Raw genomic sequence first — 144,179 nt, 5'->3', positions numbered from 1 at the left:
TAATATTAGGTATTCGAAATGTACTATGCTAGTGAATTACAATAGTAAATAAACAATGAGATTTCTATGAAGTTATTACTAAAATATTTGGAACTTCAGAAGCGAAATATGAAGTAAGTGCAAAATTTTAGTGGTAGGTAGGTATATGTGCAACTTGTTTTATGTAAATTGTAACATATAACTTTACATAGTATATTGTATATACAAATATGACCCTAAATGTATGACAGTGTAATAGTCCCTAAGATAAACCACAAAAGTCTATAAACACATCGACGGCCATTCAAAGTTCTATATTAATGTGCGAGTAGTCAGTAGCACAATGGTCGTCAAGTCCACAACAATGGGGAATAACGTAAGCCACAAATCATGGTGGTGCAACGTCTTATTTAGGATTTCACGGCAAACCACGAGCGTCTAGGAAGTTATGGGGATAGATAAGTAGGTGTTTGATTACTTCGCGCCATTATGCTTTTATCTGTCTGGATGGGCATAGACTTTTACCTGCTTTATGGGTGTTATTTAGGTGGGTTTATATATTTAACATAGAAACGTCCGATTAAATTTTGTCTGTAGTAGTAAATATATTTATATTGTGCGATTTGTGGGCGAAGGCAATAAGTGTGAAAAGATTTTTTTAATGAGTGATAATGGAATGGTCACTCCACCAGCGTTGTTAGTATTTTTTTTTATACAATTTAGAATGGCAAACAAGCTGACGGCTCACCTGATGGAAAGTGGTAACCGTCGCCTATAGACATGAGCAGTACCATGGACATAACAGAGTATATTGTTTCGCCCATGATACCCCCCATGCGTTGCCATTCCTGAGGACTCAGGAGTTATAGTATGGTAGTGTAATATACAAAGCTATTTTATCTATCAAGTACCATCTCTCGCTATGGTACTAGTGAGAGATGATATGTGAGGATGTAACAGGTCAGTTGGCCCATAGTGACGAATTTATAAAGAATTAACCGAGATAGTTTTCGGAGGGACCGGCGTGGGTGGACCTGATATTGTTAGCAATTTGGCTGTTAGATCCCTATTACTAACAATCCCTTCCCCCCAGTATGTAAACATTTATCCGATATTTGAATGTTAAGGTATTTTGATGTTTATTAGGAGTATTTACAAATATTACTCAATATATTTAATTAAATAGCTGAACTGGTTTGAATCGAATGTATAGGTATTTATTAAGATGAACCATAAGCTTTAAATGACACGGGAAAAACCGTGGGTTACAACTAGTGTAAAAACTTTTTATTTCTATTGAACATGACATAGCAATGGATATAGTAGTTAGTAATTATTTTTAAATATTAAGCTATTTCGGATTTTAAACAGTTGAATTTTGCAGGTGCAGCATAATAAGAGAAGGTTCTGTTGTATTCCTATGATGAGCTCTATTCCTGCAGGTGTTTTCAGTAGTCCTTTATTAGTCAGTTCATCTACTTGTAATTTATACACATTCAGTATGACAGAGAGAGAAAGAGAGAGAGGATAAAATGTTGGTTTAATACCTACGTAGATTTATATGTGAATTTTATAAGCAAGCAAGCGACAACGTCATCATTCCGTGTCGCTATTTTAGACTTAGTCTCCGATTCGCTATGAAGCAATACTTTTAGATAGCTTAGGTCTGATAACAGAAATTTATTAAAGGCATGACGAGTCGTACTCGAATAAATTAAAAGGTGACCCTATCACGCTCTAGAAAAACCATTCAACCTCATTTTTAATTGCGTCGCCAGTGATATTAAAATTCAATAAATACGTTTATCAAGCGGTCACATTAAAAAAAAATTTACTTGAATTTATTACGTGTTGATAACCTTCGTATCTGGGACCATTATTCGGGCGTAGAAGTTTCACTTTATTCTAGCCGCTTCGATAGATATTTATATTATGAAATACCTAAACCATATATTTGGGTCTTGTCTTCATAAAGATCCAGATAATGTTAGCTTTGAATGAGGTGAAAATGAAATGGTGATTTTGCCTGCGCTACTGCGTATATACTGGTGATGTACCAGTGAGTATGTCAGCTGAAGGTGAAATCAGGTCAGTTGGAATTAAACATGATGGTTTCCCGGGGAGGGGGACAGCATGGAGTGCTGCTTAAAGGCTATATTACTAGCAATAAGTACTAATCTTCACATTATTAACAATTTTACTCTAGACTTAGAAAGAGATACATAAACAGTGTTTAAAATGTTGGCCAGAAAGGAAGTGGATAATGAGATGATTGCAATAAGAGATAGATGGAAAAAGAAAACATTATGCGATCCCAAATAGATATGGGAAATGGCCAGGAAGAAGAAGATAAGTAATATAGTAATGCATGTTTGGTACTCTGTCGAGTGTTGTCACTATTTGCCTTTTTCGGGTCGACCTCAAATTATCAAGGATATTATTGTGACATTTCAATAACACTGCTCATTTATATGCACCGATTTTTACTCTGCACCTGATAACGAAGTGTGTCTAAAAATAGTTTGATAAGACATCAAAAATATTTTTATAAAATATATTTTGTTTACAAATATAGGATTAGTTACAACTACAGCCCAGAAATTTTTAAAACCATATTTCATAGCTGAATCTGCATTTTTTATGCAACTTAGAATGGCAAACAAGCTGACGACCTACCTGATGGAAAGTAGTAACCGTCACCTATAGACATAAGTAGTACCATGTACATAACAGAGTGTACTGTTTCGTCTATAATACTCCCCATGCGTTGCCATTACTGAGGACTCAGGTGTTATTCCTCTGTACCCTGTAAATTCACTGCCATATATGCATAGAAAAATTCTTTAAATTTTCTTAGACCTGAATTTGAAAGTTACAGAGCTACAGAGCAGGGAGCGTTTACACTGTATTAGCTTCCAATAACTACAGTATCTAATTATCATGGAACGTTGAACAAAATACAATTTCCCTGAATATTTTCAATTCTAATTCATCTACGAAACTGTACAGATGAAATTGTATTGATGAAAATTGGTAACAATTTATTACGCGCCGGGTTAAATGTCGTTGCGATCTCTCGCACCGCGGCGCTTTGTGAAGATTAACGTTAATTTATTTAGATATGGTTGAAGAAAGTAAAATAATTAAAAATAAACCTAAATCGTGAGCTCGTGACAGGCAATATTTCAAAATACTAATAATTCGGCTTTCACTTCGTAGCAAAGAAATAAAAATAAATATTGATGTAGCATAAAAGTTACTATTATTGTTTTTTTATACACAAATTAACTCTTATGCTAGGCTTTGGAGGGCCATAATTTCAAAAAACACTATTGGTGGATGCCTACTTTTCAAAAAGAATATTAAAAAAAAAATAAGAATCACCTTTCACAAGAAATTCGTCCTCACACGCTTGAACCTAAATGGTCGCATACAGAATAGTTTCCGACGAGTTTTCTCCTGCGAACACACAGAATGAGCTCTCTGACGAGGTTTTACCTAGAGACTACAGTATGGGGTTTTAATATATAATAAAATTATAATATAATAAAATAGGGTAATAGTACAATTAAGGTGTCTGCGGAATTGGCAACACGTACGTAACACCTCTAGTGTTGTAAGCGTCCGTAGGCTATAGTAACGTTTGCCATCTTTATAGTACAAAAAAACGAAGTTTCCAACATCAGTCATTTCAGCTGATGTTGGCGTCCTGACTGACTGATAGTCATCAGTCGGGAAAAATCTTTTCATCTCTTAGAAACAAAAGGAGATATAAAAAATCAAATAAAAACCATGTTTAGTTCAATACCTCCTTTTTATATACCTAGTTGACAAGTAAGCGTATAATTAAGTTAATAAACTCATTACTCGTCTTGTATTAGGTATAAATTATAATAATTATGCATAATTTAAATTAACAGTCTCAATAATAATGTTGTGCGCATAAAAATATAGTAGCAAATTAATACAACGATGTTATCGGACCGACCTCCGACATGTTGTTTTGTTCGTCATTAGTGGAACATGTTTTTTTTTTTTTATATAATTTTATCTTCTGTTTTTCTCTTGCGTCGTTTAATTGTTATATTAAACTTGTTTCTTATTGATTTGCCTGTGTTATTGGCTAAATTGTATAATGATAATTTCTTTGATTGCCTATTTAATTGCTCTGCTGTAATAGCTCGTTTGGTTTATTTTAAGAATGTTTATGATCAATTCTGTAAGTTATTATAATAGAGTCCATAGTACTCGTACATTTATACAATGACTTAATCAAAGTTTAAAAGAAGAAACCTTGTGTGTCTTTTATTAAAATAATATTTACTGCAAAATATATTAGTTTTTATGCAATTTAGAATGGCAACAAGCTGAGGGCCCACCTGATGGAAAGTGATAACAGTTGCCTATAGACATGAGCAGTATCATGGACATAACAGAGTATACTGTTTCGCACATGATATCCCCCATGCGTTGCCATTCCTGAGGACTCAGGTGTTATTCCTCTGTACCCAGTAAATTCACGCAGTTGTTGTCTATAGTTGTTAAGGTCGGTGTGCACGGATGTGTCTTACATAGTCAATCTTTTTATATAAATAAAGGTCTTTGCACATGGTGGACATGCAAGTGCACCATCGCTGTTGTAATAATAAATTATAGCTGCTGCAGGTCGAACTTTTATTTCGTCTCTCCTCGCGTCCAGCTGAGAAAGATGTGACATTTCAAAATTGAATATGATACGTACTAGACGTATGTATGCACACTTTACTAATTTTACCTACCTTTAAAAGTCTGTGAAACTTAGGTAAATACAAAAGAAAAAATATTCGAAGGCTAAAAGTCCCTCGTACGCTCAGACCATTATACGTTACAACTCCTCCCGTCCGCGAGAGGTGGCAAATAAATCTGCACCCAATCATTGTGAATGCCATTTGCTTATGTAAATATAGATATCAGGTTATAATGAAAATAATAAGGTACACAGGCGAACTTATCCCTTGAAGGGTTTCTTTTCCCGTCAATCTTGAGAACTTGAAAGGAGAAAGTATCTGTAGATATGAACGATATCGAAACGGTGATGAGCTTTTTCCGTCATTAATGTCCAGAGGAACCCAATATATAGATATCAGATCGGTATCCATACTACCCTTGCTTAGTACATAGGGAAGTTTTTTCAGCGGAATTATGTTCATCGTCTGCATAGTCCATAATTGTCGTTCATAATTGCCAAATATTAGGTTTCTATCCGAATTGCATATATATTATTGCAACCTTATCAAGTTTTGTTTATCAACGGTAGGTACTACTTAAATATATTTAAATAAATCGTAGGTACATTATTAATATTCTATATTTCATAAATATTTAAAGAATTTAATTTAAATTGAATCAATTTATCTAGTTGCGTAATTAATAGATTCAATATAAACTTAATTTATAACTGCAAAACGAGCTCTCTACAGCTTCACAAATATAACGTGCAATAAAACTATTGTATTTCTGTGTTTCTTCGCTGTAAATCATCTTTATGGGCAATTCAGGCCGTACATTTCGCCAATTTCGTGAATTATCGCGCGACGCCGTTTCCGTGTACCTATACGAGTTTGTTCTATGTGTCTTTGTTCTTATTCCACTTGATATATTGGCCAATGACAATTTCTTCATTCTACTTTAGTAGGCTATTATTTACCAAAAGAAGTTACATATGAGGAAATTTTATAATTTGTTTCAATACAATTTCATGAAAATGTAAACAAACTAATATTTGTTTCAATCATAAGAAAGGCTATAACATACTATACCATACCAGCCGTTACTTGTCCACTGCTAAACATAGGCCTGCCTTTATTTTTGACAGTATTTGCCACGCTTGGCAGGCGGGTTCGCAACCGCAGTTAAGCCTTGGAGATGTCTTAAATAAATATTCTGCAAAATAATTAGCAACGTGCAAGGGACACGCCTAGTGTTGCAGGCGTCCATAGACTATAGCTACCGTTTACCATCAGACGGGCTGAATGCTTGTTTACCACCTTGGTGGTATAAAAAAAAAAGTAAAATTGTACATTTTTCCCAAAGTAACATGGGTGGAAATAGAACCAAATTCATTCTACCAAAAACAGCTTGTTTTGGTTTAAAGACTTAAATACGACAGGTATATGGAGACGTAATATTTTAATTCTGCAGAAAGACAACCATAGCCGTCACTGTCATGCGATCTTCGTGGTGCTGTTCAATTACTCATGTCTATAGCTAAGGGCGACAGTCACTACTTTCCATCAGGTGGGCCATCAGCTTGTTTGCTTTTCAAGTCGTATATAATAAGTTTGTCACAACATACGAGTAGGTACTTGGCTTGTTTGCTAAATGAATATGAATAAATTTATTTCCTTTTTTATACCACAAAGGTGGCAAGCATACAGCCTGTCTGATGATAAACGGTCACTGTAGCCTATGGGCGCCTGCAACACCAGGGGTAAATGTAAATGTAATGTAAATGTCGCATTTTCATTTGTAGCAATAATTCTATTTGTGTTCACATGTATCCTAATAAAGCATAATAAACCCCACACAATTGTATATAGAATCGTTACATGTATCAGCAGGCTCACCAGTCACCAGGGAGCTATAACTTAAGCGAACGCGCCAGATCAAAAAGTGCCTCCGGCGAGTGTCCGACGGCCGAGCGATTTATACATCGCCCGCACTGCGATACTGATATCGACATAGTGAAAAATAATGGCATTTCAATGGACTTTATGGGGGTTATTGCGTTTCAGTTTTATGGGGATTTTGGAAGAATTGATAGCGACGAATAATTTTGTATGTTGCAGTAAATTCCGTTGATATAGTTGGAGCTTTTTTTATTGTTTGTAAATGGAACGAAAATTCAGTCCGTGTTAATAGGTTACGTTTTGCGAGGCGAGGATTAAGTCGGGTGAGTTAACTCGTCGTGACAAATAGCGGGAGTTATCTTAAAAAATCAGTACTGACATATGTTAATTAAGCTTAAATCTGCTAGTTATATATTCTTTTTTAACTTTTATTCTCTGCTAGTTGTTCTATAGATACTCTAGCTCCACCTTCAAACAAAGAAAATATTGCTGCTTCACTTTAAAATGGACCTTATACCGTGGAAATAAGAAAACAAGTATCATGTCTCGAATCGAGTCCCTCTCTCGTGCAAGGAGGAACGGTCATTTTCGATTACATATAATATTGACGACAAGAGATGACAATATGTGTTTATTATAAGAGCGGGAGATAATTTTATCAAGCGGATGCAGTGGTTAGAATGGATCTAGTGGCGGTGATAACCTATTGCGAGGCGAATACGAAATTGTGATATGTTCGTTTGACTTTGATGCGCTTGCGCTGGATGGCATTATGCTGAAGGTATCATATCTTATTGACATAATAAAATCGTAACTAAATCTCTCTAGTTTCTTACAGAAAAAAATATTACTTTTTTTTTATACCACTGTGGTAACAAACAAGCATACGGCCCACCTGATGGTAAGTGGTTACCGTAGCCTATGAACACCTGCAATACCAGAGGTATTACGCGTGTTGCCGCCCCTGAAGAAACCTCTTTACCCCCCTTTTGAAGAACCCCATGCTATAGTCTCTTGGGAAAACATCGGCAGGGAGCTCATTTCACAACCTGAGTATTCGTGGGAGGAAACATCTCTGAAACCGCGCAGTACGCGACCATTGAGGTTGTAGGACACGAGGATGAACTCCCTGTCGATAGCGAGCCGTACGATGGTAAAAAGTGGCAAAATTACATTAGGGTACTTAATAAAATCTTGTAATAAAGTTCCAAAATTTACGTACGAAATTACAAGAAGGTGGTTGTTAATGTATATAATATTGGTAGGCATTTATGTAACGCGAAAACTCAGGCTATGAAATAAGGTACTTCTAAAGTACTAAGGTTTTCTCTTGTTCTTCTATATAAGTATTAAGACGTTTCAGGTCAACAACGCGCATGTATCACCCCTGGTGTTGCAGGCGTCCATAGGTTTAAATAACTATTTACAAACAGATGGACTGCATGCTTGTTTGCAATCTATATGGTATAAAAAAAATCACTTAAAATAGATGACAGAGATAGTTATTTGCTTACTGAAAATTACAGTGTACTTACAATTTCATTAATAATTTTATTATAATAAAAAAAAAATATTTCTTATCAAGTAATATAGAAAATTCTATTGAATATGTATTTATTACATGGAATTATCAAAATCATTATTAATATTTCATAGTTAAAGTTGCCGAAACATGAAAGGCTAATGAATGAATGAATGAATGAATGAGTATACTTTATTTGTTTTATACAATATAGGAAATAAGCAAACACAGCGATGTTAATGCTAACATGGAGTAAAAAGAATATCTTATATGTTAATTCAGGATATGATTCATCTGTGAACCAAATTTCATCCAAATTTACCATTTATCATGAATGAGCAGGTAACAAATAATCAAACGTCGTTACAAACGGTACAAGTGGTATGATTTTTTATTTATTTATGTAGGTATACTTACATACTGCATAAAGCAGTTCTGACAAATTTAATTGGGCCATAAAATATAAACACGGCCGTAATAATTTGTGTTGTCCGATCGATAACAAGCGTTAATTATTATTCGTGATCATTGAATAACAGATACGGGCAACGCTAGTGAGCTGCGGCTCGGATATCTACATGTACTTGCCACCTTATCTTTGGCGGCGTCCATTCAAACCCGAGTGTGGACCATTCATTTGATTCGACCTAAATATAGTATCTAAAATTACGTAAACAACACATGGCGAAATCTGGGATGCTCGGTTTTAATTGATGTTAAAAAATACGCAAATTTTCTCAATTGGTATTTTTTTATTTTATTGTGTTAATAACTATTATATGATAAAATAACTATTAACAATAGTTATGATTGAAGATAGTTTTTATATATTAAAATTACCTAGTAGATTATACCTACTATAGGTACATAGAGCATAAATAAAAGTACCTAGTATTTTTGGTTATTTCGTCATAGTCGTAGAATACTGACGGATCTGACAAAGATTACATATAAAGATCCGTCAGTATTCTACGACTATGACGATTTGATTATAATTATTTTGATTACTCTATATTATTCTACTATTATTATTCTACTATTATTATTATTATTTTATTATATTATTTATATTTTATTTATATTATGATTCTACTAACATTACTATGTGCGTGACTGCCAACGCTTGAAGATTGACCAGCACTATTACTACCAGAAGTTCCACAAACTTTTATACTGAAACTGGGATAAAATAATAGAATTATTTATTAAATCAAATAACTAATAATATGGACTTCTGCAAGATAATACTTAGTTCAATAAAATATTTACTATTACTTTACTTTTTAAACATTATGTAGCTGTGATGCGGGCAAGACATTAAAAATAATGGTGTTAGGTTTAATAATATAAAAATAAAGATAAATCTCTATTAACATTTCAAGATTAGGTATTTTTATGAATAAACATAGAAAAATTCTTATTTAATTATATAAAATGGAAGAAGTGGTTTTGTTTATTTCTTAGTCATCGGGGTCTTTGCGGCTCAACCAATGCCCACAAAATTTAGAAAATGCTTCTGATGCAACATGCAAAAGAAGACAGTCTCATCTTAGATTTATATTGACTGAGTGACTTGGGAGTTGCCATAGCTGGCCATGTATACCAATGAGAGAAAGACTTTAATTTATCTTTATTAATATACCTGTTACATCTTTATTTATTATTTCCACGCACATTACAATCTCAATCAATTCGCCATATTTTTCTTTTTTTTTTATACTCTATAATTTACACTTTGTGTTTGTGGTCTAATAGCGTTGTCGTATATATTATATATTAAATCAATACGTGTCGTAGAATTATAGAAAATGTACTAAATAAGAATAAAACCTAATAATTTTGTGGTCCCATACCGCTTGTGACCTTGGGATTGTTAATTAGTTACTTAATATATACCTATATTCACCTTATTCCATTAAATTTCTTCCAAAGTAGATACTAAATAATAAAATTACATTTATTTAACAGGACTTTTAAACAACTGCCCTTTAAAACAAAGAAGAGTAAGCAATTCGATTAATTCCCACCGAATGTAACGACTTCATTGCATTCTCAGTGGATAAAATATGGAGCCAACACTTTATTACTCAAATTTAATTGAATGGTAAAAGAAACGCGACGAGCACGAAAGAGACAATATAGTGCTGTCAAAAATTCTCTCGAGGTGCTAAGGGCCCTGTCAAATGTGTGTTGCGAGAAAAGAGATAGAAATATAAATATTTATGTTGCGCAAACGAGAGGGTAAACGTGAAAGATGATTGTGTACGAGAAAATTTCCATTTTATCTATAAAGATCTGCGCATTAATCGAGTGGAGTGCGAATGTTTTGCGTACACGTGTTAATTAACGATTGATTAATGATTACTGGCTACTGTCCATTAATTTAACGATAAAAATCATTATAGAATATTGATCATAAGATCAATGAAAGGATCAAGGTTATAGATGGGCCGTAAATATTTTTGTTAATATTACATAGAGGAATTAAGTAATCGACTAGTTTGTTTTTATGATTTATGAATAAATAAAATTAATACGTCTGTCCATTTCCATCAGGTTATTTATGAAATGAAACAATCATTGTGGATTAACAAAATAACGTGCAGGTTAGATATTTATCCATTATTCCATTAGTAATATTATAAAATTCTATAATAAAAATAAAATAAAATAAACAAAACAAAAACATATTAATGGTTGCATATTACCTAACTAACAACAAAAATTACCTAATTACCTAGCACCTAAAAGTGAGCGTGTACAAAGGAAATTATGACACTTAAAGGTTCTATAACCAATCCATAAATTGTCCGGTGAATTATCTCATCCCTTAAACTGATAGTATTAAAATTAAAACATTAAAATCCATACATACAAAAAAAAATATGTCTACTGGAAGAAAAACCTGTAAAACCATGCATATATTATATATATACCATATATATATATGCAAAATTATTTAAAAATCATTACGATACAAAAGCAAGTTCAAAAGCGTTTGTAATAAAATTAGTCAACACTTTTTTTGCACATATTTGGACATATATTTAAATAATACCAACAGGCAATATATTTCTATCTAAATTTAAATAGATTTATATAATATCAGTAGACAATGTATACACAAATTGGATAAAATTGCTAACAAAAAATCAAAGAAAATAATGAAAAAATACATATTATTAATGTGTATTAGAGGTTTCTACAACCATACTATGAATGTGGTGCTTCATAGAAATATTTATCCAGGATGATCAGCTTACTTTGACGTTTTACAAATAGGTAATACCTGTGCATGCGCTATTTCCAAGTATTAATTAGAAAACTATAAATATTTATGATTCTATAAACGTGCGACATCTTCAGAGGATCTTGATTTATAATTAAAATTAAAGGTACGAAAATGCTATAAATGTATTGTAAAATATTAAAAATAATTAGAAAGTAACTCTTTAGTTTGCAGTAAAAATAATAAGAGGACATTAAAATAATGTTTCTTTGTTTTTACAAAAGGCATCCTAATCTAAATACCTTAATACTATATCCTTAAAAATGTCAAAGTATGAGAAGTACCATGAGCATTAAAGTCTCGATGCTGTTCATGTCTAGAGGCGATAATTATTATTTTCCTTTAAGTTAGTCACTTACATTATATAGATAGACTGTCCCCATACAAATGCTTCGACAAAGCGGGTAAATTTTTTCATACAATTTTACGTGATAAATGGTTGTGAGTAAATCCTTTATAACTTCTTTATTATGTTTTATAATTTTTGCATTTTTTTAATGCGTAAAAACTCATTTTATTTATAAAATATAGTTATGACAAGATATTATGAGCGTAAGTATACAGAACATTGACAAAAAAAAACAGATCAGCTAATTAATTATTAATCAATTAACTGACAAAAAGTTGACCTGTTTTTGAGACTCCATGCTCTATCTATATAATCAAGGTTAATCATTAGTTAGTGTCTTTGCCATTTATTGTTGAATTAAAAAAGCAATCACTTACAGAAAACCTGGAATTTATTCTTATTTATTATCAAAGTTTGTTTACGAGGTCTGTCCGGAAAGTTCGTATAAAAGTGTTCTGGAATGCGAGAAAGAGGAGTGGGGAGGCCAGGTAAGCGCAGGACCCCTTCCTTATGTCCCTAACAATGCTTCAGTTCTGGTCTGACCGCCGTGCGGTGCGAACTGGCTTGTCACGCCATCTGTGAAGTTACCTCTTAACGAAACCCCGTTGGCATGGAGCCCGCTTCCGTTGAAGAGCAGCGCGTCGTAATCAAGTTTCTCTCGAAACTCGGCAAGAATGGCCGTGAAATTGATGTCGAATTAAAATCCCAAAGCAAAGAGTGGAAGACATCCGGGGAACCACGAACAAAAAAATCAAGAAAATCCCGCTCAAATGTCAAGACAATGTTGATTGTTTTTTTCGATGTTCGGGGGATTGTCCATCAAGAATTCGTCCCTCCAGGCCAGACAGTTGATGAAAATTCTACGTCGATGTGCTCAGACGCCTCAAAGCTCGTGTGGCACGAGTTCGTCCAGAATTGGCGCGAGAGGGGCGTTGGATTCTTCACCACGACAATGCCCCTGCCCACACCTCTCTTGTTGTCCGTGAGTTTTTGAGTAAAAATTCCATTACGGTGACCGAACACCCCCCCTATTCGCCGGATTTGGCCCCGTGTGACTTCTTCTTGTTCCCAAAAACCAAATTGGTACTTCGGGGGCGGCATTTGGGGGACATAAATGAGATAAAAAAAGCTACGACGGGGCAGCTGAGAAACCTACAACCAGAGGACTTTCAAGGAGCCTTCTCACAGTGGAAACGGCGTTGGCACAAGTGCATTATGTCACAGGGGGAGTACTTTGAAGGGGATAAAATTGATTTACCTGAATAATTGTAAAATAAAATTTTTAAAAAACTTTTATACGTACTTTCCGGACAAACCTCGTATATCAGCAACATTTATCATTGTTTCTTACTCTAGGCTGAGCATGTCCTGTTAATTAATATTGTTTTTATACATATTGTTTATTAAATAATTATAAAAGTACCAACAACAACAATTATATAAATGTAATAGCTAGTATAGTATTATATTATCTGTGGTAATAGCAAGCATATTCCAGAGGATTCAGTTCTCAGGAATTATAACACGTTGGGTATCATAGTCGTTGAAACGTATTCTGTAATGTCATAGTTGACGATTATAATTTACCCACAAATTAATAATCTACTTAGTAAACACCATGTAAATTCATACACAGAAGTCAATATTGTTAGCGGTATGTATGTAGGTACGCTAAGTATCTACACATGCTATAGTATAGATTTTTTTAATGGATGATTTTTTTTTATTGGTAGTAAATGGAATAGTAAAACGGTGAAAATTTGAGGTTGTATGTATTTTTCAATGCTAAATCATAATAAAATAAAAATGGAAAAATCTGTCAAAAAAATAAAAAAAAAAAAATTTGGGGAGGGTCACCCTTATCAATATAAATATATCAGAAAATATTTATATATATTTATATTTATTTATATTCATATTTCATTTCATTTTATTTCCCCGCCTGTGCTAACGGGATACGCTGGCGGGGCACCAGTGAAGGGTGATCGATGAGGACGAAAACAGGCCAGTTAGCCCATCATGATGAATTCATCAGGAATTAATCATGATAGTTTCCAGAAGGAACTGCGAGGAGGTCGACCTGGTTGGGTATATTGCTAGCAATGGGATTCTCAGTCTCCATTACTAACAATCCCTTTTCCCCCAATGGATGATATTGGAATGGTAACTTTATCTGTGCTAATAGTACACGCTGATGGGGTACTAGTGAGGAATGATAGGCGAGAATGAAATGGCAGGTCAGTTAGCCCACGCGACGAATATACCTGGAATTCAGTACGTTGGTTTCCAGGGTAGACCTCTTGGAGGATGCTAATAATTTTGATTTCAGCCTATGTAATTAATTATTATTTGTGATACTTACTGATGTTAACTGATGAAATTAAACCGAACTATTACTAAACGGAAAAGAAGGAGGGTCTCATTTTATAGGTATTTTTTTTGTTTGCTATCTCATAACTACGACAGTTGTAAAATGATTTGGAAAATTCCTTTTTTTATTTGAAAAGATATGGTCACAGAGTGATGTTATAGAAATCTTATCAAATTCGGTTTAGTACTTTAGTTTACAAATAAAAATAGATATATAATATATTTGCATTACTTATACAGAATTGGCACAAAATTGGTATATAGGTACTAAGTCCCGATAGTGTATTTAAAACATAGACTTAATACATATTTATAAGATTTAAAATATGTGTAAACAACGTGAAAATTTAACTTGTTTGTTAATTGCTTGTAATACGAGTATAAGTAAATGTAATTTATCAATATGTTGTAACAGATTATTTAATAGTAGATACATGCATTGAAATGTGTGTCCTAATTTAAACAAAGTGGCCTATGGCCCTGTGGCCCTTGACGCGTGCTTCCGCTCCATTGACCCGCCGTTCGATTCTAGCCTATCGATTCATTCATTGATAGATTTTATTGAATAATTTCGTCGATCAAACATTATCAGTTAATTAAATTCAGTTTAATTATGTGCGAATAATTATATCAACAAGACTATTTGTAATGTAAACTATAATTAGGTATTAGATTATTTTGAGATAAGTTCACCTTCGCTCACATTATATCTAATTGTTTATATTACCATATTTTTCAATGTAATCTTATTAACTGTAACTAGACCATGACTGTGATTGACATGTACTTGTTACATTGAAGACATTTAAAAAAAAATATGAATCTGTATGTACCAGATGGAGATTTTCTAGAAAAATCGTTTGCTTAGGTACCGTTGTCCCATTCGTATTTTTGCCGTGAAGCTGTTGTGTTTAAGTGGCTATTTCGGTTTGAAGGGTGGGATATGGCAATGAAATTATAGGGTACAGAGGCAAAACACCCTTCAGGAATGGCAACACATGAAGGGTATCATGAGCGACACAGTATATTCTGTTATGTCCATAGTATTGTTCATGTCTACAGGCGACGGTTACCACTTTCCATCAGGTGGACTGATAGCTTGTTTGTCATTTAAAGTTAAAAAAATGTTTGTTCCAGTATTACGCAAAAATTACTGCACAAAATTGGATGCAGTTTTCACAGTTGTTTTCCTGAAAGTATAATTTACAACGTGATGTATATTTCATCTTGATATGCCATCTAGAATTGGTATATTTTATATATACGATCTAGATAGATAGATAGATACTCTTTATTGTTTCCTCCAAAAGATTACAATAGTAAAAAATGAATAAATCCTTAATATCTTTACTAGTATTCTACCTACTTACTCTTATTCGTTTACTAGTTTTGCCTGAGTGGATTTTGAAAGTAATAGTAAGGTAAATAATCTATTTATAAAAAAATCCAACTTTATCTATCTACTGTATATCTATGTACTCGTATACTATTAGAATTAAAGCTGCATTTTTAGATACGCACCTGTAGAAACTATAATTTTGTATGATAGATTTTGCGTGATACCGGATCATATACTATATGTATATGATCCGGTATCACACACAGACAGACAGAAAGATAGGCAAAAAATGAAAATATAGTCTTCTCACTTCTATTTTTTATTATTAAGAGATTTTATAATAATTTTTCTTTAATATTTTCTATGTACAGACATTTATTACATACGTTTAAGTATACACAGTTAACACATAAGTAGTTACAATTTTATTACAAAATATATAACTAACTGTTCAGATATCTACAAGTGAACTTAATGATCTAGGGATGGGCAGCGGCGTCTTTCTGTAAACATCACCAAGGCTAAATTGCGGTTGCCAACCTGCCTGCCAAGCGTGGCAACTACTAGCTAAACCTTCCATTGGGGAGACCTATCTTCAGCAGTGGACAGATAACGGTAAATAATGATGATGGTGATTATATACAAATGAAAGTATACCTATTTGTTACCTCTACATAGGTTTGTATACTAAACTTTATGACGAAAGGACCGTCATAAAATTTAGCATGTTAATAAGTAATAAAGGATAATTCCAGTATTATAAACAAGCTAAACTTGTAGCCCCAAGCTTAATTAATCAATTCTAATCAAGTGGCTAAGAAAATTTCTTTTTTTTTTTAATATTTCTTTTAGTTTAGGTGATAAAAGCTTGCTTTTGCAACTTATTTATTATTTTTTGGTATGTCTTTGTCATTTATTTTATTTATTTATTCAAGGCTAACAGACAGCTTTAACAATACGTAATTATACACTTATTTATTATTTTAACTGTATTTTAATACGTGTACATTATGAATAACAATATTCGTTTATAACGAAATAAAATGATATGGCATTTTACTTACTTACTTGTATCAAGAAACATGTAAAGTCTATTTGTACCATGCACCTAAGCTATTCTATATAATATTTAAAAATTACTATTATATATATATATATATATATATATATATATATAATGCACAAATTTTCACATAGATTATCATTATCATCTGTACTAATATTATTAAAAAAATTTTATGTTTTTAATGAAAAAAACAAAAACTACTCAATCGAAAAATTCTTTCACCTATAGAAAGCTACATTATTATCGAGTAATATGGGCTATATTTTATTTTAATAAAATAAGAGATCCCTACGAGAATTACAACTATATAATCAAATATATAAAAAAAAATAACTATTAAAATTTATATACAATAATTTCTTTTTATCTCTCTGCATGTGCAAAACTGAGACTGGTCGTTAGTGAATAATAAAATTACTTTCGTAAGTTTGTTGTGATCTTTGCATATTTGATTTGTTTTATAATATTTTAATATTCAATGTAGGTATATTATTTATCTTATCTTACTAACTTATATAAAAAAAAAATCAAAACTAAACTATATCAGTAAATGGATTGTATTTAAAAACAAAATACAAGTATATAAATGGGTCAAAACAATAGCTTTTAGAAATTTTATCTGTCTATATGTTGGTTCCGGTATCAGGCAAAAAATGCTATAGCAAGCTGTATGTGGTTATTACAGCTGTGTTCTTGAAGGATTCCCTTAAAATCTGGTTATAAAAAGCTAACTAAAATAAAACATTTCAGTTGAAGATATAACATATCCTCTGCTTAGCTCCCGCTGTTCGCAATCATTATGCGCGTTCGTCTGTCATCGATCATCAATCAATTCGCAGAACCGTGAATCAGCGACAGATAATTTTCTCTTTACGATGATCAAAGGAAATATAACTGAGGTCATACTAATAATATATTAAGAATGGCTGTCACTCGTCACTGATTATTATATTATATTATAAAAAAAAATCTAAAAGACTAAAAGATTTTATAGGCACAAAACTATTATAAGAATACCGTCTATCAATGGTAACATTATTAGACGATGAGAGTTTAAAGTAAGTTAATTTTTATTAAATAAGATTTTTCCTTCAAAAAGCAAAAGACTATAAAAATTAAACAAGCAAAAAATAAATCAATATCGGTACATAATTCTATAATTTGCAGTGTGGTCCCGGCATAGAACGCGTCATTCCTTGTTGTGGGTGTCGTAAGTGGCGACTAAGGAGTTTTACTAGTCGAGGGATAAACAATAGCGTCCCTCTTAATACTGGGTGAGGCCTATGTCCAACAGTGGACAATTAAAGGTTGATATAATAAAAGAAATGTATAATTGTGTAATATTTTAACATTTTGTCATAAAAATAAGGTTAAATCTTATTATTTTTTTTTTATACAACTTAGAATGGCAAACAAGCTGACGGCCCACCTGATGGAAAGTGGTAACCGTCGCCTATAGACATGAGCAGTACCATGGACATAACAGAGTATACTGTTTCGTCCATGATATACCCCATGCGTTGCCATTCCTGAGGACTCGGGTGTTATTCCTTTGTACCCAGTAAATTCACGCCATATCCCACCGAAACACAGTCATGCAAACACAACTGCTTGACGGTTAAAACACGAATGGGACAGAGGTACCCAAGCAATCGACTTTTGTACAAAGTCTCCCTCTGGTAATTATTATTTTGGTTCTGAGAATTATAATTCTCAGAGTCAAAATAATTTCCTTACTCTTGATTGGTACACTAATCAAGATTTTAATAAAATTAGTATGTCTACTAATCAAGGTTGAGGTATTTGAGGCCTGAACAATTTTTTTTTTCAAATTAATTGATAGAAACTGCTTTGACAAAATTTCCAAATAAATAATAGCTTGTTTCATTTTGCTTCTCTAATTGCACATTGATCAAGACTTGTTACTTACTTGTGTGACTGTGGCTTATGTTCACCTTCGCCTGTAACATCAGGGATGTCACGCGCATGTTGCCAATCCTTAAGGAAACATATTACGGCCTTTTTGAAGACATAAAGATTGTGACCCATAAAAAACCAATTTCAATTGTTACAAAATCAGTTATTTTGTTTTGAAAATTAAACAATTGAACCGATTTTAATAAAATTTCCATGAGACCAATCTGTAAGTATATCCTTTCTGATAAAAAAATCAAAATCGGTATAGAACAGACGAAGTTATAAAGTAATAAATATAAAAAAAAAATACACTATTTGAGAACCTTTTTTCTTAAGTCAATTGAAAAACACTTAAACCGCTTCATAAGAGATTGGACGTTTTTATGAAGAAAAGAATTTTAAAGTATATTAAAATTCCGATTAATCAGAAATTGAATAATTAAAAGGCGATAATAAAAATCAGTTAAGCATCAAAATGAGGGAATGACAATGGTATGTCCGACATTATCGACACCAGACACGAGATCCGCATTCGACACGGATAAATAAATTTGAAATCAATTTGTGGCATTGTAGAACAGATCTGTGTTATTTATTGGGGTGACCACAAAGTTCGGCTGTTGAGGATCAAGTAGCGTGAACACATTAAGCATTAAAAATGTGATTATGTAAGATACGACCATATTATTAATTATATTAATTCTAGACTCTTTTTTAATGATGATAATGGAATGGTAACCTCGCCCGCGCTAACGGTATACGCTGACGGGATCGCAGTGAAAGATCATAGGTGAGTAAGAAAAGGCAGGTCAGTTAGCCCATCGTGATGAAAACACTTGAAATTTAACATGATGGTTTCCACGTGGAGATGAATATTATCCTGACAGGATATATTGGTAACTATGGGACTGGTAGTTTGTTTTACCAACAATCTCTTCTCCAAATTTTTAGACGTTCGCGTCGCATGATTTATGGTTTATAAGAGACGAGAATTAACGGGAATTATAAATCATACATTAACGATACGATCACAAGTCCGTGATCGTATCGTGATATTGACTATCCTTGACCTTGACCTTGACCTTCTACAGGAAATAAAATTTCAATTATAAAAATATATTTTTAAATCCAACTGATAGTTCCAGTGATTAGCGTGTTCAGACTAACAAACGCTTTAAGTACTCGTATTATATTGGACTATATTACATAAATTAAGTTTCATTACAGGTATTAACATTCTGATAGCCATTACAAATTTAAATAGATACTTATCACCTAGGTACTATGCAAAATATGACTGTACCTCTGATTTATAGTCTATATTCTTGATTAACATTATATCTTAGATAATTTAATACTCCAACTTACGAGTGTAGACCTCAAACGTCAGAAGTTCGAATTTGGCCATCAAGGTCATATTTTTGCTAATTATAAACAATTTTATTATGGCACAAATTTTTTAATCACTTTGTATATAGAATTTATTTTACTATTTTCATTATTTTAATATTTATGATAAATATTATTAGAATTCTTAGAATTGATCATTTATCGCGTAAAAATAATTATTATTATCCCAAATTCTAAAAGAGAGACGGTGAGCCTACAATCAAGGACATTTCATAGCCCCATGCTGCGCAGGAGTCCGCGGCGGGGTATCCACTCTCGCGCATTTAATTAATACTTTTCAACACAAAACTAAAAAAGTACTCAATCCACAGTGACGCAGTACTAAATACCGATATACCCCCGGGGTGTCGGTAACTGGGGCATTTGTCCTGTAGTAATGGTTTCGTTGATTGATCTTTTTTTTTTTTTTTAATATCGATATGCCGTGTATTGGAATGTCGAGTCACATCGACTAGATTAAAAAATGACAATTGTAACACTTTTTGTTACCTATCTTTGGTATGAAAGCGGTGATTAATTTTAGTATTTATTCAGATAGGAAAATGTTTTTCAAAGTAGAACGTTTTTTGATATAGAAATCGGAAAGATTGTTTAACAAATTGAAGACTTTTTGTATGTATCTACATATGTATATGTATACATATATTATAGATATTAATTTTACTTTATTTGTTTAGCGTAAAAGTTGACTGGTAGAGAATGCCATCAGGCGTTAAGTCCGCCCTGTAAGACATATTTTAATTTGTGCAAAAGTATAAATAAATATATAAAATAAATAAATTAAAATTTTTTTACAACACTTATATATATATATATATATATATATATATATATATATATATATATATATATATATATATATATTCAAGCCCACATCTACACAGTCTTAACATAATACCCATTCATTTATTTATGTATAGGTATAATATGTGTGACGCGTCCAATATACGACATACAAAGTGTTCGGTCCGACAGTTCTTCTTGGAATCCATCGTGATTAATTTCTGGTGAATTCATTTTACTCAGGCGTAGTTAATGACAATTGCAATATTTTTTATCACGTTTACGCCATAAGTCATTGATCTTGTTTTAATGTTAATTTCAAATGGTCGGTTAAGTTTACGATAAGGAAGATTTTTTTTTATACGACTTAGAATGGCAAACAAGCTGACGGCCCACCTGATGGAAAGTGGTAACCGTCGCCTATAGACATGAGCAGTACCATGGACATAACAGAGTATACTGTTTCGTCCACGATACCCCCCATGCGTTGCCATTCCTGAGGACTCAGATATTATTCCTCTGTACCCAGTAAATTGACGCCATATCCCACCCTTCAAACCGAAACACAGCCATGCAAACACAGCTGCTTCACGGTTGAAACACGAATAGGACAGAGGTACCCAAGCAATCGACTTTTGTACAAAGTCTCCCTCTGGAAGAAGTTGTGTTATACTGTGTATTACTAACATGGATTCAAATTTATGAAGTATTTATAATTTTATTGAACAAAGTAGGTAGGTAAGTAATTTCTTCTCATAAGCTATTTAAATTCAACGTACAACATATCGCTAAGTCAATAGTGTGTAATAATGTGTATGTGTATGGGTATTAAGTCCAGCACGTAAGCACAATCCGTTGTACTTACACCTGATCCACCGTGCTGTAAGAAAATTCTATAACCGTGGCTTTCAATGAAAACGTTAGGAATGCGCGTGTCGAATCGGTCGCATCTATCGATATCGATAAAAAAGCAAAAAGCGGCCTACCAACGGAAATGATCAAACCACAACAAATGAGACTGACTCACAAAATTGAATAAGTCGATACGATATCACCAAAGTAGAACGGGATTGAATGCCGATTGATCGAAAAAAATCGATCGATTTACTGCACCGGTTAGCTTGGATTCTTTGCATTGAAAAGCTAAAGGGCTTGAACCATTTATCGATAAAATGAAAGAAATATATATTTTTTAAAATTGTCGCGTAAACTTCAAATTTGATGCCCATGTAGGTGTAAGTTTCTAAATAGGAAAGTATTATAGATAAACCTCAAGTAATAATTTCATCTTATTAATAATATGTACTAATTTTGTACATCCCAGTATGCATTACTTATTATACGTTATAATAAATTTACAATCATATAAAAATATGTTTATTTAAGGTAAACTAGATCCATGATGAATATTAAGAAATGCCAATAATAATTAAAAAAACAACATGGCACACAACTGTGTGACTGTTACACGGTCGAGGATGAGAAGTCTATTCTTAACCTATTGTAAGTCTAATTTTATATTAGATTTATCGATTAATTAAACATCGATATTGAAATTTGAAAGACCACACTGCCCTAAACTGGAACAGTGGAGAATGACATTTGGAAACGGTAGCCGTATACCCAGCAGGGGGCGGTGCTAGTCCGCCATTTTTATTTTTATTATTTTTTTTGGCTCTTGTTTATCCATTCCGGGGCGTCGCGGCTGACTAGTCGGAGCATTCAATAAAATGTTGTGACCGTAAAACCGCGCCAGAATTAAATACAACGTTCTACGTTTACTAACAGGTATCTAGAGATACGCGCCAATGAGTTTTGTGGTGTAATTAAAATTCAAACAAAAACTGATGTCAATGTGAAAACTGAAGTCAATGGCTTTACATAGATTTTTTTAATGGGTGAAAATGGAATGGTAACCCCGCCTGTGCTATCGGTATACGCTAAAGAGGCACCAGTGAGAGAGGATAAGTGAGAATCAAAGCAGGTTAGTTAGCCCATCGTAACAACTTCTATTTTTTTTTATACCACTGAGATGGCAAACAAGCATGCGGCACATACCACCTGATGGTAAGTGGTTACCGTAGCCTATGAACACCTGCAGTACCAGAGGTATTACGCGTGCGGTGCCGAACCTGAAGAAACCTCTTTAACCCCTTTTGTAGAACCCCATGCTGTAGTCTCTTGGGAAAACTTCGGCAGGGAGCTCATTCCACAACCTGAGTGTTCGTGAGAGGAAACATCTCTGAAACCGCGCAGTACGCGACCATTGAGGCTGTAGGACATGAGGACTTCCCCAAGAATTAACCACGATGGCTTCCAGGGAGGACCGCGTGGAAGTTGACCTTATAGGGTATATCACTAGAAAGAGAGTCTGTTAGACTTCATTACTAACAATCCCTTTCGCCCCGACTTTAAATACTTAGTTACAATCCCTTTGTCCGTGTCGCAGAGTAGTTATTACTTATTGTAATTCTTAGGAAGCTTTACACTTTAAGCAAATAGAGTTTGTCTGGTCATAATAAACTTTGAAATCGAAGTAGTACGTCCGTTGGGTACAATGGTAAATAAAGTAAGTGAGAATGTAACAGTACCAGATTGTTTTCTCAAAACGAAATGGTCAATGAAACTTTTTCCATTTATATTTACTTCCTTTTTTAAATATAGGATTTCATATTTCGAACTGTTACTTAGTGTTAATTCGGAGTATCGGAGTGCTCATTGGGCAATCACTAATGTCAATTTGCAAAAGAGCAATCCAATTCATTTAGAATTAACTAAAGCAATAAGGGGAACATGCTACAAAAAGCCTAATAGAGAATTATAACAAACACCGCCGGTGGCAATTTCACACTTTATTAATGCAAGTATTAAAGCTAATTCCACCGCTTGACACGTGCCGAATTCGCTATTCCCATAAACCCCCTGTTTTCCTTCAGTCAACAATGAAAATGTGCAAATCCATTCAATTTTCGGTTCTATATTCTTAGTAATAAATATCACAATTTAAGAGGACAATTTTAAAACCGATGCTGAAGTGGAATAACCAAAATATATATTTTATCTTCTTGGCAGAAAGGTGCAAAATTCGACTTTACTTGTATTTGGATATAGAATACGGTCGCGCACAGAACTGTTTCCCTCCATTTTTTGACACATACGTGGTAGCAATCCATAGATAAAGTTGCGCGACTTGTGCGCACAGATCCATCGGATCATAGATCACAGAGTAATGTGGTCACGCTCTATGGTATTAAGTGTCAGTTATCGTCTCCACGGGGCTTACAGTACGCTTATAATACATTTTTATGTTTGCGCGCTCCCCTTGTAATAACAACATGAAGTGAGGTTTACACGGATTGAATACGGCATTATAATGAAATGATTCATATTTAAGTGAGTTCCCCCTTCGGCTGTTGTAATTTGATGGTGTCAGGGATCGGAAGCAATGTTTCTTATTAAAGTAGTGTTATGAATGTAATTTTTATCAACTTTTTTCTTAAAGTGATATAATTAATGACTGTAAGTTGGTTAGTTTTTTTACACTTTTTTTTAATGTTGTAGTTGCCATTAAGGGTATAAAACACAATATATCAATGTGATAGGAGTAAAGTTCCAAATGAAACCCTATACCGAGCCGTATGGCCTACGTGGTAATATTGTTAAGTCTGTGTGGTGGTAATAGTGATTTCTTACTTATATTATAGGAAACGAAACATACCCAGTAATGGGAAGTTTATAGATTATTGTGGTAATATTTATATGTTGTAATAATTATATCGAAATTCCAGGACTATTGGACTTTACTTTTAATGACATATGTTATCTACTAATTACTTACCTTCTTTTTCGTTTATAACTTTCAAATTTATTTACAACAGCAGGCACCTGAACTCATATTTGAAAATTTTTATTTTTATATCAAATGTAACTTCAGGAATTCAGTAAGAATACATTTTTGAAATACGGAAATGTAATAAGTAGATACGAGTGGAAGCGCGCGTTTTTAAAATTGCATATCTCATGCAAATAAAGGGCGACGTATTCCCAGACTCCGTCTAATCCGAGGACGATCCGGCGCCAAAGATAACGCGATAACTGTCCAGTAATAGGTCTGAATGTCTCTCTAATGCGTATAGAATGGGCGGCCACGCGGCCGACACACGCCGAGGTGCGTCTGTCTGTTTGTCTACTAGGATTCAACTGGGATTAGCACTTTACTGTGCAACTGTACCGACTTTGGTTTTAATTACTGATTGATCCGACAGATACATTCGTATCGGCGGCTCGTAAATTAGATAAAAGGATTTGGACAAAGCTATTTGTATGGACTTTATGCGGTATAACAATTTGTCGTTGCAAGACAATGGTTTATTACTGTTATATAAAGTATTATTACTTTCAATATCTATGTATAGTTAGCAACAAAAGTCGATGAACAAATTAAGATATTCAAAAGTAAAGTTTAGTTAATTTATTCAAATCTTAATTGTATAAGAATACTACTATAATTAATATTACAATTATCGAATATTAGCCGAGTATAAATTATGGTCCTGAGTATGCGATAATGTTATAGGGATTTGAAAATCTGTACATGTTCATTAATTTTTCGTGCCGACTCTACCTCTCTAATTCATTATAACACAATATTGATTGTTGATTAAGAGAAATAAGCTTTCTTTCTTCAGTTGGCCAATGTTCTAATTTCTGATTCTTTGATTTTCGATACTTTTTCTTATGAAAAGAAAATCTACCGTGCCTTTTTTTACATGGGGAAATGCATCATGTAGACGGGAAAGGGATTGTTAGCAATGGAGTTTGACAGCCCCATTGCTAGCAATATGCCTTATTAGGTCGACCTCCACGTGGTTCCCCCTGGAAACCATCGTGAACAATTCTTGTTGAATTCGTCACAATGGGCTAACTGACCTACTTCATCCTCACCTATCATCCTTCACTGGTGCCCCGCCTGTGTATACCGATAGCACGGGTGGGGTTACCATTCCATTATCATCCATTAAAAAAAATGCATCATGTAGACCCGTATATTTTGGGGGAGATATGCGGACTGCTGGACTCCTACTGGCTAAAACCCCATGATGTTCTCCGCTCCCTGGTAGTACTAAGGGCCGCGGGTCCGATAACACGACAACTGCCCCCAGCGGCGCAAGCTATTATACCTTCTCCGTGAGCGGTGCTCGCGATCTCGGGCGCGTCTACTTCCGTGCCTCATCTCCTCCATACGCAGTATAAACCTACCCAGTACCTACTTGTATCTGACTAAGGAACTATTTTTTTAACGAATAAAAATTAAATGGTATTGTATTGTACCAATATGTATTTATATATTGCTATATAATACTCACCTTTTGGAATGACATATAATATTCTTATTCTATGATATTTTTTTATGCAACTTAGATTGGCAAACACGCTGACGGCCCACCTGATGGAAAGTAGTAACCGTCGCCTATAGACATGAGCAGTACTATGGACATAATAGAGTATACTGTTTCGCCCATGATACCCCCCATGCGTTGCCATTCCTGAGGACTCAGATGGTATTTCTCTGTACCCCGTAAATTCATTACCATATCCCACTCTTCACACCGAAACACAGTTATGCAAACACACGGTAGAAATACGAATGGCAATGAATAGAAGGTATTGTATTGTGCCAATATATACATATCGTTAAACATTACTCATCTCTTGTAATTACACGTAGTATTTTTATTCTGTGACCGTATGGAGACATGCTGTATACAGTCTATATACAGTATGTACCGTGACACCGCATCAAATAATCCAGCTCGCAGCCAGTGTCTAAACTACACGATTGTAAGTGGCGAACAGTAAACAAGACGTGAGCGTGGCTCAGCGAAACCTGCGCAATTCAATTTTGTTTTATGTGTGTAGAGTGAACAGTTGAACTGCTGACTCGGCGTCGAATCACCTGAATACGACTGCGAAGAACAACAAAGAACACTACGTATGTATGCACGATAATGTTTTTTGATGAGTTTTTTAAGAGGCTTCAAAGAAGAAGGTTCTGATTTTGTATGTATTTTTTTTTTATTTTAACAAACCTTTTTGCAATCGACTTTTTTTTATCGGGTACAAATGAAATAGTGACCCTGCCTGTGCTATTGGTATACGCTGGCGGGTCACCAGTGTAGTATAATATAGGTGAGGATGAAAACAGGTTAGTTGGTTCATCGTGATGAATTCCACAATTATTAACCACAATAGTTTCCAGGGGGAACCGCGTGGAGGTCGACCTGTTAAGGTATATTGCTAACAAGGCAGTTAAACCTCATTACTAACAATCCCTTTCCCCTTAATCAGTAGGGTTTACTCCCATGTTGGTTCCATAATAATGCAAATTATTCCTATTATCCAATTAATATAATAAAAGCGAGAGTTATTTTTTTATACCACTGAGGTGGCAAGCATACGGCCCACCTGATGGTAAGCGGTTACCGTAGCCTATGAACACCTGCAATACCAATGGTATTACGCGCGCGTTGCCGACCCTGAAGAAACCTCTTTACCCCCCTTTTGAAGAACCCCATGCTGTAGGTTTTACTTTACGAATAGGTTACATTCTAAATTAGCACAGGTTACTTTATGTACTGATGGACCCGGACAGTGCCGCGGGATACAACTAGTAGATATATATAAATATAAATGTGTTAAGAAAATTATTGTATACTGGACTGCACAAAAAACAATAAAACTTAACGTAGCTTTGCTGATGATCAAATCAATATCGATCAATCTTGCATTAACATTTCTCTTTTTTGGTGTTAGTTGAAAAATAGTGGAAAGCTTGCATGCATGTTGGTACTCCATCCGCTGTTTGTATAGGACGTTCAAAGCAGTTAAAGACCTATTATGTACTAGCGGCCCGTCCCGGTGTAGCACGGGTGGACATTTTTAACATTTCCCTTCACTGCTCTGCTCATATTGATCGTAGCGTGATGAAAAGTATACTATAACCTGCCCAAAAGTATGAAGAATAATTGTACCAAGTTTCGTTAAAATACGTCAAGTAGTTTTTGTTTCCATAACGAACATACAGACAGACAGACAGACAAAAATTTTACCGATTGCATTTTTGGCATCAGTATCGATCACTAATCACCCCCTGATAGTTATTTTGGAAATATATTTCATGTACAGAATTGACCTCTCTACAGATTTATTATAAGTATAGATAACGTAACTTCAACCCACAAATACAATAATTAATAATTATTGTAAATTTTTTACCTTTACATTTATTCATATTATATTTTTACACAAACTTTATTAGTATTACAGACACGTATAAACATACATAATACCGGTATTGTGTATTCTATAAAAAATAATAGATGCATTTGGGAATATGTGGCCATAAAAATAAACAAAATGGCCGATATAATATCGGGCTGGGCCGCGGGCGATGAAAAATAAATAAAAAATGGAGGAAGAAGTGCGGAGGGAAAATGAAATGCCACTTAGCGCTCCCTCCCTCGTCTCGGAGAGGGATTTTTGTGGCTAGCACTTGTCGTTTCTTTGATAAATAGACAAATTAAATGTACCTACCTTTGTCACGTGGATTCTGTTTTAGTGATTTCATTTTATCGTCATAATATCAGCCTTTAACTGTCCACTGCTGAACATAAGCCTCCCTCTTGGGGGGTTTTGCTAGTAGTTGCCACGCTTGGCAGGCGGATGTGCAACCGCAGTTAGGCTTTGGAGATGTTTTAAGAGGGATGTTGCTGCCCATCGCTCGCCCTCCATTAGTCGCCTCTTACGACACCCACGGGAAAGGAAGAAGGGGTGGCCTATTCTATGTAGGGACCACACGGAGCTGATTCTTTTAGAAGATGAAAATTCAAGCAAAATATGGCAACACTGTTTAATAATACTTTAAATAATAATTAAGTGCTTGACAATGCTTACCTGTTTAAAATAAATTGATGTGCGTTTCATTTTCTTTTATATAGATCTTCAGGCTATTCTCTTAAGGAGTAGGCAGAGAGGACCGAGTGCCAAAGACCTTTATATACGATCCTTATATACGTCTCATTCACGCGCTTCTGTTCCGGAGACGCTCGACTCTTCTTTGGACAGAGGTGCACAAACAAACGATTTTTGTACAAAGTCTCCCTGGTTTAGTTGTTATTCAAACGTAAAAAGACTTCAGCAGTAATGTAATCAAATCTGGATGATATCAAACATTTAAATGGGAAAGTCTTTGATATATTTTTCTGCAAACCGATGACTTTTACAAAGTCTCCCTCTGGTGATTACACTGTTAACGGTATCAAGTATACACAGATGTACTTAGATACTGTTGACAGATTCACAAACACCTATTATAACTGGTCTGAATGCAATATATTATTTGCGCAATTCATATAACTTTATACGAGTTATGAAATTGGTTAGTATACATAAATATAACTTTTTTTAACAACCCTTAACAAAATCAGCACAGGAACAGCGCATAAATAACAATTTGAACAAGGAAGAAGACAGAAAAAATATAATACAGTGCAAGGCAGCGAACGCGCCAAGTTTATATTTCTCGCTAGTTTATTATTCTTTACCGTATTAGAAATTGTTTGGATTGATACCTGCTGCTGATTTTCACCACCGTACAAACCGACACAATTTTTTTATTATACAACTTAGAATGGCAAACAAGCTGACGGCCCACCTCATGGAAAGTGGTAACCGTCGCCTATAGACATGAGCAGTGCCATGGACATAACAGAGTATACTGTTGCGCCCATGTTACCCCCCATGCGTTGTCATTCCTGAGGATTTAGGTGTTATTCCTTCAAAACTTAAAACTTCTTCCATTACATAATAAGCTTCAAGAAAAAAGCATATTCCTCTTTAAAAGACCGGCAGTACATCTGCAATGCCTCTGGTGTTACAGACGATTAAGAGCCGCGGTAGTCACTTACCATCAGGTGACGAGCAGCTAGTTTGTCTTCTGTTATAAAAAAAATATTAAATACAAATTGTCTGCTAAGTACCATTATAATAATTAACACCCGTTGATTGTCTTTTAAAAAACTAAATTATGAAATATCATCATCATAATTATTAGATGCTAACTATCCACTATTGAGAATAGGCCTCCCTCATAAGGGCGTTTGTCAGTAGTTGCCACGTTTGACAGGCGGGTGAATAACCGCAATTATGCTTTTGATGATGTTTTAAGAGAAACGCGGCCGTCCATCCATACTTTGACAATTAAGTTCCCTTAATCGCCTTTTACTACACCCACGGTAAAAGAAGGGATGGCCCATTTAATGTCGGGTCTACACGACAATATAGCTATAAGGTACCTTGTTTATATAATTATGATTATTGTACCTGAATTAAGTTATAATTAACTAAGTTGTTATTATCCTGTCTATTTTTAAAATTACAAGCAGCCATTTTTAAACTTGGCTCACGCTTGCGGGTGCGATTTCTTGCCGGGGATATTTTACGAGCACTAATGACATTGGACAGACGAGCCGCGAACCGGACGGGGCGGCGATATTTCATGATTTTCCCGCGTTTTCCCGGCAATATATTATTTTTTACACCAGTTTATATCATTTCGTTACTGTATCCCAGTGCGGTTGGCGTACATAAGTAAATTGGTACATGTTCTGAATTTAAAAATGATCTTGCAACTACAACGTAATTCAGATTGGACGCCATAGATTTGTTTCATAAAAATTAAAGAATAAAGTTTCATTTTATGTGTAATAAAATGGAAAATTGTATATTTTTCCTAAATATACATTTATCTTTTATTGAGTTAATGTTGTTTTGCAAATTCTGCCAATTAAATCTTTGGGAAAATAAAAATATACCTAATTATTAGCCGCAAAGAATTGAAAATGTAAAAATTAAATTTTAAAATTATTCGATAATTTTTTTCTACAAATGCAATAATAATATAGATATATAATTACTAAATTTAAACAACACACATTGCAAATGATCACACACACACACACACAGGTAATTTTTGACGATCTTTGTGGAGTAGCAATTTATTAATGACATTGTTATACTTACCAAAGATCGTATATATTTAAGTCATCAATTATCAAGTCATCAGTATCAATTGGTAATAGTTGTATAGAGGAGGTACAAGCAACGTTTAGTTTAAGACTATTGTTAAGTTTACTTGAACAAAAATTATGTATTATTATTATACTAGATGGCGCCGCGTAATAAACCTATAGGTACACAGCTATTAATTTATTTAATATGATTTAATTCCCGACATTTGTATCACTCGATTGAACATCACCATTAAATTTTATCCCAGCAATGAACATACCTTGCGCATTTCATTTCAACCCTTAACTCGCGGCGCAAAAATCAAAATGACCCCAGCCACCGACAATACTAGGGAGTGTATATTTTGGCAGATGTGACAATTATAACAAAAGTCGGTTTCGATTGCGGCTGAATGTAGACAGATAATCTTTTAACTCGCCATTGAAATACCAACCCTCCTAGCGCTCTTCGAATTATTTCGTCTGCAATAAACATGATAACACTGGAGAATTTTTATAGAGACAAATGTGGCCGAAATAAAGAGATAACTGATAACAATAATTGAAACATGTGTCACGGTGTGGTTTTGACAGGCGTCCATTGTTTATGGTTCTTTTAAAGGTTGGCAAACTTGGTTATCTTTATTTGGCGTAATAAAAGCTGTTAACTCGACACCTGTCATTCATAATTCGGTTATGTTATCACATATAATAGTCGAGGGTTAAAGTAATAAGCAAATAGCACTCCAATGGATAATGCTGAATAAAAGCTTTTAATTTTCAATGCAATAGAAAAAGTGTATGAAATGGACTAGAATAGAAGTAATCTTTATTTAGATTTTTTGATTTAAGATGTATTTGTGATATACCGTGATCTGTTTGCAGAAATGTTAAGAACTTCATAAAAAAGGCGTTATTCTTTTTAACGTATTGAAAATACTGAACATTTTAACACAAATTGTTATCATATTATGTAACTATGTTTCTGGTAAATAAATTATTAATATTTAAGGTTTTTTTTTATGCAAATCACTCTTATTTAGTTAGACGATTTCTTCCAACTACCTTTCTGTACTGTTTTACATGTTTATTAGTATATCTAAGTAGGTAAGTACAACTTGTAACAATTTACAAGTCTATACTCAATAATAATGACGTGTGCGACTGTCAACAGTCAAATTTTGACTACTATTTTTATTACCAGAAGTTCTACAACCTTCCATACAATTAATCATCAAGTGTTAGTAGTCGCACATATACGAATGGTAGCGGATTTTTTTTTATACAACTTAAAATGGCAAACAAGCTGACGGCCCACCTGATGGAAAGTGGTAACCGTCGCTTATATACATGAGCAGTACCATGGACATAACAGTCTTCGCCCATGATACCCCCCATGCATTGCTATTCCTAAGGACTCAGATGTTATTCTTCTGTACCCTGTAAATTCACGCCATATCCCACCCTTCAAACCGAAACATAGCCATGCAAACACAACTGCTTTACGGTTGAAACACAAATGGAATTAAACAGAATAATTCTAATAGAACACTTAGTTCAGTAAAATATTAAAAAAAAAAGTCTTTCTATACCGCAATGGCCCAATGTGTACCGCTGTGAACGTGCTAGGGTTACGATCAATGAAGCGATGACGATGATGTCCCGATAAAGGTTGATGGATGCCTCGTAAAATTATATTGGGTGATTGCGAGTTCATTTCCTAAATTAAGTTCAGCTTATAGACATAAAGTAGGTATATGCGGTGTAAAGTAATGACCCGCGACTTGTTCATTACGTACTAGTTGTGCCTGCGACTTTGTTCGCGTTATTAGGATAAAAAAACTAATCTATACCTATAGGTATTAATATTATAGGAAAATTATATTTGATTTTATATGTTTGTTTATAATGGATAGGTAAATTCGAAAGCTAATCAACTGATTTAAAAAAAAATCACCTCTATGGAAGTCGACTTGATATACCCTATATTGCTAGTAATGGGGCTATTAGATCTTATTACAAACATTTCTCCTCTCTTATTTATAATGATCATCTGAAACTGTAGCCTGTAGTCTGTTTTAGACGTAAATTCCTTGATTGCATGCTGTGTTCCATATTCCAGTTTGAAGGGTGGTTCACAAGTGGAAACCCCTGAATTTGTATTAGTAGATTTTGCCTTTTTTATAATATTTAGAATGTCAAATAAGCTGGCGGCCCACTTGATGGAAAGCATTGACCTTCTCCTATACATATGAACAGCACCACGAACATTATAAAATATACTGCGATGTCTATGGAGGACTATGGTGTTATGTCACCATTTGGGGGAAAGGATTAAGTTAGTAATGGAGACTAAGAGCCCCATTACTAGTAATATACCAGGTCGACCTCCCCGCAGTCCCCTCTGGAAACTATCGTGCTGATTTCCAGGTGTATTCATCACGATGGGCTAACAGACCTGCTTTCATCAGGGAGAAAGGGATTGTTAGTAATGTGGTCTGGTGGCCCATTGCTAGCAATATACTCTCTTAGGTCGACTTCCACGCGGTTCCTCCCGGAAACCAATATGGTTAAGTCTTGTTGAATTCCTTGTGGTGGGCAAACTGACCTATCATCTTCCACTGGTGCCTCGTCGGTGTATACCGATAGCGGGGGCGGGATTACCATTCTATTTTCACGCATTAAAAAAAAGACCTGTTTTCATCCTCACCTATCATCTGTCAATGGTTCCACGCCAGTGTATGTCGTTAGCGCGGGCGAGGACTCCATTCCATTGTCATTCATTAAAAAATCTTCTAATGTAATAGCTATATCGCACCTTTCAAACCAAATCACAACTCTACAAGCATAGCTGCTTCATGGTAGAAACACGAATGGAGTTCTTCAAGATGAGTTCTGCAAGATCGAAAACGCTCACGTGACACTCCTAATACTACAGACGTCCATAAGGTACAATCACCGTTTAGCATCAGATGGACTGTATGCTTATTTGCCACCTTTGTGGTGTAAAAAAATTGTGGTAAAAAATCATATTGTTTTCTAAAATCAACTTAAATAACTGTTGTAATCATCAGAGAGAGCCAATAAATCAGTGATAAATGTAATCAGGGTATGGCACAGATATCAGACGTCGGGACTCCGAGGGTCGGACGGTCGGACCGCGAGTCCCAGAAGTGCCGTAACGTTAACTAGCGCATCTGTGATACTTGCAACTAAACTGTGCACCTCGAGGGTAGAATTATAAGCGGTCAGAGGTTTTTAGTGGCTCTTTATATTTTGTACTAGTTTTTTGTCCGCTACTTCGAACGCGTGGATTTTAGAAGTAGGAAAATCAAAGAAATTAAACCTCTTCTAGTTGGCGTATCGAGATTAAATATATATGAGATTTTAAGTTAGATTGACAGGAATAAAATTGTGAAAACAACATTCAATTTGGTGTAGTAAATTTTGCGTGGTACTGGAACAAATATATAGACAGACAGACAAAATTTTAAGATATGTTAAGGTAGGTTTGCTCTTATTAAGACCTCTCTTTCAATTTTTTTCAAATATCTTTCAAGTACAAATATCATCTAGTTACACATTTATTATATTTTCTTTATGCAACTTAGAATGGCAAAAGGCTAACGGCGCACCTGATGGAAAGTGGTAACCGTCGCCTGTAGACATGAGCAGTACCATGGACATAACAGTGTATACTAGTTCGCCCATAATACTCCTCGTGCATTACCATTCCTGAGGACTCAGATGTTATTCCTCTGTATCCTGTAAATTCACTACCATATCCCACCCTTTCAACCGAAACATATGTAGCTATGCAAACACAATTGCTTCACGGTAGAAACACGAATGGACAGAGGTGCCCAACCAAACGACTTTTGTACAAAGTCTCCCTCTGTACTTGGATATTTCGGGTACTTCAGCTATTTTGCGTGGCTGTATTTCGGTTTGATTGGTGGGATATTAAAATTACAGGGTACGGAGACATAACACCTTAGCCATCCGGAATGGCAACGCATGAAGGGTAAGATAGGTGATACAGTATACTCTGTTATGTCCATGGTACTTACTGTTTATGTCTATAGACGACGATTACCACTTTCCATCAGGTGCGCCGTCAGCTTGTTCACCATTTTTAGTTGCATAAAAAAATATAACTATAAAAAAAATGTACTTAGTATACATTCTTAACGTAGGTACACTCATATAAAAACTGTAAAAACATTTTCGTGCCGCATGCCAAGCCTCCGGAACAGTGCTCTGGGAGTTCACCCCCACTGCTGCCCCCTAGCCTTGGTAGGGGGAAGCTATTAAGCCAAGCCAAAACTAATTTAAATTAAATCCTAGTGAATTACCCGACGAGGAAATTGTCGAGCGTACCCTCGATGCTCTGAGAGGTGTACCTGCATGTACAAAACTGTTAGATATCGTATATTTTCTTTATTAGATACATTAGCTATTAAGAAACATATCAATTATATTTTTTAAATTGAATAATTAACTAATCGTATTTTGTCGGACGATGGCGCTAAAATCAGTTGTCACCACTGCATCACTATCTTATTTTAGCTAGTGCAAATTACATTTTGTATGTCTACGTTTACATGGCACGCCCCTCCTACACTTTACTTCAATGTTTGTGACCATTTACAGACGTAGTGCTCTGATTGTGTTTGTGACGAAACGTTTCTAAATGTGAACTGACTAGAGGAGAAGATGAAGAGTTAGAAAAACTTCTAGACCGCCTTTGTGTGTGTGTGTGTGTGTGTAGTATATGTATGTGCTTACAAAAACAAGTTTTAAAATAATCCAATATATGAATTAAACAATTCAAATGCATTAGACTAGGACTCATTATTGTTTACGTAATAGAAGTGGTACAATAAGGTTAGATTGCATTTTTTTTTTATTTTTATTTTTCAATTTTATTTAAAACACTTCTCCACCTTATTGTATCATCTATATTGCTTGCGGGCGGCGAGGCTCGGCTCCGGGGCGCGTCGTTACATGTACCATTTGAATATTATCTAACTCACCCCCCCTCCACCCCAGCCTGTCCTCCCACAAGAGTTTAGACACAACTGTGAGGCCTCGCCTTAATTAATGCAAATTTGAGTGCTAACAAGATTATGAATCCAGCCGCTTTTTGAGAGCACACTTAACCGCTGTATAAAGCTCGATTTACATGGTCTAGGAAATTCTGTACAATTAGGTAATAGACAATGGAGTCGAAACTGAGACACCATATTGCCTTGATTAAAAAAAAAGGTGAAGGAAACATGGTGTCAGAGCCGAAGAAAAGGTGTGAGAGGGAAACTGTCTGGATGGCTATAAAAAAATTGAAAAAAAAAGGGCTCTATGCTAGAAATACATTTTTGTAATATAAACGCTAAGTGAAAAGAATTATATGAAACAGGGAAGAAATAATAAAAACAGATCGTTTTGCATCCGTATTTTATTTCAGTACTTTGTCTATAAAATTACAAATTTAATTCGCTCTTACAGCGAAAAAATTATTATAAGGTCCAGTATAAACTAAATTTTCAAGCGACTTCAAAAAGAAGGACGTTCTCAATTCGGTTGTATTATTTTATGTTTGTTACCTCATAACTCCGTCAGTTGTAAATCTATTTGGAAAAATCTTTTTTTACTAGCTCCATAGAAATTTTATCAAAATCGGTTTATTAGTTTAGTTTTAAAATCTAAATACCTAATTCGTGTTGCCACAATTGCATTTGTTTTTTTTTTAACACAATTTATTTTATTATTATAATTGTGTCAGAACTTTTTTTATGCAACTTAGAATGGCAAACAAGATGACGGCCCACCTGATGGAAAATGGTAACCGTCGCCTATAGAACTGCTTCACTTTTAATTCTCAATAGTCATTACTATAATAGTTTTACTCAATTATCAACTTGGAATTGTAATTTCAGAGAGAAGTTTAAGGAATGAAAGTTTACAATTCAATAGGTGATAATTGTTTAGGATTATCTCCTATAAATATTTTAAATTTTAAAATTTGTTAAAGTGTTTTAAAGTTTGTTACTCAATCATGTCGGATTTGAATGTAATTTAATGCACAGAGTAAATGTAAGTAACTCGTATATAATCGGGAATGTTTTTTCTTTTACATCATTAAATGTACATTTAAGAAGCATTAACTGATACTTGCGTAAGTAAATATAAGTAATTACAAATGTCCTCCAGTAACTTGTGTAAAATATGAAAATATGATTTGGCTTAAATGTCTTAAAAAGAAACTATAAAGTCTTAAAAAAAAATAAATCACGCAGTAAATGCTACGAGGTTTAACTAGTTAGTAGTATGTATAACAATATTTGTAAGTTAATTTGTTAAAAGACCTCTTTTGACTAACTATACCTACTCTACAATCAGGAGTAGATTTACAAGCAGGCTGAGTAAGCTGGAGCCTAGAGCGACAGATTTTAGGGGCAAATATGTGACAATTTTCTTTATAATCATGAATTTATAATTTCATTTACAAAAAAAAAATATAATTGAATTGAATTAGGATATAGTATTGTATAGATTGGAAAAAATTGTTGTTTAGCGACAAATATATAAATCCGCCACTGCCTACAATACGTAAAAAGTTCTCGAAAGAACATCACCAACTATAAAGGCCCATTAAGAAATATGTTTAACCGCCCAAAGGCAAGATAATCACTACTAATAGTAATTTAATATAACAGTATTATATTATTAGTGCTGCTAATATAATAACGTCGTGTTTTACTTGTAATAAAACTGAATAATTATTAAGAAGTAAAAAATTATACATGTGAACCGTGTAATTACGAGATCGGCAATGATCATTTTCCTATATTTCGACCCATATTTTTTCGTTTTTGAATTATTATAGATTCCATGTACGATACGAGTAATTAATTTTATTGTTAAAAGTTTTGTAAGCACACATTATATTTTAATGCAACAAGTACCGGTTTAACTTACGTGTAATTAGATCAGCAAAGCTCGAATAGTTTCGGGATCAATTCGTGATGCTTAGTCATGAGCGGCTGTGACGCGAGCACAGTGTCATAGACCACGCTCGCGCAACTAGTAGAGCCTTCTTGATCTAATTACACATAAGTTAAACCGGTAATTATTACATTAGAGTAATTAATTTATTGAATAAATGTGTAAATCGAATTAGGCGTTGGTTCGTTAACGCTTCAATATCTTGGGCTCCTCTGGACATTGTCGGCGGAATGTAGGACATCACCCATTTCAATATCGCCCATACCAATAGGATATTTATTTATAATTTTGATCAGGTTCTTTATTTCAATATTATATATTGGATAATTCGTATTTAATACATCTTTTATTGGGCCAATGTTGTAATTGCAATATATAGATATTGCTTTATGATGTTATTATTATTTTAGCCATTAAGCCGTTTTTCTGTTTAAAACAGACAAGATGTTTTTAATCATCCATTTAAATAATGTATTTTGTTTGTTTGTATTTACTCTAGATTCTTTAGTTTCATTCTAGCCTTACATGTATCTATTATTTCATTCAATTTTGTAACTATCTTATGCCAGTTTTAAAAACTTTTGACTTCTATCTTCAACTATATCTATAGGTATTCGTATATTTATCCTTACTAATATTATAAATGTGAATGTAAATTTGTTTGTTTATTAACTTATGTCACCTTAATGGATTAATAAATCACTATAAAATTTAGTATACATACACTTTATGGGATGGAGAAGGATATGGCTTTTATCCTGGCCAATAAACCTATCTTGGCCACGTGGACCAAGTCGTGAATAAAAGCTAGTTTATTTATGATGTAATGTATTAAATAATTAACGTAATCTATTAAAATTACTGTATGGCTTAGGCATCTTTTTAGAAATAAAAAATCCTTATAAAACTATGTAGTTATGTAGCCCGATTTTACCAGTGTTATGTTCCAAAATTTAGAATTTAAACTGAAGGTTTCAACTCAGTCACAAATATGTAGATATGTACACTTAATCAAATTAAGGATTTATAAACTTGAAGCATGTCATTCTTACGATTCTTTTATTATTGTAAAAAGGTAGCTCTATTCTAGACTGCACAGCGACTCGACGCGACGTGTCCGCTCTATTAGAGCGCTGCCTGTGTGAGCCGAGCCTAACATTAAGTAGCTATGCTCTCTTTACAAAGGCAGTGTGTTGTATAACTCGCTTGTAATGTATGTAATTTGATGTTGTTATGCCTTGTTCGTTTGTCTCAAGGGATCCACCGCTTAAGACGTTATTCTTATTGCTAATGATAATTGTGTGGCTTTAGGCATACGATTTAATATTACGCGTGTAATGTATATAAATGTCTATATTATTTTCGAATAACATTAACTTTAAATGAAACGTAATGCGATGGTAGTGGTGGTGAAATTTGTAGGTGAAACAGTCAATTGTAAATGTTTAGTGGCAAATGTAAGAATTACGAGTAAATGTAGGTATTATTTATGGTTACCGTCTGCTATGGTCTACGTAATATTTTTTATTATAATAATGTTTAATAAGTAGTATTAAATATGCGCCGGTAGGAGGGAAGGGCCGTGGTAATCAATCTATATGTAGGTACAAATAATAAATTTGTAACTGGTCTGTACATGGAAGACAAATAAGAAAAATTATTATATATTAGGCTTTATGAACATAATAGAACCCAAAACAATGATTTTTGTAATTTTTGTCTGTCTGTACCTTTGTGCACGCTAATCTCAGAAACGACTTAATCGATTTGAACGCATTTTTCACTATTGTGTTGCGGTTTACGTCACTTAACATTTAGTGTTTGTTTTATTTCAATCGGTTTATAAATAAAAAAAATATATATTGTTCACATTTATAAAGAATGTTCACTCGTGCGAAGTCGGGGCGCGTTGCTAGTAAATAAATATGGTTTCAGACTTACCAGTTCTTATTTCCTTCACAAAGGCATATATGTCAATGAAGTGAAAACAAAAAAGTTATAAAAAGACTTATTCATTCTTTGTTCTTAGACTTATACATAATAAAAAAAAAATATATAAATTTTAAAAAGTAAATTTATATCAAAAGAGGTCTGTTGCCAATAATTAAGTATAAATTTGTATTTTTTTCCACGTGGAAATGAATTATTTGGACACAGTATTTGAATCGACGTCGTTACTACGCTATTTCGATACCACGTTCCAAAATTAAAATATTTTTATTTATTGAAATAAAAAACTACAAAATCTCTTTAATGAATTGTCACTTTTGAAATTATTTTTTTTTATGCAGAACAATATGTGTCTTAATTGTGAATTGCTACAGATGATGATTTTAATAAAAAATGTTTTTTTATTTTTTATTAATTTATTTTTTCATTTAAATTATTGGAGTTATTGACCGTACCTGACTCTAATAGATGCATTTCCAAGATAAACAGACCCTAGCTAAACGGTCAGAATAAGAAAATGATTTGACAACAAAAATCGTTTAACCCTACCCGTTCCCAGGAAGCTGGGCGTGACGGGTCACCGTGCCATCAATCATCCCTTACATTTTCTATTTAATTTTAAATCAATTGGTGTCGCGCGTGTCCTTCATCCATCTTGTGTTATCAATATTTATAAAACATTAGCGCCAACGGGTTGGGATTTTTGACGGGAGGAAATGAGAACTGGCAAAGACGGCGCGCGATATACTTGTGTTTAGGCTGGAAAAATTGGAAAAAAAATTAATTGGTAAAAAGATGTCGCTACTTGCCTACTGTAATATTTTTACTAAATTAGTTATTATTCTGTAAAAGTTTATATCACTGATTCTAGAATTAAACAAAATAATTCGGATTGACGCAACTAGTAGTTAGATACCATACAATTTTAACTTCGTTATTAATTCGAGAAAGGTACCTTTCATGGAAGTATAACAATGTTATTTAGAGAAATGTAGAAAAAGTTCTATCAAAAAAATTATATCTATTGCTTACATATTTATTTAATTCTGTTATTCTACTCGTATGTCTAGATTGTTGCACGTATGAAGGTTACACGTGGTTTTCAGAAGTATTTTTCAGGCGTACCTTTTTGCGTGATGCTGGAACAAACATTACAGATAGACAATTTTTGCTAAAAACTACGACTATTTTATCTTCTGCTGCTTTTATTGAAACAGCTCATATTGATTTATTTTAAATTTTCAATTTACAGACATCGTCTATTTATAATTTTATTATATTAGTTCACATGTAATGGGACACATAAAGAGAGAGTCATCTTAAGAAAACAATAAAAAGAAGGTAGGTACACTTCAGGTTATGGAATGAGCTCCCTGCCGAGGTTTTCCCAAGAGACTACAGCATGGGGTTCTTCAAAAGGGGGGTAAAGAGGTTTCTTCAGGGTCGGCAACGACTACGTAATGACCTCTGGTATTGCAGGCGTTCATAGGCTACGGTAACCGCTTACCAACAGGTGGGCCGAATGCTTGTTTGCCACCTCAATGGTATAAAAAAAAACTTATGTACGTAAGGTAATAAATGAACTAAATATTATCAAAAATTAATTTGACAAAATATAAGTTAAAATTTTCAATACACTTCGAAAAGAAAAAGGTTTTAATACATTTAAGATATTTTAAATGTTTTCAAACTTATATCAAACTTATATAAAAAAATCTACCTACTATAAAACGTAGAGTAGGTATTTACAAAATTATATTATTTATTTATTCTTTATTGGCCACATTACAAAAAAATTTTTGCTACAAAAAACAGGCTTAAAGCTGTATAGCTTAATTAAGTAAGCTGTGTATTTCATTCTTAGACAACTTTATGAAAAATAGAAACGTAATTATGGCAAAAAAAAAATGAAAATCGTTGTGGTTAAATAGTTACACAGGCATTATACATGTACATGTCTATGTATTTATATTTGTGGCTTAACAAACAATAAATCAACTAACCTCTTTGTAATACACGAGTTAAGAAAATGAAAAATATTAATTTCCATAACAAAATCGATACAATACAAAGATCGTTGTATCCTTCCAGTAAGTGGTGTCACCTGTATCAGAAGGTCATGCTCCTCCTTAACCATGAAAATATTTGTATTTTCTATTGTACTATGGTGCTATGACAACTTATGTCATAGCACCATAAAATGAAGATATAAACATTGTACAGTATTAGTAGTATGCGAGTATATACGCATGAGTGCGCGTGTGCGTGTGCGTGTCCGTGCGTGTCCGTGCGTGCCTGCGTGTGTGTATGTGTGTGTGCACGTGCATGCGTGCGTGCGTGCGTGCGTGCGTCCGTGCATGTGTGTGTGTGCGTGCGTGTGTGTGTGTGCACGCGTGTGTGTGTGTGTGTGTGTGTGTGTGTGTGCACGTGCATGCGTGCGTGCGTGCGTGCGTGCGTCCGTGCATGTGTGTATGTGTGCGTGTGTGTGTGTGCGTGTGTGCGTGTGTGCGAATGTAGTTATGTGTTTTTTACCAAATATTTCCAACATTCTTCAAAACATTAAGTAATTTACTGTCTGTGTGTTAATTTAACATATTTATTCGTAGGTGCGGCGCAATAACAGATACAAAACAATGTCACGACGCTGCAGCCTGCGACCTTTGCATCATCAATCACCTCCCCCTGCCTCCCTAATGCCATGCACCGTCCTCCCCCTCCCCACCTCAGACCTGTCCCCTGATGGCTTTCACCTCCATTCCTGGATGCCTTCGCTGCAATTTAGTAGGTACATAAGTAGGTAAGTGCTACGTATTTAATAAAGTACCCGTATGTTGATTAAAAATACGATTTAAAAATAATTAAGATTGTGTTTAACTAAAAAAAGAGACTCTGATTGTGGTGTGAAAAACCAATTATTTTGATTTCCAAACTAAACTATTGAATCGATATTGATAAAGTTTCTGTATTTCCTTTCAGATAAAAAAAAATATTTTCAAATCGGTTTACAACTGATAGTAGTATTCGGTGAGGTAACAAATATAATAATATAACCTACAACATAAAAAGTAAATTTAAAATACTACCGAAATGAGAACCGTCTTTTTTTTAATTTATTTAAAACTTGCGGCCCGTCCCGGCGTCGCACGGGTGGACATTTTTAACATTTCCCTTCACTGCTCTGCTCCTATTGATCGTAGCGTGATGAAAAGTATACTATAACCTGCCCAGGAGTATGAAGAACAATTGTACCAAGTTTCGTTGAAATCTGTCGAGTAGTTTTTGTTTCTATAAAGAACATACAGACAGACAGACAGACAGACAGACAAAAATTTTTCTGATTGCATTTTTGGCGTCAGTATCGATCACTAATCACCCGCTGATAGTTATTTTGGAAATATATTTCATGTACAGAATTGACCTCTCTACAGATTTATTATAAGTACAGATATTTTGTATGTGACTGAAGGTGTTATGTTGTTTCTGTGCTCTATTACAAGTAATTTTAAATATCTCTCTACTTTTATCTATTTATTTCTTATTGCATTCCATAATGTGATTAGTAGATTAGTACCAGAGGGATACTTTGTACAAAAGTCGCTTGCTTGGGTACCTCTGTTCCATTCGTGTTTCAACCGTGAAGCAGTTGTGTTTGCATGGCTGTGTTTTGGTTTGAAGGGTGGGATATGCCGTGAATTTACTGGGTACAGAGGAATAACACCCGAGTCCTCAGGAATGGCAACGCATGGGGGGTATCATGGGCGAAACAGTATACTCTGTTATGTTCATGGTACTGCTCATGTCTATAGGCGACGGTTACCACTTTCCATCAGGTGGGCCGTCAGCTTGTTTACCATTCTAAGTTGTATAAAAAAGAAATATTATAGGTATACATTTCTACCCATCTCGTCGTCTCAATACAACCCGTAACAGATACCGAAACAATATTTTTTAGAAATTTTATCTGTCTATTGATCTGTATGTTTGTTTTAGTGTTACACAAAAACTAATTGCACCAAATTGGATAAGGTTTTCACAGTTGTATTCCTAAAGGTCTAATTTAAAATCGAATGTAGTTTTTTTTAGTATATGTGTTGCCGAAGCAAGTACCATCTTACGTGTTTTATTTTATAGGTCTTTCAACTACTGAAAATTTCACGTACGAAGCAGCGGGAAAAAAGTTAGTTTGTAATATAAAAACAAACTATTGAAACCCCACATGGGAGCTCCATCAATAAGTCTAAAGCATCCGTTCTCTATACTTGTAGTCCGTCCCTAATGAGGAGTAACGGCGCGCGCGTGTGTAGCCAGCCTAATGTGAAACGAAATGGACTTATTACAATGTGCACAGGTTGGAAAGGGACAAACGATGTTTAAACTGAATCGGGTATATAGGAAGGGAGTTTTTCTATAACTGTATAAAATTGTTCTGCCCCTCTTTTAATATTTATGTCAATTTATTCTTAGCCTTTTATCAACTTACAATAGCAAGTATGGGAAGTTATTGAATGTTAAAGTAGGTTACTGGGCTAAATAAGCACCATTATTAGCAATGTATCTACCCTGTCAGGTCGACTTCGTTCCCCCTGGAAACCATCGTGGCTAATTCTAGTTGAATGCCACGGGGGGAAATGGATTGTTAGTAATGGGGTCTAATGAACCCATTGCTAACAATACACCCTATCAGGTCGACCTCCACGTGGTTCCCCCTGGAAACCATCGTGAACAATTCTTGTTGAATTCGTCACGATGGGCTAACTGACCTGCTTCATCCTCACCTATCATCCTTCACTGGTGCTTCGCCGGTGTATACCGATAGCGCGGGCGGGGTTATCATTCCATTTGCATCCATTAAAAAAAAAACCTTAAATTATATAGATATTTATCCATTAAAAAAAAATGACCAAATAGAATGAAGTTATCACTTTTAGATTATTTAAATTTATAATAAATAAATTTAAAAAATGTGAAATATAAAGCTTAAAATACCGGTTACCATAGATTATATATCAGTAGATAAAGTGTCATCAATTTTTTACCAAAAACTTTTTGGTAAAAGGTTGAAATTAGGATAACATTAAAAACATGTATTATAATTGAATAACAATGATGTAATTTTATTTTTTGCACCTGTGTTCATTCAAAAATTATTTTTAATTATTTGTTTTAATTTATACAATAAATGTATATATGTATATCCTAATTATTATAGCTGCATATGTAACGACCCGTTGCCTTTGTCATTCAGGATTCTATTATTGTATTATCTAGTTGCAATTAAATGAATTAAAACGATCTCAAATTTAAAATTTTGATCCGTTTTCAATAATCGATGCTCTATTTAAGTGTATCATCCAAGTCCCTAATATGGGAGAAAAAGGAATTAGTCGATAAAATATTCACGTGCCTTTAATTTCCTGTGACAGCTATTAGCTATTTTATTTTTATTATTTACTAGCGGCCCGTCCCGGCGTCGCACGGGTGGACATTTTTAACATTTCCCTTTACTGCTCTGCTCCTATTGATCGTAGCGTGATGAAAAGTATACTATAACCTGCCCAAAAGTATGAAGAATAATTGTACCAAGTTTCGTCAAAATCCGTCGAGTAATTTTTGTTTCTATAACGAACATACAGACAGACAGACAAAAATTTTACTGATTGCATTTTTGGCATCAGTATCGATCACTAATCACCCCCTGATAGTTATTTTGGAAATATATTTCATGTACAGAATTGACCTCTCTACAGATTTATTATAAGTATAGATTAAACAAAATATGTTCAGCTATACCTGTCTAGATAGGTATAGGTAAAGATCTACCCAGGTATCTAGTTATTACAGCCAGGTAACATTCCTTCTAAAATTATATATGCATTGCGTGTGCTATATCTAGGTATAGGTACCTATTTAATCAATGCTTGCTGTCGATGTAGTTTATATCTACGTAAATGTGAGTCAACGACCAAGTCATAAGTTTTTGGAAATTGATTATACTTAAGTATCTATATTAATTAACCGACTTCAAAAAGGGAGAAGACTCTAAATTCGAGTGAATATTTTTTTATCTGTACCTATAGGTATGATAATTAGCATATATTTATTTAATCTGTACTACTTAATGTTATAGAGAGGAAAGATTTGTTCTTGTATATTTGTTTGTAATAAATTCAAAAACTACTCAATCGATGTTGAAAGTTCTTTCAATTATAATAAACTACATTATCAGCGAGTTATGCATTAGGCTATACCCTAATGTTACTAAATAAATAAATATTGTGAGCAAGAGTGGACTTATCTCTGACAGAGATCTCTCCCAGTCAACCCAATGCAGTTAGAAAACATGTTGCTAGCGGGCAGCTGAGGTGCTGAAGTGCTACAACTATTAATATTTAGAGTACATAAACAAATTTACAGTTTAATGTTACTAATAATATATATATATATATATATATATATATATATATATATATATATATAATATTAAAAAAAATTATCCTACGAAAATTATCTATAATAATGTAAACCAAGGTATCAAAAATTTTGCCTATAAAAACTATGTAATATAAAATACTAATTTGCCTTTCTATTTACTCGTGTAAAACCGGGACGAATCGCTAGTTATTCAAATTTAGCAATTATTTTTATTCCACCACAGGTAAAGAAGGAAAAAAAAATATTCAAACGGAAATAATGAAAATCCTATCGGCAAATAAAAGAGCTAAGCTCCTTCCCGCAAAAATAATAACGTGAAAAACATTGTTCGCCTCAAACGAATACTGGCGAACTCTCATTAAGCGCTCACTAATTAAAAAGTAATTAAATTCGCGAGAGAAAAAGATAGCACGACATTTAACTGATACTAATAAGATCGTCAAACAATTACGAGCGGCTCATCCGCAGCCCCAGAGAGAGAGGCCGCCAACACAGCTACACCCCTCTCGCTCCCTCCCACCAGCTCTCTATTTAACTTTTAATTTATACTCATTCCTTTATATCTTTTATTGCTTCGCCCATCGCGACTCCTAATGCGCCTGAGGTGCTCCTCACACTAATTAAATTCATGCAACACTAAGCTTTCCCAACACCCCCCCACGGCAAACTCCACCCAAAAACCCCCACCACCCGCCCCGGCCAATCGCAGCGCAGAGCGGCTTTTTCACAAACAGAAGGCGGGGAAACAAGTACAGTCAGTACCAGATTTCTGATAGAGCTGTCACGTCGCGTCCGAGCGGTTACGCTGTCCTGACATGTTTTATTATTATTTATGTCAATTAGGTTATTACTTTTTTGTTTAATGGAATAAGGAATTGGTTGTGAAATTGATTGGCCTTTCGGTTGCTTATGATTCATCAATGTCAAAAGCATAATCTGAAATGTGTTAATTTTATATGATTGATAGTTTCGCCCGTCATTAGAGTGATTGGACAGCGAGCCGGGCGTAATCTAGTTTTACGCAATGTATCCACCATTGTTCGAGCCTAATAGAGGCTGCGTCTTCCCTTGCCGTATTTAGCCGTTGATTGCTCCATCGACGACTATCACCTGTCAAATTAAGTGCACGGCTCACGGGTGAAAATCGAAACGTCAGAATTGTTCCCACTAATTTATCTATAGTTAAAAATTTTACACCATCATTGATCTTTTGGATATAGATGGATCCATCTAGTTCAGGTTAAAATGTAGATACAATAAAAATAAAGACATTGCCATCTGTTTTAGGATAGATAGAGCAGGTAGAAATACACACATATATAAGTAAATTTTACTTAAGTTATATAACAAAACAGCCAAAGTTTTGTTTTTTTAAAATGCATAATTAATGCTGATGTGTCTACAGTATTGTAGATATAGTAGGTTGTTTATTAATTAATTTATTCTCTATTGCACAATAAAACTTTGTACAAATGGCGAGCTTAATGCCATATGGCATTCTCTACCAGCTAACCAGGTTGTTGTAATTATAGTCTTATACACGCCCAAATTACGGTTTAAAACAATTTTATATTTCATCATCATCATCACATTAGTCGTTAACTGTTCACTGCTGAATATAGACCATCTCCTTGGGGTTTTTGCCAGTAGTTGCCACGCTTGGCAAGTGGGTTGGCTTTGGTAGGTAGGTATACATTTCTTTTTGTAAATAACAGTCGCTGATTTTAAGGAAAATTTGAAATCGTAGTTTTAGCATCCTTTTCAATTGACTTCAGAAAGGAGGTTTACAATTCGGTTGTATTTTTTTTTATGATTATTACCTTATAATTCCATTAATTGTGAACCGATTTGGAAAATTCTATTTTTTTTATTTGAAATTCTTTTTTTTTTATAGATATGTTGAAATTTTTTCAAAATCAATTTAGTAGTTTAGCTTCTAAATTAAAATAACTGGTTTGGCCATAATTAGAGTCGTAATTTTCTATGAAACACAATTTAATTATAATGCTTACTATATTATATTAAAGAAAATGAATTTTCCGAAATAATTATGAAAATAACAAAAAATGTTCTGAACACCTGGTACTAAAATGCTTATAATTTCGATTTCATTGTCCTGTACATTTGGCACCGATAGTTAGTAGGTATACCTACTTAATTATCGTAAAGGGAAATTGAAAACCGAAAGAATAACATATAAATAGGCACATAAAAGGAGTTACGTTGTAACATTGCTACATACAATTACACGAGAAGCAGCGTTTGCGGTTACGTTTCATAACATAACTCTTCAGTAATTCTAGCTGTACATCTCTGTTTGCGGCGGCGAGGCGCGCCATGCGGCTAAAAAAGATTATGACAGGCTCACAGCTTCGCGTAAATGTACGACAGCCCCATAAATCGAATGTACAATAATTTGCTATGCGATAACAAACTTTATCGCGCACTCAATGAAGTTTATTTCAACTTGCCGACACCCGTCTCCTGCGTTTTCGTTAATTCAATGTATGCTCGTTCTTAATTTATTAGCCGAGGTTCAATATCGGTCTGTATTATTACAGCATAAGGTTTAAAACAGTTTAACACGCGTGCTCACCGTACGGTCCAAGGAATAAATCTATAATATGAAAGAGGCGGGGAATTAATTTGTGCTTGGGTGGGGGTTGGGGGCCCGTCGCTCCGCCCAGCGTCGGGCGCGCCATCTCAGTGCCGGGCTTGACGAGCCACGCGATCGCACCATTGACTTCGTTCGGTACGACGCGTCACGAAAAATGTGTGTGAAATAAATTCAGCCGACGGACGGAGTGTTACTGACCGATAATTAGGTACAATTTGCAAAGTGATTTGTGTTTAAAAAAAAAACAAAGCGACTAAAAACAGTTTGAACGTGATACCTTTGCCTAATTAAAAAATAAAAATGACAGTTGAAAATGCAGAGCGCGCACCGCGCCGTCGGTGAGCGGCGTAGTGTTGTGCGTTGTCGATAGCCAAGATATCGAGCGGGGGCCGAGGCAGCGGCGGCGGCGGCATGGTGCTGGAGGGCGGGCTGCCGGCGCCGCTGCAGCTGTACGCGGCGGCCGCGGCGCAGCTGGCTCCGCGTCCGGCGTGGCCGCCATTCTTACCGTTTTTTGGAGTCCCTCCGCCGTTTCTGGCAAGGCCAAGGCTACCTCACCCGCTGCCAGCAAGAGCGCCGCACGGACCTCCTAGCGAAGACTCGAACGAAGATGGTGGCAGCAGTAAAGGTAAGATAACAATAGGTTTTCTCAATGTTTCAAGTAATACGCTATTATTGTCCCATGAGTTCCACCTTCCACCTTACTTATTTCTCATTACGGCGACATATATTAATATTAAAAAAAATATCTACTTACTGTTGATATTTTCTAACAAAATTAATTAAAAATATATATTGTTATTAATTTGTTTAACCAATTTTCGGAATGCATTATAACAGGTTTTACTAATAAAAAGCTAATTAATACTCTCTATGCGTAATTAGGTCTTTTATGGTTATTTTAAATCAGCAATATCAATTAAAACAAAATCCTCTATTCCTCTGTAAGTAGGCATGTAAGGATAAAATTCTATTATATACCCATCTCTACATTAATAAATATGTATTATTATTCTAATAAAACTTTTTTAATAAATTTGAATGTAATAAATTAATTAATGCATTAATTATTAATTTTAAGTAATGTAAATTAGAACTTAGTTCGATAATATAAAAAAGTAAAACAAAATAAATAAAAAAGAAATAATAGGAGTACATAAATATCGATTGTTACTAATGATAACAATACGAGTATAGTAATAATTCCTTATTCTTGTTTAATTAATAATGATCCGTTAGTATATTAAGCGCAATCCATTTACATGCGCATTATTGATCAAATTATTTCAATCATCATCATTTCCCTACCCTTATCCCAATTATTATTTGGAGTCGGCGTAAAATGTTTTTTTTTTTATCCATATTACAAAAAGATTTGGCTTATAATTTTATGACTGGCCGCCTGCCTGACGTCATGATCTAATTATTATAATAAAAAAATAATTAAATTTGAACACGTCAGTGTTAAATAAACCATGAAAATTAATAAAAAGATAATGATAAAAGTAATTATTTAACACATAAAAAAGTTTAATTAGATAAGTGAATTACCTGTTTATTATAGAACTATAGACTTTTCTTTTTTTTTTTTCATTTATTGTGACTTTAGCGAAAGCCATCAGCCAAAAAGTAACAATTACAAGGTAACAGGAACTATAGACTATTTTCGAGCATTTTTTTTTATTTCTACTTTATTAGTAAATTCGTGTACTAATATAATACCCATAAAAATTATAGGTTATAACTTACTAACTCAAAAAAAATTAACGCATCTCACCTAAATATAAAATTAATTTTTCTTCACAATAATTATGTGATAAAAAAAAACGTAAAAATATGTTTCACGTATATGTATTTTAAATAGTTATCTAAATGACGATTACGAACTTACAAAGATTACGAGATGCCTTCAAATTGTTATAAAATTAAATAAATTATCTTTTTGCTTGGTTTGTGTGTTTTTTTTTCAACAGATATGCTTGTGAAAAGTTCAAATTAAATTAAAATAGTGACTGTTAATGAATAGATAAAACTTGAAAAAATCTTAAACAACTTGTAATGCAAGCGACCGGTTTTTTTCACTAAGATTTACTATTTTTCTATATTGAAACTTTAAACATTTTTCTTCTCAAAATTAAATGTTTATTTATTTAATAATTATCAGATTTTTTTCTTGTTTGAGCACTTCCTTTGATAATCATTTTGAATAGTCATCTTTTCACTACAGCCCATTCAGAATGCAATCTCAGCCAAGAAGAACGGGCAAGAAACTCAGCTGATGCTTTTTTTTCAAAAAAATTAATTATATATAAATAATGAATTTGTATGTATACAAACTACTAAGCAGTATCAGATCATATAGTATATAATTTAAAAAAAATCACTAAAATCGGTTGCAATGACTAAAGCACACCAGTCCCTACAGGCAGCACCCGTTCACGAGTATGACGATAGAGAGTAGAGTATATGAGTATAACTCATATAAAATTATATGAGTTATGGTCATATACCTATCTACGAGTATTTATGTGCATATCACTACAACAAAAATATCACAGAATACACAGCGATATCTAGTTCCAAACTGAGCAAAACTTTTAATATGGATGGGTAATACCCACCTATCATATATCATATATGAGTACATACATATATTATTACAATAAATGCGGGTTCTATATCTGCATATAACATAGATTAATTTAATATATTATATTATATTATATATAATATATGAATTTAAAACTAATTAATAAAATATTTGTATTAATTTAATATATTATAACATATTTATTTAATATAAATTTTATATAAAATAATAATATGCGCATATCGAATTCGTGTGCATTGGAAGGTAAGATAGTGTGTTACCATTACAATTCCAAGGTAGTTAAAATACGTGTAATTTATTATTATTATAATATGAGCTTACAGATTAGAAATTGTGCAAATGCGAGCGAAGTCTTTTATGGTAAGTATTTGCATTCTAGATGGATACATTTGACATATCTATAACCTAATGGTTTATTCGATATCATAAGTTATAGCGATTCATAAAGGTGGCTGACTATGAAATTCAATGGGATTATACCCTACATTATATTGAAGTCATTACTAATAAACTGTAAATGTGAAAGTGAGTTTGTTTATTTATTTATTTATTTATCTCATAGTCTCATGATTAAACTAATCACTATAAAATTTGGTATACACTTACGACATAGGATGGATAAGGATATATGTAGGTTACAATTTATCCCAGTTAACGAACATATCTCGGTCACACGGACGAAGTCGCGGATAAAAGCTAGTGTAGGTATGTATAATTATTTAAAAACATACATATATTTGGTTGTTGCAACAACACAAAGCATCGTAGAGCTATTCATGTGAAAATGTCGATGATTTATCGATATGTCACTGTCACGACATCACTACACGTTGCGTCCTTGAATCTATGATTATGTCATAAACAGTGTTGTCCAATCGCTGCAGCCAATAAAAAATAATCTAATATTGAATGTGTTTGTTAGTGATGTAATTAGACAAGTCGGCGGTGCCGCTTTTAACTGCTCGTTAACAACAAACAACTGACACAATGTAACCGATAAAACGATGTCTACAAACGCATGTAAAGTGAATTTACGATCTGCCATAAATACATGTGACATTGATTATTTGTATAAAGCAACAAAAGCGAGGTTTGATAAGTTTAATAGTATCGGAAAGTTACTGCAAATTAATTTCTTAACACTTATACCTAGCGTCAACATTAGGTAATGTCTTAATACTTTAAATACCAAAACTGCTAAAATTGTTACTAGAGCTCTCTGTACTTAATAATTCACTATTTACCGTGGCTTTCTCCCTGGAAACTATCATGGTTAATTCCTGATGAATTTATCATAATGGGCTAACTGGCTTGTTTTCATTCTCATCGATCACCCTTCACTGGTGCTCCGCCAGCGTATCCCGTTAGCGCAGGCGGGGTTACCATACCATTTTCACCCATCAAAAAAAAATACAATTATTCACATTATCACGATAACTAATTTAGAAGCCTATTATCTATTTCTTTTTTAAATTCAATGAATAGGTGTCTGTTTTTTTTATTTTATTATTATTGCAACATTTAAATCATTTGTGCGCCGAGCGTGAACACTGTCAAAATTAATTACGATAAAAAATTTATGACACTCCAATATTTAATACTTACAAAACTGTAATCAAGCGTCAAGGGCAATTAATCATTATAAAATGGCGATACTAATCCAATAACAAAACACTTACGTTTACCTTTATAATTCAAGTGTTAGTTTGAGAGATTGAAAGTCTTAGCCTTACATTTTAATGGTTGTATGATCTATGTATTATTTGTGTACATTATAAATAAAACACTACATTAAAAATAAATTACAAAATAAATTATGTAGGTATATAATTATCAGGATTAATCAGTGTTTTACAGATATACAACAATTAATCTAACATTGGCTTAAGTAGACAAAGCATTATTTTACGTTACATATTTTTTTTTAAATATTAGTTTAAGTGTTTGTTTCACTTTATTGTTCAGAAAAGTCCTAAATGTATTATAGCTATATCATAAATTTCTGTAGGCGAAAGAATTTTTAAAATCGGCTGAGTAGTTTATGAATTTATTTATTACAAACAAAAAATCAAATCTTTCCTCTTCATAATATATTAAATGTTAATTATATACTTAAAAATAAATAAATAAGTGTTACACAATCACACCAATTGGTTACCTTTTAAGCTAGGATAAGTACTTTGTGTTATAAGGAACCAAGAAATGAACACTTGGGAACATAACTCAAACACTCAAACTGAAGCTAATTTAGAAAAGTTTGTTTTCTAAATTGATTCATCTGAGAATAGAACCCGAGAACCTCATTACGTTACGCTACAGAGATCGTCAATATAATTAATAGTTTAACAAATATGCACTACATTATTTAACTAAATAAATAACTAACTTATGTTTAAAGGAAATTAAAAGATTAAAATTATTGAAAAAAAAGTGTTGTACCTATTATGAAAGCTCATAATATTTTTAATCTTATTCAAGTACTTACGATTGTGATTTGAAGTGATATGATATTCGCATTATTACAAGATATTGGTTACCGCTACAAAAAATCCGTTGCTAGACACAATCAATTATGCATAAATCTAGTTTACAGATTAAAATGTAAAACCTTATGCTAGCTGTTATATTTTATTTCTTATTTAATTTATCAATTCAAATCCTGTGATACCCAACAAGTGCACTTATTGTCGTCTTATGAAACGCGGGAAATGTATTTGATTGAATGCTTATTTGAAATGACAAACATATTTTTGATACCGACTGGGTTTGAACTCTGACCACTGAGATCTTATTTTTGATTACGGCTATTATATCACTAGGCCACGGCGCTTTCAATATTAAAAGTTATGTATAATACCTATGACAGATTAAAAGAATGAATAATAAAATAAATAACCGGTCAATTTAGTCGAGCGATACACTTATCCGTGGCAATAACTTATTGGTTTAATAATATTAAGGCATTATTCCCGAAATATTCTCGGGGACTGGTTTGAATAAATTGTATATTAATAAAAAATAAACGTGGGCCAAGGTGCGAAGAGGCTAACGAGCGTAATCCAAATGTAAGTTATTAGTTGCGCGGCGTGGCCGCCTGCTGCGCGCGCGTCGTTCCACTTGTCGATGTCGGTATCCAGATTTTTATCGACTCTTTGTCGGCACTAGCACTGAGGTGTTACCCACGAAATTAGGATGTTAAATGTTTTGTGGATGACGCATGGCCGCGCGGCCGACCCGCTTTGTGTTTCGGCTTATTGTATGCACGTATATATTTTTTTTGTACTATAATAGAAATATCAATAGTTTGTCTTTTTATAAACTCTAGTGAGTTATGGTTAGAAAAAATGTGTGAAATGATTAAGGCTGTTTATGATTTTATAAGCGGTTGTTAAGGATTTTTTACTACGATTTATAGACTTTACTAGCTAGTTAGGTGAGCCTAAACATACAAAGTACAGACTAACAGATGCAGTGCCGTAATACTAGAGTGGTAGAGCGGGCAAAATATCACAAGTTTCTGACCTTAGATGGACCCTAGTCTCTAGTGGCCGTGAGATCAGGAAGAATCTTCGATTCCAAGAATCAATGATCCCAAGCTCACAGGCGGTAAAAGACCTCAAGACCTTAAGTCTAAGGCGAGATTTTATCTCTCTTTGGGTGTTCTACCACTTGTATAACGGATTGTGATTATTATAAGCCGTTAAGATAACAAACAAACAAACTGACTTTCACATTTATAATATTTGTAAGAATTATGGTTTTAGTTAGATAGGGAGAGATTGTTAACAATGGGATCTAGTAGCCCCATTGCTAGCAATGTACCCTATTAGGTTGACATTTACCAGGTTCCCCCTAAAAACTGTCGTGGTTAATTCTCGAAGAATTCTTCACGACGGGCTAACTGACCCGCCTTTTCATTCTCACCTATCATCCCTCACTAGTACCCCACCAGCGTATACCGATAGCCCAGGCGGGGTTACTATTTCATTCTCATCTATAAAAATAAAACTACATTACATGAATTAACATTGAATTTATAAAGTAAATATAAGTTTAATGAATTATTTATACAAACTAATTAATATAATATTTAATCTTAGTAATTGTTATTTATTATTTACGTAAAAAAATTTACGTAATAAGTAAAAAAAAAAATCAAACAGACATAACAATGTTGTACATTGTAAACACTACTAAGTAGGTATCACTGATAATTTCTAATAGGTATTGTTATGTTACATTAAAAAAACATATAAACTGCCCAACATATATAGATAGATAGATAGATACTCTTTATTGATTCCTCTAAAAGATTACAATAGTAAACTTATTCTAGATATAAACAATTACAAGAAATAATTACAATGAGAAAACAATGTGCGACCTTATAGCTAGAAACGATCTCTTGCAAACTCAAAAATCAAAGGTTGCCTACCTTTGGATGGAGAGGAATAATAATAACATATTCCATTATTGTTGGAAATCGATGGCGTAGGTACCTATTATTAATTTGTTCAGTCCCGGATAGAGTCCGTTGAGATTCACGTTTTTTTTTTAACAAAGCAATTGCTGAGTAAATGTAAAATTTCTTTTCTTCTGAAAAAATAATGCATGCCGTGGTAGCCAGTAATTAAGCCAACACTGTATACCTAAACTATTTGTCTAAATAAATTACCAAAGACAGATATTGTAGGTAATCATAGTGCATCTATATACCTGAACTATTTGTATGAGATAAAAATTGGTATATACATAATGGATGTCTTATTGGTACCTCAGTTAAATAAATAAATAAAATATTTCATTTTTGGCTCCTAAAGAAAAATTGTTCAGTTCTTGGACTAGGATTAGGGATCGCCCTATAGATAAGTCGATTACTCGGGTACCTCTGTCCCATTCGTGTTTCAACCATGAAGCAGCTGTGTTTGTATGGCTGTGTTTCAGTTTGAAGAATAGGATATGGTGTAAATTTATTGGGTACGGAGGAATAACATCTGAGTTCTCAGGAATGGCTACGCATGGGGGGTATCATGGGCGAAACAGTATACTTTGTTACGTCCACGGTACTGTTCATGTTTATAGGCGACGGTTACCACTTTCCATCAGGTCGGCCGTCAGCTTGTTTGCCATTCTATGATATGCCCATTAAGCAGTACCTAATTATATTTAATATTTTTGTGTCTAATTATACAATTTATAGAAATAACACATATAAAATACACTCGTCTTTCTGCCTGTAAATCTCATAACGAACTCCAGAACAAAGAGACCTCGTGGGCGAAATGGCTTGCAAATAACAATATTACACTGTTTATCATAAATTACTGTCTAATCAAGTGTGCTTTGATTAATTCGCATGTTTACATGCGTCGCAGTGCACCCGCCGCCATCAGTAATTATCCATTAACAATGTGATCCCTGGGAGTTCATTAATGATATTAATTAAACGTTCGTGATTCAATACTGCTAATTTGATCGCTTAATGACACCATTGGTGTTATACGTTTCGAATACGAGTCCTTATTTGTTAGGTTTTGTAGTAAAAATAACTAAGTACATTTTGTTCCTAAACAAAAAAAAAAAGAGAGATATCAATCATAAATACACACGTCCTGATTAATAAAATATTTAAAAAGACTTTTGACGAAAAATATTTGAATTTAGAACGCAGAATTATGTCTACAAGTAGATTTTCTTTTACAATTTTAGAAAATCGTTTTTTTAAAGCTACTAAACCATTTACCCTTCTTCTTTTATAGGTAGGTAATAATTTAATTATCTATCTGGTTAGAACAATATGATTATCCAACATCTTTATGTCATGGAAAGTTCCCATTCTATTTCACCTACAGTCTTTGAACGAAAATGTCAGATTGTATTTTTTATCTGCGCTGAACCGAGACATCGGCCTATTGGCAGTGAACAAAAATAAAGGTGTCGATTTAAAAAGAAACCGGGTACACCGGCCGAGTACAAACAATAGCATCTGTTTGTCTATACTCGAGTACCGATCGATGGCAAATCAAATCAATTGGATACATAACAAGCGGTGCGATGAACTGAAAATTATCTGTGGTTGCGAAAAGCGGGAAATACGATTGTCTGTCTATGGCAACTTTTTTTATTGCTTCTTTTTTTTGTGACTTTTTAATTGTTTTATTTACAGATTAAAAATATACTTACTTAACAGTAAAATAGAAGTATGTATGCACTTGAAAACTCACACTTTCCTTGGAAGAACATTTTGCACGCTAATATTAGACAAAACATGTCTTTGTACCTATTATACACACATGTTTGCAAATAAATTTATCTTAATATTTGTACATTATTAATTAATAGTGAGTTGTGAGTTGTAGAATATTTTAAATTTATTTATAATAATTCTATTCCGGATTATTCGAAGACCTCTTTAATACTATTTCATATATATGTAATATTTAATACCATATTCGAATACTCTTTTAATAAATATTTTCAGATTAAACATCGTGTAATTTTTTATGCAACTTTATATGGAACTAGCAATCGGGCCCGGCTGCGTACGAGTAGATAACATTTTCAAAAATAATATATATATATATATATATATATATATATATATATATATATATATATATATATATATATAGCCTATGTTACACGCTGATAACGTTCATTCAATAGGTGCAAGTTTTTTAACTGAGACTAAATCTCGTTCGTTATGTACACGCAAGTATATGTGGATCGTCTGCGTCATCATACCTTTTACCACATATTTTATTTGACTGTTTTATTTACTAAAAGATTGATTAATTAAGTACAATTTATCTTAATTCTATCTATATGCATATATTTATATACCTACAATAAAATTGTAATAAGTAGGTAAGCGTGCAAGCTTAATGTTAAAGATAACGAGAGACGACGAAAACAATTCTTATCCAATATTCACTAAAATGGCGCTCATATTAATTTTTTGTTTATTACCAATAACGTTGGTTGCCAATAAAAATGTCAAGATAAAACAAACAGGGCATTACGGAGGGAAACAAAACGCCTTCTACAATAACAAAGCTAAATGGGATAATAAACAGAAATCACAACTAGTCAAAAGTACATCAATAAAGGGCTGAACCCACTGTGCAAGAGGGGAGGTCGGACTGTAATAGAACAACACATAAATTAAAATAAACAACCCTCTGGGTTTAGGAACCGATGAGGTGATCGTGAATCTTTACATGTTTTGTTATTGCTTATTAATTAATTTTACAGGTTTTGTTACAATTTTATGAGTAGAATCGAAGACGAAATGAACGTTCTACATGATCTTGAGAATGAATGTTTCAAGATTCGCTACCATGAAATTTGCTGAACAGATTTTAACGAAATAATATAATTGAATATGTATTAATTAAGTGTATGTTTTGTCAGATATTCTTATAAAACTTACACCAAAAGAATTACAATAAGTAGACGAATTAAAAAAAAATCAAAATATTGCTACAATTATGTTCTTCGACAATCACAGAACCAGAATTCTGTGATTTTAATGCAAAAAGAAAGAAACCAAATTTAAACAACGTAAACAAACTTGGCCACAGATTCCATATAATAACACTTTGACAAAGTAATAAACTTGCATGTCATAAAACGAGCCCTCCGTGTAACAAGTGAAAGGGAGATTGTCAGCGAGCCTTATTTAAACCAGTAAAAAAACAACTCAATTACGTGAAACAAGTGACAAAAGCCCAAAAATGTTCGTAATAAGCCCTATTAGTCAAGTCGTCGGGCAGTCGCAAGGTGTGCGAAATGTAACCGAGCCGGGTGGGAGCTAATTTCAAGGATCATTTCCTCACACACCCTGTTTTGGGGAGTGACGACTCCGCGTTCCAAAATAAAACCAAAGATACCACGTTTTTAAACCTCTACGACAGCTGTTCTGGGAATAAATATAATCATAATACTATCCCTGTTTCTGTTATAAGTTTTTACCGTCTAATATTATTTATATCGATGGTTATCTTAATGTGTATATCGTTGTTGTACAAAATATAATTAATTTGATTAATATACGAAGAGTAAACCCTATATTATTAATTCATAGGTAAGTCAACAGATTCTCAACAATTAAGTTACTTTTAAAAGGTGTTTTTTATTAAAACAACACTTTTTATAATTGCCATTCGGTAAAAACTCGTCCTAGATATAATATTATCCAAAGTTCTTTGAATAACTTGTGCGTGATGGCAACTTTTATATATCGGCTTATGAGAACTTTGTTTTGTCTACGCCTCTGCGAGTTACGACCACAATAAAGTTTGATTACTCCAAAAAGTACTGCAGTCATCACATCTCGTGGCGCACGCGCGATGCATGTCTAATCGTAGGTCGCGTGCCCTAAAACACGCATTTGTCAAATTCGTTTCGCTTTTTTAATGTTTGCTTTTTCATAGTAGGTGTACCGTTTTGGTCCTGTCACCCCTTTCCAGCGATTGGCCACGGGAGACGGGTGCGATTTCGCGCCAATATGTCTCATAGTTTAGCGGTTTATTGGTTAGATATACGTAGGTAACTATCGAATAGGACCCGTGGCCAAAGATGTCTATGTCTTCAGAGATGACGCAAAATTAACAGTTTTATTTTGTAATAAAGAAATAAATCATAGTATCTACATAGGGAATCTGTAACTTGGATGAAATGAATAATACCTATGTAGATATATATAAAAATATTTTATTTTCTTTGGTTTCGCTAAAGCTCAAAAACGGCCTTATCGATCTCAATATTTCATTTTTTGATCTGTTTATTATATTATATTAAAAGCAAAAAATACCGGAGAAACTTTAAAGTTCAGCTAAAAAACAGAAACATTAAATATAAGCATATTTTTAGGAGAAACGCTACTTCGGATTACTTTCAATAGATGGCGTTGTATGTGATACAAAGTTAACCGAGGCGTTTTATTTAATTAAATATAAAATATAAAAAAATTCGACAGCGCTTTCGCCTTTCTTATTATTAAAAAAATTGGACACAAAAACATTAATTTCTATTTATTCAATGGTATAAGGGGTGACACGTAACGCAAATGTTTTGTTTCTGGCAGATTGTGACGAATTGATTTAACCTTGATAAATAAATTAGAACACTTTTTGCGTGGGATTGAAGAAAAAAACGTCACCCACGTTTTTTATATCAAGAAAAAAAAAAAAGATGGACTTATTTCACGCATTTATTAGCGATACGAATATATTAGCTGTGTTGTTTACTTTTTATTATCTTTAATGAAATAATACTGATTGTAGGGGTAGGGTATGGTTACAATTATTTTTATAGCAAACTTATAAAAGAAGTATCTCAATTCAACTGTATTTATATATTGGTATTACTTCGTTTTTTAGTGATTTCAGATTTCTATTTCACAGTGTTTACTTACAGAATATCTAATTTTTAATCGACTTCAAAAATAAGGAGGTTAGCTATTTGGTTGCATTTTTTTTTATGTTCGTTAACTCATAACTCCGTCAGTTAGAAACCAATTTGGGAAATTGTTTTTTATCTGAAAGACTATGATTACATTTAAATTCATATTTTAAATGATTGATTGATTAAATTTCAGCAAAATCGGTTCAGTAATAGTACTATTTAAATTAAAATAATTGATATTTGACAAATGAAGTAACCTACTTCAATTTTGACGGTTTTTTTTGTAAAATACAATCTTAAATATATAGTATACAATATTTAACGATAATAATGTTATAATTATAATTTCGATGCATTAAACAATAATTATTGTTTATTTTCGCTATGTTTTCTCACGACCATGCTTCACAACCGATCTAAGACCCGTACCCCATAAAGCCCATTCACAATCATAACTAGATAACATTTAGCGCTGAAATTAATAGGATTTAGTACAACACTGGATAATCCTGTCGAAGTCGAGGCACAACATATTGCTAATCCTGAGAACAGGGGTCTATGAGGCCCGCACCATAACTAACCCTATTAAAAAGTGGCCCCAACCCTCCCAGTATTAATGTAGCATAAAATTAACCAGCGCGTCACGCTTGATGCTCGAGATGTTTTAAATACGACGTTTTAGGGGTCAAAAGGTCCGTTACGATGTTTGTTGTTTTCAATTCGGAGTACACTTGAGGTTTGAGTCTACGCAAACGAGGAACAATTAGTGCGCGGAGAAAAATTCAAGTTTGTCTCTTTTACCCGGACTTTTAAATCCGTCGAGAAACAACATTTACGATCAGTTCTGCCTGTTTGGGAAATTAGTAATTTAGGGTAAAAAATTGCATCCTCTAGAATAGACTAGAATAGAAATAACCTTTATTCAAATAGACTTGTTTACAAGCTCTTTTAAATCGTCAATTTTTTATGCTTCTATTGCTGGGCTTTTAATGTTGTTATCTCCTGAAGAGAGAAGAAGAACCCGCAAGAAACCCAACAGTTACTTTTTCAAATTATTATATACAAAATAATTTTACATTTGTACGGGTACTGTGACTATAATTGGCATAAAGTTCTATTTATAGATATTATTAAATGGAAAATAAACAAACAAACATGATCAGACCACTCCTCACAAGCAGCACCCGTTCACGAATATGATGAATGAGCCAGCCATCATTGGCATTTATATTTTAGGGAACTCAACGACGCGGTCCATCACGCCGTCACCAGTCAGGGCCTTGTACTGAGCGTGACTAGCTTCAAGTTACTTAAATGTAGAAATTGATGGAGAAATTTTTGGAGACAAATTAAATTGTTGTAACTATGTAATGTAATAATTTGATATATCTATCTACACGTATTATATGTAATGGAGAAGGTCATAGGTTGCTTTTTATTCCGATCATTGAATATATCTCGGTCACGCGGACGAAGTCGTAGGTAAAAGCAAAAAATAACTAGTATTAAGTAAACAACGATTTTTACGACAAAATTCGTAATAAAAAAAAAAACAATCAGGGGCACTCTAGAAGTGCTGACAGAGGTGATAACTTCAACAATCACGTGTGTATTTTTTGAATCGTCAGAGGTGTCTCTTACGGCAACGGTAACAGTGTTGCGAGTTCGATGGTTTTTTGCCATCTCAAAAAATAGTTAACGGAAGTTTTCCCTTTAAAAAAATAAACTGTCTATGTATCTGTAGGGAGACACTACCTTTTTTTTTTATCGAAGGGAAAATCCTCGAAAAAGACCCATTCGCTGGCGGGACGACGGCGACGTATGGACACTGTTGGATTCATACTTGCTAAAGATCCTCAGGTATACCACACTGCGCGAATTCGCATTTGCATTCTTCCCCGTCACCAGCGACAGGGAGACACTGACCAAATATTATGATCATGAGGAATTAGTTGTAATTTATGTAGATATATTTCATAAAGCTGGAACTTATGTGTTTTAAAACCATTAACTAGTTCGTTTAGAATGTAACGATTCTATATTTATGATATGTTTCGAAAGTAACAAGGGCAGTAGTGATAAATTGATAATAGTAGCAATAAATCTCGCCTTCTGTTCCGTCATAAGATAATGTAGCCCTTGTGTTCGCCGGCTCGCATTCACATTGTTCTTAGCAACAATGTTGATAATGATAGCTGACTTCATTCATGCATTAAAATGCTCAGTAGTATAGATTTTAAAGTATATTTTGTACAATTTATTGTTTGTATTTACAATAAGTTTAATTAATGAAACCTTTTGAAGGAAATCAATCAATCATTTTATTTTGTGATTAATATGTACATAACATACATACGATATGGCGTTAAAATACATTTTTTTAATGGATGATAGTAGAATGGCAACCTTGCCCGCGTTAATATACACTAACGGGACACCAGTGAGGGATGACAGGTGAAGATGCAAAGGCAGGTCAGCTTATCGTGATGATGTTTAGGTATAAACGGGAAAATTTGTAAAGATTTCTGGATATTTACACAATTGTTATTTACTTGCATTTAAAAACGGTTTAATGGTTTTAATAGAAATATAGATGGATCACAATTATCTTGAAATGAATTTATACGAGTAACGTCGCACGATACAACGGTAGTCTGTTTCAGTGGAACAGAATAAAAATGTAAACAAACAAATAAATGATCCCAAATACAGAGTCTCCTAACGCCCAATAGTACAAATACTTAAAGATTTTGTCCTACAAAAAAAAACGACTTCAATTGTGACAAAATCAGTTATTTTGATCTAGAAACTAAATTACTGAACACATTTTGATAAAATGTCTATGGGATCAAACTGTAAGCATATTCTTTCAGATAAGAAATGAATTTTCCAAATCGGTTTAGAACTGACGAAGTTATAGAGTAACAAACATAAAAAAGTACAACCGAATTGTAAACCTCCTTTTAGAAGTCCATTGAAAATTAGCCATATAGATTTTGTATCGTTTTATTAGGGGTCCGTACCTTAAAAGGAAATATGGAACCCTTATGGGATCACTTTGTTATCCGTCTTGCAAGGACACCTGGAGGAGGTAACGCGCGAAAATTAATATCATATGCACTGCTCTACCCGAAATTTCGAAAACCGTAGTACGACTAGTAGTAATGTAGTAGTTGCAACTTAAAAAAATCATTTTTTTTCAGCTATAATTTGTACGAAACCCCCGATGTGCGAGTCCGATTCGCACTTGGCCTCTTTTTTATGAAAACTATCCCATCAACACAATTCATTCAACTGTGTGCGTTATGTTTAAAGAAATAAAGACTATGTTAAATAAATGACTGAATAGTTTAATGTGTTTGTTTATCATAGGGAGCAAACCACAGTGAAGTATGCACTGATTTATTGCACCCAAGGGACTCTTTCGACATTGTTTTATAATAAGGGCCGCCATAGATTACTTCGCACGTCTCAGTTTTGAACTGGCATTTGTGTTCATTAAGTTTGTACAACTGTAAATCTTGGGGCGGAGGAGGGGGGGGGGAATTGTATGTAATGGGGAGGTTAGTCCCCATTGCTATCAATATCAGGCGGACTTCCACGCGGATTTCCCTGGAAACCATTGTGACTATCGTTGAATTCATCAGGATGGGTTAACTGACCTGCCTTTTTATTCTGATCTGTCATTCCTCACTGGTGCTCCGTTAGTGTATACCGATAGCGCAGGCGGGGTTACTATTGTATTATCATCCATTAAAAAACTATAAATTGTTATTGACTTATATAAGTAGGTACCCAAAACAAGACATTAAATACATAAATCCTTATATGCCGTTCTACATATGGGGATGATATATTTTTAAAAAATAAACCCTCTTAAATAGAAAAATTGTAATAATAGACGTAAAAAACCGACTTAAAAAAGGATGGATATATTTTGTATATATGTTACATGGTAACTTCGCAAATACTGACCAGTTTTTGGTGATTATTCTATATTTGAAAGGATTCACTGTCTTTACTTTTGTCCAATTTTTGAAGATCTTGAAGTCGTTCTATCTCGTGAAACAAACACTACATTTTGTGCCACAAAAAATTTACGTTCTTTATCATTTATTATTCTTATTTTAAAATAAAAAAAAAAACAATACATTGACACGATGAGATGGTTCATTTAGATTTGAAATACGTTTTAATTTAGAACGCAGATTTGTTTTTTTCCTTTACCAAGAGAAACAGCAGCTCAATCGTGATATAGTTATATCAATTGCAAAAAGAAATTGGCAAAATCGGTTCAGAATCCGTGACGTAATTGCTTAAATATACACAAAAAATGATTGATTGATGAGATTGGAAATTTCTTCCTTTTAGAATTCATCATCATCATCATCATAGCAGCCGTTATCTTTCCATTGCTAAAAATAGGCCTCACTCATAAAGGGGCTTTTGTCCTTACTTGCCACGCTTGGCAGGCGGGTTGGCAACCGCAGTTAGACTTTTAGTGACGTTTTAAGAGAGATGTTGCTGCCCATTTTTCTACCATTGAGTTCCCTAGTCGCCTCTTACGACACACACGGGAAAGGAAGGAGTGGCCCGTTCTATGCCGGGGCCACATGGCAAAGAAGCCGCTTAGAATGTAGTCAAATTGATACTTTTTGGAGTCCGTTAAAAATGGCGGGAAATTTATAAGCGTCTCATGACTGATATCCAATAATATCGTTGTTACTTACGACAAATTATTAAATAACGACCAGCAGCACAAGAACACGGAATCGCAACAGTGAGTTATTGGCCCTCGGGGAGGACGAGATAATGAGCAGTATGGCACTGTATCGGTAGGCGAAAAATAGGGTTGGACGAATACGTATGCGGTCACGATAGTGTTCGTTTTATGTAGATAAAAATGATGCGTTTTGTTACAGTTTCTTCTGTATAAACTGATCGTTTATATGAAACGTATAGAAATAGTGCAAACGGGTAATAGCAACGTTTAGTGACAACATTTTCTGAATTTTTTATTTATTCATTAGATAAAAATTATACCTAATTATAGCGAATGTCTTGATAGTTGCTCTAATAAATAAACCAAAATAAATAAAGTATGCTGTCTTTTTTGTCTCACCAAAAATATGAAGTCGCTCATATCCACAAATATATTTTTATAATAATTAACTTAACAATTATGATTGTATTCTACAAAAGAATATCGTATTCAATTGTGGCAAAATCAGTTATTTTGATTTCAAAACTAAACTACTGAATCGATTTTAATAAAATTTCTATGGAACCAATATGTAAATACATGTATCATTTAAGATAAAAAATACTTCCACAACAGCTTATACATGACGGAGATTTTTGTTTCCTCATGTAACAAACATAAAAAAATACAACTGAATTCCTAAAATACAAAAAAACCTCCTTCATTTTGAAATCGGGTGAAAAGATTAAATTAAAATGTTAATTAGAAATAATAAGTTAGAAGCAAGTTTTTAATGGTTCTTCTTTGCGAATCCATTTTCCAAAAAATAAGTTTTTCTCATATTCCCCATCTGACTGTCCTTAAGATGTAATTTTGATATATAGACCTCTTACTTTATTTTAAAACGTTTATCAAAGGGAAACTTCCAAATGCATTTGCATAAAAAATCTGATTTGTGTCTCACATGTGTCTGCTATCAAATCACTATCCTAGAAAGACTGTTTTTTCCGTCTAAAACTGGCTATGAAAAAAAAAGTAAATAGCAATGCATAAGAAGTGTCATAACCTAATACATGGTACTATTTATGTACAATATATAAAAACTTCTATTTAAAAAAAATTACATACTCAAATGTAGGATCATGATCGATAAAATATTAATTAGAATAATCGATATTATCGATATTGCACCAATAAATTCTCATCCCTACTAACACAATGTAGTTAGATGATACAAATCCACTCGAGACTAATCCCCTAATAATTATTGCTGCAGTATGTGTACACTGTGTGTATTATATGTTTATTTGTATAGATTTGAACTATCGACTTAGTTATGTACACTGAAGATGTTTGACTTGGGTATTGTATGGCTAATAAATAGATGTAAAGCGCGTATTTATAAACACTATAGTCTGTTTAAATAGAATTTAATGAAAATGTTAATTAAGTAAACTAGCCGTGTGATACCGGCATAGAATGGGCTGCCCCTTATTTTCTTGTGGCTGTCGTAAGAGGGGACTAAAGGAACTTAATGCTTGGGAAATGGGCAGCAGCGTCCATCTTGGAATATCACTAAAACCTAACTGCGATTCCTAACCCGCCTTCGTGGCAACCACTAACAAAACCCCCTTATGCAGGAGACCTATGTTCAACAGTGGACAGTTAACGGCCGATATGGTATGGTAGACTAAATATAATAATTGTTCCAACTATCAGTCTGCCAATGCCATTAAGAGACTACCGACTAAACCGTCTTTCAAAAAAAGCGTTCACGCTCACTTTTTATCTTTATCCGAGCAGTGAGTGCTTTATATTATTCCCAAATTCGTGTATAATATAGTATATATCATACATGTGTAAGTATATTTGTTATTCCTATATATTTATTCGTTTATATATGTAATTTTACTATGTATGTATATCAATAATTAGTAGTACTGCATTCGAGTATTCTGACACTTGCCTATGGTTGACTGGGAGAGAATGCTTTTAGCATTAAGTCCGCCATGTACCTACACATATTTGTATTAATGAATAAATAAATAAAAATAAATGCCAGTGTAAAAACGAATTGATTGCATGTTTCGATTTTTTATTACTGTCATTTAGAGAGTATTTTTTTAATGGATGCAATGGAAGGGTAATCTCGCCTGTGCTACTGGTGTACACTGGCACGGGACTAGTAAGGGATAATAGATAGGAATGAAGGCAGATCAGTCAGCCTATCGTGATTAATTTACCTGGAATTAACCTTGATGGTTTCCAAGGGGGACCGCGTGGAGGTGAACCTGACCGGGTATATTGATAATATGATGCCGTTACCCTGTTACTAATTATCCCTTCCTCCCATTTAGAGTGTTATTGTGATATAACAGATTATATTAAATATTCATTGACTATCTTTATAACAAGTATTTGGCTCTAGATATCTTTTCTCGCAACAATCTTCAACTATTTGTATCAAACACAAGAGGGATCCATCTATTTAAAATAGGATAAATAGAGAAGAAAAAATATTGTAATATTTGCCTACAGTTGCCACGCTTGGCAGGCGGGTTGGCAACCGTTTGGATTTTGCTATCCATTCCTCAACCATAAAATTCCCTTAATCGCCTCTTACGCCACCCACGGGAAAGGAAGGGGTTGCCCATTCTATGCCGAGACCACATGGCGTTTTAGGAAAACAGTATTTTTTCTTAGATATGTTAACAACTCCTAAGTATTCCATATCAACTTAGAATGGCAAACAAAAAATGTGTTCAAATTGAAATCTTAATATTTTTTTAATAATTTTTATCTGTCTCTGGTAACCTACGTGCCAATGTCGATATATTATCACTTTGCTGTTTTAATAATGACCATATATTGGGCAATTATCACTTTTAAATAACCTTTATTGAAATACGATAACTGTACATTTATCATAATTAACAAATGGAAAATTAACTTGTACTGTTTTATTTGCACACTTAATGAAGTCTATCTTTACGCTACACCCCTTACGGGCTAGACAGAGTAAAGCCAAGCATCTTTAAATACATCTCTTGCTTCATCCATTTTAATTACTGTTTGAGTTTTATCCCTTTTAATGCCATTGATTTTTACTCATATCTACTTAAAAATGCCAAAGAAATATTTGTTGTGTTGGTGTCATTTACCCTGATCTTTAAAAAACTGTATCTCCTCCAAAAATTATCCAATTTTAATATTTTTTTTTACAGCAAGCTAAACAGCGACTGATTTCACGAGCGCTATGACGCTCGTGGCATTTTTAGTTGCAATGCGCACGAGCACGATGGCGCTCGTCGGCACTCAAAGGGTTAATACTGGCTGTTGACACTGAGGTTTTTTAGAACATGTATTTATTTTTAAATTTGTTCTATCACATTCTTTTATAAAATATATTTTGTTTTTTCACTAGATTGATAGATAGAATTGAGAACAATTATTTATTTATTTATTTTACACTTTGTTGCACCAAGTAAAAAGAAAAATAACAAATACAGTAAATATTATTGAGAGGTGATACAAAAGGCGGCCTTGTTGCTAAGCAATCTCTTCCAGACAACCTTTGGGTAGAGGACATTGAGAAATATATATATGTTTAATTATTCTGTTGTGCTATTTACATCAATTACTCGTCTCATACATACAAGCATGTTTCAGAGACACTTGTTTCCTCCCTCAGATAGAGTATATGCTGTCTGACATTACGGATTAATCTAAAAGATTGCCTTCAATATTCACACTTGTTTCTTCAACCTTTCAATTGACATTTCTTACCACATGCTTCAATCAACGCAATATACTCTTTCTCATTTTTACATCGATATTGTCATATGTTTAATTTCAATTTATCTTCAAGATTCAATCTATCTACAAGTATCTAATAGATGTTATGTTAATGAATAATTTACATGGTCGATCAAATTTAGTTTCGTCCCGTCATTTTGATGAGGGCGAGACAGCGGTTATCTAAATGTAGACCACCATGCTAACACACCTCGGATATGCCATGGATCACGCGGTTCATAGAAAAATCAGACGATCCATAGCTATTACTACTACATAAACAGATGATGTCTGTACATGCTTAAACGTTTAAGTAGGTGTAAAGAGATTGTTAGTAATAGGGATTTAACAGCTCCACTTCCAGTATATACCCTATCATGTCGACCTCCACATGGTTCCTCCTGGAAACCATCTTGGTTAATTATTTTGAAATTCATCATTATGGAATAAGTGACCTGTTTTTTCCTCGCCTATCATCACCCACTGGTGCCGTAAGAATATACCGATAGCGCAGGCGGGGTTACCATTCCATTAAAAAAAAATCTATGTATATATTATACTATGTGTTGCATTCCTTTTGAGAGCAGTTATAATCGAACCATAGAGAGGAGGTGAGGTCAGTTCCATAGAGAGGTAAGGAGTGAGCATACTATCAGAGTATTCTATCTATAATGTGATATTACTTAAGCAATTGCATTAACATATGTATTTTGAAGAAAATATCTCAAATAATATATTGTTTGAACAATTTATATTTATTATATTTAAGTACTCAAAAACTATAATTCATATCTGTAATAGGTAGGTATTAAAGACATGCCCTGACTGACAGACTGTCTGATCTGTCAAAGACTAAAACCGTTGTGGTTTAAAATTTACGAGTATAATTTTTAAATATACCTACATTCCTTTTATGAAGTAGGCATCCAATAAAAGTTTATGTAAATTGAATTAATTTTCCTTTTTTAAACATAAAAAAAAAACAAATTATTTATACTTTCCTGCTGTGTGGGTACAAAATGATAATTGATGAACATGTATGTACAATTAACATTTGTTAAACGAGATCCTTGCCCGAAATATGGACAATGAATTACTTAATCATCAATAATATCACATGAAACCCATATTTGGTAGAGGTGGAACTAGTCAACTGAGATCATAAAGTTTTATTTTATGGCACTTGTGATTAAGTATTATAAATACTTTATTTTATAGCGCTTGCTCGTAAAAATATGTCAAAAACAATGAATTTCGTCGTTTCTGTGTATGAATACTAGCTTTTACTCCAAGTTCTTTCGCGTGATCAGGATATGTTCGCTTACTTTAACTAAAAAGTAGTTTATATCCCTCTTTATCATTGGATAGGTATTATATGGATAGGAAAGTGTGTACCAAATTTCATACTGATTGAATTAGCCGTTAAGGCGTTAAAAGGTAACAAACAAACAAACTCACTTTCATGTCTGTAATATTAGAAAGGATTAACATGTAATAAGTCTATTTATAGATTTACACATAGATACACAATTAAGAGTTCTAAATTCATATGTTTTGGCTGCACTTCGTAATCTATGACACAACACTGCACTACACGGGAATGACAGTTTACGAGGCTCTTACGCCATTGTTTTTTTGCTTGTCAACTACTTTATTAATTTTTCTTATTTTTGATCGAGCTGCCATCATTATTTTTTGCATTGTCATGTTGACTTTAATGAAGAAAACGAACAATTTTAATTATCATTTTTATTTTACAAATAAATGATTCCAAATTAATCATATTTTCAATTTAATATGTTCACAAAACATTCATAATTAATCGGTTACGTCCCACAGTTTTCAATTGCTAAATTTTTTAGTAAAATATACTTGTTTGTAAAAAGGAATAGTTGCTTCCAACAAAACAGTAGGTAGGTACATTTAAATAATCCAACTTCATCGCGGCTCACTAAAACCGCACGTCCCGTCCGACGCACCAAGGGCGAAGCAATCAATATTGTTTTGGTAAAATATAAAAAAAAATTATTGCGCCTTATTTTTTCGGTATAATACAGCGATTAAGGATACCTGTGTAAATGTGTAGTGCGAACAATTTATCACGTTCCAATCTCGGGCGGTGGTCGCCGGCGGCGAGCGGCGGCCGGTAACCGGCGAGATGGCAGCCACGACTGCCACGAGTATTAACATAAAAGTAGGCCTGTTACTCGATTTGTTGATGTTTGTACCTATGTCTTGTCTAAAACGAAACATTCCTAACACTATCACTAGTAAATTTTTTTTTTTTTACTAGCTTTTACCCGCGACTTCCTGTAACAAGGATATGTTGATTGACCGAGATAATCCTTAATTCCTTCATTCCTTCATTTCTCACCTCTCCATCTCATATAACACGTGTATACCAAATTCCATAGTAATCGGTTCAACCATTAAAGCGCTAAGAGGTAACAAACCAAAAAACTTACATTCACGTTTATAATATTGGTAAGATCAAGACATATATCAATATCTAAGAAAAAAACCTATTTGAGAGCAATGATTGTCATATCAAGTGAAAAAAGTCTTTTCATTTATACAAATTGCTTTTCGGTATATATCTACTAATTGCCGTGTGGTCCCGGCATAGAATGGGCCATCCCTCTCTTCCCCATTGATTTCGTAAGAGGCGACTAAGAAAACTTAAATATCGAGGGATGGGCAGCAGCGCCCCTCTTAAAACATCACCAAAAACCTAACTGCAGTTGCCAACTTGCCTGCCAATCGTGACACTAGCAACTATTGGCAAATCTCCTCTTTTGGGGAAGGCCTATGTTCAGCAGTGGACAGTTAGAAGCTGAAATGATCGTAATGAGGATGGTATACTTATATTCTATTAATTTATCAATTTAAGAAGGTGTTTGGTTATTTAAATCAATGATTTAAAGCCTTGAGGGGTTTACTTCAAATTTTATACCATGTCATAGATTATTGCATACAATATTTACATTTTGTACTTTGTATTGTGGCAAGTATCGATCAGTTTTTTAATATTTTTTTAAACAATAATTGCTTAACTCGAGAAATTAAAGTCTAGTTCATTAAAAAAACTATTCGCAAGATACAGTTAAAGGAATAAGGTTAATTTGTTTGTGGTGTGTCAGTGGTGAATAAACATTCCAGACTATTATGCCCTTTATAACTTGTTTGTGACATTGTAGAGACGAGACACGTGTTTGTATTATTATAAATTGGCACGAACAGTTGCAATTTGCGATTACCCTGTGGTTCGCCAATTGACAATTATTTTTTAAATTTATTATTTGCTTTGTTTATTTTTTCTTAAATTATAACTTACTAGCTTTTACACGCAACTTCATCCACGTAATTTGTTGACCGAAATAAAAAGTAGAAGTCCATTTTTAATGGAAAAGTTCTTCTCCTTCAAAAATAGATTAAACATGTTACACGAAATTTTATACTATTAACTGAATTAAAAGATAACAAATAAATATAAAAGAAATATAATATTAGGCAATCCAACGCAAATCCAATCTTTGGGTCGGGTACGGGGATAGATAAATATTATTTTGACTGATTATGAATTTAATTTATTTTTTGATTAAAACATTATTGTAATTCAAATGTAGGTATGTAAGTATGTAATAACATTATAAAATATGTATTTTATCAGATATTGTAAGTTAATACATAAAATTAGTATATTTATTTTTATTACATTATATATTATTATTATTAATGTGAAAACTGTTTTGTTCGCAAAACAATCTTACTACTTTACCTAGATACCCAAATATTTGATGTTTACTTTCACATAATGCCGGGTTCCCTATTTTGATCAGTTACATAGATTACATATTACTTATTTATAGTAATATAACGCTTAACTAATTTAAAAAAAAGTATAAGTAATAAAATATAATGAGATGTATCTAGCGGAAATTATAAACGCATTCACGCGTGAGCGTAAATTACTTAAGTCATCATTATATCATATCAGCCGTTAACGCTCCACTGCTGAACATAGGCCTCGCGAGTATGAGGGGGGAGGACCAAAGTAAAAAGTTATATTGTGTCAAAATTATTGAAATTGCATTAAAAAGAAAACTAAGCGAGAAAATAATTTGTAGACGTAAGTATTACATATACCCTCGTAAGTACTTATATACATATTTAATCATTAAAATCTGTTACTTTTAATTTCTACTCTTAAGTACAAATTTATAGACGAAAACATGCAATTTTCATCTCAAGAAAATTTTTAAAAATTAAAGCTTTTGAAGCTTCATACAGCAGGTATTGAGTCAAACGCATAAGTTAAGAATAGATCCTCAATTATGAAAAATATTAGAATTTAAGATTATCTATTACGAATTGCTTATTAATTATCTGTGATATGAGTGCAAATAAAATTTTATTATTCGATTTCAAATTGTCATGCACCTGTTATTAAAAAAAAAAAAAAAACTCTATGCATTTTCTGTGTAAACACATTTAAATCAAATGAAATATTCTGGAATTAAATATGCTAATTGTGCCGTCTTTGTGAAACATGGCAACATTGTGACTTATTACTTCTTTGCGATCAATGTAGTAGGTACACATTATTTATAATTTTGTGTATAGTATATAAGTTAGTATAAAAAAAAAGTATATTTATCTTACACATATCTAATAATAATATTATCAATTTTAATAGATACAAGCCCTGAATTAATAATTAAAAGATGTACATGTACCTGTTGTCAGCTGTCACATAAAGCTACATTTAATAAAAAAAAATCAATTTAAAATCACATGCGCTTTATCTACATTTATATCTAATATGAATATAATTTAAATATAAGAGTGCTAATAAAAAAAATTAATAACTACTTATAACTTCAAGGCTATACTGTCGTCTTGAACGTTAATTAAAATTTCTAATTAATACAACAGGTCTTATACGTATGGGAGCTAATAAGCATTTTGTAGTCATGTTATGAACCAGCATGAAACAAAAAGTTCCATAAAAGTGTTTCAAATGCGAATTCTTTGAAAAACTTCATGTTATTATACGTTAATACGCTCTAATGCAGCGAAATGATATGTATATTGCTAATAATTTAAAAATATCCTTTAATAATACCCATTACTGTGGTAGGTGGCAATTACGAGGGTGCCTGGTGAGTTGGCCAAGTAAGCAGCCTCGATTAACTCGGGCAACTGTCTTATGGGGCTTATAGGTATTTGTTGATGAGAATTAAAGATTGCTACTAGTTTGGTAAAGACATGCGTTGCTTTTCATTGGTAACGAGCATCCTATCAATTACATGTTTGAAGTGTGATTTGCAGAACTTTACAGCCGCTTCAAAAGACCACCAAATAAACACTTGTATACCACACTTTGGAATTAATAAATTCCTAATGTAAAAGTGTTTATTTTACACACACAGAAGTAAACCCATGTTCAGTATAAAGTGGTCAGCCCGAGGGTATCGCCACATGTTTCTACATAAAAATTCAATTAGTCCTGATCACCTGACATGATGTGCGTTTTAGAAAATTTTGTATATGGCATTTTTTCCAAATTGATTTTCTTATTGAATCATACGCAAACAGACTATTAAGATATCTGAGTAGGTACAAAGTACAAATATAGGTAGGTACTACCTATATGCATGTCTTTTGGTGATTACAGACAGTTAAGTAGGTGTGCCAGAGTCGAAAAATTCAATTAGATTTATTTCGATTTTTTAATATCTCTCACGTCAATATTTATACATAATATTACCTATATTTTCTATGACAATAAATATTGACTGACTTTTATCTCTTCTTGATATAAATTGCAATGATTCAAATTTTTCCTTGCATTATTTTACTTATTTGTATTTTAATAATAGATATTATAATGAAGTGTTAAACTCTCAACACATATGCCTGTATAACCAAACAAAACCGTTTAACAATTTTCAATTAGTCCAGTTGACCCGACGTAATGTGCGCTTCGCAGAACTGCTCGCCTCGAAATTTCATAATGAAGCCATTTTTCGTTGAATGTCTTCATCGAACAACGCAGGACCGTATTTGGATACTTTTGTAATAAGTTACATTTTTAATTCTACCAATAATAAATAATTCATCAATCAAATCGAAGGATTTAATAATGATTCAGATTTCTTATAAAAATTAACGAAGTATTCACTCAATTATGTATATGTAATATACAAATTTAAAAACGTCCATTAACCCAACTTAAGACCCATTTCACAGAAATTTCTTACGATATATTAATTAATCAATTTTTCGCAACCAACAAATTCATCAATTATTTATAAACAGCAGGTCAGCTATCTGTACTTAATTTAACTATTCAATCGTAAACTTTCGATCGATGACGGGTATCGAATATTAATCAAATTAATCTATTCATTAAAACAAGTATTATTTATTTATTCACACTGTTCTCGCTATTAAATGATGAAGAGTTTTATGTTATAGGAGATGATTAAGTTATCTATTTAATTAAAATAAGATAGATATAAGTTGGTATATACCCAATATGTTTAATCTTGTGGTAAATGGATTTTTCATTGTTGTAAAACACGTAAATTATTATATTCTAGCTTGTCTAGCTAATCATAAGTTATTTTTAAAAAGGTCTATATTTTAATTTATTAAAATTTTTAAAACATTAAAATATAGGTACAATTAATAATTAAAGTACCTACTAGTATATTCACACAAAAATTTAGTATAACAGGAAAATACTGCTTAGTCAAGCTTAGTTTTCGTTAAATGGGATAAAAAGTAAAATTCTATGTACTTAATTTTATTTAAATCTTTCCAGTAGTTTAGGCGTGATTGAGCAACAAATATCCAGACTACCAAATATCTTCACAAACTTTTAATTTTATATTATTTTTCTAATTTCAATTAAGTACTTTATTGTTCAATGGCATAAAGCTGTACAAAACACAAAACATAAAAAAAATCAAAACTGCAACTTAAACTGACATAATATTGAAATTTTATTTTACAAGAGAAAGTGCCATTACCAACTGTATAATTTAGTATCTTTTTTAACAAATAAAACGTTTGAATCCGTACCCTGCAAGCGTGCTTGTCCACACTGCCAGGTACCTATTTTGGTTTAAAATTATAACTTTATTATTGCCAGTGATTTCGGAAATTAATTTCCCGGGATCGATGGTAAATTATAGGCGGCGGCCGGCACGGGATGCCTCGACATGCCGCGACAACCGCGAGTGTCTGGATTCGAAACACCAACTTTCGAGTGTAACACTTTATTTTTTTTTTCTTATTTATAAATTGTAATAATGTATTTAGTATTCTTACGATAAATATACCTATAACAAAAATAATTCATTATTATTGTAAGTCCGCTTATTTTAAGAGATTTATTTGTCTATTGGCTTTAATTAGGTATTGTTTAATACATTTTTGTATTATTGTTTATGTATAATTGCTTGTTATGTTAATATAACAACTAATTATTGTGCTTATTTTTTTTTAAATTCTCGGTTATTTACATAGAAAAACAAATTACGATCATAAATCAATATGTACCTACATATAATAAAATCGTAACTGGTCGCTGTCTGTACATGTAATATATATAACAAAAATTATTATAAGGGGATTTTATGCACGCAATAAAACCCATATTGGTAGTTTTTAAATTTTTGTTTGTTTGTCTATACACGCTAATCTCAAAAACGGCTTATCCGATTTGAATGCGGTTTTCACTAATGCGTTGCGGTTTGCTCAACTTAATATGTAGTGTTTGTTTTATTTTATTCGGTTCATAAATAAAAAGTTATATCAATTTTAAGAATAACATATAAAATGCTATAAAATAACCAAACAATTAAATTGGCTGAAACTTTTTTATTAATATTATGTTCAATATTCGAAAATTCTGTCTACTCGTATGAAACCGGGTCGGATCGCTAGTTGATAAATATATTTAAAAGTACTTCAGTTATATATATACTTTTTTTATTTATTTAATATTATATTACACAGTAATAATTTGCATAATTTATAACAGAGCTAAGTTCCATATTTGCGTACCGGGAGGCGCGATATGCCCAACCACCAATCTGCCAATTATCAACACCGCACCGATCGCCCGACTTTCACATAAAAGTTTGCCCTCTACGCCTATTTTAATCGATTCCAAAAATCGATACCCGACACCAACATCGATGGATAGTGTGAACATTGTGCGCTTGGAAATTATCGGGCCGAGCGCACCGACACTTGATTGCGGCTGTGCTCTTAGGTACTTACTAGTGATGTGCCGGATCGTTAAGAATGTATATTCGCTGATACAGATATGAATACAGAAGGCCTACCATGAAATGTTTTCCGAAATTTCGTATCCGATCGAAACACAAATTTAATGTTAAAATTACATAATACTTACCGTTTAAAAATATTAAAAATATGAAAATATTATTCCTTGGGACTTTTATGGTAGGATTTATGATGAACGAAATGTAAAGCTCCATTTACTGGCCCGATTTAGGTGTGAACAAAAACATGAAATTAAGTCCGAAACTTCGGAATTTCATTTCATGGTAGACCCCCAGATCAATACTGTCCGAATGATGAATAAGGTTACGGATCTGTAATTTTATTTTATTTATTAATTTTAGTATTTAGATAAGCATATGACAAACATTTAAGTTTTAATCTCATTATAAGAATTTTTTTATGCAACTTAGAATGCCAAACAAACTGACGGCCCACCTGTAAAGTAGAAACCGTTGCCTATAGACATGAGCAGTATCATGAACCAGTACCAGTTCAATTAAATTAGATTAATTTGTCTACTCATTATTATTTAGGTATATTGCAAAAATCAAATATTTAAATATAATCACTGATGTGATTTTAGGATATAAAAATTAATTAAGATGGAATTTTATAGTATTTCTATATCTACTATATTTATTGTCCTATATGTGTTATTTCATCTATATAATGAATGATCTATTCTTTATTCTTTATTGTACACAAAAGGTTATTAAAATGTAAAAAACAAACATAATAGTGCACAAAGGCGAGCTTATCTCCAATAGAGATTTCTTCCAGCATCTATGTATTTAATAATGTAATATTTCCGTTTAAGATCCGCTAAAAATTTTCTCAGATACGATTACTACTTTCCGATACATCACTAGTACTTACAACGGTACGTTATATTCAGAATTTATCCAATTTTACACCCGAGTCCGCCCCCCGATTGCCGAATTATTATTGATTCTTGGAATAATGGAATTATAATCGAATACGGTGTTTTGATTGCTCATAATTTCATTACACTGGTTGTAACGAGAGCATACTTATTATTATGAGTATGTATCATACATTATAAAAATATAATTAACTGTAAGCTTTTAAGATTTTTGTGTGAGTAATTAAATTAAATAATTGTCTACAAGTCGAATAAAGACCTAAGTTTGTTCATGGTTTATTCTAATGTAATGTTTTATTATTTAATTTTTTTATTGTAAAAAAAAAAAAAACAAAAGGTACACAATTTCATCAACATCAATGAAATTATAACAAAAAGTCTTCGAACTGTGATGTAACTGTAACCCCAATTTCTAACGCACCACCAACACAGTGCCTAGTACAAAATTAATAAATGAATAACCAATTCTATCCTTAATAAAATTGCAATCTGACAACGTTAATAAAGATAGTATCTCGACGAATATAAGCTATAAATTATCTATAATTCACAAGGAAGTCCACCGCCTGCCGCCATATCGATCCCACTTACCTACTCTTATAATAGAAATATAAAAGCCATCGTAAATAGAAACGCTTTTATTGAATAGAATCATTTAATTCTGGCTGGCGACGGCGATGTCGGGGATTGTCTATGAATAAAATAAAAATATTATCGTCTATCTTGTCTATGCTTTGTAGGGGAGCTTGCTCTATGGTTTCTCGATGGTATAACTACAGAACTATGTTACAGAAAGTTTTAAAAAAGTAACGTATTTGCAATTATTATTAGGGTCATCATAACAAAAATTAACGTCCACTCCACCATAATTAAGTACCTCTATAACCGCAGGTACTATTCTTAATCTATGTCTATAATGATCTTGTTTTTATTCTTGTATCTTGCATTCGTCTCTTTCTAACTTCAATTCTATCTACTGCAAATTATTCTTAGATCTACTGTTCAAATATCAAATATACATAGGTAAATAGATGAGTACGTATAGCATAGATCAAGGATATGCGGTATGTATACGTACCGTAGAAAGAGAATTCTTTTTACTATCCTTAATCTATAATACTCTTACCAACATATACCTGGCAAATAGTGTTTAAAAAAATTATAATCAATCTAACTAAAAGTTTGCAATATTATTCCAATTACCTATTATTATTTTTAATCATGTCCATTTACAAAAAGCGCTGTAAATGTAACTAATAAAGCGGTTAAGAACGATAACCTGTTCCACATATTTAAATAAATTAATCAATGTTAAATATATTTAAATTGGAATATAAATGTTGTCATCTTCTTTAATTGAAATATTAGGCGAGTTGAAACGAACGATAGAGAAATAACAAGCAAAATTATCATACGATGACTAAACTACCTATTCGCATTCTAAACATTATATGGTTTTTTTTTTATGGGTGAAAATGTAAGGTAACCCCGCCTGCGCTAACGGGATACGCTGGCGGAGCACGAGTGAAGGGTGATAGATGAGAATGAAAACAGGCCAGTTAGCCCATCGTGATGAATTCATCAGGAATTAACCATGATAGTTTCCAGGGAGAACCGCCGTCGACCTGGTTGGGTATATTACTAGCAATGGGATTCTCAGTCTCCATTACTAACAATCCCTTTCCCCCAAAAACACATTATGTGGTTGGAATACGAACTTTTATTAGCTTTTGCCCGCAGATTCATCCGCATGACCGGGATATGTTCATTGACCAGGATAAAAGTAGCTTATGCCTCTTTCCATCTTATATACTTACGTCCTTATTTATAAAAACGTCAAACCCTTCATAACCCTATTTTAGTTTTGGAAGTGTTTTGTCTTTTTCTTTTGCGCTAATTTCTCAATTTGAAAGACAGCGTCAAAACACTCTAATAGTTAAAATAGATCTATATGACGTTTTAAGTTCTACTAATAAAGGGGTTAATATATTACTGCTTGTTACTTCCACAACAAGACGTAATAATGTAATAATTTTGCAGCAAAAAAATTTGCCTAACCTGTGAATACATCATATAAAACAATGATCAATTAAGATAATATCAATGAAAATATAGTTGTACGACTTTTTTGTAATAAATATAAAATATCGTATAAAATGTTTTTTAACAGTTAATTAACACGGCAATTAATTTAAGAAATTCATTTTTAAGCGACATCCGAAAGAAGTGGATTCTAAATACGTCTATAGGTATATTTTTTACTATTTTATTTTTGGAAGTGTTTTGTCTTTTTATTTTGCGCTAATTTCTCAATTTGAAAGACAGCGACATAACACACTAATATACAATAGGTTTGTAGAACGTTTAAGTTTTTATGAATTAGGGCCATTAGTTTATGTGTACCAGACATAGCTGTTAAGCTATCAAAAAGTAACAAATAAACAAACAAATACTTTTGTATGTTTGTACCAAGGTACAAACATACAAAAGAGTTTGTACTTAACTAAATATCCCTCTGTGATATGTCTACATTCACGCCAAGTTCCTTACGGAGTAAGTAGTAAGAATCGGAAGGCAAGGGCCTCTACATAATTACATTAGTTCATCTTATTCATATTCGCATTCATAACGTGCCTCGAGTTCTAGAGACTTGAATCTGCTCTTCTTTGAAAAGAGAAAGAAGAAAAAGGTTTACTTCTTCTTTTTAATCTCAAATACAAACTCGCATTCTTTTACATTCGCGTCTGGAAAACGCCATGAGATTACTCCAGAAAGACAAAATGCAGATGGAATTTCCGTGGATGAATTGTTTTCATCATATGAAAACATTAGAGCAACAGAATTATAAACTGCACAAATTTATTAGCCACGTTATACAACCCTCAAATAGATACTTAGTAACTCCCTCCCCCCCTCACTCCCCAACGACATTAAAACATTGAGGAGACTAAATTAAAGCGCGCCAAAACTGTTGTCTGCGGGCCCAAGGCGGTCGTTTGTTTTAATACAATAACCGTACTCATCTCTTTCTCTCTTTTCATTAGGTATGTATTGTTGTCTCATTCACACTCGCTCAATTTGGCGTTTTCCCTTAAGGCGACAATGTAACGTTCTGGCCACAAAACGTAAATCTAGTCTAGTCCTCATTAGTCTATGACTGATGGTTACTTAGAATAAATACGTTAAGTAGTTTACGATTAATTTTATAAATCAAGTTACAAATATTAAATTTGCTTAACAATTTAATAAAAAAAAAAAAAAATTATAGAACTTTTATAGAAGTATACATTGTTGCCTATAGATAAGTGTCCTTATTTAGAAAAACGTCAAACCTTCTTTCATAAGCCTATTTTAGCTATTGATCTGTTGTCTCTTTCTTTTATGCTAAATTCTTGGTTTGAATGAAAGTGACAAAACAGTGTAGAGTCTAAATTGGTTTGTACATTTTAGTTTTTACAAATAACATATATTTATGGCAATTTTTAATTTGCTTCATTTTAAATATTTTCTCAAAATTTTTATATTCTTTTTTCTACAATTTTAGGTATTTCACTTATATTTTACTGTTGTATGTTTTCTATTATCCAGTATTTATTATAATTATATTTTTCTAATGCTACATAAGTATACATCAACGTCAACAAGAATAATCACGATATTTTGTTGTCAAATTAAGTTAAACCCGCTTTTACCAAATTATAACACTGCCCGAATAATGACATGTTCAACGTACAACAGAAGCGCGCTCCTCTTAATCACTTCTAATTTATTTAGCCCCTCCGAGGCCAAAACGAGTAATTTATTGCCGTCCCTCTCCAACCCTAAACTCGGCTGTATCCAGCCGTCTCGTTCTCCCGGGACCATTTTTAATTAAAATCACCGAGAGAAAATTAGAAATTATATTCTATTTTCAAAAACTTGTTCTGACGCTTTGTCGGAGATTATCTCTTTTTTATGAGCCCCCGGTCGCGGGTTTGTTTTAACGGCCGAGGAATTGTCTAAATTGACTTTGCCGCCACTGCCGCTGTCTTTTATGGTTATGTCTTATTCATTTCAATCCTGCGGTTTAGTGATTGGAAAATGTTTTAGCTTTACCAATTTAATTTAGAGTGCGCCATATTTTGCATACTTTGCGGTTGTGCTTAGTACTTACTGAATATTTTATCGAGGATTTTTTGACGGTAGGTACAGCTAACTTCGTAAAATGCGTAACGTATATGAAAGAAGAACCAATGTAAGAAAAACAATATAGTGTTGACTATATATAATAACAATAGTTACCATCACATGGTCCGTCAGTTTGTTTGACATTCTAAGTAGCATAAAAAATAACATGATAACATAAATGATGTCACAGACCAATAAAAATGACGTCCCAAGGTTTATTCTCGATCGAACATTAGTTTTCTTAATTTGGGGACCAGGTGATTGGTATAACTTAAGGGATCTGGAAAATGGCCTTTGTATAGATTTATTTGTTTGCTTGTATTGAATAAATTCAAAAACTACTCAATCGATTTTAAAGTCTTTTACCTATAGAAAGCTACATTATTATCGAGTATTCATCATATCAGCCTTTCCACTGCTGCTAAGTCTTCCCTTGGGAGCTTTTGTCAGTAGTTGCCACGCTTGGCAGGCGGATTGGCAACCGCAGTTAGGCTTTACAGATGTTTTAAAAGGGACGCTGCTCCTCCCTTAGTCGGCTTTTACAACATCCATGGTAAAGGAAGGGGTGGCCTATTTTATGTCCGGACCAAACAGCCATTTATCGGTATTTTGGGATATATATAATTATTTTCGTAAATTCTATCTACCCGTTTATGATGATGTTAAAGAATGAAATGGATGGACTGGATCGCTAGTACCACATACGAGTGTATCTGTCTAATTTTTTAGTTTTGTAATAAAGTTTAAACAGAAACGCCGTTCGTCCCCAGGTGGCGTTGGTGACGACGACGGCGACAGCGGCAAGCGGCGACGGTCGCGCACCAACTTCAACTCGTGGCAGCTGGAGGAACTGGAGCGGGCGTTCCTCGCCTCGCACTACCCCGACGTGTTCATGAGAGAGGCACTCGCCATGAGGCTCGACCTGAAAGAGAGCAGAGTTGCCGTAAGTATTGTATACTACCTAGTATTGTTATTAAGGGGAGGAGGGATTGTACATGTGTGTATACCTATATATATGTAGGCATTAATATGTAAATACTATATTAATATTTATATTTATTTTATGAATGTATGTGATTACCATCCTATACTAAAATATAAAGAATTTTATTTTTTAAATCGCCATCGAGTATTTCTTCTCATCCTAAAGGTTGACTGGTAGAGAATGCCTATAGCATTAAGTCCCTCTTTTGTACCACATTTCATTGGTCAATAAAGTTTAAATAAATAAATAAAATCGTTAGTAATGGGGACTAGCAATCTCATTGTTAGCGATATACCCTACTAGATCAACCTCCTCGCGGTCTCGCCTGGAGACCATCATATTTAATCCCAGGTCAATTTATCACGATAGGCCAACTGACCTGCCTTTTCATCCTCACCTATCATCCGTCATTGGTGCCCCGCCAGTGTATACCATTAACGCAGATGTATACCATTATCACCCATTAAGAAGAAGCATTGTTATCGGGCGAGAGGATTGTTAATTATAAGACTGCTAGATCTCATTACATTATATTGCTGTTTTTAAGGACCATAAAAATATTAATTAGTTTTATTGACGTAAATTATAGATAATAACAATATTTAATAAAATAAAAAACAAAAATCTATCCATGAATGTTAGAAATAAAAATGTCAGTGGCAAATCTATTTTTATTCCCCGTGTAGAGTCGGCATAGAATAGGCTATCCCTTCCTTTCCCGTGAGTCGTAAGAGGTGACTAAGGGTGGGCAGCAGCGTCCCTATTAAAATATCTCCAAAGCCTAACTGCGATTACCAATCCGCCTACAAAGTATTGCAACCACCCAAGGCTGTCCACTGCTAAACATAGGCCTTCCCCATAAAGCACGGATCACACAACACGAATAAAGGTAAAAATCCGAAAACCGTAAATTAGTAGTCACTTTACAAAAAAAATATATAAATTTGAATTTTTTTTTTTTTATTTGTATCGAAGCCACATTGCGCGAGTCCGATCTACACTGGATTGGATTTCAACTTTTTGATTCACGGGTATTTCTGTCCCAACATAAAACGTAAGACTAAGAATCTATCTGTATACTGTATCTACATAAGTTCCGCTTTTTATTCTATGTCTGAACAACGTTTTGAATTTATTTGTAAACCATAATACTTGCGTAACGGACTATTATAAAATCATATTTTATTGCTTTTTTGCTCAAAAACATTGACAGAACTTCAGACAGAAAACGCATATCAAATATATGGACGAAATTATAGGTCTAAGTTCGCTACGGATGTTAACGAAACGCATAAGTCCTTTGTAAAACGCGCATATGCAATGGTTATTAAATATATTTAGCATGTGACGAAAGGGCCTAAGGCGACAGGTTTCACGCGTAACGTCTTAATTCCCTTTGTATCCGTATTCTAGTTGTTTATAGTACACTTCTCTAATAATAGTTTTGTTTGAGAACTGGCGTTCTTTTTCTTGTCATTAAATTTTTATTGACACTCAGATTGACATACAAGCTAACGGCCTCATCATCACCATCATTTTAGTCATTATTCGTCCACTCCTGGACATAAATCTTTCCCATAGACTGCCATAAAAGACGGTCCTGAGCCACCTGCATACACTGACTCCCTGCTATGCATTTGAGGTCGTCACTCCATATAATAGGGTGTGTCGTCCTACACTGCGTTTGCCCGCACAGGGTCGCCACTCAAGAATCTTTCTTCTCCATCGGTTGTCGGTTCTTCGAGCTATGTGACCAGCCTATTGCCATTTGAGCATACCTTTCCTTCGGGCTACGTCGGTTACTTTGGTTCTTTTGCGGATATCATTGTAACGTAACGTAAGATAACGGCCTACTTAATAGAAAATGGTAATCATCGCTTATAGATATCAATAGCATCATTGACATGATAAAATACATTGTAGTAACCATGATTATGACTATCATGCTGTAACTAGGTATTCTGTAATTACTCCCGTATCCTGCTCTTCAAATCAAAATACAACTATGTATCTAAGCACATCTGTTTCACGAAAGAGACATGAGTAGAACAGAAGTACCTAAACCGAAGACTTTTGTATAAAGTCTTTCCCTGATAAAAATAATTTTAATTATTTAATTAATAATAATATAACAAATTAATAATTTACTATATTTACATTAATGCTCTTCCCATTTTGGGTTTACTGTAAAAGAACTCTTGTAGAGTTAAACTCGCCTTTGTACATTTGCTTACCTCTGTCATATTTTTATGTATTATTAGTATGTACAATAAAGTATAAATAAAATAAATAAATAACAATATTTGTCATTATGGCCGGTGCTAGATCCAAGTTTAGGTAGGACAGAAACCATAATTTAGTAACATCAAAAAAGGAAATCCGTCTAATTTTCTTGGGGCCTTTCAAGATAGGGTATTGCCCTCAATGTCTCCCTCCCCTAGCCACAGCTATGTTATAATATATACAATATATACTCTTGTGGGAAGGTTCTACCAGTTAAATTGAAAAGAAACGTGGATCAAATCTCGACAATAAAATCTCTCTTACCTAATATCTTGACAGATAGACGAACCGTGTTTTCATCAATCGACTTCATTAATTAAAGATTGTTTCCCATAAAAAAAAACCAACTTCATTTGTGACAATACCATTTATTTTGATCTAAAAACTAAACTACGAAACCGATTTTGATAAAATTTCTATTGGATCAAGCTGTAAGTGTATCCTGTCATATAAAAACAAGAGCTTTTCAAATCGGTTAAGAACTGACGGATTTATGAGGTAACAAATATAACAAATATAGGTACAACTGAATTGAGAACCTCCTTTTTTTGAAGTAGGTTAAAAAATAGAAATCAGCATACCTCTTTTTGTCTTTGTCACATTTGAGAGTTACCAAGAGCTCAGAAGCGTATAAGCGTAAAAAGTCGAAGGTTTTCGTTCAATATAAATGAGGGACGATTTCCCCTTATTTCCCCGGACCTTCCGGGGCTAAGCGGCCATCAGGGACCGCGGCCGCTGGCCACAACTTTTTATATGTATAAGGTTTAGAAATAGAAATAATGCCCAGCTTGCGATTATATCTACACCCCTGCTTGCCGTCCCACCACTAGTCGATTAAAATAATAAGTATTTATACATATTTACCTATTATTTCATATATAGATATATTAAAGATATAGAAAATAAATACTCGAGAATTTACAAAATATAACGTCCTAAAATTCTCATAAATACAAATTAATGTAAGTCATATTTATAGGAAAGGGAGAACTTTAATAAAATCGGCATGAGTTTTTCTTGTCGTTTGTATATGCATACATATATACCTATCTATAATCATAGAATATTTCAATTTAATACAAATATAAAGGATGAAGATAAAATATCCTTATAAGTAATTTCATTTATATAATCAGTACTAACGTCGATCGTATCTTACGTTTATCGCGCCGGATTTCGTTCTAAGAGACAGACTATCCCGCACCACTCCTAATAGTTGGTATAAATCAAAAGATTGCAATCTTGGCGGCACCCCTGGGATGCGAGCGAGACGACACGATTGAATAGCATAGATTTAAATGGGTGGGTCAGATAAGGATGGCTACAGATGCCGCCGCTCCGACCTCGTGCACGCCGCGGCTCGCAGGGACGTCACAATTCGATTACAGCTCAATAAAGTTAAAGTGACTTGTTTGCGTCTGTAAAGTGGATTTTTTCCTGTTCTTTGATTTCTCTATTTTCGTTCGCTTCTGGGCTTCCATCTTCGTAATATTCCGTAGAGCAATATTGAGATGAATTCTTTTATATTATAAATTGTAATAGGAATATTAATGAAAAACTTATGTTCTGATAAAAAAGTTACTTTTATTGCAATATATTTTTTTTATAAGTTAATCCAATATTGAGATTTAAATTTTTACAAATTAATTAATTAAAATATACACTTACAAGTATTTTATTAAAATTGCATGATAACACAAAAAAAAATTGTCTATATCTTTTGAATTGATAATATATCAAATTTTAATTCCTGTTTAACTATTCAATAAAAACTTTACGAGCATTTTGAAAGAACGTGATACTTAAGTTATATTACAGAGCCGTTTCACAGAAGCCGTTAAAAGCCCATTCTTTACCGAAAGTGGCGTATTCTAATCTAATTTCATCCTTGCCCGAGGTATAACTTGCGAAAACGGCTCACTCGCTCCACAGTAAGCGCGGAAGTATCGACTTCATTTTAAAATTCATAGCATAAAATTTACATTTATATGCCAATTTCATTCCCTAACAGGGCGTCGGCGGTCTGACGCACACATCAGTATTCTGCACACATCCGGCGCTGCCTGGATACACCCCCGAAAAAAGTAAAAGAAAAAATAGAAAATCGCCTTACAATCTTTGCTCGGTTGGGAAAGGAAAAAGAATGGCGTGAGGTTTAAATATGGAACACTAAATGGAACGCTTAGGCGACAAAATGCGGATAGAATATAAAATTTAAGGACGGAGAGCATCCCTATCACTCTCATGCGTTTCCCCACTTGTTGTCCCGCTTTGCGCGGCGCTATCAAACATGAGCCGAGTTTACCGCCCTAGGCTTAGCGGTAAAAGATAGACATGAAGCCGTTCATAGGGCTGCTCCTGAGGCGGCGAATTATCGTGCATGAATAATTTTCTTGTTTTCAAACAAGACAAGCGGTATATTAGAGTGATTTAATGTAATTACTCCTCTTAATGAGATACAGTATTTCAACATGGGTATAGTGGCACTTGATAAACGCATAATTAAGTTACGTAGTTTAAGCTCATATACGAGATACATTATATGTCCAAATTACATATAATTTGAATATTTTAATTATATTAAACATCAAAATAAATCAATTATGTCGAAAATTGTTGATGTGTCAGCCCTATTCAAAATAATGCTGACTTGGTAGTTCCGTACACACAGGAATCTGTGAAATTTATATCCGTCTCTATCATGCACCTCGCTATCAATTTGTATGAATCAAAACAAAAGGGAGAAAACTATTGTATTCTGATTGCACCCATTCAGATTAATATTATAAATGTTTCTTCTTGGCACCAATCATTATGTTTGGCATATAAATGGATAAGCATACTTTTATCCTCTGTTTTAGTAGATACGAGAATTAAGAAGTTAGAATTAAATTTAGGTAAATTATAATAATTTACCTGAATCATCTTAACGTTTCGACCAGCTGGTCTACTCTTGAATCTAATATTAATATCAATCAACAATTTTATACTGCACTCATGAAATAATTAGGAATTTTGTTATAAATGGGATCGGTTTACAGTAGTTCGCATTGGCAAGATACATTAATCATCAAAACAATATGGAACCATTACGTCGCTAGTGTTGCAATTCGAGAGTGCGAAACGTCTCAATTCCAATATCGATTTATTGGATTGTATTTCAAGAGTAATACACACACATAGAGTGGTACATTTAGGACACATTTAGTGTGATGTGTGTCAATGAGTGGGTAGAAGAAAATACTACTGCCTCTGAAGCGGAGACACGACAGCACTATGTCAGTTTACTCGTGACCGCGGCCGATGTAACACGATCGATACGTCGAGTGAATTGTCATAGTCTAATTAAATGATCGCCTTCATTCCCGCCTCTTATGAAACATATGACGTACAGTGCGAAAGTCTATAAGTTTATATCTACTTCTATCCTAGCCAATTAACATAGTTTCCGTAGGGGTAAAAATAATAATAAACATTTAACCATTTTGAATATTTACAATCTGTATTTTATTTTCAAATAAACGCTAGAGTAAAACTTTTGACTATCCAGATAGGGTTAGACGTATTTTTTTTAATGGATGATACTGGAAAGGTAATCCTGCCTGCGCTACAGGTATACACCGGCAGGGTGCCAGTGAGGGATGATAAGTGAAAATAAAAAAGCAGGTCAGTTAGCCTATCGTGGTAAATACGCATTTGTATAGTAGAATTCAGTACGACGGTTCCCAAGGGGGACCACGTGGAGGTCGACCTGACGGGGTATATTTGCTAGCAATGGGACTGGTAGTCCGCATTAGGTACTAACAATCCCCCCCCGGGTTTGATATATTAAACGAGTTACCACTGCTTGTCCACATTTCGTCGAACAGCTTGTTTGCTGAAATGAAAAAAATACTTTAAAACGGACAAAAAGTTTTCATATTTATAGACACCAAGACAACCATCTACGAAGCCGACTGTACCTATTAAGAATGAAAGAGCGAAACAAACTCGTAAGAAAAGTCTCGAAAATGGCTTTTCCCGCCACAAATACAGTGTGTAAACATAAGTCGATGTATCCGTACATCACATCGAGGGGGCTCATCTTATTTACACGGGCATCAGCCTAACTTAGGGGAAAGGCGCCAATTGTGGACACAATACGATTTCCACAAATGGGTTCCGTATGAATTTCGTTACGTGTAGGTTAAGTAGGCAATTCGCTGGGGAGGGAACTTGTTTGTCGTTTTTCGATGTTTGTCTTGCGGCTTGCGATTATAAGGTAGATAACATTGCTCATTTATTTTTGAATACGCTTCGTGATTTTTTTTAAATTGTGAACGTATAAAGTTATATAAACTTATAGTTTTTATAAGCATGTTCTAAGCTATAATTACCTAAAGTAGGTAAATTATTATTTATATAACATGACTTTATTTAATGTTGTGGTTTAAATGTATTAGAGACATGCAGTTCATTATATAAATAATGTACTTATTTTAATAAAAATAATGTAATTAGGTACTTATATAAAAAGTAGCTTATATACTTTTTATAAATTACTATCTATTTTATATTAGATTTAACAGACAAACTTCTGATACCTTGAGTTCAATTATTGTAATTTTCGTAGGAGTCTCTATTTTTTTTATAAATAATATAAATAATTTATATCACTCGCTGGTAATATAGTTTTCTATAGGTAAAACAATTTTTAAATCGATTGAGTAGTTTTGGAGTTTATCGCTTACAAACAAATTAAATGAAAAAATCAAATCTTTCGCTTCATATTCTTAGTATAGATGAAGTAATAAAAATTGATATTTTTTATTTAACTCGACTTATGAAACTCGTTTTCTCTACCTACCCCGCTAGACGTGGTAAGAAGAGAGTTAATTTATCGATGCGATCTGTTGTTACATATTTATAGCATAGATTGTCACATTAATGTTATTATTTACTAAATATAAATCCATTTAAATTAATAAATGCTAAATACAGAAATGAAAACTCAGAAAAGAAAATATTCCATCAAATTTTCCTAATAAGTTATTTTTAACCAGTTACATTAATAATAGATCCCATATAAGGTATATTTTTTTTTAAATGGATGATAATGGAATGGTATGATATGGTACCCGCGCTATCGGTATACACCGGCGGGGCACCAGTGAAGGATGATAGATGAGGATGAAGCAGGTCAGTTAGCCCATCGTGACGAATTCAACAAGGATTGTTCACGATGGTTTCCAGGGGGAACCACATGGAGGTCGACCTGATAAGGTATATTGCTAGCAATGGGGCTGTCAAACTCCATTGCTACCAATTCTTTTCCCCTTATATAAGGTAATTAAAATGCAAGTTATTATATGCATATGTAGGATATATATGTATATAATTACTTTTCATTTTCTTTAGTCGTGTAAAAACTATATTAAAAAATAAAACACCACCTACCTATCCGACCTCCGTTATACACGATTCACATTATCCAATCCACCTTCCATTACACAACACTTCGCGGTACTTCCATATCTAAATCCTGTTTTAGGAAAAAGCAAATAAACACATCAATGCTCCCTCAGGAGTCCAATATTAATGACACCCCTGCAGAAGGCGGGGGAGGGGGTGGTGTGCCCGTCTGGGGAGGCGGGGGCGATATACGTGCCTCATTAAGAGAGGGTACAACCCACCGATGGCCATTACCAGCGCGGTCGTTTCGATTCTATTCCGTAATCAATGTATTTCGATTAGTGTCAAGAAAGGTGGGGGTTAATTAAAACGTTGCTCTATGTGGGACTATCTATGTTCAGCTCTAGTTCAATTGGGTGTCCATTAAAGTCTAGATATTTATATGTTTATATATATATATATATATATATATATATATATATATATATATATATATATATATATATATATATATATATATATATGAGTGTATATAAAAGATCATTGGTGTAGGTTAGGTTAGGTAGTTTTCCACTAAGCTATTTACAGATTTTAACGTTTATTTTTAATATCTCCAATATTTTTTTTTGATTAAAGCATTATTGTAATTTAAATGTAGGTATGTAAGTATGTAATAGCATTATAAAATATGTATTTCATGCAAAATATATATCTTATTATATCTCTAATAAAATTATCTTCCAGTTGTTAATTATAATAAAAAAGTAAGTATAAAGTAATTAACCCTTAAAAGCCTGATTTTTTAAATCAAATTAAAGAATATATAAGTGTACCCTTTACTGTGTTTACTAATGGGGAAAAGTAGTAAAAAAATCAAAATAATATTTTTATATATTTATTTTGAAAAAAAAAACATTTGGGACATGTAAACAGCCAAATATTAAAATAAAATCTATTGTAGGCGCCCAATGCGTTTTATAACCTCGGTATCAAATTTGAAACTTCAGGTATTTAAGGGTTAGGTAAATATTGTGTCCCATAAAAATAAAACCAACTTCAATTGTGACAAAACATTATTATTATTAATATTATTTTGGTCAAAAAATTAAACTACTTAATCGATTTTGATAATTCGAAATTTCTATAGGACCAATTTGTAAGTATACCCTTTAGATAAAAAAGTGTTTTTCAAATCGGTTTAGAACTGACGGGGTTATGAGGTAACAAACATTACAAAAAAAAATTTTTATACAACTTAGAATGGCAAACAAGCTGACGGCCCACCTGATGGAAAGTGGTAACCGTCGCCTATAGACATGAACAATACCGTAGACATAATAGAGTATACTGTTTCGCCCATGATACCCCCCATGCGTTGCCATTCCTGAGGACTTAGATGTTATTCCTCTGTACGATCGAATTGAAAATTTATTTGAAGTCGGTTGAAAAATAGAAATCAGCATAGCTCTTTTTGTCTTTGTACTATTTCAGATCATCTTCCTTCTTTTTCAAGTCAGTTGGAAACTTAACTACCTACCTACTATTATAAATGCGAAAATTTATGAAGATAGATGTATGCGTGTTATTTTTTCATGCAGAAACAACTAAGGATAATAAATAAGGAACTACGGATTTGTATTAAATTTGGTACACGAATAAGTTATATCCTAACTTAACATATAGGATTAAATTATATAGATAGAGCGTCGAGCCTCAAAACAGGCTTTTTGTCAGCTAATTGTCAAATTAGCTAACTCGTTTTTTTATCAGTGTTCTATTATATATACTTACGCATAAAATGCACATAATTGTATGAAAAAGTTGACCCGTTTTTCTCGAAGCATTTCTATGAAGACTCTCTATTTACCTAGGTATATAATCTAAGCATATAGGATACTTTATATATATATATATTTAGATTCTCATAAGCGAAGCCGTGAGCTATAACTCATGTGTAATAATTTTTGGTACGTATATGTGAAGAACAATATGTTAAGTACTAAATAATATTAAAAATACATATATCTTAATAAAATATTTTTTTAGATATGGGCAGCAGCGTCCCTTATAAAACATTATTAAAGACTAACAGCGGCTGCTAGCCTGCTTGCTAAGCGTGACAACTACTGGCAAAAACCACCTTATGGGGGAAGCCTATATTTAGCATTGGACAAGTAACAGCTGATATAATAATAATAAATATGTATATATGTATTATTGTATACAGATATGTATGTATTTTGATTTTAATTGTATGAGTTACTTTGTATATATGTCAACATATTTATTATTTTTTAATAGAAACATCTATAATGTTTCCTTCTATTATTGTACGCATACTGCCCGCTGGTAATTAATGCTCCTTTCCACTCAGGGTTTGCTGGAAGAGAACTCTTACTGAGTTGAGCTCGCCTGTTGTACATCTTTAATTTATATATATTGTATGTTGTAATTTTTTGTGTACAATAAAGAATAAATAAATAGCTAAAAAATGTTAAAACCATTTCATTGTACGGTTGCTAGTAGTTGGTTGTAGGAGCGATTTGATAAGATGAAACCAACCATAAAGTTTACAGTAATTAAATGGATTTGTTCCGAATAAATGAATTCTTTTTGTTATGAAATAGAATTGTAATTATTTATGGTTATTGTTGAACTGGAACGGATCGTCTATTGTTTTGAAATACAGGCAGCCTTACGTGCTCTTAATATATAAAAATCCCGTGTCTCAATGTTCGTTCACGCTAATTACTTGACCGATTGTAATGGAACTTTGTAAATGCGCACTGCTTGCTCCAACTCGACAGGTATTATAGTTTTTAAAGCTATACAAAAAATTTACACGGTAGATCAGCTAGTTAAAAATGTTTAATTACTTTTTTATTAGGTTTGCCTGTTACTACTTCAAAGAGAAAGGGGTTCTAGATTCATTTGTATTTTTTTAATGTAATAAAAAAAATGAATCAATTATAAACCGGTTTAGAATATTTATATCTGAAACGTTATACTTGCAGATTGATCCCACAGATTTTTTTCAAAATTTGGTTCAACAGTTTAAATTTGAAATCAAAATAAATAGTTTTGTCACAATTTTTTATAATAGTTGTCTTTTTTGTGGAATCCAATCTTAAATTATTACTCATAATAAGTAAGTTATAACAAGCGTAAACCGTTTGAACGAGATGCTTAGTAGATAGATACACATGGTAGTTACATATGTACTTAAATTAATTAATATTTCGTGCAGCCAAATTGAAAATATAAATGGAAACATTAAGCGAGTACCGACTAACGTTTAATTTTTGCACCGGATCAACTGTAAGTATTAATTTACGGACGATAAATAAGGGGATCGTGATAATTGTCCGACATTACAATTGATGCGGCCCGGACGTAATTATATTGAACGGACTCGACGCAGAAGGCGTTAACTTTAATTTTATTAAATTAATCCAAATTAATCCGGCTGTTAAATACATCTTTTGCCATAAAACGCGATGGGTCAGTCGTAAAACTGACCCGCGCATGTGGCCGTACCTTTATTTTCTATGATTATGTCGCAAACATTCGCCAAACATCAACCAATGTTTCCTCTCTTTCATTTTAAGGACGAATAAACGGGAAAGTAAATTTTTATTTCCGAAAAAAATATTTTTACTATATTCGATTCAAGGGGTTCCTTTTATGGGTGAACATTTGTTCGAACAAACTATTTCAATGGCTGACCCTTCGCTTGCTTTGCTGCTGAATAAATGTGAAAGTTTGTAAAGAAGCAATTTCTTACCTCTAAATAAACGTTATGATTTATTGATTGAATTTTTCACGCAATTTGTTTCTATATTTAAGCTTATGTATTTGCAAGCATTAGATATGTAGGGGGGGGGGGGATTGATAGTAAAATAGTAAATTCAACTGATCTGCATCATCATCATCTATCTATCATCTATCATCCCTCACTGGTACTCCGCTAGTGTATACCGATAGCGCAGACGGAGTAACCATTCCATTATCATCCATTAAAAAAATATAATTTAAAAGTATTCTGATAAGCATATCTTATTATAAAATTTTATAAAATTACGGACGAACGTACTATGTGCGTATGTGTGTCCACCTTTTAGCTATACGAATAAAAAGTATATCGTGTTAAGACATATTTAACTAGCCGCAACTGCCCTTTTAAAGCTGTTTGTTCAAATACTAAAGTACCTTATATTCCTGCAAGAATGATTATCCTAGTATTCGTATTTTGGACCGACTTCAAAAATAAGGAGATTTTCAATTCCGTTATATTTTTTTTATGTTTATTACGTTATAATTGCGTCAGTTCTAAGCCGATTTAGAAAATTCTTGTTTTTTTTTTATCTGAAAAAATATATTTACCGATCGGTCCCTTAGAAATGTTATCAAAATCGTTTCAAAAGCTTAGTTTTTAGATAAAACAAAATCTGTTATTACATGACTGCACAAAAGGGTGTGCATTGTATTCATGGTTTATACAGATATGTATCCGAGTTACTGTAATTTATCATAACTTTTAAATGCCTGAACTGATTTGAATGTATGAATTAGCCTTAGAGTCTTTATGTTATCCCGAGTAACACTGGCTGTAATTAATTGAAAATAGTTTTGTTGGCTGGGAAATCGTGTTGTTTTTTTTAAATTTGCGGTGTAAAATCTATTTGTTACACGATTACCCAAAAAAGAAGAGTATGAATGTATGTGTGTATGTGTTCCTTTATTTCGCCTTGACTTCTAAATAGATTTAGATATAATAATTAATTGTGCTTAAAAAAAATCGACTTCAATTGTTAAAACTATTTATTTTGATATAAAAACTAAACTACTAAACCGATTTTGATAAGAATTCTCGGAAACCAATCTACAAGTCAGATAAAAAAATAATTTTCCAAATCGGCTAAGAACTGGCGGAGTTATGAAGTAACAAACATGTCGTGTTTTTTTTAATTTTTCAAACCGACTGACCAACTTCACTTTCCAACTCTAAACATATTACTAGCGCCCTGTTTATCCGCTCTACCCATCGTGTGCTAAATCGTGTAGGCTGTTAGTTTCTTTATAAGTGCTAGGATACACGACAGTCTGGGCGCGTCGAATGCGCTCGCACGGCCGCGTCGCATTTGCATGCAAACGTGCGCATTGAAATTTAACGTCTCAATTCATGCGCGGCCCGTGACCATTTTACATGGCTTTGTGCAGGACAGCGAGATGCATCTTCACGCTATTTTATCGATGACGATGATCAAGTGTTTAATCGTTTACAAAGCTGATATTATATACGACAGGTCTTGGTGCATTTATAAATATTAGTGAAATCAAATTTCACTTTCCAACTTTTGCGTGTTGCGCGGAGTGGCGTTTGATTTTTAACCTTTATTTTTACTTAGGTTTATGAACTATATTTTTAAACGAGCAAAATCTATGTTCAGCATAGACCTAGATTGAATATTTTTACCTACTTAAATATTATAGACGTGATTTTCTTTATTTTTCGATTCGACGATTTCCTTTCCCGTGGGTGTCGTAAAAGGCTACTAAGGGAACTTAATGGTCGAGCGATAGGCATCAGCATCCTTCTAAAATCATCAACCCGCCAAGGATGGCAACTACTGGCAACATTGCCCCCCCCCCCTCACCCCCTATGAGGAAGGACGGCTGATATAATAACAATATTTTATTTTATTAGTTCTTTAAACCCCACATAATTGCAATAAGTGTATACAAGTAGATACAAAGGCTGTTATATCCCAAAAATAAAAATGTTTTAAAATATTTTAATAATACTTTTACTTGCTACTAATAATTATTGTCCAAAAAATTTATTATTAATTGCCTATATATATGTATATACCTTTGTTACGAAGATCTAAAAAAACAAATACATACTTATTAGGCGATTAACTAAGAGCCTTTAATTAAAGGTTAGATGTAGGTTAGACTGAAACGTTAATTAGTTGCCAAATCTATTAATTAAGGAATCCACTTCTATTTTTTACGATCTCATTTTGCAGTTAATTTGTTGCCGGTTAAACATCATCCGTTGATAATATTAATTTCATATTGCTATTTCAATAATTTATTTTCATAGATGATTTACGCGGACACACTACTTCACCTTCCACTGGTCGCGGGTTCATTTCTCGTATAATACAAACATACGTTTTCATGACCATGTCTATATTATTTGTATTTTCTAGATTCTATGTACATAACTCTTCTTCTTTCTACCCTTATCCCAATTATTATATGGGGTCGGTGTAATATGTTTTTTATTCATTTAGCAAAAAGATTTGGCTTAGTTTTACGTAACGTAAATTTAAAAGTCTGCCTGACATCAACCCTCTTAGGGAATATGTAATATGTAACTAAATAAAAAAAAATTTAATGTCTATCAGTTGTCTACTGCCCACATTTCGACTTTTCTTAGTTTCTTTTTATGTAACTTAAAATGGTAAACAATTTGACGGCTCACCTGATAAGTGGTAGCCATCGCCTATAAATGACGATTACTACTAAATTTAGGATTAGATATCACTATTTATTTATTTATTTATTCATTAGTACTTATATGTATAAGGCGTATCTAATGTTATAAGCATTCTCTCCCGGTCAACCTTAGAGAAGTGTTGGAATACTCGAATGCGGTACTAAATATAATAACTATACATACATATTAAAATTTACATATATAAATAAATAAATATATATAAATAAGAATATAAGATATACTATTGTATTCTCAATGTAATAATTTCTTGTAATTGTTTGTATTTATAATATTGTAGTCTTATAGAGGAAACAATAAAGAGTATCTATCTATTTACTATATTGTACACGAAAATGAGAATAATAGATATAGAATAGATAGACAATATAATAGATAGAGAAGGGTGGGATATGGCGTGAATTTACTGGGTACAGAGGAATAACACCTGAGTCCTCAGGAATGGCAACGCATGGGGGTATCATGGGCGAAACAGTATACTCTGTTATGTCCATGGTACTGTTCATGTCTATAGGCGACGGTTACCACTTTCCATCAGGTGGGCCGTCAGCTTGTTTGCTATTCTAATTTGTATAAAAAAAATACTTAACACTGTCATGTCCAGTGCTGTTTATTTATTTGTACTACAGGTATGGTTCCAAAACCGACGAGCCAAATGGCGCAAGAAGGAGCATACAAAGAAAGGCCCAGGCAGGCCCGCGCACAACGCGCACCCCCAGTCGTGCTCTGGAGAACCCATCCCACCGCACGAGCTGAGAGCTCGCGAGAGGTGAGGAACTTACAAACCAAACCTGCAAGGGAATGGATATAATTTATTCATAAAGAACGTAATACAATAAATTGTTAAAATTAAATGGCATACAATTTATTTTGCTTTTTCATGAAATAAATAGAAAATAGATTATGGAACTTCTAGTTTGTTTCAATGGAACTTAATGAAAACGTAACCAAGTTTTGTTGAAATTATCGAAATGAAATTAGTGATAAATGAATACATTCAAATAATTGATCGATTTTTATTTGTATTGAAAATCGTAATTGTCTATGGTCGGCTCAATTATTCGTTGGCTTACATTTACATTAATTTCTATTGTAATTGATTTTTTTTAATTGTTAGTCTTTGGCCAGGAGCCATCAGCCAAGAAAGTACATAACAAAATTGTAATTCTATCTGTTTTATACTTGGTTTCAATTACTTTATTCTTTATTCTTTCTTTATTCTTTATTGTACACAAAACATACTGGTAATTACAATTCATTATAAACATAATGTACAAAGGCGAGCTTATCTCTAATAAGAGATTTCTTCCAGCAAAACCTTTCCATGTTAATGTGTTATTTTATAAATAAAAATAGGCAGTCATACGATCTGCATATATTGCATAAACGCATAAGTTATGTATACACAAAGAATAATACAAACTACACATTATAAATTACATAAAATACCCTGTAAACATACACATATATTTACACAAACATACATATACACATACATATATATACACATATAAACATATATAAATATACATACACATATACATAATACGTCAGCATAGTGATAAGTAATGCTCTCTTAGACGACGCTTAAACATGCCTATACTTGCCGATTCCCTTATTTACTTATACTTTACCTACATTTAAAAAATTGTAATAGACTATACCATACCAATATTTTCAATACAACTGTTATAGGTTCTATACTAATTAGGCCCTACTGATTTTATCAACAGGGCGAGAAGAAGAAAGAAACTGGCAAAAGCGTTAGACCGACAAGCGAGAAAGCTTCGAGCTAAAGGCATCGCGGTCGACCTTGAGGCTCTGAAGGCCGAATACCTGGCTCAGCACAGAAACAGCGGCCTTTACTCCGACTCTGATGGGGAAATAGACGGAGAAGAATGCATGATCGACGTTGTAGGAGGCGATTCTTGCCACGACTCGGGGCCAGAAGACTTCTCGCTATCTGGGAGGTTGCGAGCGCCGTCAGGAGCCGACGGCATCAATAATTCAGATAGTTCTACTTCCGACGCGCATTCTGGAAGGAACTTCAGTCCCATTCCAGATCCGCAGTCTTCATTCTTCAAACAGTTCAGTAACGCTGGTAATTTCGAGAAATTCGACTTCGACCCGAGCAGAGCCGTGTCTTTAGACCTTAGCGGAGGGGGCACCGCCACCGAACAGGACCTATCCAAAAACGGGGGAACAAGAAAACATAATCCATTCAGTATAGAATCTTTATTAAACACGTGAAAGTGACTATTTGAACCAATATTTAATTAATGAGGCTTTCAGACACGATCGTGACTTTAACAGTGACTCGAAATACCTACAAGCATTATGTGGAATGTTCCTTTGCTTTAATGTTTAACGGATCGTTAATTATCATTAGTTTTAATCAGCTTCAGTAATAAAGACTTGATAATACCAGTTAACATATCCAGTGTGAATATTAGAAGTAGGAAATTTGTATTATATAGACAGTAGTGTAAATAGTCTTTAGGTATTTATTTTTTCTCTTTAACGTTAATATATTATATTTCTTTATACAAAATTTTGGGGCAATAATTTATAACATAATTGTTGATCGTGAGGTATTTTATTTTATTTGCAAGTTTTAGATTTTATTGTTGATTTGTAATTTAACATCTCGTAGACATGTTGAATAATTACAGGAACATAAATTACCCAATTTAAGTCAATACGCATCTATGCAGGTATGAATTGGTACAAATAAATATGTACGTTTATATGTATTATTTTTTACTGGTCGCAGTATCAGAAATGTCATTAATGACATAACAATAATGCTATAATTCTCTATTTATATCATTAACTCTTATTTCCATCAAATTAAGCTTTTGATTGAACGTAATGCATCGATTGGTATAAAAAGGAAACTCAAGATTCACGTAAACTCTTTTATAAGTCATATTTATATGTTTTAACTTCACTTAGACCCTCTGATTGATCTCTCTAAAATATGATATATCTGTATTATACGAAAGGAGGACTCATTGGCTTCTAAATCATACTCGTGAATAGATATTACTTGTCAACACTGGTTTTTAATATTATTACTATGGTTTCGTAGGGCGCATTTGTTACATATTTAGGTATTTATATTCGCAAGCAGTATGGCGTAATGTCGTTGAACTGGTGTATTACCAGTTCAACGACCTTCCCCACAACAAGTCATTTATTTTCTCATCTATATTTAAAACTAAGGCCAGTTCGAATTCTATTTTTTATACAACACAAGAGCGAGCGTGCAGCTCACCTGATGGTAAGTGACTACCGTCCGCACATGAGCACCTGCAACATTAGAGGAATTGCAGGTCTTTTAAAAAGGAATATGCTTTTTTCTTTAAGGTTAGGATGTCGTATCGGTTTGGAAATTTTGCTGCTGGAAGTTGATTCCAAAGCATGTTTGTGCTAATCTCTACCACTGTTTTCTTTTTCAAAATAACAACTACTGATTAAAATTTTTCGTTAAAAGTTTACGCACTAACATCATTGCCGGTTCTTTTGTAAACTAAACAAATCTATCGAATTATTTGTCAAATCTTCTCAACAAATTAGGTAACATTCTGAATGAGATGGTAAAATTGAAAAAAAAAATACAAATTTAAACAAAACTGATTGGAAATATAAAACCTCTTTTCTTTTCTCGTTTTCTCAAAAGACTATAGCATGGGGTTCTTCAAAAAGGTAACGCACGCGTAATACCTACTCCTGGTATTGCAGGCGTTCATAAGATACGGTAACCGCTTACCGTCTTGTAGACCGTATGCTTGTTTGCCACCTCAGTGGTATAAAAGAATCGACATTTTCATTTAAATTATAATTTCTGAATACAGAGGAAGATTTACCGTAGGGAGACTTTGTATAAAAGTATTTTGCTTGGGTACCTCTGTTCCATTCGTGTTTCAGGCGAAACAGTATACTCTGTTATGTCCATGATACTGCTGATGTCTATAGGCGACGGTTACCATTTTCCATCAGGTGGGCCGTCAGCTTGTTTGCCATTCTAATTTATACATAATATAAATATAAAAACATAAATTTTCTCATAAATTCTTCATAATATCAGAGATTACTTTATATAAGATCAGTTTTAAACTGAACTTGTTTAATTATGAAACTGGCCATTAGGTCACTGGTCATTGGAGCATCTAAAACGATAACAATTAACTGAAACTACGTAGTAAATAAACTATTTTGACGGTTAAACCGAATCACTGAGTAATAACTGCAATTTACAAAGCAATTTGCAATAATTTTATGTGTATAGTAAAAATTTTAATGTCCTTGTCTAACACTCTAGACTAGAGTGAAATGAGAGAGTAACTGACGTCGCATTAATTTGGATTAGACAAGCGAAAGACATAAATTTAATTTATAAGTATCATTCAATTAATTAATTATTTAATAAAAAAAATAATAAGATAATGAGATTAATTTGACACATTTAAATAAATATTCCTATCAGGTATTTTTTAATGGATGATATCTCTATTTTTTTTTTAATAGTTGATAGTGGCATGGTAACCCCGCATGCGCTATCAGTATACGCTGGCGGGGCACCAGTTAGATTAAATATTTTGCTATTATATTAAATTGAAATTTCAATTTTAAAACTAGGTTTAGATAGTTGGCACTTCAGAATTGATGTCATTGTTATAGGACAGGCGGGGGGAAGGGGTAGTTAGTAATGCGAATTATCAGTCCCATTGCTAGCAATATATCCTGTCAGGTCGAAATCTACAAGGAAACCATCGTGCTAAATTCCAGGTGTATTCATCACGATGGGCTATCTGACCTGCCTTTTCATTCTCACCTGTCATCTCTGGTGCCCCGGTAGCGTATATCGTTAGCTCAGGCGGAATTATCATTTCAAAATCATTCATTGAGGGGAAAAGGATTGTTAGTAATGCTGGCAATACACCATATCAGGTCGGCCTCCACGCGATTCTCCCTGGAAACCATTGTGATTAAGTCTTGTTGGTTTCGTCACAATGGCCTAACTGACCTCCTTTCATTCTCATCTATCGTCCCTCACGGGTACCCCGCCAGTGTATACCGATAGCGCAAGCGGGGTTACCATATCCATTTTCACCCATAAAAAACCCTCTTAAAACATCTCCAAAGCCTAACTGCGATTGCCAAAACTACTGGCAAAACCCCTAAAGTTGTTCAGCTGTAGACAGTTACATGCTATTATGGTAATTTTTTTTGATGGGTGAAGATGGTATGGTAACCCCGCCTGCGCTAACGGGATACGCCGGCGGAGCACCAGTGAAGGGTGATAAATGAGAATGAAAACAGGCCAGGTAGCCCATCATGATGAATTCATCAGGAATTAACCATGATAGTTTCCAGGAAGAACCGCGAGGAGGTCGACCTGATTGGGTATATTGCTAGCAATAGGATTCTCAGTCTCCATTACTAACAATTCCTTTCCCCCCTACTATTATGGTAATTAACTCCATTTTCGTTGTATGCCATGTCGTATGCTTTAACCAAACCTTATGAGATACCTTAAAATGCGCTGTTCGAATCCAGGGCAGTAATTCCCTAATGAAACATACACATAAAAGAATGCATTGTTTATTAAATAGGAACTACGTAAATATAATTATTGTTATTGGCAAAAGAAATATAACCTCGGATCGTAAAACAACAACAATTAATGAATGTATGACGCGAGACGTCGATAACCTCGCCAATTAGCGGCCAGTAATGGTCGTCTCGGTTTATTGTTATATTTACTTACACCGAGGCAGGTTAAATATACCTATACCTACTTTTTATGAAATAAGTATGGAATTGTAACTCAACCCGCGCTATCGGTATACACAGGTGGGGTACTCGTGAAGGATGATAGGCGAGATTGAAGTCCGATGAGTTAGTTGGCCCGTCATAATCTATTTTTTTTTATATTACAAAGGTGTCAAACAAACATATAGTACGTCTGGTAAACGGTCACTGTAGCTTATGGACGTCTCCAACACTAAGGATATCACATGCACCTTGCTCTCTTAATATGCCCTTTTTGAAGAACCCCATACTGTAGTCTCTATGGGAAACCACGATTCACTAGGGAATGGGAATTAATTTTAATTCCTCTATATAAAGAAGAGAGAAGAAAATTAAGAGTTACTTTTGTTATTTTATATAAATATAATAAAAATGAAAAATATAAACAGCCAATAATAATAAGTCAAGTTTGTGTCAAAGTGAGTCGATAGGACGTGTGCTGACCAGTCATTATTAGTAACCGTTCACGAGTATGACCATGAACCAATAATTATTACATTCAACCACATTGGTAAGCCATATAAATATCAATATTATATTAGTTCTTTATAATTTATGAACACGTAGGTACATACAAACATATATGTATATATATCACTGTCGACCTACTAATTAATAATTACATTTCAAAATATCAAATTCGGCTACGGCCACTCCATTACCTGTGTCATTTTTTATACTTATCTAAATAAAATATATATAATACCTACGTGTGTTCAATAAATTATATTTAATTACTGATATTTTATTAAAACTTATACATAAAATAGCGAGTTGAATTAAAATACAATATTAAACATCCTTTTTCAATCAATATACATTTCAATTCATGATATTTAAAACCTGTATACAAAAAACTAAACATGATCTGCGCATAAATTGTCTTTTCTTCGACATTGTTATTAAAATATATGTAAATTATAAATTATTTAATATTAAGTCGATAGGTATGTTTAGGTACTGTGTGACCAAAAATGAATATCATAGACGTAGATTTGTTTGAAAGTAAATGGTTCTACTCACCTAAACGTTAGGTTACGAATTGGAAATTTATCAATATCTAATACATATTTTTCATTCGGTAAATAATTTCCAACATTTTAATTTGTTACAAAATACATAACGAAAATTACATCGGTAACGATTCGATATTTGAAATAATTCATATTCTTGAATGATGTTGATTATAAAATCGTCCAAAAAAAATGTAGTCGAATTACTTTCATCTTAAACACTGTTTATAAATGTATTATACCAAACAGGTAAAATATCTTTGGTACAACACAGACAAATGAAATTAATATATTTTGTTTCTCATTTATCCATTAACAATGAATACGTGATTATAAACTTTAAATTTTAATCGATCCTCTCGACTTCATCCTAGTAATCACAATGTTATTTTAGAGTCGGCACTGCCCTTATATTGTCAAAATTGGAAAAAGAATCTGTGCAACCACCTTGAAAAATATAAACATTATTAAATTAATATTTATGGTGTTTGTTCTAATTGATGAGGGTCTTGATAATATAATAAACATAGATGACATTCCTTTTCTATGATAATAAATTAATTATTTTTACAATAATACCTGCGTGTGAAAGGAAAGCATAAATAACATAATCATACAGCTTTATTAATTTAGTCAATTTGTTTTTTCATTGGAATGATGTATTTATCGTAGATATTTAGTGAAATATCCAAACAAAGTTGACAATTTTGTACATCCTTACTGATTACATTATTTTTTATTGTCTATGACTTATTGACTTAATTAATATTATATCTAAATACTTCATTATAAAGCAAATATATATATATATATATATATATATATATATATATATATATATATATATATATATATATATATATATATATATATATATATATAGAACTAATATTTATATTTATTTTTACTGAGTTTATTTTATGAGAACCATCAATTTTGTATAGCTATTTAATCTAAATATTTTTATTTAAAAATCTGATTATAAAACATTACTCTGTACATGTTTGTAGACGGATTAATTTTTAGGTACAAAATAAGTTAAATTATGAATGGGCGGTGATATATGGATATTTGTAAATTGATTATCGCAATGTGTAAGATGTAAAAAGGTATGTTATGTGAGTAATTTATTGAATCAAAATATAACACGATTAAACACACTTGAGTACAGTGCTTTATTTTCCTTGATTATATCCCGCAATATTAAGGCTTACTATTTACAGCAACTACATCATATAAAAACTATAATAAAAAAAAACATGGTCAACATAATGGTAAGTGAATACCGTAGCCCTGAATGCTTGCAACACTAGACGCACGCCTAGCCACCCGTCGTAACATGAAATTCTTGTTCGCTGTTTGTTCTTGCAGGACTGTGTTTTGGTTTATATGGCGGGATATCATCGTGAAGTTACAACGTACAGAAGCATAACGTCTTAGTTCTAAGATATGGCCACGCATGAAGTATACTATGTGCGTCACAGTATATTCAGTAATGTTCATACTGTTGTTCTTCTTATGTGTTGGTTGGTGTGCTTCAATTAGTTGGTCTATCAATTTAAATCTTAGTTTAAAAAAAAAGTTAACTCATTAGTATCTATTGTAGCGTTAACACATTTTTTGTCTAATTTTGCTCTGTGTCATAAAAGTCGCTGCTCTCATATTCAGGAAAGATGAAAAAAAAATGTGCAACTATCTAGAAGTATAAACACATTGAAATAAATAAATATTCATAAGGTTGTATGATTATTTGTAATATTGCTCTGTGCAGAATATCGATATCGATAGATAAAAACTTTAAATTCATTGAACTGGTTGCATAAATATCATATAATCGGGTTTTTGTTCGAAGTGACGCGGGCTTGATAAAGATAGCAGATAAGGCGGGAAACTAGAAACCGATTTTTTTAAATAAAAGTAATGCCCTACTACTGAGCAAAGACCTCCTCTTATTCTTTCATATAGTTTAATTAATACGCAGAACGTGGAAACGTCCAGTCAATCAATCACCATTGAGCGAATGCTGTATTCTATTTGATACAAATATTAAATTAAATTACGAGTACTTGAAAATTTTGTGATTTCAGCGATACTTTTTAGATCGTGTCTGTCTAGGTCGTAGAAAGTGTTCTTAATCTATGGTGTAAGTGTTATTATTAAAAAATAAACCTAAAGGTAAAGGCAGCCCATGTGGGCCATAACAAATAATTTATAAATACCAAATTATCCGGCAATGTTTCGCCAGCGGAGAATAACAAAGTGCCGCTTTGATATCTGATATGCGAATAATGACGACGTTTGACCACGTATATGCGATACGCATGACACAGCGAATTATTTCAGAAAATTCATAAATGGACGAGTTTCGAAATATCCTTTAACATATGCAAACATAAAGCGTCTTAAAAATTTATTTTATTTTATGATTAAAACTGACTTCGCACCCTATTGAATGCAAAAGGAATAATTAAAAACAATTTATAATTATTAAATTTTTGTGTATATATATATACACAAAAATCCGTCAAAATTAATGCCTTCTTTTTTTATACCACAAAGGAGGCAAACAAGCATACAGCCCGTCTGATGGTAAACGGTCACTGTAGGTCCTTCTACAGCCTGAGAGTACACAAAAGAAAATACCTTTGAAACCGCACTGTACGGCTCAACGTTACAAGGCTCGATACCACCTGTGAGCTTGAGAACGTCAACAATTCTCATTGCCCGTCTTTGAACCGAGTTAAAAGGACCAAACTGACATCCAAGTACTCCGACTCACAGATGAGTACCTTCCTAATGCTCCTCAAATATTGCGTCTAAATTGCGCCCACCATGTACCCTCTTGTATAGGCATTCCGTCACCCGTATCCAATAGCGAGGACGGGATGCCTTAAATACTGTACCGCAAACCATAAAAAAAGACCCACAGATGAGGGCAGTACTCCATGTGGGGCTGGACTTACGACTTGTACAATAAATCTGTCTCGGGGTGAAGTACCGTTTCGTTCTATTGAGCATCCCGAGCTTTTTGGACGTCAGCTTGATCCTACCTTCTAGATAACCTCAGAACAGAATGGACATGCCGACACCGAGAATCCCAATACTTTTGGAGATGGTTATGAATGTATTCCCAAATTACGGAAACACAATTAGAAACTTAGTAGTAATTGTTAAAGACTAACTAGTATCTATTCTTTATCTACCAATATGTTGGTAACTAAAACAAAATATACCTAATTGGCATGCCAAAAATGATGGCAGAGGCTGCAAAATTATGCGGCTAGCATCCTTGACATTGTCTCATGATATCTTCATTCATGGATTATTAAATGGTTCAATACATGTTTATATTTTAGTTTTTTTTTTTCTTTTTTTGTATAATTAATTGATATACAACTTATTTAATATCATAATATCACTAGATACTACATAATTAATTGGCACTAAAAGATTTTCTAAATCAGGAAATCCCATAAAACGTAGAGATCGTAATACGTTATCAGTAAATTTCATCGGAGTTCATGAGCAAATTGCCATTTTGAGTGATAAATAAATGGAACGAGCAATGTATACCGCGACGAATCAGTAATAGCCAGCTACCGGTTAACTTCCCTCTATGGTACCACTTTATTTCTATTTAAATTGTACTACAATAGGAACATTCTTTCATTTAAAAATTACATTTCTATACTTTTAAATAAAATATCGAAGCAAAACGTCATTATCAAGAGAAATATTTATTATGACATTTCGCTTAATCACAAAAAGAGCTTCGAGAAAGAGATTTGTTTACTCACGAACTAGTTTAATATACCTAAAATTTCCAAACGAATTAATTCATCAAAAATCTTGGATAATGGCGCTTCGTTTAACTACAAAAAGAATGTTCAAATTTATTTACTCACAAATTAGGTTATATAATATACCTAAAACTTCGAAACTAAGTGATGTATCACGTAAAAAAAAAACTGATAATGACACTAAAGGACTAAAGGAGCTGTAAAATTTTGTTAGTGTGCAAATTTGATAGATAAAATTTCGAAACGAAACAAAGTGTCATTATAGAAAAGCTATTATTACGCTTCGCTTATCACAAAAAAGGATTTAAAGATTTATTTACTTATAAACTAGGGAGATACGAAATTTCGGAACGCAGTGAAACACCATAGTAAGACACTGATAATGACGCTTCGCCTAGTCACGAATGTTCAATTTCAAAGAAGACATTTTTTTATTTTAAAATCAGAATGTATGACAGGTATAAGTACATATAACATATCAAAACAACACTTTCTGAATTATTAAATTAGATTTTCATTAATTTCTACTTGCAAATGCAAGACAAATTTATTAATAAAGATAAACAATATGTACAGAAATAAAATAAATATACATAATTACATAAACTTAATTACAGAAATAATAAAAAAATAAAAAATTTAAAGATAAAAAAATTCTTTGAGATCACTGCCAGCTGGTTGGGTGCCTAGGATACTTAATTTTATTATAAATTTAATAAACACAGGCGGATTTTGTTAATATACCTTATTATTTACTTTATAATACGTGTTGACTACTTTTTGTCAGGTTTTATTTGAAATGGAAAATTACTAATTCGACGAAACGCCAGTGTTATTTACTATTTCTAGCAAAGAAAAACAGATTATATAAATAGATGCCTATATGTCTTACATGAAAAAAAAATGGTCAGAACCTAATTTGCTGTGAGTCCAACTTTCACAGAATCCATCTCTCGTACGGTGTGAGTGATGGCGGCACTTCTGACCGACACGTCGTTAGCGAATTCTGTTATTATAACCCATTTGCATGAAACATAACGTTGATGTCTGTTTGTATTTAATTGTTCCTATTTAGTAAACGCGTCCGTTATCTGATGAACACAAGACATGTGTAGCTTTTGATGAAAAAAAAAAAAATTTATATAGAAATTTATTTGAAGCTCAAACTATTCCTGCCCCAAAGTTGAGATCATCATTATTTTTTATTCATCTGTAAAGATGTTTGTTTCACAAAAAAAAAATATTGAATCAATAAATAACATGAAACATATTATTCGAGTTTATTCATTTTAAATTTAAAACTTTAAATAAGTTACAAATCTAATACAAATATAATTCTTTTTTTTTTTTTTTTACAAAATTCCTTAAATACTAATAACAATTAAAAGTAATCTCCCAACGCACCACACCGAGGCAGCGTACCCAAGATACTGGCAGCATTACCTCTTTGGATTGCCAAACTTATCTTTTGGGCAAAGTAGCTACCAGCTCTTGGGTCACCAGTAACCTCGATGAGGCGCGCTGCGATCGTCCGATAAAAATTCTTTGCATCTGGGCCCCACGGGCCCATCGTCTCTACAGCAAATGGCAGAAAACAATAAGACCCCTCCAGATGTGAGTATTTACGCCTCTTTATTGCTTCCGCTATCACCGCCGCAGCACCCGAACAAGAGGACGATTTAGATAAATGGCTTGGAGCTAACGTGTCTACACATGTCGCATCCCACACCAAGCATTTCCCCATTTTCCAAGGAACCAAAGTTACGCCATCAGGTCGTTTCCCATCCTCACGGAAAATGCCATTTGGTTCCAAAATCGCTGGTATTTGTGTCATCGCAAGTGCCCTATGAATAATGTTATTGATCATGGCATGGCGAGGTATTCGACCTGCACTTCTCACACAGGACAGACCATGGTATCCCAGCTCTTCAACTGAGGCTCCACAGCTACAACGATGGGGCTGAACTATTTTTACACCCAACCGCAAACCTATTAATAATGTAAAGGAGCAATCGTCGAGAAGCGTTCCAGTATTAGTTGACGGGAATGCCTGCAACCAATATCCCGATTCCCTTTCAGCTACTGCTTGAAGACGGGCACGAGTTTCAGCGGATTCACAATGGGTTACAAGGTTCTGCTGTGTTTTAATACAGAGTGGTTCATCCCACTGCCTTTGTGAGTGACATATATTAGGCATATCAGATGAAGGACATTGCAACTGCCAAGCATTCACAGCCTCGCCCACTCCCCAAATCTCTACGGAACCCGAACTAGGGTTAATGATTTTTCCGCAAAGAGGGTTTGAAGCATGGACTGACGCCAAAAATGCCGGAAGAGCAACAGATGAAACTTTTCTTACGCCTAATCCTCCATGACGCACTGGTAATGTGGCTTGATTCCAAGCATCATCAACCAACTGACAATTTAGAATTTTGATTAGAGTTTCCTTTAATATCATATCTAGTTTCATCAATTGTTCTGGAAACTTCCAAAGCATTGAACTTCTCATTGCATATGTAAATTTAGGCACAAATAGACACCACCTCATCACAAATAATGCCATGTGTGTATTTATATGAAACAAACGTTCAGAAGACCGGTGAAACTTTTCAATTTGCTCATCCACGTATGCTGGAATAGATTCGTTCATGAGAGGAACACCTAATAAATTAAAGGACTCGATGGCTACTATTTTAATTCCAGGAGCCAGAGAATCAAATCTAGCAATAATATCATGTTTGTCTGCCTCTGACATCGAACCTTTAATATAAAGTTCACATTTGTCAAAATTCAGTTGCAAACCTATTCCAGCTAGATCATTTATCAAAATTTCCAAATCCGATAAAACGACTGATGCGTTTCCCCCTAGCGAGCCATCATCCAAATACCAAATATTTAGAGGTGAAAGAAGTTTCTTGATTATAGAATTTATACCCAAACTAAAAATAACAGGACCCATTGGATCGCCCTGTTGACATCCTACAGAAGACTTTATGGGATGATTGTTATATACTAATATTGATGGCGAGCCATAACATTGTTTTAGAAACGGTAATACCTCTGGAACAATCCTTTCAACTTCCGCTAAAAAGGAACGTCTATCAATGGAATTAAAGGCATTCTTTACGTCTACCTTTAAAAATACCTCCCCATTGCCAGAATTAATGAAAGTTCTCGCTGCATGAACAGCTGCTTCACAACCTCCCTTAGTCCCGAAACCCAGCTGTTTAGGCTGGAACTGCTCCGTAAGCTTGGGTTTAATATTTTTGCAACATATTTTCGACACTAAGCGTCTCAAAGTTGTACCCACAGCTATAGGTCTAATGTCATCATTATTTTTCATTAAGGCGCACAAATTAGCACCATAAAATACTTCTTTTATGTCCTCCAAAATACCTCCTGATAACATGTGGTTAACCAGAGACACAAGGCTCTCCAACAAAGCTCTTCCAGAATCACCAGTCGTACTAGATATCAAATCTTTCAAATGTTGTGGAGATAACCCATCCAATCCACTTGCAGACCCATTACGAAAGCTCATAATAGCAACTTCAACATCTCTCGCAAGAATTTGTAGCCCAGGGTTTAATTCCTGGGATGGATTTGTTAGTTGTTCCTGAACAGATGCAGTTGGATGCTTGGTTATTAAGGAGATTGAGGTTTATGCACCTTTCCAATATGTATATTTAAACCCCTCTGTCCTCTAAAAAAACGTGGGTGTGCACAACTTGTGCATCGCTCATAACCATCAAATGACATTGTCCCCGCTGCGACATTATGGGAATCCGATACCTGACCTGAAGGGGTCGGCAGTGACATTGAAACCATTAGTCAAATAATGTCATTAAAAAAAAATAACAAATAAATTAATAAACAATTAATTAGACAAATCATAAAATATACAAACATTTCACTTATTCTATTTATAATAATGTCAACCTAATAATTCATACTCACATCTACATATACATATCGCTAGACAGTACAAATACATAAACAATATTCCATTAAAATCCAATTACATTAATAATTCATTATAAATTATTTATATCAGACAACAGCTATTACTATTATTATTAAACAATAAGGCAAAAAAAAAGAGAGAAAAAAAAACATATACAAAAAGTGAACTGTATTGGTAATCGAACTCGAGCCGCCGTCGTCATCGCCGTATTTTCAAATATGCTACATAAGTTACACCGTTAAGGAACTACCATTATGTGTGAATTCAGCTATAAGTATTATCATTCGTAATAGATCCGTTAACGATTTTAAATTACTGTTGGATGACGTGCACTTTTAATTTTCCGAATACCCACACCACAATAATTATAAAAACATATTGCAATAGTAACGTATAAAGTCAAATTAGTTTCATATATATACTTATATACACTTATATATACACTTACTAGTTATTGCACTTTTACTTTATATATTATAATTATCACTTCACTTCTGTGGTGAAGTTATTATCTGTATGTCTATGCCATCTCGCTACATGTATTTAACAAGTAAATTATAACACAACTTGCTTTTTCTTTCTCGAGTTTAATTTTTCACTCATTATATTATGTATATTATTAATACTGTTTAAGTGTCGATATATTTTTTCTTCTTACCACTTAACTGTCCGTAATAAATATTTCGTCAAGTATTTAAATATTTTGGATAAATAGTATTTCTTAACGAGATAACATACATATATACACATTTATCATCACTTATTCTTTAGTTTATAATCAAAATAATACTTGAAACAGGCATACATATTACATTAATACAAAACATATTGATTCCAGACAAATTATCATAATGAAGACTAGGCAGCATGGTCTCCGACCTTAGCCTGTTCCACAACGGAACAAACGTACTAAAAAAAGAAAATCACTGCAAAACTTGTAGTGCTGTAGCCTATGATACATTCCGAAAAATTAAAGAATGTTTTTTTCTTTAATTGCTTAAAAAAAATCCACGCGTTCGAAATATATAATTAAAAAAAAACATGGTAAAATTAAAATATGTACCTATACATACCGTGAAGAATTCGTTCTAACAAGAGGGAAATAAATAAAAAACAATAAATCTTATCTATGATTAATTACGGGGCAGGATTATTCTTGGCAATTTGCATTCATTGTTAGCTTCGAAATATGTGAGTATGAAGCTACAATTATATTATTACAATTAAATTGTTAATGCCCATGTAGATACGTAGTCAAAAATCATGAAGCGTAAAATAAATACAAATTATTAAATAGACTTGATTTGTGATTAACATATAAGGCATAGAGAAAATGTACACAACGGTCAAGCGGCTAGAGTCAAGCGCGTATATTTTGCTGCTTGTAGAACAAAGGTAGAGCAGCTCCATCTATGTCTTAAAACAAAAAACGCAATCTTAATCAAGTTTTTCAAGCACATTAAAATAAATAAATAAAAATTATTTCATTTTAATAAAAACAGATGTAAATTATAAATGTACATACTTCTCTTAGTAAGTACTTCATTTAATTTAAAACAAAGCCCAATGATACTTAGGTTTTTAGGAGAATAAAGGTCTCTGAAATGATGAAATAAAATAATTTTATAAAGTGTATAAATATCTGTCCTACTCGTGTTTTTATTATAAAGCGCCTGATTATTGCAGTTTCAGTTTGAATATGGTGGTGAAATTACAAGGTAAGAGTGGAAAGGGATTGTTAGTTATTGGGACTAGCAGCTCCAAGATAACATCAACAACATATGTCGTAACATCGTAATGTTAAGAAATGGTAACGCGTTAACTACCATAGGTATCACAGCGTATTTTGTGTTGCTGTATCTTTCAATTATTTTCATACAGACTACGTAGAGGGAGATTTTGTACAAAAGTCGTTTGCTTGGGCAGTTGTGTTTGCATGGCTGTGTTTCGGTTTGAAGGGTGGGATATGGCAGTAAATTTACAGGGTACAGAGGAATGAGTGTTTAGTAATGGCAACGCATGGGGTGTATCATGGGCGAAACAGTATAAGTACTCTGTTATGTCCATGATACTGCTCATGTCATGCGACGGTTACCACTTTCCAGCAAGGGGGCCGTCAACTTGTTTGCCATTCAAAGTTGTATAAAAAATACATTAATATATCCCGTCATTTAACTACAGGACAAAAAAGGACTTAAAATATCACTGCTAGAACCATATTTCCTTATGCTTATAATTATCTATATGTTCTAGTATTAGGTACATTTTTAACATGTCTGAGATTATATATTATATATAGTTAATCACTTTATTATTATTATTAATATATATTTTTTTTAATTTGACTATTATACTTATATATACTTACTATTTATAATTATTTTCTTTCTTGTTTTATTCTATTAATTTTCTTAATTATACAATATCTACTTGTACAACAATTAGTCCATTACCCTAAGGTTGTCTTGAAAAGATTGCTCTCAGCAATAAGACCGCCTTACTGTACTTATACAATTGTATCGTTATAATTATTAATTGTGTTGTTTTTCCCCTGTATTGTATAATGCAAATAAAGTATACTCATTCATTCATTCATTCAAATTTGCCTTCTGTAATAGACAAAAAGAAGCACAAGAATTACTAACTAATTGTAGTCTATGTAAATAGAAAGCATTCATTTTCAAATGATTCAATTCGTTGCCAACCAACTTTTCATTTAGTCGGTTTATCGTTCGGCATTAATCTTTTACCAACTTGGGGTGGACTTTTAACATTATAAGCTTTTTGTTTTAAGTGTCATGAATTAGACATGAATGTCTCGTAATTATCATAAATGGAATATAGATGCGTTCTGTTATATGAATATTTAATGATCAATATATCTACTATCTACTCATTTTAATTAAATTGTTACGTATCTATGGAAGTTTTTTTTTATATATATATTTTTTAATAAGTGCCACGTTGACTTTAATTTTATTTGTAGGATGTAAAAAAATGTCATAAGTATTTTAGGAGTTTTAACTGTGAAAAATCTGCATCGAGTGAGATTTTTGGTATCCAAACTAATCTAAAAATTATATAATAAGGGCGGCCATTATTTTCTCATTGTGATCTTTTCCTGTATTTTTTTTTTTACAAATTTATGATAAGTTTAAGTTCTGAATTTCTAATAAACCTTTAAGTTATATTTGGTTTTATATAATTTTAGTGACCTGTCACACGCATCATGATACAATGTGTAGAGTATGGTACCTATATATTCTTCCAAAGAGACAAAACATTTTTAAAGCAAAAACAACAATTACAAACAGCCAAAGGCAAATGTAATACAACCAAATATTACTGTTAACAAACCAAGCAAGTTTATTGCTTGATTTTTAACTAAACACCAATTCTGGAGTTCCTCGGGCCGAACCAAACACACCGAACGACGCTAATGATCGGCCAGACAGTGATACAAATCTCACCAACACGCGTTCTGAACGTAACCACTTAATTATTAGGCGACACCTAAGTTCGAGCAGGGTTGACACTGGCGGTCATTTAAATTTATCCTTTTTTCTGTTTCCTTAAACATTAATATCCTATATTTTTCATCTTCATCATCATATCAGCTTTTAAATGTCCACTGCCGAACACCAGCCTCCCCCTTGGAGGGTTTTGCCAGTAGTTGCCACACTTGGCGGATTGGCGACCGCAGTTAGGCTTTTGGAGATGTTTTAAGAGGGACGCTGCCCATCCCTCGTCCTCCCTTAATCGCCTCTTACGATACCAATGGGAAAGGAAGGGGTGGCCTATTCTATGGTGGAACCACACGGCCTATGAAATATTACTAATCAACTTTCATTCACTACTTTGTCCGCGTGACCGGGATAAATGGTATTTTTTTAATGTATGATAATGCAATGGTAACCCCGCTTGCGCTAACGGTATATCCTGGCCCCTGATATTGAGGGATTATAGGGAAGAATGAAAGGACAAGTCAATTAGCCCATCGGAATTAATACATTTGGAATTCGTCACGATGGTTTCCATGGGGATTAGGGGAAAGTTGACCTGATAGGATATATTGTTAGCAATGGGACTGGTTTTTAATGGGTTAAAATGGCATGGTAATCCCGCCGCGTTATCAGTATACACTGGCGGGGCACTAGTGAGAGGTGATAGGTGACGATGAAAAGGCAGGTCAAATAACCCATCGTGACGAATTCAAAGATAAATTAGTCACGATAGTTTCCAATGGGGAAACCGCGTGGAGGTCGACCTGATAGGGTATATTAATAGCAATAGGGACTAATCTTCCCATTATTAATAGATAGAGAACATAAATAGTAGCCTATGTCCTTCTCTATTCCATTAAGTTTCTATGTACTAAATTGTATAGTGATTGGTTAAGCGGTTAAGGCTTTAAGACGTAACAAATTCACTATCGTGTTTATAATACTAATAAGTATAAATACTACTTACTAATAAGTAAAGGTTTTCCTTGCGATTAAACTAAAATATCAGTCAGATTATTAGAAATCTTTGATATTTATCGATTCCTAATAAAAACCAAAAATAAATGTAATTACATTTAGCTTAAAAAAATATAATAAAATTATTATTATATGTAAACTATAATTTCTATGATTTATTGTATAAATTCACACTACAAATGGAGTTATGAAATTTGTAAATAAATAAATAATTTCCCTCAAATGCAACGCAAGGAGTCAGTGGATGCAAATAGCTCGGGACTACTCCTTATAACAATTTATGGGGGAGGCCTATGTCCAGCAGTGGACAGTTAACGACTGATATGATGGTGATGACAAATTATTATTATTTTAAATATTTCAACGCTTGCCTGCTATTATATCGCTAAGCAGACTTACAAAAACAAACATTATACTATAAAGATATATAATTTTTTTTTATATTTTTAATTTAGAGGCTTTTATCCTATAAAAATATGTCAGCCTCGTCATACCCTAATTTTAAAAAATACCTCACATACTTAAAATATTTAGCCTTAAATTGTAATGATTATATGTCATTATTTTTATGACCTTATATAAAATATACCCAACATACTTTGTACAACCCTAAAATTTCCTGGGGTACGTTAACCATGCTACTTTTTATTATATCAATTTGTGTCCATTGAAGACGCAGTTTTTGGGTTAATACCTTTATAATTGCGGGATTGACCGTTCCTACTCCTACTACCATGTGATCTAGCCCTTATCTGATTTTGACAGTGTAAGCACGGCATGGGCATTAGGGGAAAAGTTATACTTTAACGTCGCTTTATAATTAATGATACAATAACATAATTTTTAATACTTTTTTTTTTATTTAAAGACTTTTTGTTGTATGAGGACATCTAATCAAAAACATAGTTTTTAATGTTACCTATTATACTGCTACTGTTAACACTAAGTAGAAAACCAGAGGGAGACTTTGTACAAAAGTCGATTGCTTGGGTACCTCTGTCCCATTCGTGTTTCTACCGTGAAGCAATTGTGTTCGCATGGCTGTGTTTCGGTTTGAAAGGTGGAACATGGCGTGAATTTACAGGGTACAGAGGAATAACATTTGAGTCCTCAGGAATGGCAACGCATGAAGGGTATCATGGGCGAAACAGAAAACTCTGTTATATCCATGGTACTGCTCATGTCTATAGGCGACGGTTACCACTTTCCATCAGGTGGGCCATCAGCTTGTTTGCCATTCTAAGTTGTATAAAAAAAAATACAATAAAGAGAAAAAATATCAGTACATTTAGCTGGTAATAGGAGCCGCCCCAGCTGTTGCTATATATGCATACATCCAGCAATATGCACCTAATTTTCAGGCCCTAACTCATTTAACTTTAGTATACGTGCAGGTCGCTTTATTGCCTGATAAATTATGATTTAATTGTGCAATTGTCATAAATATTGTTACAGCTGTCTGTTTGCTTTAAATAAATTAATGAATTAATAATTACAGATATAGCAATTAACAATTTTATTAAGACACAGTTTAAAGAATTATTTTTGCAAATTTCTTAGTTAACTACTATTACCATATGGTATTTAGTTTTTGTTTTATAACTTGGAACGGCAAACAAGACGTTGGCCTGCCTGATAGAAAGTCGTAACCATCGCCTATATACGTAAATAGTTATATATAGGTTACAATTTAAATAGAATCTTTGTGAGAGATTGGTTCGGTACTAGGATTGCCTGTCTTACAGATCACCAGCCTCCCAAACTCAAGGACATCTATTTACTTGATCTATAAAGGTAAGAGTATACAAGTTAATAAATGAAATTAGAAAAATTTTATAATCTACGTATATGTACTAGTATGGGTGAGAGGACAAGCGAAAGGTGAGCAAGTGCGTGTGAGTAGGTGCATGAATGCGTACGTGTGTGAGTGTGTGTGTATGAGTGCGTGTGCGTGTGTGTACGTGTGTGTTTATGTGTACCTAATAAATAATATAATAGTATAATGGATATCCTCAGTACATTACGATTGCCATGGCATTTATCCTTCACATGTTGATTTCAAATATCCTCTCTATCTGTGGCCATAATTGTAGTTAAAAATCGGATCACATAACCAAGTTTATTTTCTACGTTCAGAGTTGCCAACACCCTTGTAATTTCTGTAAATAATCCCATTTCAGTTATCTTTATAACCACAATAGGCACCTATAATATTATACGTAGAAATAGTCTGAAATAATTAGTGTACTGAAATTCAGCTTTATCGCCTCGTACAATCATATTTGCTTCATAACGAGGCATAATTTTTCATAATTTTCATTTTGTTTTACTATAGCAAAGTGGGGTAACCATCATTAAGAATTTTCCGTTTTTAATGGATAAAAATATAATGGTAACCCCATCTACGCTATTGGTTTACGATTGCGGGGTTTAAATGAGATTGAAAAGGGAGAATGAAGTTAGGCCATTTGGCCTGTCGAGACCAACCTGTCGAGGCCAGGAATGAATCCCGATGGTTTCAAGGTGAATCGCATGGAGGTATACCTTACAAAGTATACTCATAGCTAGCAATAGAATTACTGGATAAACCCTACAGTATGTTCTTAAATTAGTGGAAGTTACCATAGTGGAAGCATAGTGTTCGATTCCTGGCTGGTCGCTGGCTTTGATGTTAACAAAGGTGGTTGTTATTAATGCAAGAAATTGCAAATAAAATTATAATGAAAATTATATGTCGTATATAGAAAACAAAAGAAAGAAAGAGTATTGTGCAAGGAACAAAAGAAAAACAAAAAAGAAACATATTTTATAATAATAACGAAATATTTCTTGTTTTAATATTTTTATTCATATTTTACACATTCAAAAAGTATGAAAGGAATAAATAATTCGATTAGATTTCGGAACATTGTAGACTGTTCTCGATTATATTTATTAATATGTTATAACTCGGTAACTTTGCCTATAATTAAGCAGTTATTGTATGTTCTTTTTTTCTATTGATGGATTTTTGAATTCGTATAATACTAATTTTAACAATAATTAGTTTATGTTAGTTCTCTAGCACAAGTAGATTTTGTTTCACAAAAAAAAACACTAACTTCAATCGTGGCAAAACCAGTTATTTCGATTTTAAAACTAAATTACTGAACCGATTTTAATAAAACTCTATGGGACCAATCTGAAATAATTATATATTATTTTTTTTAGATAAAAAGAAATTTCAAATTTGTTTATAATCCATGGAGTTCGGAGGTAAACATAGAAGAAAGAACAGAATTTGTAACCTCTTCCTTTTATTTTTGAATTTTGAAGTAAAAAGAAATATCAAGAATCTCTATAAATGACGTTCCACAAATGAGATGAGTTATGCAAATAAATGAAGCAAGAAGTGTACATATAAATAGAGGCCATACTCTAATAGAGGCTTGATACTTTCTACCTAACTTGTAACTCTACAAAGAACTTTGCATAAAGATAGATAAAAAATATTAAGAAAAAATTAATCGTAAAGTATGGTCACCATATTCAGGCCGGGGTTAGTAGCGGCGTGGTGTCGGCACAGTGAAGTGATTACGTCACCTCCCCGCCGTACAATTTTCACTCGCCATAAAAAAAGATTTCGTGCTAATGGAAATTATGTTAAGCGTAATGAAATTATACCCAAATCGCGGACGATTAGCCGGGCTATTTACAGATCAGAGAACTGAAACCTTCTCTCACGTGGTTGCATTGTTTTCTTTTATAAAACTGCCTGCGACCCGCCCCGACTTCACACGGCTGCAATTATCTATTTATCTATATTACTTATACAAAAGTTTAATTACAATACATTGTGTTACAATACATACAAGTGTTGGGTAAAAAAAAATTAATAACAATGCAGCCCATATAAAAAACCGTTGCGTCTGTATAAATGATAAAAGCACTTTAATCTTATTACAAAACGCAGCCTTAGGTAATAATACTATAAGTTCATCATATCAGCCTTTGAATATCCACTGCTGAACATTAGTCTCTCCTTGGGGGGTTTTGGGGGGTTTTGCCAGTAGTTGTCACGCTTGGCAGGCGGGTTGGCAACCGCAGTCAGGCTTTAAGGACGTTTTAAGAGGGGACGCTGCTCCCCATTCTTCGCTCTTCCTTAGTCGTCTCTTATGACACCTACGGGAAAGGAAGGGGCAGCTTTTTCTATACCGGGACCACACGGCCATAATACTATAGTTAGTACTGAAATAAACCACGGACTAAAGCAATCTAAAAAGAAATTTATCACTAAACCGTGGACCATCTTGGTTTAAAGACGAACCTCCAAAATGTTAAGTTTTACTGTGGTTTAAAACAAAATATTAATTTTTGAGGTTATGTTACTTATTTAGGAGATACTAGCGGAGTCAGCCCAGATAAACAAGCAGCACTCTACATATTTTAATTAAATTTAGTACATAGGTTGCTGGATGGTCTAGCTGATGTATCAGCTAGGCTATGCATCTATATATCTGCTTTTTTTTTATTTTATTATTCATACACAGTATAACCTATTGTTGCAATCAATAAAATTAAAAACATGTATGGAAAAACAATGGTATAGATTAAGATCCAAACTGGTGTATATACAGCATGGTTAAAGCAGTTGACAAACAGTGTTAAATTACTAATTATATACAAAAAGGGTATAAATATAGTAAACAACAATGAACAAGTAAATGCAAATAACATAAATATATAAAATATAGACATATGTACCAGACTCGACAGCAGTTTGTAAAACATTTTTGAAGGCGTTCAGACACGAGTTGAAGATATCAGATCAGATATTTGATAGCTATGTAGCGTTTATTTATTACAAAGAAATTGGGTTTATTCATTATTATAGAATAATTCTATAGAAAGATCTGATTCCATAAACCTACTATTAATAATATTTATTAATATTTATCACAGACCCTTTTATTGCTATAACTGCACTTGCATTCTGCAGTACATAATTTCTCATATAATAACTCAAGTTATATAGGTTTTGTAGTTTCATAGACTACAAAATCCCTCTTAAAAATCACCAAAGCCAAATTACAAAAGCAGTCGCTAAACTGCCAACTGCCTGCCAAGAGTAGCAACTACTGGAAAAACCTCCAAGGGGAAGGCTTATATTCTGCACTGGACTGTTATCGGCTGATATGGTGATTATTCAAATTCGTTCATCCATTTCAAGGTGATTGAATTTTTTTAAAGGAATGAAATTGGAATGGTAACTCCACCTGCGTTATTTCTATACGCTGGCGGGGTACCAGCGAGAGATAACGGGTGAGAATGAAAGCAGATCATATAGCGCATCCTGACGAATTCCACAAGAATTAACAATAGTTGTTTCCAGGAGGAACCGTATAGAGGTCGACCTCATAATGTACATTGTTAGCAATGAGATGTTAATATTACCCTATTACTAACTATCCCTTTCCCCCACTTGATTGAACACATTACAAACATTTGAATGTTGCTACAAATTTTCTCTATATCATCTCTACAACATCTCTACAAAAAGGACGCATTTGATAGAAACAATAAAAAAAAACAGGATCCACATGTATCAAATCATTGGATTGTTTGAAACAATTTTAGCTCGGCAGTCTGTATCCAAATAATTGTATCTAACGACTGCCCGCTATATAATCAAAAGCGTATCAGTCGAAATCAATTTTTCATCGTTGAGGTCGATTTAAAAATTATCATACAAACTGGACTTGGGCTGTCCAGTTTAAAATGATACCACACATTGCTCAATCTTCCTTTTTTACCGACCACTTTGTTTATGGTCGGGAGGGGAGGGGTGTCAAGTTATACCGGGCGGCAGGTAATTACTTAACAAGTATGCGGCGCTATACAGGGACCAATAAAATTGATTTAGATACACAGAGAGCAATCTATGTAATCACTGTACACACCTACGCTATATAACCGTGAGTCGATCCTATTTTTTTTTCAGATTATATTTAGAATTTCCTTGTTTTAATTAAATAAAATATTATACATACTTAAAACTGCACCTAACTAGACAATGTCTGTAGACGTGTCACGCAAAACTGCAGGACAGTTTTTGATAAAGTTTTATATGTTGCCGACCCTTGATGCTGAGCTGTCAAGAAGTGCCTGATCTCAGAAGAAAAAATATTATTTCATTACACTGCTGGTCTCGTGTTCTAAGTCTTTGACACTATCATCACTATGCTGTCAGCCTTTAACTGTCCACTGCTTAACATAAACCTCCCCTTGGAGGGTTTTGCCAGTAGTTGCCACGCTTGACAGGCGGATTGTCAGGCTTTAGAGACGTTTTAAGAGGGACGTTGCTGCCCATCTGTTGCTCTCCCTAAGTTGCCTCTTACAACGCCTACGGAAAAGGAAAAAGTTGCCTATTCTATGCCCGGACTACACGGCCAATTTTGTCTACGGGTAAGTTATACCATAACTTAGCACATAAAATTCTTTATCTACTGAGTCATGTGAGGGAAGCCACGGGATACAGCTAGGTTATAATGGTTGTATAAATTGTAAATTTTTACTTGTAAAGTTTAGCTGCTCTTGTAAGCTATAGCGGTATTATTAAGGATAAGTACTCTCTATATTTTGAACTTCATGTTACGAGTATGATAATCTAGCTATAATATCTAATAAATTGTGATGTAAAATGACGATGATCATTCCCAGTTTCCAGATAATTACCGAATATTATTCAATATCCTATACTTATTTGGAGTTAAACTATAGAAAAACAGATAAAGAGAAATGTTTATAACGACTTGAAAGGACACTGAAACAATTTCTGCTATTCTCGACTTTCATACAAATAATTTCATTAATTAAATGCAATGTAACTATTATTATGAAAGGCTCGACACTGAGGTCAAATAACATATCTAATATAATATTTGTACAATTTTCTATTATATCTTATTATAATTTCTACTACATATATTTATTGAACATCTTTTTAATTGTTTTTATATTAAATAAAAAACAAACAGCTAAAAAATGTTATAATAAAAAAAGATAGTAAAAACAAAAAAACAATTACAGTTTTTCACAAATAAAAATAAGATTTAACTAAATACATATGATATCTTTAATACTATACAACATAACATCATAATGCTTCCATGCAAATTCTCAGCCATCAAACTTTACTCACTATATACTTTATTGTATTGTCATAATATCACTATATTGTGTATTTCACGACACTGTTTCCCACATTTCGATACTAAACAAGTGTCATATTGTTTGACAGATTGAAACAGCCTCATGCATGATCCATGAAACTAGTTTCAAACTGGATGTCCAGCGGCTGCCTGGAGTCGCCGTGTCGCTCGCGTGCTGCGATGCAGTGTTCGCGCGCCAATTTTCACGTCGCGCGCCCGCCGATCGCACAATTTGCTTGTCAAGCGGCCAGCTGCAATTACTATTAAGACGTACAACCCTAACGTGCCGACCGACGCCATTAGAAATTAATTTACATTCGTATCTCACTCTCCGTCCACGCTCACAAGTATACGTGATAACATGCAACCACACAAAAACTAGCAGATCACAAACCAATTTACAGAGTCAACATACGAACTGCGCTCGCTACGTGACGGCGAACAGCTTAGATGCGAACGATTTGCCCACCATCACATTCAATCACCTCCACCTAACGATCGGCCGCAAAAAACTTACGACAGACGCGCTCAGGAAGTCGGGCGAACAATAAAAAAACAAATAAGTAACTCGAACAAATTAAGTTATAACCTAAAACACGTATGAAGCCATCATCCCAACGGTGTAATCATATTAACGACTACAAAAGGAGCGGCAAAAAACACAAAAATTAGAGGATCGGGAAATGTGGGCCAAACAAAAACGTAACGTATCGCCTAATTATAGCTGTTGCTCGAAAAAACAATTTTATGTTCAGCGGATCGGAGCACACGGGTTGCTTCCACGGCGCGGCCGACGGCCGACGGCCCACGGCCCACGGCTCACGGCTCACGGCCCACGGTCGGCGCCGTGTAATTTGTACGAAATAGCACTTACGAATACATTCTATAATCGTACATACCTAACGTAATTCTACTTATATCACAAACACCTATAATTTGTACCTCGAACTTTTTTCTGCATTTAAATGGATTATTTGCTCGTAGCTACCTATTATAACCGTAGAAATGCCACTGTTAATAACTTATTTTAAATTAGCTACTAGTAAAGTGTTTATACATTTATTCTAACACATTCCATGCAGTTCAATTATGGTGTTTTGGTGTAAATTTGGTGTACAAAAAAGTTATTCAATGAGTACCCAGATTATATTCATTCCCCGTTTAGTAAAATCGCTCCGTGTTAACCCGCGCTCGGGGCGAATCCTTTATTATTTCGACGTGTATAATATTTTTATTTTGTTTCTGCCACGATTATTATTTATGAATTATTATTATTTGAAAATTTATTATTAGCTCGGAGAACAAGCGCGTCCTTTTCAATTTGCCACAAGGTGCGGACCCGGGCAGGTAAATCTTCGCTTTTTTTTCTTAATACCTTTTTGACATTTGCTTTCTTGTGTATTGCTAATTAAATTTCTGTTCCCAGATACGATTAATTGATTTCGGGTATATTTTAATCTCGCATTTAATTATGTCTGCGGTCAGATATTAGCCGCTGTTATTCACTTTGATTTTGCGGAATTAGGGGTCAACAAATTTATATGCAATTTTATGTGTTAACATCTATTTCGATTAATACTGTTTTAATGCTTTGACATCGAACTGTTTGTTAACATTCTACAGCTGGCCATGAGTGGGCAGAGGGCTAAACACAATAATGACTTCTATGTGATTTCATAAAATAGGAGTCGTAATGAGAAATAATATACGTGTATAAAAATCGTTGATACACATTTCAAAACAATTTAGACTCTAGAAATATTTTACCATATAAATAGAGAAGGAGACCCGTGACTACTACGTGAGCCAGGGAGTCGGGCTAATTCTTTAGATTGTTAAACATAACAGATATGTTGTAACGTAAAACAATCATATATGATAAAATAATGTCAAATATCTCAAGAAGTTTGAAGGTTTCAAGGTTTGAAGGGATATGGCGTGAATTTATAATATTTGGGGGGGTATCATGGGCGAAACAGGATACTCTGTTACGTCCACGGTACTGCTCATGTCTATAGGTGACGATTACCATTTTCCATCAGGTAGGCCGTCAGCTTGTTTACCATTCTAAGTTCTAACTTGTATAAAATAAAAGAAATGGGCCACCTTTTCCTTTCTCGTGGGTGTCGTAAGAAGCAACTAAGGGTATTTAATGGTCGAGGGATTGGCATTGCTTATAAAACATCACCAATTCCCAACTACGGTTGCCAATGTGAATGTCAAGCGTGGCGAGTACTGGTAAAACCTCTCAAGGGGGAAGCCTATGTTTAATAGTGGGCAGTTAATGACTGATATGATGACGATATCAAGAAAATGATAAAGGGAGACGCTAGACTTAGTAGCTAATTTGACTTCCTTTAAAAAACCTACAAAGATATTAAATAAAATAGACTCCCCTATATTTATGAAGTTTTATACTCAATTAAACGTGATTTAATAATTATAGGACAGCTATGCAATAATATTGGACATAATTGCCAACAAGATCAAATTACCAAGTTGGAAGTAAAGCATACCGTTTGGAAATGACGACCATTTTAATAATATATTATACAGTTAAAGTAAGTAGGTAGTTTGACGATTAACATATTATTAAGATGTCAGCAGAGATTGCTTGCTACTCTCGCAATTTCCCGCGTAATAAGACTGGCTTGTCCACACAAATTTACACAAGTAAAATTGCACTTACAAGGTGTGAATAAAAAAGATCTTTTTTTATGGAAGAATATTCTATTCCGTGGCTTCGTCTACGTGAATCGTTATATATGTATCCTATGTTCTAAGCTTAGAGTTTTAAATTATATAACATACCCGTGTACAAAATTTCATTCAAATCCATAACAAATATCCTTACAAAATTTCGCATTTATTAGAACTGTACAACCTGCCACAAACTAAAGTTTCATCCCAATCATCTGGACTAGTGGCGGTCTTCCACCGTGCGTTTTTCAACGCACTTTCTTCCACGCACAACCATTCTTTGGAATCAATTTCCAGCAGCAGTATTTCCGAACCGATATGACAACATAACCTTCAAGAAAAGAGGATATTACTTTCTAAAAGGCGGCAGCACACCTGCAATGCCGCTGGTGTTGTAGGTGATCATGGGCGGCGGTAGTCACTTATCATCTGGTGAGCTACATGCTCGTTTGCCCCCTGTGTTGTAAAAAAAATTAGGGTAATGTAGTAGTAACACAGCCTATGCTGGTGTACGCTGACAGGATACCAGTAAAAGATGATTTCATCATCATCATTATATTAGCAATTAACTGTCCACTGTTGAACATACGCCTCCCCGTAAAGGAGGGTGTTGCCAATAATTGCCACGCTTAGCAGGTTGGCAACCGCAGCTAGGATTTGGTGATGTTTTAAGAGGAACGCTGTTACTTATCCCTCAACCATTAAGTTTCCTTAGTCACTTCCTACGACACTCGCAGGAAGAGAAGGAATGGGCTAATCTAAATCGGGACCACACGGCTACCAAGGCGAGGATGAAAGCGGATTAGTTAGCATAGTGAGAGATTCATCAAGAATTAACTACGATCGTTTCCAGAGATGACTGGCTATAGGTTAAGCTATTATTAGCAAGACATACTATTAACAATGGACCCATAAGATTCGGTGAAGGAAAGAGTATATTAATCTGAAATCTAATGATGTTATAGAAATATTGATATAGAAGCCGGTGGAAAAAGATTTTTTTTTTTATACAACTTAGAATGGCAAACAAGCTGACGGCCCACCTGATGGAAAGTGGTAACCGTCGCCTATATACATGAGCAGTACCATGGACATAACATAATATACTGCTAGTACTCGTAATGGGGTCTAACTGTCCCACTGTTAGCATTATACTCTATTAGGTAAACCTCCACGCGGTTCTCCCTAGAAACCGTCGTGGTTAATTCTTACTGAATCCGTCAGGATGGGCTCATTGACCTGCTATCATCCACATCTTTTATTACTCACTGATGCCCCTCACGTGTATACTGATAGCGCAGGCAGGGTTACTATTACATTTTCACCTACCTGGAGACCTATTTTATTATTTTTATATTTCTAGTAAATAATAGTAGTAGATCAAAAAATACAGTTTGGCATTCACCAATCGACTGAAACTGTAACGTGCAATATTAATATCGAAACAAATCAAAACAATGGACAACCACCTCATCAGGTTAAAACACATTAACCTTAGCATCCTTTAGCGTTAATAATAACAAGGCTTATCATTTAATAAGAGTGCGGGGCCTACCGCGATTGTTCGATGGACGGACCGACACACCAACTTCACTGTACATATTTAATTTGATAGCCGCTACGGGCGAGGTGTGCGTTTGAGATATTACCCATCGATACTACATACATTGTTATATTGCTTGTTATAAATTATTTCAGTTTATTGGATGGATAAATATCCCTCGAGCGGCAATACTAACAGAATGATTTATGCTAAATAGCGCACATAGAGAGCCGATTATTTTATTATCAATCAATGTTTTGGTCTAGCTCATTGTAATTGTTATGTGGGTACTGTGTTATTTGTGGGTGTGAAATTGTGGGTAAGTGTAAACCGGTGTTTAGATGTACGGTCGTATTATTACTACTCGTTGGTTATTGTTGAATATCTATAATAATTCCCTTTCCTTTCTTGAGGATGTCGTAGAAGGCGACTGAGGGAATTTAATGTGGTCAATAGAGAGGCAGCAGAGTGCCTCTTTAAACATCAGTTTTACCATAATAATAATATTTATTAAATCCAAAAATACATGTTTCAATTTTAGATGCAATTCTGCATATAATAAGTAACAGATTGGATTGGTGATTTGTATATATTGCTACGTAATTTTGGTAAATGTATATGTGAATGAGTATATATAATATATGTGAAATGTGAAGTACATATGTGACAAAATATGTATAAATCTAAATTGTTTATGTATCTAAAGTTTATATATTAGTTATTAACTTTTGTAATTAGAAGAGGGCCCAAGCCTTCACGACACAGGGAATCCTAGTGTGAAGTTTTGGGAACAAATGTAAAATAGAAACATGTATTTTTGGATTTATTAAATATTATTATTATTACCATAAAGGAGCCGTCCCTTTTTCTCCTTAGGTGTTCTAAGAAGAGACTAAAGAAAATAAACAGTCAAAGGATGAACAGCAGCGTCTCTCTTTAAACATCATGAAATCCTAACTTCAGCCAACCCGCCTGCCAAGCGTGGCGATTACTGGCAAAACTCACCTTATAGGAGAGGCTTATATTCAGCAATGGACAGTCAACGGCTGATATGATAAGAAAGACATATAATAATAAAACTGTAACTTACACGATGCTTATGCACGTATCATGCAAAAATTATTGGATAGATTTTATATAGGTAGAAAAAAAACCAAAGACTAGTCGAACATCTGCAATTTTCTGAAATAAAACCAAACCGACATTCTAGGGAATAAGAATTATTTCATCATCGTCAACATAAACGCTTCTGAGAGAATATATTAGCGGATGTAACGAATCCTATCAAATTATATCTTACTAATATATTATAATAAAATTGTAACTAGATAATAGTGAATGATGTTAAAGAAAAAATCGATGTAAGGAGTTTTGATAGAAGCGATAGAAGCATTTAGAAATTTTCTCTGCCTGTATGTTTATTTTTTTTATATAACTTAGAATGGCGAACAAGCTGACGGCCCACCTGATGGAAAGTGGTAACCGTCGCCTATAGACATGATCAGTACCACAGACATAACAGAGTATATGTTACTGAATACTGTTATATACTGTTTCGCCCATGATACTCCCCATGCGTTGCCATTCCTGAGGACTCAGGTGTTATTCCTCTGTACCCAGTAAATTCACGCCATATCCCACCCTTCAAACCGAAACACGGCCATGCAAACACAACTGCTTCACGGTAGAATCACGAATGGGATAGAGGTACCCAAGCAGTCGACTTTATGTCGACATCACACTAAAACTACTGCACCAAATTAAATAAGGTTTTCAATATTCCATTCCTGAAGGTCTAACTTAAAAACTGGTATATACTTCATCTTGACACGTCATACAGAAGTGTCCATTTCATTAGTTTTTCCTACTTCTAAAATCCTCGCGTAGTAAGATAATAAATTTATGATATAATTATATTATGTAACGAACGTCATAAAATATATTTCGATTCGCAAATAAAAAAAAATGTACCTAACAACGACCTATCCAACAGTTTTTGTTATCGTGAGAGTATATTTATTTCCATTTCAGATAATGAGAAGACATAACAAGTTATACCTAATTATAGATGCGTTTTTCTTATTTATAGGCAAAATAATTTTATAGTCTGATTTTATATTCGTGATGAGGAATAATGTAATTTATTTATCAAGCTGTCATATTCAATATCTTACACCTATTTATATATATAATATCAATATATTAATTTGGTACAAATAAAACAGTAACGTTTTCAACCGACTTCAAAAAGTAGGTTCTCAATTAGACTGTATATTTTTAGAATTATTTTGCAATCGTTTTTAACCGGAGTTCTTTTACCAGTCTATTTCAATGGCATATACAAAGCCATTAAGGTAGTATCTATTAATACAGAATATTATGAACGTATAATTATTCTGTATTAAGGTATTACGTTGATATAAAATATATATTTTTTTTATATGCGAAATTTCATTTAAACCCATATAGCAATATAAGTATGATTAGAGTAACAAATATCTAGATAAAGTTTCGCATAATACGTAGTGAAAAAATTACTCAAATTAAAACATATTAATAAATTTCCATATTTAAATTATTAGCAAAATGAAATACACTGCGATATAACTCTATCAATCTTTATTTTAATTCGCACCTAACAATTAACAGTAGCGCTACTCAATTTTGCCACGTCTACAGCAATAACTGGAAACGTTTCATGCATAAAATATTTTTTTATTTAAATTAATTATAATATTTTATAATATGTGCAGCGTTGGTAAACGTAACCGCAGGTTGTGTGAGCGTGCGCGCGCGCAGTATCTGTGCGCGGCGATCTTCGCACGGTTTTACGCCCCGCCATTTATTTCGCGCCCTTGTTGCACCGAGCCGGCTATTCGCATCCGAATATTTATTCCTTCATTTCGAAAATATTGCAATAAAACAATAAGGTGCAACAATAATGGATTGGTTGTAATAATTTATATTTTCTTTACAGGTTTGTGATATATATCGTTGAATACGCTTTGATTCGTTGATTGATAGAATCTGAGAGCCTACCATGAAATGTTTTCCGAAATTTCGGAGCCAAACGAAACACAAATTTGATGTTAGAATTACATAATACTATTTGGAAATATTAAAAATGTTAAAATATTGTTCCTTTGGACTTTTATGATAGGATGTATGACGAACGAAATGTTTAAACTCCATTTATTAGTCCGATTTTGGTATAAACAAAAACACGAAATAGAGTTCGAAATTTCGGAATTTCATTTCATGGTAGACCCGCTGATTATAGTAGTGTGATTATGTAGATTTGTAATAGAAATACTTTTAAAATATTATTATTTTAAATTATCAAGGCTTAGTTATCATCGCAAACTGCTTTTGCTTGTTTCCTAATGGGTTATACCCAAAATCAAAACGCATAAACCAACACATCTACCAATTACTGAGTTTAATTTTTCTTTTTTTTTTATTTATTTATTTCTGTATTGTAATAATTGAACCTGTTTCGCATCTGAGTAATTAAAATTATGTATTTAGGTACTTATTAAGTTATATTCTATGTTTATGGATGCAAGTTTTGACAATGTTGGATTTCGAGAGATGGGAGAAAAGAGTAAAATTTTAAAATTTATTAGTCGAATACATCCGATTCAAATTGTCACTTAATTTCGTCCAAAGCCTTTTCCAGACTCAGGTCTTCATCATCGTCATCCTATCAGCCATTATCTGTCTACGGCTAAACATAGAACTCCGTCATTGACTGCCATAAGGAATGATCCTGAACCACCTGCATCTACCGTTTTCCAGCAATATGACTAATTCAAGTCTCAAATATATATATATAAAATATATGGCCAAATATAGTTAAATATATACTAGTTTATTTGTTTATTATAAGCTTTATTATACATTCACAAATTTACAATTTTATATTAAGAAAAAAAAAATCAAGAAGATAAATGCCATTATTAAATGTCACTAACATATTTTATCGTTCTAATTAAATTAAAATTAGTCGACATATAATAAATCTTATCAGTGACACAACTCTTTTAATTATTTGAACCCATTTGGCTAATTTAAAATGGCTATTTAGGTATCGTGCCATATAGATAATATTGTGATACGATGTCACTGAAAATGTTTATTCCTTCAATAGTGGAATTTTATCACTCTCCTAGCAATGGAATAAAGATTTTTAAAATAAATTCTTTAGAGGTACATATAGTTTTATTTATTTATAATAACCTTATTGATTAACTATCGGATAGTTCAAAAACAAGACTTAAAATACGCTAAATAGCTTTCTTTCCCAAAGATAAAGATAAATTAATTTTTGCAAACATGTGTACATAGTAAGTGCAAAGACATACTTGTTGTTCATTGTAGGATTCGTATGGTTCTAACATCTAACAAGAAAGAATCTTATGTTAAAAGATAAATCATATGTGCTCTTAAAATTATGTAAAACAATTTTAAATATGTATGTTCTAATGTTGGCGATGTATTATTTATAAATTAGATGAGTTTAGGAAACACCATCAGAATGTCACCCCCTGACTCTATAACAACAATTTGGAATTGATTGCGTCATAGTTCTAAAGGGCACTCTTTATCTCTATATCAACAATTTAGAATTAATTACATCTTACTTCCAAATGTCAGTGTACACGGCGCTTTCAGAGATGTTTCCTCTCATGAATGCTTAGGTTATGAAATGAACTCCCTGAGGTTTTTCCAATAGGCTACAGCATGGGATTCTTCAAAAAAGGTGTAAAAAGGTTTCTTAAGGGTCGGCAACGCGCGCGTAATGAGCCTGGTATTGCAAACGTTCATCGGCTACGGTAACTGTTTACCATCAGGTGGGCCGTATGTTTGTTCGCCACCTAAGTGTTTACAATTTACTGGTAATATGTATATATTCAACTTAATCTTATGCCCCAATAATATAAGTCAATTTGTTCTTACACACCTATTTAAATAGATAACAACAAATTATTTTTTAATTTAATTTTCCTAAGGTTCCACTATATGTATATGGCAAACTAACAATAATTGCAAAAACAAAACAAGAAGAGGGCATCCAACATTTATTAATAGGGTTCCGTATACAGAAGTAACAATATAATAATAATAATAACTTTATTTCCTTAAACAAAATTAGCCTGTAGTACAATATAACTATGACCCCACACTAGGCAAAATCTGTCTCGCGGAAGTCAAAGCAGAAATTTAACAGTTATAGTGCGGCGAAGAGGGTTAATTTAAATATGTGACATTGAATGTGAGTTTGGATATGCATAGGTGGTTGTATGGGTGTGTCTGTGTGTGTGCGTGTGTGCGTGTGTATGTGTACATAATAATTTGGCAACATTATGTTAGGTAATATTATATATACATATGAATACATGCCCTGTACAATATAACATTCAATTAGTAAGTAAAAACCACAATGTTAATTTCATTTATTTCTCAAATGTAGGTAACTAAGTAATTATTACTATTGGCGTGTAATCTCGGCATAGAATAAGCCACCCCTTTTTATCCCGTGGGTGTCGTAAGAAGCGACTAAAAGAACTTAATGGTCGAGGAATGGGCAGCAGCGTCCCTCTTAAGACATCATCAAAATCCAACTGTGATTGGCAACCCGCCTGCTAAGTGTGGCAACTAATAGCAAACCCCCTTATGGGTGAGGCCTATATTCAGCAATGGACAGTTACTTACACACGTGACTTACATTTTGCAAAAGAAATATTAAAAAAAAAGCGTTCACTCTTGACAAGAATATGTAGTAGAAGACATTCTTTTTATTTTATTAAAAGAAAAATACCATAAAACAAAAAAAATATAGTTACTTAAAGCCACACCCATCATTTGGAAATAAGTACAATCAAACGACTGCTTTTGAAAAATTAAACTGTAAAAGTTCCGTTTTACTATTTCACTGCAGAACCCAAAAAATGTAGCGTAGCCATGAGGTCGCATCGCGGCAGTGGGGCGGCGCGCGCGGGGCAGAGTCGGTTATTATTTTTCACTGTTATTGTTATTACCGGCTGTGAGCTTATTACTCCGACGTTACGGCGCTTAACAAACTATTAAAGGCCCCACTTAATGCCTTATTATTTTGATAAATCCAGCCGATTGTCCGCAACTCGCCTCCACTCCTTTTTTGTTTAGGTTTTAATAAGCGACACAGTGTAGTCGAGTTTTGCACGCTCTTAACAATTGTACAGTTATTTTACTCGTTGTGACGTTGAATTGTTTTTATCTTTATATTAGAACATAAACATTAATAATAATAATAATTTATCTGCTCAAATATGGGTATTTTTTTTTTATACAACATAGAATGGCAAACTAGCTGACGGCCCACCTGATGGAAAGTGGTAACCGTCGCCTATAGACATAAGCAGTACCATGGACAGAACAGAGTATACTGTTACGCCCATGATACCTCCATGCGTTGCCATTCCTGAGGACTCAGGTGTTATTCCTCTGTACCCAGTAAATTCACGCCATATCCCACCCTTCAAACCGAAACACAGCCATGCAAACACAACTGCTTCACGGTTGAAACACGAATGGGACAGAGGTACCCAAGCAATCGACTTTTGTACAAAGTCTCCCTCGGGTATTACAGATGGTACATTATTAAATTATTATGCCTCCATATTTTATCGTAAATGGCGTATAAATCTACTTTTAATATAAATATAGTAAAATTCCATGATTATAGTCTCACATATCATAATGTCCTTATTATAAAAGATTATAGAAAAAAAGAAAACAAAAAAATTAAAGTTGCTACATTTATAGGGCCACTGTTTTTCTGTACTTACTCAAAAAGACTTTTTGTAAATAGATATATCTGTACTTATAAGACTTCCAAAAATGTAAACCAATAAATTATTCGGTAGATTATAAAACTGTTGATGTCCAATAGTATAGTACAAATAAAAACATCGATTGATTTTATTTTAATGTTGATTTATTTAATCTACAGGAAAACTGACAAAACCTTGATATTAATTAACTTATCAACGTCATCACTATCATCATATCATCCACTGCTGAACGTAGACTTTCCCATAGACTGCCATAAGAAACGGGGCCGTTCCTTATAGCAGTTTACCATTGTGAGGATTTTACCAGTAGTTACAACGCATGGCAGGCGGGTTGGCTATCGCAGTTAGGCTTTGGTGATGTTTTAAGAAGGACGCTGCTGCCCATTCCTTGACCATTAAGTTCCCTTATTCATCTGTTGCGACATCTACCGGAAAAAAATGGATGGTCCATTCTTTGCAGGGATCACATAGCATTATATCTAATATTCAAATTAATGTAATACTTTTTCGTAAAATCATGCACAGTTTCAGACACAAGTGCATTCTTGTTACCAGAGGGAGACTTTGTACAAAAGTCGATTGCTAGGGTACCTCTGTCCCGTTCGTGTTTCTACCGTGAAGCAGTTGTGTTTGCATGGCTGTGTTTCGGTTTGAAGGGTGGGATATGGCGTGAATTTACAGGGTACAGAGGAATAACACCTGAGTCCTCAGGAATGGCAACGCATGGGGGGTATCATGGGCGAAACCGTAACTCTGTTATGTCCATGGTACTGCTCATGTCTATAGGCGACGGTTACCACTTACCATCAGGTGGGTCGTCAGCTTGTTTGGCATTCTAAGTTGTATAAAAAAAACTTTTTTAATATATGACTAATGACAAATACGATGGCTTAATAGTTTTATTCTTATTGTCAGTGTAAAATGTGAGCATAAATAACAATGAACTATTGGACAGTAATAACTGTTAAACAGCAGTTAATCGCATTATAAAGTATTACTGTCGTATTAACTAATTACTTCGGTCCACAATGACGTGTTGAGTTAAATTCCAATTAAATTATATAGTCGACTGAATATCTAGATGATTTTATAAAAATATTATGTCAAAATTGCTAGTTAACTGTGACGGCTTCAGTAAAGATAGATTTTTATTTCTTTTTTCTTGCAATGACTTTTTTGATCTATTGTTAGCAATGGGACTAGTAGTCCACATTACTAATAATCCCTTCCCCTCTGGCCATGCCATTCCCATTTCTTGTCCATTAAGTTCCCTTAGTCGCCTCTTATGATCCACGGGAAAGGAAAGGGAGGCCCATTCTATGCCGGGACCACAGAACGATTATTCTTTATATTATCTCTTAATTTAGAGATTAAAATATATACCAAGAGAAAGATTTTAATATTCGATGTAATTTTATATGGAAACAATCAAATAACCTGAAGAGACATTTATTGAAATTAAGAAGTAAATAGTAAAGCAAGTAATAAATAGTATACGTATATAAGTACCCATTTACACGTATTTTATATAATACTTATTTATATGTAAGTAATTAGCTCCTTATTTATAAAAATGTTAAACCTCTTATTTACCTATTTTGACTATTGAACTGTTTTGTCCATTTCTTTTTCACTATTTTCTTAATTTGAAAGACAGTGACAAAACACTCTAAGTTTGTAGGTTGTTTTAGTTATTATGAATAAGGAGATTAATATATTACTGCTTGTTACTTTCACAACAAAACGTAATAATGTAATTTTGCAGCAAATAAATTTGCCTAACCTGTGAATACATCATACGAGTATAAAACAATGATCAATTAAGATAATATCAATGAAAATATAGTTGTACGACTTTTTTGTAATAAATATAAAATCTCGTATAAAATGTTTTTTAACAGATAATTAACACGGCAATTAATTAAGGAATTCATTTTTAAGCGACATCCGAAAGAAGTGCATTTTAAATATGTCTATATGTATATTTTTTACTTGATTACATCGGTATTTCTGAACATCAATAATACTGAATGACGTGAATTTACTGAGTACAGAGGAATAACACCTGAGTCCTCAGGAATGGCAACGCATGGGGGGTATCATTGACGAAACAGTATATAGTATATACTATAGGCGACGATTACCACTTTCCATCAGGTGGACCGTCAGCTTGTTTGCCATTCTAAGCTATATAAAAAAAAATTAACTTATCCGTTTACCGTATTAATCCTGTATACATTTTGTGAAGCTGTTATTTTGCGAAGCAAAATGTTGCTTTCTTCGAAGCAAGGTACATCACTTCGCTCGTACATGCAATGTTCTAGACGCATGTCTCATGCATCATTTATTTAATTAATTTTTTTATTAAATTTTACTTTATTTTATTGAATAGCGTAGTAGACCTAACATTCAACTGAAAATAAAATAATAAAATAGATACAAAAACCAATAACCATTACGCTTCCAGTCACGGCTGTTAACTTTGTCTCGGAACAAACACAATAGTTAACACCGCCATTGGAAAATTGTCCATTCGGTTTGTCAAATAAAAAATACAACAACATTTATGGCAACACATACATTTCCACATGTATGTTCACTTAAATATGGTCATTATAGCATAAACGGGCGAACAATGGCGACTCGCGCTTTACACTGTTCACAACGGCTACATTGTGTTTTGAAGATGTAAACAGCCAGACAGACAGACACGGCGCTATAATTAAATTACCAGCGGCTCACAACATAATTAACTGTTACAAGCAATTGAATATTTTAATTTATTACTAATTAACCTATGTTCTGTTTCGCTGTGCTACATAATGATGGGTTAGTTGCGTATATACCATATTATATATAGGCATACGTGGGAATCTGTACATATGAAGACTATTTTTCGCGTCTACTAATTTTAATTATTTTATTTTCATGGGAAGAAAATAAAATAATTACGGCCTAAATAGTAGCTTTCCATTAACGAAAAACTCTTTAGAATCGACCCTATGTGTTTTGTGATGCCCAAGGTGCAGTTCATGTTTATAGGCGACGTTTACCACTTTAGATCAGGTGGGCCTTGTGACCTTTGTGTCCATTCCAAATTGTATGTCTAATAAATAAATAATCTTCTTTCTTCTTTTCATTTAAGAGTTTTCTCTTGTCGGTGCAACTAATTCATGCATCTTCTTCCAGCAACTTCTATCTCAGGCCATATCCTTGACCTCCCTATATGACATAACACCTAGTGTTTCTTTTATCTCTCCCATGTAGTTATTCCTCGGTATTCCTCTTCCTCTTTTGCCTTCTATTGTTCCTTCTGCTATGCTCTTTCAAAAATCCTCATGTCGTGTAAGATGGCCCAGCATTTGGCCTCTTCTATTCTCTATTATTCTCTATAAGAAAGTAATACGATAAATTAATTCTTGCCTCAAACGAACTGAATTTTACCTACGTCATCATCATATCAGCCATTATCGGTCCACCTACATTCGAAGGCATTACAATTAGAATATATTCAATTATACTTGTTTATAAGATCTTCTAAATCATATTTTTTTTATAATTCTACTGCTAGATTCAGAATGTCGTTATCTGCTGAGAAGAAATCGCAAAAACTCATTCAACAGTTACTCGATTCATATTATTATGAATTTACAAGATTATTTTAAGATAATGTCATTACTGCTAAAAAGCCTATGTTTAAGATTTATATGCATGTATAGATAACACGAGTACTGCTTCCTACAGGACAGGCTCAGCCTAGTGTAGGAAGCAATGATAAATTCTGTGCTAATACAATACTTTGTTAAATAAATATATCTTTATCTTTATCTTATCTTTTACATTTATATGTGTACTGTAATTAGATTTAATAAAAATTACATTGCCTTCTTGCCGTGTAGTCCCGGCATAGAATAGGCCACCCCTTCCTTTCCCGTGGGCGTCGTAAGAGGCGTCTAAGGGGGAGCGAGAGATGGGCATTAGCGTTCTTCTTTAAACATCTCTAAAGCCTAACTACAGTTGCCAGTCCGCCTGTCAAGCGTAGCAATTACTGTCAAACCCCCTAAGTAGGAGGCTTATATTCAGCACTGGACAGTGAAAGGCTGATATGATGATGATGATGAAATCATCAACCATCGTTTAGAAAATCATATTCGCCTCCTGCCCTTTTGAAATAAAAAATATACTCGAAAAATTGCGGGTATATTGAGTCTTGATACTCGATACTCACATAAGTAGCAATGCATACTCCACTTAACATACTTAAACATACATTACGTAGGTTACTTTCGACCTAATCATTTACACATTAATCATACACATGGCTTGTAACACGTAATAGGCTCTTCATGTACTCCTAACGTCAGCATTTTGTTATTCACGCTTAACTAGTTTTTACTGATCTCCATACCTTACCTTGCTTTAACAACCTCGTTACCCATATCCACAGGTCTCTCCCCATAAAAAGAAGATATTAGCGTACTATTGTCATGCTGACCAGGTACAGAGCTTTTTTACTTTTATGTAACTTAAAGGGGCGAATGAGCTTATGGCCCACTTGATGGAAAGTAGTAACCCTTGACTATAGACACGAGCAGTACCATAGACATTACATAATAAATTATGCCAATTATGGTAGTGTTCATAAGTTGTCAATCTTGAGTCTGTACCCTGTAAAGATCAAATTCACTGTCACATCCAACCCTTCAAACGGAAACATAGGGAACAAAGGTATCAATGCAGACAAACTACCCTGTAAAGCCTCTCTCTGAGTTTTTAGTTCTTTTATACTAGTGTATTACCAGAGGGAGACTTTGTACAAAAGTCGATTGCAAGAGTACCTCTGTCCCATTCGTGTTTCAACCGTGAAGCAGTTGTGTTTGCAAAATTATGAACCTTTTGCTTTGTTTTTTTAAAAAAAATTACTTGTATTTATTTTATATCAGATATCTTATAACTTCATTGTTTGTAAACCGATTAAGAAAATTCTAACATACATACATATATATCACGCCTGTCTCCCATTAGGGTAGGCAGAAACAATGGAACGGAAATTGAATGGAAATTCTTTTTTATCTTAAAGAATATATTTTTAGATTAGTGTCACATAAATTTTCTCAAAATCGATAATTTTAGTATCGAGTAGTTTAGTTTTTAAACCAAGATAACTTTTTTTATGAAACAAAATCCATTGACATATTTAATATATAAAGTATTTAATATATATTTTATCTGTAATTACGATAAGAAAATCGCATTGACAGTCACTATTTTTTATCTAAGTGGATACATCGATTTCAACAAGAGTTGTTACTCGCGATTCAGGAATGGTTAATAAAATATTGATAAAGAACTTGTCGATGGAACACAATACGGTGTAATGATTGGTGATGCGGAGATAGCTCGCATCGAAATGTAGTGCCTTATTGATTCGGACAATCGAAGCGATTAGCCGCGTCACGAGTGCCGACTCCGCTTTGTAAGTTATCATTTCGGATAAGCTTTCTTTATAAACTGTTTTTATAACGTTTTTTAAAAAAAAAGTAATAGATACAAAATAAGTAACAGATTTTTACGAATCAAATTGTCGTTTTTTTTAAGAACACAAATACTATTCTGTTGTGTTATTATTACACTGTTTAAAAATAAATAAAACCGAAAAAAAATTGTTCGGTTTTCAAAGAAATCCGGTTTGAAAATGTAACCAGTATCGATAATCTGTAACCAAACGTTAATAATTGGTAATAGATAAACTCCACTTAGTGTCAATTATTTAGGATAATCTTTGATCCATTTAGACTTTCGTACATAACTATAATTTTTATCTAATCATTTGGATCAGTTAAAAAAACGGTAATTAAGCTATCAAAACGTACCTGACTTGAAAGATAAACTTTTCATTTCTGTAATAATAGTTAACTGAAATTAGATAACAAATGTCATCAATATAAAACCTTAATCATTGATTTATCTCCGTTACACAATCGCAAATGTTTCCTGCATCATTATGTTCGCATTGCGTTCAATAATAATTTATTAGTGCGCTATAACGATTTAGATTATCTCCGTGCATCGTGCTATGTTTAACACCTCACGATTAAGTCCTCGCCCGTCGCGGCAGGCGGCCGCTCTCACAAAGCCGCTCGTAAACCCAACACACAAATAAAAACACAAAAAGCAAGCCCGAGAGCATAATAAAGAGAGTCAATTCGCCCGTCCCGTCTCAAGGTGTGAAGCTGTCACGGGCAAATGATGACTCCATTATTAACCGGCTAAATAATAATTTCCCCCGGTCCCGTTGTACGGAGTTGATGTGTTAATAAGTTGTGCGCGCTCGTGTTGTTTGTGTGTGTGTGGTGTGTGTGTGTGTGTGTGTGTGTGTGTGTGTGTGTGTGTTTGCGTGCACTTGTGCGTACACATTCCTACTAACAATTAGGGTTGCCAATGACGCTAATAAAACTGCGATATCAACACGTCAGTTTGACGTAGATAATGAAAAACATAAAGAAACAGCAATTTACATTGTCATATAATTTATGCAAGTACAATAACTGAAGTAAATTTTTAGTTATTAGCGTCATCATATCAACCGTTAACTGTCCACTGCTGAATATAAGCCTTTTTTTTATACAACTTAGAATGGCAAACAAGCTGCCGGCCCACCTGATGGAAAGTGGTAACCGTCGCCTATAGACATGAGCAGTACCATGGGCATAACAGAGTATACTGTTTCGTCCATGATACCCCTCATGCGTTGCCATTCCTGAGGACTCGGGTGTTATTCCTCTGTACCCAGTAAATTCACGCCATTCAAACCGAAACACAACCATGCAAACACAACTGCTTCACAGTTGAAACACGAATAGGACAGAGGTACCCAAGCAATCGACTTTTGTACAAAGTCTCCCTCTGGTCTTCCAAAGTCTTCCCCATGAGGGGGGTTCTGGTCCAGTAGTTACCAGGCTTGGCAGACGGGTTGGCAACCGCATTTAATCTTTTGGTGATGTTTTAAGAGGGGCTACCTATCCCTTGAGCATAAGTTCCCTTAATCACCTCTAACGGCACTCACGAGAAAGTAAGGGATCACCCATTCTATGCCGGGACGAGACAATGATCTTGAGTAAAACTTATTAATTAAAAAAAAATCTAATATAAAATCGATTCAGATATCACTTAAACCTGCCTTACCTATTTGTACACCAAAAAATAGCCCTGAATTTTAAATGTAAACCATTTTTTTTATTTCTTTTAGTTGTAATTAAACCTATAAATACATATATAAGCAATGCCTTGTTGTCTTTAAAAACAATAATTACTTCATGATAATGATTATTTCCTCTTGTATATTATTACCTCATCAGGAACATGAATTTCGAAGATCAAACTCCCGCGATTCACATCACAATCAACAGAAGAGCAGTAATATTTTGTTAAATTAACAATGAATTAAGGTGGTTCTGCTCTGAATAATCTATTTTTAGAGAAAACATAAATAAACAAATATTATACAAAGTATAATTTTATTTTTTAAACAACTTCAAAAAGAACGCGGTTCTAAATTAAATTGTTTAGTAATATATAGCAATATCTATATATTTTAGTTACAATATTTATATACTGGTTCAATAATGAATATGTTAAAAGTCTGTTATCCAAAAAATAAAATTGGCTAACAGATTTTTAACATATTCGAAAATAACTCGTATGACTGCTTATTTTTATTTTTAAATAACAATTCAATTCACTTGAAAAGGTTTACTAGAAGAAAATATCTTATTAGAGATAATCTCGCCTTTGTACATGACTTTTAAAATTAATCGTTCTTAACAATATGTTTGTATACAATAAAGAATAAAAAAAATAAAGAATACATATCCGACCGATATGGGCGATATCGGAATCGGGTTAAGGTCTTTTTCCGCCATCAATGTCCAGAGGATCCCAATATATAGATCCGATATCTATATATTGGGATATCCATTATTATACATGCTTACTGTTTACTCCGTACGTACATAAATGAGAGAATCTATAAGCTAATCTAGAGCTATATACACTTGACGGCTTTATTTTTAATTAACCCTTACACCTTGTTTATGGAGTGTTGTTTCTGTAGGTAGTTATTAATACTTGGCATGCTACGAATATATCTGATTTCACACGATTTCAAAGTTAGGTAAAGAATTGGTTTTGTTTTGTAATGAAATGGAAACGTGACACAACCTAATACCTGCTATAGGGGGGGAAAGAAATTGTTAGTAATGGAGACTGAGAATCGCATTGCTAGCAATATACCCAACCAGGTCGACCTCCCCGCGGTTCTCTCTGGAAACTATTATGGTTAATTCTTGATGAATTCATCATGATGGGCTAACTGACCTGTTTTCATTCTCATCTATCACCCTTCACTGTATCTACAAGTCAATGCTGAACATGTGTTTTTTTTTTGATGGGTGAAAATAGTATGGTAACCCCGCCTGTGCTAACGGGATACGCTGGCGGAGCACCAGTGAAGAGTGATAGATAATCATGATGCATTCATCAGGAATTAACCATGATAGTTTCCAGGGAGAACCGCGGGGAGGTCGACCTGGTTGGGTATATTGCTAGCAATGGGATTCTCAGTCTCCATTACTAACAATCCCTTTCCCCCCAAACTGAATATGTGTTATCTATGTGTAGAGTTACGCCTATTTCATATATACAAAAATGAACAAATTTAACTACGAGCCCTGTTAGTTGTTTAATTAACTGTGAATAGAAAAATGTTACCTCATTGTTTTGAGGGTTCACACTCAATGATTGGGCGGGCTGGTGTGACGCGGTGGCCAATGAGAAACACGCATTTCACGGAAGCGACGCACGCGCATAATGGCGGGGGTAAGTACAGAAGTATTTGTCATTGTCTTGTTTACTGACTACAAAAAAAGAAGGCTATAAATTAGTTATTTGCAACGATGTTATTTTCCGCAACAATTATAGGTCCCCTGCGATTATAAAGGGCTTATTTAATAGATATACTTAATTTAAAATTGTATTTGTTTTTAATTGTGTCAAAAACACAC

The 144,179-nt window shown here is 33.5% G+C and overlaps 2 protein-coding genes across 4 annotated transcripts; one reads left to right on the top strand and one right to left on the bottom strand.

Annotated features, from left to right (window-relative positions):
- Positions 1-48,790: 48,790 nt before the first annotated feature.
- On the top strand, positions 48,791-100,522 carry LOC113513001 (homeobox protein unc-4-like). Of its 3 annotated transcripts, none has more exons than XM_052903493.1 (4): positions 48,791-49,328; positions 83,359-83,531; positions 98,403-98,542; positions 99,519-100,522. In XM_052903493.1, the coding sequence occupies exons 1-4, from the start codon at positions 49,115-49,117 to the stop codon at positions 100,021-100,023; spliced, it is 1,032 nt and encodes a 343-aa protein (XP_052759453.1). In that variant the 5' UTR covers positions 48,791-49,114; the 3' UTR covers positions 100,024-100,522. The 3 variants fall into 3 exon arrangements, with proteins under 3 accessions (XP_052759453.1, XP_052759451.1, XP_052759450.1); XM_052903491.1 differs by having other exon boundaries at positions 99,516-100,522; XM_052903490.1 differs by having other exon boundaries at positions 99,507-100,522.
- An 8,795-nt stretch (positions 100,523-109,317) lies between these two features.
- LOC128202586 (uncharacterized) lies at positions 109,318-111,944 on the bottom strand. The gene is made up of 2 exons (XM_052903401.1): positions 110,030-111,944; positions 109,318-109,409 (listed from the first exon to the last, which is right to left on the bottom strand). The coding sequence occupies exons 1-2, from the start codon at positions 111,942-111,944 to the stop codon at positions 109,318-109,320; spliced, it is 2,007 nt and encodes a 668-aa protein (XP_052759361.1).
- Positions 111,945-144,179: the final 32,235 nt, after the last annotated feature.

This window comes from Galleria mellonella, unplaced genomic scaffold (assembly GCF_026898425.1).
Source record: "Galleria mellonella isolate WM207_F2 unplaced genomic scaffold, CSIRO_AGI_GalMel_v1 utg139, whole genome shotgun sequence".
Lineage (NCBI taxonomy): Eukaryota > Metazoa > Arthropoda > Insecta > Lepidoptera > Pyralidae > Galleria > Galleria mellonella.
Note: the sequence above shows the minus strand (reverse complement) of the source record. Positions and strands in the feature narration are given on the sequence as shown.

What these genes read in the sequence shown, in the direction of transcription:
- LOC113513001 (XM_052903490.1), top strand. Translation starts at nt 49,115, where the DNA reads ATGGTGCTGGAGGGCGGGCTGCCGGCGCCGCTGCAGCTGTACGCGGCG. An exon ending in AGATGGTGGCAGCAGTAAAG is followed by an intron (nt 49,329 to 83,358) that starts GTAAGATAACAA and finishes GTTCGTCCCCAG; the next exon opens with GTGGCGTTGGTGACGACGAC. An exon ending in GAGCTGAGAGCTCGCGAGAG is followed by an intron (nt 98,543 to 99,506) that starts GTGAGGAACTTA and finishes TTTTATCAACAG; the next exon opens with GGCGAGAAGAAGAAAGAAAC.
- LOC128202586 (XM_052903401.1), bottom strand. Translation starts at nt 111,944, where the DNA reads ATGAGCTTTCGTAATGGGTCTGCAAGTGGATTGGATGGGTTATCTCCA. An exon ending in AGCGGAAGCAATAAAGAGGC is followed by an intron (nt 109,410 to 110,029) that starts GTAAATACTCAC and finishes TTATAATAACAG; the next exon opens with AATTCGCTAACGACGTGTCG.